This window comes from Phycodurus eques, chromosome 2 (genome assembly GCF_024500275.1).
Source record: "Phycodurus eques isolate BA_2022a chromosome 2, UOR_Pequ_1.1, whole genome shotgun sequence".
Classification (NCBI taxonomy): domain Eukaryota; kingdom Metazoa; phylum Chordata; class Actinopteri; order Syngnathiformes; family Syngnathidae; genus Phycodurus; species Phycodurus eques.
In genome coordinates, this window is record NC_084526.1 from 15089891 (window position 1) to 15229584 (window position 139694).

Consider the following 139694-nt stretch of genomic DNA (forward strand, 5'->3'; position numbering starts at 1 on the left):
AATGTTTTTTTTATTTTATATGTAATTTGTTTGAGAATAAAATATTTTTTTATTTTCAAATTCATGTTCATTTTCAAATTTATGTTCAAATTCTATTTTTGCAAGATGACAACTCTTTTTGTTATAGAATTTATTGTTGGAGCATTGCGACTTTACTCTTGTAACTGACTTTTTCTCCCTCATACTTAGTGTTAGAAAAAAATAAAAAAAAGATAAACCTTGGTTAAACTGTTTATGAGTATTGGGATCAGATCCTGTAATGCGCAACTGATTTTCACTTGTTTACATTCAAGCCACTGAAAACTAGAGTGGGCTAATTCCGTTTTAATAATTTTTAAGAAGAGAAAAAAATGCATATATTTCAGATGAATACTGGCCAGTTCCCACTTCCAAACTTCACCTTCTTCAAAAATATCCCAGAAAGTGAGGTTCATAGATTTATAGAAAATTCAGAAAGTAGTACTGCTTTAGCTTGGGTGCCAGTGCATCTGCGTGTTAGTATGAGTGAATATTTAACATCTTTGATGAAATATTGATAGATTTGACTGATATTTGGAACAAACAGAAATCTGAGGGGAAACAAACAACATTTCTGGAACAACAAATATCCAGATGAAGTAACCATTGCTGTATAAATACCCCAGATTTTATTGCAGCCATCAAACTTTAAAGTACAGCTTCAAAATGACAAAAATGGAGTTAGCCCACTCTCGTTCTCAGTGGTTCATTTGTTATGCAATCATAGTACGGCAATACAAAATGCCACACTCCAAATATGTGTGGTTCGGTGTGTGAACAGGTGAGATACATTGACACATATTCCTGTTGTGTGTACTGTATGTGACCCTGAGGCAGCATGAGGCGAAAGAGAGACACAGGTGCTGGACATTCTTCGAATTGTGCCTGGAACCTCAGACCCACTGGACTGGTGCCTACCATTTTGGTACCCGTCTTAGGTCTGGCATTGAGAGGTCTGAGCTGAATCCTTTTCCTTTCGCAGCCCAGAGGAATGTATGGTTGCAATGCAAAACAAGCAGTCGACCTCTAAAAATAGACTCGATCATGTATTTACATATGTATGAAAGCGTGGATTCAAAGCACAAAAGAAATCCGACAATGTGGTGCGTGTACACAATCATCCCTGGTAAGAATGTCTCCCTCTGCGCGAGGCTGGCATGCAGAGATTATGGGGACAAGTAACTGTGTGCTACTGAGGTAGGGTGGACCAGGCCCGAAGTGACAAAAGGAGCCCCGGCAGACTTAGTCTTTGCTTGTGCTGAGGGACATCGTCGAACATTCCCGTTTTCTCCAGACTTAGGCTCGGGCCACGGCGTCTTCGGAGTGTGGAAGCCGTTGGTCATCCCCGAGTCCTGCTTTGGTCCGACGTGAGCCGCCTCCGCCGCTCCGTCCCCGGGGTCCCCGTTGCAGTCGGCCTCCGGATTTGTCGAGGTAAGACTCTGTGGGCTAGGGCCCAACGATTGTTTACCAGAAAGGTTCTCCTCGGTCTGTCCTAACGAGGGTCCCCGGGTAGCCTTGGAGTCCTTGGCCCCCCCGCAGTCTTCCTTGGCCTTCCCATTGACCGGGTCGGACAGCTCTGAGTGGACGATGACCTTGGCTTCCACCTGGTTCCTGGAGTGGGATGTGTTCGGAGTATCCTGCAAGAACAGGACATCTCGGATCACTTCAAATCATTGCGACCGCTCAAATTGGGGCCATAACAATAGATGCCACTGATCAACTTAACCCGCATTGCCTACAGATAAATGTGGTTGGATATTTGGTGGTGGTCGCAGGGGCTGTAGGCGCAGAATGGCAGCCACGCTTCCGTTAGACTGCCCCAGGGCAGCTGTGGCTAAACAAGTAGCTTACCACCCACCACCAGGTGTGACTGAGGACTGAATGAATAATGCATGAAATTGTAAAGCATTTTTGAGTTCCTAGAAAAGCACTTTATAAGTATAATGCATTATTATTACGATTAATACTATTACGGGCGACATGGTGGACGACTTATTAACACTTCTGCCTCGCAGTCCTGAGGAACCGGGTTCAAATCCGGCTTCGCCTGTCTGTTCTCCGCCTGCCTGCGTGGGTTTTCTCTGGGTACTCCAGTTTCCTCCCACATCCTATCTTTTTTCATTGAGGCTTTATGAATAGAAATGTTATTACTTTACTTGTAAATAGTTTCTTTGCATCTTTGAATAAAATCTCAACACCATTTTTTTCTATAATATCATTTGTCAGGGACGTGGCCCTGTCAGAAGCACACTTGACCACGGGCGGTGTTAAAAATGTTTTTTTTTTTTTTTAAATATATGCCAAGGGCCGTGAAAAAATGCACAGCAAGCCTAAAATGGCGCACGGGCCATAGTTTGGACACCATGCTTTAAGGCCACCATAGCGTTCATGTTCAGCTAAAAAACATACGATATTAACATCTGTCAGGTCATTCACAATCACAAACAATGTAAACATCTGTCTGTCCAATCAAATACGCAGGACCCTCCCTCTTCATGTGGGAGGTTGACAGCTGATTGCATTGAGTGATGTGTTCATCTACCGTATAGTTTGTCATGTTGAGTTGTCCAACGATGAATCCCGGCGAGTCTTCGGTGATGGTGTCTCTGTATTGGGTGATTTTGTTGGCCCAATTATGACTGATGGAGCCGTTCCAAGCGGCCTGCAAAGGGCGACAGACAACACGCCAAATGCACCAAAATACAGTAAATACGTGAAATACTAGCATTGGAAAAGAGCTGGTTTTGACCTTGTGTTCAGGTGCGAGGCGTCCGCACCCTCCCCAGTGTCCGTGCTCACCGTCAGGCTTTTGCTCCTCGGGGGCTTCTGCACACAACTGGCCAGACTCTTGACCGGTGGAGGGCATCAGTGTCTCCAGCTCGTGACAATCGCTGCACTCCGGCACATGGGCGGGACTGGGGTATCCCCCTCTCCTGTACTGGGTGGTCGCGGCTGTGGAGTCCAGGCCACCACTATGTGAGGCACAGATAAAAGAGGCAACTGTAAGAGGGACTCCATAGACCTTCATAAAGACTCTATAGAAGATACGAAGCAGTAGTATTAACATTTAGCTGGATGAATGGTAGTAGCGCAAGATTCATTACCTGGTCTTTGCGTATGATGCACTAACTAGTCCGAGTGTATGATGAATTATCTGGTTTTAGTGTCCGATGCACTACCTGGTCTTGGTGCAAGACGCACTTCCTGTTCTTGCTGTAAGACGGTGTTGGTGTAAAGTGCATTACCATCTTCCTATTGTAAAATACTTTTCCTGGTTTTATCGAAAGATGCGCTACCTGATCTTAGTGTAATATGCAATGCCGAGTTTTGATATAAAATGCATTATCGGTTCTTGGTGTAAGACGCAGTACCTGGTTTTAGAGTGAGATTCACAACCTGGTCTTAATAAAAATGAATTTCCTAATAGGGTTTGAACCGGCGAGTCGACGAGACAACTTGTCCAATGACAATTTATGATAACCAAGTTAGGTTATCGCAAATCACGTCTTTTGTCATTAACAACATATATGCCTCCCAGCAGTGGTACCTCAGGTTTGCATTTTGTTTTTATTCAAATCTTTTTTTAATTATTATGTACTACAATGATACACTGTAGCGAGTACTAGCAACCCTGCCGTTATGTTATGTAAATTGGTGTTTGAGCTTTACAAGTTCCGTCTGCAAGGCCTTGAAGGTATCTGAATGTGATTGGATGAACAAGTCAGGGCAACTGAGAATGGCAGGGTAAGTGAGTGAGCGAGCGAGCTTGTGTTTGGAGGAGCAATCAGGACTGAAAAAAGATGAATGGTTTCATCGATCAATGACTTAACTATCATCGCCTAAGCCTTGACGACTAAAAAATTATGATAATAAAAGTTTTTCAAACCCTACTTTACCTTGTCTTAGTGTAGCGGAAGCTGAAACACATGCAGAGGAGGATGCAAATGAGCCCCAGACACACTCCAACAATGATGCCCGTTACTGCATGGATGTCAAGCTCTGTTAAAAACAACATTAGAAACATTCGTATTAGAGATGTATACATACAGTATATAATGTATAAAGTTATATACATACTGTATTACATTCTCAGAACTACCTTTGGTAACAGAAGACAATTCATGGGATGTTTTGATATTTATATATTTTACAACAGTGGTTCTCAAACTGAGCGGCACGGTGGACGACTGGTTAGAGCGTCTGCCTCACAGTTCTGAGGACCGGTGTTCAATCCGGGGCCCGGCCCAGCCTGTGTGGAGTTTGCATGTTCACCCCGTGCCTGCGTGGGTTTTCTCCGGGCACTCCGGTTCCCTCCCACATCCCAAGAACATGCATGGTAGGTTGATTGACAACTCTAAATTGCCCGTAGGTGTGAATGTGAGTGTGAATGGTTGTTTGTTTCTATGTGCCCTGCGATTGGCTGGCAATCAGTTCAGGGTGTACCCCGCCTCCTGCCCGATGACAGCTGGGATAGGCTTCAGCACGCCCGCGACCCTAGTGAGGCGAAGCGGCTCAGAAAATGGATGGATGGATGGTTCTCAAACTTTTTACATCAAGTACCACCTGAAAAACCTCTTAGCTCTTCAAGTACCACCATCATGACTAACATTAAAACGGCTTTACTCCTAAAACGTATGTGTAATATTATTGTAAGCCACTGTAACATTTTGCCAGAGTTTGAACATTAACACTGTGCTTAAATATAGGGAATTTAAAAAAGAAAAAGTACCTAAGTAATGATTACAAAAAATGAAGTTCAATAAAAATTTTACCTAAATTAATGTTTGGAAAAAAACAGTTGTAAAAGATTAAATGCAATTGTGTTTTACTTAAAAGTTAACGACAACTGAACTGTACTTAACACATGTACTGTACTGGACTAAAAAAAAGTCACTGTAACATGATGCACAGTGTGAACATTTAATTCAGTGAGACGGTAGTGTACCACGAGGGGGAGCCCATGTACCACTAGTGGTAGAACACTATTTATATTTTTTTATATTTTGAATACAGTTAAGACATCCATCCATCCATCCATTCATCCATTTTCTGAGCCGCTTCTCCTCACTAGGGTCGCGGGGGTGCTGGAGCCTATCCCAGCTGTCATCGGGCAGGAGGCGGGGTACACCTTGAACTGGTTGCCAGCCAATCGCAGGGCACATAGGAACAAACAACCATTCGCACTCACAGTCATGCCTACGGGCAATTTAGAGTCTCCAATTCATGCATGTTTTTGGGATGTGGGAGGAAACCGGAGTGCCCGGAGAAAACCCACGCAGGCACGGGGAGAACATGCAAACTCCACACAGACGGGGCCTGGGATTGAACCCGGGTCCTCAGAACTGTGAGGCTGACGCTCTAACCAGTCGCCCACCGTGCCGCTACAGTTAAGACAGAATAACATTTTCCCACAATATATTTACAATAATTTTCTATTACATTATTTATTACTTTTGTTTTAAGACAAAGATCATCATCCAATCATCCATCCGTCTGACTTTGTCTTGAGATTTTTCACTTTAATATAGCACTAAAGACAATACTAATACATATTTTATTATGTGTATTTGTATTATTTGTCCTGTGTATTTATGCAGTATTTGCACCAGACGTAATTGTATTTTTGTTTTATGCCAAGGTTATAATAACAAAAAATATATACATTCTATCCATGCCATTTACTTACATCATTTTGCAAGTTAATACTGTTGAAGCTAAAATTTGACAGTGACTAAAATCATTAAGTATCATTAAGTTACTCAAATCATTAAGTCATTTGTAATGACTCTTTTATAATCCTTTTCCATGTCTGCCCACTAAAGTATGAGGTATTTTTACCAATTTTCCCCGACTATAACAATCCACAATAAACAACCACACACAGGGCTATTATGTACAGCAATTTCTCCCCCCATAAACTACACTTAGACACAAAAAATATTGTGTTCACAAAATTGACACATTCAGTTTTGGTCTGGGCAGAAAAGAGAATGAAATAAAACAAATGCCACTCCCTTACTGTATATAAGACAAGGCTACATACAGTTTAATTGCAAAAATTCAACTCCCTTCATTGATATTCCTTTATGCCACTTTATCCTTTTGGCAGGATAGAAGAGAGGAAACAGATGGCAAGAGCCTTCTCCCACACGTACACACACCAACTATGCCACTTCCATTCTTTGTGCATAGTGGAAAGCACAGCATAACAACATAACCATAATACTGTGACTTTATATTAAACAGGACTATTATGGAAAATTTACTTTTTTAGGGCTTGTATACAAAGTGTTAGGTTAGGTGTTAGTCTGGAGTAGTGCTGCAACGAATACTTGAGTATTTCGAGGACTTGGGGGATAAGAAAAATGCTCAAGGATTTTTTTCTGCCTCGGATCCGCTTATTCACTGCCAGCCCTCTCAGTCTAATACTATTTGTATATACAGTAGCTGCCTGGTAATGGCAGGATAGAGTGAATTGTGAAGGTCAACAGAGCAAACGCACGACGACAATCCTTAATGCTTATACGTCATCAATGCGGGCAAAAGGTGACAGGAGACGGAAGCGAGATGCTCATTGATTGAAGGAGCGGGAAAATGGCAAAAATGCACTATTATTGTTTGCAAACCGCGTTAAACACAAGAAAGAAAAAGATGCCGATGATATCAGAGAAGATCAATGCCGAAAGTGCGTTTCAGACTGAGTAGAAAGGTGAACACCAAATTGCTCATACAGTATTGACCACGGAGCAGTGACTGCAATTGACTTGTTACGCCGCCATATTTGGATTTGTACAGCAGTTATCGTGTGCGTCCTTGAACGGACAGCGAGTAGACTATTTAGTGACTTATACGTTTGTATTATGCTCACTTGTCATGCCGCTGTGTGTACTGCCTCTTTCTGTGACTCTTTTCAGCAGATTTGATTGTCACCTGAGGCTCATTTCTTTCTTGTCTGTTACGTACTTAATTACATTCCTTAAGCGCGACTTTGGTTCATAATGTGGTTACATTTTGTCTGTTGGTAGCCTGTTGAAGAACGTGCTTGAGAAGTGGCACAATTGTGTACAAGTTCAAGTACTCATTTGGCATGTCACATTTTCTATAACTTTGGCCACATACGTGTTCGATGGCATTACGTGAACCCTGCAGCCGTAGTCGGCCAACAATTAAGACTGTTTCATGTTGTTCAAAGCTACGCATTACTATTACAGGTTCCATATTTTGGCTATTTAGACCTCCATAGTGACTCTCTAACATGGACTTGTGTCAACTTCATTTCCATAAACACCTTGGTTTTGTCATATGAGTTTCCAGAAAAGGCCCCTCTGACAGCTACTTCTGTTTGACCCTGTTTTTGTATCCGCTTTGTCCATATTTGGCGAAGACCGCCCCCTTTCCTCAGATTGGTGGCCTCTGTGTAGACGAACCACTTGTGAGAGCACACGTGTTTGTTATGTTGACCGTGCTGACTCGGGAGGGGAAGGTGGAGATCTTCGCTAGTGATGGAGATAAGCTTGAGAAATTCTAATGACCTGATTTCAAGCCTCTCGGCAGAAAAACCATCTGGAGCTCAGGAACGCGTGGTCGATTTTAATTCATATTTTACTTGTGTACTGAGGCACCACAGAGACAAAATTACATCCCAAATGCAAAAAAAAGTTGGTTTGGTAAAATATGGCACCTTTAAAGAATTGGTTCATGTTATGTCATTGTGTAATTTGTACTGTATATATTTGTGCTTCCTCTCAAAGGGTCTGCATTTGAGTTTAGGCAGCTGGTCTGTAAGTTCATAAACGCACAGCCATGAACCTATACTGTATTATTATATCACATGCTAAAATGCTAGCTGCTCAAGTTAAGTTACACAGCATAAAGCCTGTTTGTGCCTTTTTTAATTAATGCCTTGTTTTTATACTGACAAGAAATGGTAAGTTCAAAGTGAAATTTATTAATGTGTTTTATTGATTTTTATTTGTTTGAAAGAGCCTCACTGAAAAGGTTTAGAGACAATAAAATACAGTTTGCTGCTCAATGTGAATTTAAGAAAAAAAACAGTTTATTATCTAAAAAAGAAAAGCAATTGGTCGCTAATTATTAAGTGGCATGGCTTATTTTTTGCGTATTTATAATTGCTCTTTAACCAAGCAAAAACATCAACAATTAATTTAACTTAATGTAAAAAATCTAATTTATCTAAACACTTGATTATTCAATAAAATCGTTAGTAGGATACTTGAATACTAAAATATTCGATAGCCTGAGCTCTAGTCTGGAGTGTCTGCCCACTCATCACGTGTGACATTAAACGTGTGTTTTTGTGTTTGGTTCTATGTCCATTTGCCACACAGACACAGCGTATTGTATGAACCTCTGCCTCCAAGAGCTAAAATGCTTTTACTGTCACAGACATCTTTTTAAGACACCTGGGAACTATCTTAAAATGTGGGGGAAAAAATACAATATGTCTCCATCCATCCATCCATTTTCTAAGCCGCTTCTCCTCACTAGGGTCGCAGGCGTGCTGGAGTCTATCCCAGCTATCATCGGGCAGGAGGCGGGGTACACCCTGAACTGGTTGCCAGCCAATCGCAGGGCACATACAAACAAACAACCAGTCGCACTCACATTCACACCTACGGGCAATTTAGAGTCTCCAATTAATGCATGTTTTTGGGATGTGGGAGGAAACCGGAGTGCCTGGAGAAAACCCACACAGGCACGGGGAGAACATGCAAACTCCACACAGGCGGGGCCGGGGATTGAACCCCGGTCCTCAGAACTGTGAGGCTGACGCTCGAACCAGTCGTCCACTGTGCCGCCACAATATGTCTCCTTTAAAAAAAATTATATGTGAGATGAATGACACTTACCATATTGGTCAGGAGGGGTATGAATGTCCTTTACAAGCGAATAAGGCCCAGCTCCCACCTCTGTAGATGCAGCCAACTTGAAAAAATAATGGGTGCCACTGGATAACCCCTTTACCTCAACACTGTTGATGCTGCCTGTGTGGTAGAGAAATAAGACACACTATTTATAAGTGTGAAGTAGTTTATAATAAGTGTATTATGCTAGTACCTGGTTGATAAAAATAGTTGAGTAGTTTTCAGGGTTGGAATTTTAACGAAGACCTTCCAGTGGAGAGTTTGCATGTTTCCGTCTTCCTGTTAGGTTAATCGAAGACTAATTTCTCAGAGTATGAAGGCTTGTTTGTCAATATGTGGCCTGTGATTGGCTGGTGACCAGTCCAGGGTATACCACACCTGTTGGCCAAAGTCAGCTGTGATTGGCTCCCACCCACGACCCAAATGAGGTCCGATAGGAAATGGGGTTGGATGTTTAAATGCTTCCCCAAAATAAAGGCCCCTAATACATGCTTGTGCTCTCTCTACAGTTGTGTAAACAAACACCCACTGCCACTATATGAACAAATACTATGCCCTGCAAAATACAGTATATTACTTTTAAAAATGTGAATATATGTATGTTTTGTATTTATTATTATTAATAATTAGTATCACTTTTACATCCGTTCATTCTTTGCAGCGCTTTTCCTCACTAGGGTCGTGCGGTGTGTCTATTCCAGATGACTTTGGGTGAGAGGTGGACTCCCTTACATCCCGAACAATCACAGGGCACATTTAGACAAATAACCATTCACACCTAGGGACAATTTAAAGCTTTCAATTAACCGACCATGCAAGTTTTTTGGAATAAGGAGGAAACCGGAGTATCCAGAGAAAACCCACACAAAGACAAGGAGAACATGGAAAACACCGGAGGAGCTGGGATTTGAACCCAGAACCTCTGAAGTGTGAGGTGGATGTGCTAACCAGTCACCCACAGCAGTAGTACATGTACTCAACAATATTTAATATTACAATAAAAATGACAGCCATAATAGCATGGTCCCTCTACACTTGAGAATATATTAAAAATAATTTTAAAATACAATAGAGAAATACTACTATAAATAATAGTAATACAATTCCCACCCTGACTATTCTGCATCCTCCTCTCGAACACCAACTGCCCTCATGTCTTCCCTCACGACATCCATCAACCTTCTCTTTGGGCTTCCTTTCATTCTCTTGCTGGCAGCTCCATCCTCATCGTCTTTCTACCAATATACTGACTATCTCTCCTCTGGACATGTCCGAACCATCGAAATCTGCTCTCTCTAACTTTGCCTCCAAAACATCAAACCTTGGCTGTCCCTCTGATGAGCTCATTTCTAATTTTATCCAACCTGGTCACTCCGAGAGCGAACCTCAACATCTTCATTTCCGCCACCTTAAACTCTGCTTCCTGTTGTCTCTTCAGTGACACTGTCTGTAATCCGTACATCATGGCTGGCCTCACCACATTATTCTAACATACTTCTCTGCCACTTTAGACTTCCACATGCAGTACCACAGTTCCTCTCTGGGTACTCTGTCATAGGCTTTCTCTAATAATGCATCTGTGGTACTCTTTCTAGGCATGAAAGCACACTGTTGCTCGCAAATACTCACTTATGTCCTGAGTTTAGCCTCCATTACTCTTTCCCATAACTTCATTGAGTGGCTCATCAACTTTATTCCTCTATAGTTCCCACAGCTCTGCACATCACCCTTGTTGTTAAAAATGGGCACCAGCACACTTTCCCTCCATTCCTCAGGCATCTTCTCACACGCCAGAATTCTATTGAACAAGCTGGTCAAAAACTCCACAGCCACCTCTCCGAGATGCTTCCATACCTCCACAGGAATGTCATCATCAGGAGCAACTGCCTTTCCATTTTTCATTCTCTTTAATACCTTTCTAACTTCCCCCGTACTAATCATTGACACTTCCTGGTCCACCACATTTGCCTCTCCTTCTCTCTCATTTTCCTCATTCTTCAACTCCTCCAAGTATTCTTTCCATCTGTCCAGCACACTACTGGCACCAGTAGACACCTTCCCATCTATATCCTTATTCACCCTAACCTGCTGCACATCCTTCCCATCTCTATCCCTCTGTCTGGCCAACCTGTAGAGATCCTTTTCTCCTTCTTTAGTGTCCAACCTGGCATACATGTCATCATATGCCTCTTGTTTGGCCTTTGCCACCTCTCCCTTTACCAGATGTCACATCTCAATTTATTGCTTTCTCCTCTCCTCGGTCCTCTCAGTGTCCCACTTCTTCTTAGCTAACCTCTTTCCTTGTATGATTTCCTGTATTGTGAGGTTCCACCACCAAGTCTCCTTCTCTCCTTTCCTGCCAGAAGAGTACTCTCCTGCCTGTTTCTCTGATCACCTTGGCTGTAGTGGTCCAGTCTTCTGGAAGCTCCTCCTGTCCACTGAGAGCCTGTCTCAGCTCTTCTCGAAAAGCCGCACAGCACTCTTCCTTTCTCAGCTTCCAGCCCATTGTTCTCTGCTCTGCCTTTGTCTTCCTAATCTTCCTCCCCACCACCAGAGTCATCTTAGACACCACCATCCTATGCTGTCGAGCCACACTCTCCCCTACCACTACCTTACAGTCGGTAACCTTCAGATTACTTCGTCTGCACAAGATGTAATCCACCTGCGTGCTTCTACCTCCGCTCTTGTAGGTCATCCTATGTTCGTGCCTCTTCCAGAAAAAGTGTTCACTACAGCCATTTCCATCCCTTTTGCAAAGTCCACCACCATCTGTCCCTCCAAGTTCCTTTCCTGGATGCCATACTTACCCATCACTTCTTCATCACCCCTGTTTCCTTCACCAACATGTCCATTAAAATCTGCACCAATCACGACTCTCTCTGTCTGGGATGCTCAGAACTACATCATCTAGCTCCTTCCAGAATTTCTCTTTCACCTCTAGGTCACATCCTACCTGTGAGACATAGCCGCTAATCACATTATACATAACACCCTCAATTTCAAGTTTTAGCCTCATCACTCGATCTGATACTCTTTTCACCTCCAAGACATTCTTAGCTAACTCCATCCATCCATTTTCTGAGCCGCTTCTCCTCACTAGGGTCGCGGGCGTGCTGGAGCCTATCCCAGCTGTCATTGGGCAGGAGGCGGGCGGGGTACACCCTGAACTGGTTGCCAGCCAATCGCAGGGCACATACAAACAAACAACCATTCACACTCACAGTCATGCCTACGGGCAATTTAGAGTCTCCAATTAATGCATGTTTTTGGGATGTAGGAGGAAACCAGAGTGCCCGGAGAAAACCCACGCTGGCACAGGGAGAACATGCAAACTCCACACAGGCGGGGACAGGGATTGAACCCCGCACCTCAGAACTGTGAGGCTAACGGTCTAACCAGTCGGCCACCGTGCCGCCTTCTTAGCTAACTCTTCCTTTAAAATAACCCCTACTCCATTGTTAACCCAGGCCACGACCGATCCGGTATGGAATTCTTTAGATGAACGCTCATATTTGCTTGGCAAAGTTGGCAAAGCCGGATGCCCTTCCTGACGCAACCCTCTGCATTTATCCGGGCTTGGGACCGGCCTACAGTTTGCACTGGCTTGTGCCCCCCATAGGGCTGCATTACACCCCTAGTATTTATGTATATATTATTTAACCTTGTGCTTAAAAAATAGATTCCAGGCCTGCTCTTCAATAGAATCCTATTATAGATACATGGTCCTCGCTACAGCTGTTTATACAAAACACTATATGAGCAAATACAAAAGCAGTGGTTTTTAACCTGGGTTCGATTGAACCCCAGGGGTTCGGGGTGAGGCAGTCGCTAGGGTTTGACTCGACACACACCACACATGCGTGCATGCTTTATCCGTAAAAGCCTTTTTACACTGCATTTTGAATGCGTTGTTCATGCCGTTCAAAACGCAAGGGAGCGTCAAAATTGCCGTTTACCATTGCGGGGCTGCGCCTCGAGTTTAAATGCTTTGTTCTTTTTTAAACTATCTTTATTTAACAACATTTCATAAAGCGCATCTAATAATAAAAAAGAGCCCAAAAAATGTACTCTTACCAATGAACCCTTTTCGAGGATTGTAGAAATAACAAAGAAAAGGAACCAACTTTGTTGTGAATTTTAACAACGAAGTCCATTCCTCTGATATGGGAGTGGCACTTACCAAGGGGAATGGCAACAGAAAAATTCACATTCACTTACAGTAAATTTTCATTGAATTTAATTTTTGTTTGTTTTTTGTGTGAAATTCATGTTTTGTTGGCTTTGTTATTTTAACACAACGATTTTGTGCGCAACTGATGCGTGGTTCATTTTGTGCATGACTGAGAATCTACACAGACAATAAAATATATACCTGTTTTGAATTTGAAATAAACCATGTTTTATTTTTCAAATTAGGAAGGGTTCCGTGCACTTTGATTGAAGCGTGCGGGCTTCTGTCCCTCCAACAGGGTTAAGAACCACTGTACTAAGGTGATTTAATCAAATTTCTTCTTATAATTACGGTTTTACGATTAAAATAACACATTTAGTTGATTAAAGAATGTCAATAAAATAATTATTACTGGTTGCTCATTCCTTGTCATGGAACCAGAGCAGTTTCTTTCTCACCATCCTGGGAGAGATTCCTCCACATGTGCTCGGGCTGGCTCAGGTTGCTGCTGTACAAGATCCTGTAGGCCACGATGACACCGTTCGGTTCCAGCGGAGGCCGCCAGCTCGCCAGCACTGACGACGAGCCTATCGAGCTCAGTCGCAGCTCCTGTGGCGGCGAGGAGGGCCCTGATTGAAACAAAAAAGGAGGAAGGGAGTTGGGGGGCAGTAGATGGTAATTAAAAGCCACAAATAACATTCTCAGCTGGGCGTGTGTGTGTGTGTGTGTTGACTTGGCGGGTGATTAGACATGTTATATGACAACCATCTGCATCCTCATGCTGCAGCCACCTGGGTACAGCGCGGAGACCAGAGGCGGGCCAATGGGAGGCAAGGAAAGAGAGGCTGGGGCTCAGCAAAAGGGGGACTGGTTGTGGTCATTTCATTAGAAAACACACTCTCATTTCATCGTCTACAATTGACTGGCAGACTGATTAGTACAACTGCAAGTACAACTGCACCATCTGATGCCGTCCAATACAAAAACAAACAAACAAATCTGCCTTGAGTATTTCAATTACAATGGTACGCAGAATATTTAAAACAGTCCTCTAGACAATACCTTACCTCAGTCCAAACAATAGAGTACAATAAAACTTCCCACAATGGGAAATTTTGGGTTTTAACAGCAGCTATGGATTATATATCCATAGTATATAGCAGAACACAGGAATATTCAATTACAACCCCAATTCCAATGAAGTTGGGATGTTGTGTTAAACATAAATAAAAAAAGAATACAATGATTTGCAAATCATGTTCGACCTACATTTCATTGAATACACTACAAAGACAAGATATTTAATGTTTAAACTGATAAACTTGATTGTTTTTAGCAAATTATCATGAACTTGGAATTTTATGGCTGCAACACATTGCAAAAAAAGCTGCCACAGGGTCATGTTTACCACTGTGTTACATCACCTTTTCTTTTAACAACATTCAATAAACGTTTGGGAACTGAGGACGCTAATTGTTGAAGCTTTGTAGGTGGAATTCTTTTCCATTCTTGCTTGATGTACAGCTTCAGCTGTTCAACTGTCCGGGGTCTCCGTTGTCGTATTTTACGCTTCATAATGCGCCACACATTTTCAATGGGAGTCAGGTCTGGACTGCAGGCAGACCAGTTTAGTACCCGCACTCTTTTACTACGAAGCCACGCTGTTGTAACACGTGCAGAATGTGGTTTGGCATTGTCTTGCTGAAATAAGCAGGGGCGTCCATGAAAAAGACGTTGCTTGGATGGCAGCATATTTTTCTCCAAAACCTGTATGTACCTTTCAGCGTGAATGGTGCCTTCGCAGATGTGTAAGTTACCCAGGCCATTGGCACTAACACAGCCCCATACCATAACAGATGCTGTTCCAAAAACAAAAAACAACTTGAAATGTGGACTCGTCGGACAACAGAACACTTTTCCACTTTGCATCAGTCCATCTTAGATGTGCTCGGGCCCAGAGAAGCCGGCGGCGTTTCTGGGTGTTGTTGATAAATGGCTTTTGCTTTGCATAGTAGAGTTTCAAGTTTCATTTACGGATGTAACGCCAAACTGTATTTACTGACATTGGTTTTCTGAAGTGTTCCAGAGCCCATGTGGTGATATCCTTTACACATTGATGTCGGTTTTTGATGCAGTATCGCCTGATGGATCGAAGGTCACGGGCATTCAATGTTGGTTTTTGGCCTTGCCGCTTACATGCAGTGATTTCTCCAGATTCTCTGAACCTTTTGATGATATTATGGACCGTAGATGATGAAATCGCTAAATTCCTTGCAATTGTACGTTGAGGAACATTGTCCTTAAACTGTTCATTATTTTATCACACACTTGTTCACAAGGAGGTGAACCTTGCCCCATCTTTGCTTGTGAATGACTCAGCAATTCAGGGAAGGTCCTTTTAGACCCAATCATGGCACCCAGCTGTTCCCAATTAGCCTGTTCACCTGTGGGATGTTCCCAACAGGTGTTTGATGATGATTTGTCTTTTTTGCCACCTATCCCAGCTTTTTTGGAATGTGTTGCAGCAATAAAATTCTAAGTTCATGATTATTTGCTAAAAACAATACAATTTATCAATTTTAACATTAAATATCTTGTCTTTGTTGTGGATTCAATTAAATATAGGTTGCAAATAGATTTGCAAATCATTGTATTCTGTTTTTATTTATGTTTAACACAACGTCCCAACTTCATTGGAATTGGGGTTGCAGTCGGAAGCAAAATATAAAAAAAATATTTATGTACATATCGTATTTACAACAAATAATTGAGAAAAAGTAGAAGACTGAACGTTGGAATGAAATATATAAATTACTTTGTGGTGAACTAATCATTTTAATGTTTTGTCATAATTTGAAATCTTGTATTTTAATAATTTTTGTATTTAAAGTTAAACTTTTGTTTTATTGCCATAAATGTTTTACATATATATATATATATATATATATATATATATATATATATATTTATATATATATATATTATTTAGTTATTATATTTTCCATCCATACATCCATCCATTTCCTTTACCGCTTATCCTCACAAGGGTCGCGGGCGTGCTGGAGTCTATCCCAGCTATCTTCGGGCGGAAGGCAGGGTACACCCTGCACCGGTCGCCAGCCAATCGCAGGGGTTATTATATTATAAAATATTATATTTAATATTTTCATTATATATTTTGTTTTATGCAATATCCATCCATCCATCCATTTTCTTTACCACTTGTCCTCACTAGGGTCGCGGGCGTGCTGGAGCCTATCCCAGCTATCTTCGGGCAGGAGGCGGGGTACACCCTGAACTGGTCGCCAGCCAATCGCAGGGCACATACAAACAAACAACCATTCGCACTCACATTCACACCTACGGGCAATTTAGAGTCTTCAATCAACCTACCACGCATGTTTTTGGGAAGTGGGAGGAAACCAGAGTGCCCAGAAAAAACCCACCCAAGCACGGGGAGAACATGCAAACTCCACACAAGCGGGGCAGGGATTGGAACCGCGGTCCCCAGAACTGTGAGGCAGATGTGCTCACCAGTCGATCATCGTGCCTTTTATGCAATATATTATATGACCAGGAAAAATAATTTCTAAACGTTTCCCACCATTAAGATGACCTAAAACCGATACAACTCAACTGAAAAAATAAGAAAACATTTCAACAGGGTAAATAAAAATAAACTGAGATAATGTGGTTATAACTGTGTAACGAGGGCTGTGCTCAGAATTATCACATTCAAACTCCTGTTAAATGGGAGTCAGCACTCATCTGCCACCATTTACAATGCACTCTAAATCCTTCAAATATATAGACTGTAATGTACACTCAATGGCGTTTAATATTAATGTACATTTAAACATACTATTAAACTTGCAGTCCATTGTTTTTTGCTGCATTTGTGTGTGTGTGCGCGCTCGTGTGCAATTTTAAATTAATCCATACATTTTTTAATTTATTTTTTTTAAACAACAAAGACTCACTGTCGGAGAGGGTGCACTCCTCCACGGAGCTGCTGAAGGGTCCCACCGCATCCATGCCGTTGGACTGCACCGCCAGCTCATAGCGAGTGAATGGCTTCAGCGCCCCGATCAGGATCTCCTGAGCAGCACTGCACACCACACGTCAAGTACAAAACATCAAAAGTCACTCTCGTTTTTGTAAACAAGTTTCAAAAAGGTTATGGTGCAGCATGTACTGTATATAGACCGTGTACCCACACTGTAATGCTATACAACTGGACTGTATTACACTGACTGCCATTTCTAATAAAGTGCTTTAGTTTTCTTTTCAAGCTGAACAAGGTAACCAAAATATAAACAGACAACATTTTTTATGCAGGTCTCATAAAAATGATTTCAGTTGTACCTAATGAATTGACCGATAAGCGTATGTGCATGTGTAAAGTTGTTACGAAATGTGCAAAAGGAACAATTAATACACTTTATGGTAGTTGTACTGGTTGCCAAATACAATGTGGAGACTATCCATCCGTCCATTCATTTTCTTCTGCTTATACAGGTTCGGGTCATGGGGGCAGCAGCTTAAGCAGGGAAGCCCAGACTTCCCTCTCCCCAGCCACTTCGTCCAGCTCTTCCAGGGGGATCTCGAGGCGTTCCCAGGCCAGCCAGGGGACTAAGTCTCTCCAGCATGTACTGGGTTGTACCCAGGGCCTCCTACCAATGGGACCTGCTCTGAACACTTCACGAGGGAGGCGCCCAGGAGACATCCTAAATAGATGCCAGACCCACCTCATCTGGCTCCTCTTGATGCAGAGGAGCAGCACCTCGATTCTGAGCACCTGCCGGATGACCGAGCTTGCTCATGCTATCTCTAAGGGAGAGCCTGGACACCCTGCAAAGAAAACTCATTTCAACCGTTTGTTCCACGATCTTGTTCTTTCGGTCACGACTCACAGCTTGTGACCATAAGTGAAGGTAGGAACCTAGATCGACTGGTAAATCGAGAGCGTTGCCTTTTGGCTCAACTCTTTCTTCACCACAACGGACCGATACAGAGTCCGCATCACTGGAGACGCTGCACCGATGTGTCTGTCAGTCTCCTGCTCTATTCTTCCCTCATTTGTGAATAAGACCCCCAAATACTTGAACTCCACCTCTTGAGGCAGGATCTGTTTCTTGAGCCGGAGAGGGCACTCCACCTATTTGTGACTGAGTACCACGGCCTCAGATTTGGAGGTGCTGATTTTAATCCCAACTGCTTCAAACTCGGCTGCGAACTGCTCTGGCGAGAATTGATGAAGCCATCAAAACAACACCATCTGGAAAAAGCAGAGACACAATATTGCTGACACCAAATCAGACCCCCTCAATGCCTTGGCTGCACCTAGAAATTTTGCCCATAAAGGTTGTGAACAGAATCTGTGACAAAGGGCAGCCTTGGTGGAGTCCAACCATCACTGGAAATGAATTTGACTTACTGCTGGCAATGCGGACCATACTCTGACACCAGTCATACAAGGACCGAACAGCCCTTATTAGTACTGAATACTACAGCATCACCCTCCACAGGACTCCATCGGGGACACAATCAAATGCCTTCTACAAGTCCATAAAGCACATGTAGGCTGGGCGAACTCGCATGCACCCTCGAGGACCCTGCTGAAGGTGTTGAGCTGGCCCACTGTTCCACGGCCAGGATGAAAACTGCACTGAACCAGAACCCCTTAATGGACCTTACCAGGGAGGCTGAGGAATGTGATCCCCCTGAAGTTGAAAGACACCCTTCCGTCCCGCTTCTTAAAAAAGGACACCACACCCCGGTCTGTCAATCCAGACGCACTGTCCCCAATGACCATGCGATGTTGGAGACGTGTGTCAGCCATGACAGCCCCACAACATCCAGAGCCTTTAGGAACTCTGGGCGGATCTCCTCCAACCCCATAGCCCTGCCACCGAGGGGCTTTTTAACCGCCTTGGTGACCTCAATCCCAGAGATGGGAGAGCCCACCTCAGAGTCCCCGGACTCTACTTCCTCATACGTGTCAGTGAAGTTGAGGTTTTGCAAGCATTCGGTCCACCAACTCGCAATATCCCGACTTGAGGTCAGCCTCACCCCATCACCACTATACACATTGTAGGCGAGACACTGCTTCCCCCTTCTGAGACGGCGGACCAGAATTTCCTCAAAGCCGTCCAAAAGTCGTTCTCCATTGCCTCACCGAACTCCTCCAATGGCAGAGTTTTTACCTGAGCACCCACCAAAGCGACATTTTGCTTGGCCTGTTGATACCCAGCAGCTGCCTTCGGAGTCCCACAGGCCAAAAAGGCCTGATAAGACTCCCTCTTCAGCTTGATAACATCCCTCACCGCTGGTGTACACCAATGGGTTTGGGGATTCCCGATGTGACAAATAAATCGACAATAATATTTAAAAAAAATTAAAATTGGAATGTACACCGCTGGTTTTCAACTTTAGAAATGGCACACCGTGAGATAAAACTTTTGAATATCTTACAAGACTTCAGTTCAGTGAGCATTTTCTAAAGGATTAACTCTATACAGTGGAACCTCCATGGAACAGACTAATGGGGGATGGGGGGGGGGGAGGTTCCAATATAGCCAATTGTCTGTTACATTGAAGCACTTTTTTTTTAGGCCATATGCACCTATATTACTGTACAGTACAAAATTATTGTTTTGTATTTTTTTTCATGGCCTAAACGTGCAGTACAGTACAAAGTTATTGATAATAAATATTAAAAACTATGTTTTAAAGTTTCACATTTTATCCAAACTTACCACGCCGGTGTGCTTGGTAATGGTGACATTGTTGATGTACAGTACTCATCATAGACAAGTCGCTTTCATGAGCTGCAAAGAATTACTGTGCTTCCTCGTTCCAAATCTGTTGCCAAAGGTGAACGGCTGACCATATATACAAGACATAACCATTGTCACATGGCCGCCACGTCAATACCCCACATTCAACATGGCCGCCATGTAGGCACAAGAGGCACGTCTTTTGGAATTGGATCTAGTCATATTGTGACCCAGAAGTACGTCAGTCCCATTCTCTGCCTGCATTGCATCACAGTGCCAGTAAAAATCATCGTTCAGTCCCGATGGTCCATTTTATCCAATCTTCTGTTATATCGGGGTTTGTTTTATCAAGGTTTCACGGTACTTTGCTTTTTCTTCTTTTTTTTTTGTGATACCACCACATAGAACCCGTGATGACAAAGAGAAAAAGTGGGATGATAATAATAGAACAGGAAATTGAAGTTCTGCAAAGCAAGAAAGCCATACAGGTGCCTGTCATGTATGCTCAGGATTACCGTATATGGTCGACAATAATAACGGCTGCAAGACTTCATCTTATTGATTATCATAAAAACCTTGGTATTCAAGAGTCACATATGAGTTTCAAAACAGACAAGGGCCAAGTCATTGGCAGATGAGGAAAAAAAAAAAGTTAAAATGTACTGTATATGAAAAATAGTTAATTTTTATTTATATTTTCATCAATTATGTAAACTTATTTTACTAATATATTCATTTTATTATTTAAAATTAATCAATCCGAGGCGGCACGGTGGCCGACTGGTTAGAGCGTCAGCCTCACCGTTCTGAGGACCTGGGTTCAATCCCCGGTCCCACCTGTGTGGAGTTTGCATGTTCTCCCCGTGCCTGGGTGGGTTTTCTCCGGGCACTCCGGTTTCCTCCCACATCCCAAAAACATGCATAAATTGGAGACTCTAAATTGCCCGTAGGTGTGAATGTGAGTGTGAATGGTTGTTTGTTTGTATGTGCCCTGCGATTGGCTGGCAACCAGTTCAGGATGTACCCCGCCTCCTGCCCGATGACAGCTGGGATAGGCTCCAGCATGCCCGTGACCCTAGTGAGGAGAAGCGGCTCAGAAAATGGATGGATGGATTAATCAATCCGACTGGTTAGAGCGTCAGCCTCACAGTTCTGAGGACTAGGGTTCAATCCCCAAACCCGCCTGTGTGGAGTTTGCATGTTCTCCCCGTGCCTGCGTGAGTTTTCTCCGGGGACTCCGGTTTCCTCCCATAATTGACAACTCTAAATTGCCCGTAGGTGTGAATGTGAGGGCGAATGTTTGTTTGAATGTGCCCTGCGATTGGATGGCAACCAGTTCAGGGTGTACCCCGCCTCCTGCCCGATGATAGCTGGGATAGGCTCCAGCATTAACTCCAGAAGTGTGTTTTGCTTTTTACCCCCCACCCCACCATTTCCATGAAGTCAACTAAGATGAAAAACCCAGAGGCCTGACAGTTTTTATTTAGTGCATCAATCTGATCCAGCCTCAAACACTGAACGCTTTTTACCTGGCAGCACTCACACATCATCACATCCCTTTCATAAAAATGATGAAACCCCTCCAAGACCCTTCAAACACAATGCAACCCTGTCTCGATCTTGAGTGCCAGTAGCTGTAACGAACAGCTGATGATGTGACTGAGGACAGATGGTCGGGCTCACCTGGTGTGGTACGTGACCAGCGAGGCATTGGTGATTCCGGCCGGGCTGCAGCGCACCGTGTAGTTGATAATGCGCACCGTGCTGAAGCGAGGTTTCTCCCAGCGGAGCCGGATGGACGTGGTGCCGTTGGCCAGTGCCTGAATGCTGCTCGGTGGTAAAGGGGGCGGCCGCATGGGTACCGAAGACGCTTGAATGCGAAAACAGGCCTGAGTTATTTAACAATTTTTTTTGTGTGTGGATGAAATCCGTAAAAAAAATTATTACTTCACCAGCGCTGCAATAAATTTGGTGTCATTTTAAAATGAATTTACCCTGTGGTCATGTATCAGAAACAATTGGAAAAAGTGACGAGCTGTAAATGAAGGATTTACATTCCTACTCCAAATGTGATTTTGAGGAATTTCAAACAGGTTAATATTGTTTCTCTTGTAACAAATACGTCTGTAGAAGCTCATAACATAATAAAAGCCCATCATGTAATAAATGGCCAATAACCTAATAAATGTCCTGAACCTATAACATAATACAGTACCTTTTGACCAATAACTTAATAACTTATTATGTTACTGGCCTGGTTAAAATAAATGATTTGTAAATGTAATAAATGAGCCCATACTAAAATATGAAATTATGTAATGGCACTATTACATTTTGAAAAGGACAAATATATGACATTATGTGGCATTATTACGTTATGGGCCGTTATTACATTAAGGGCTTCTACAAGAGAAGACAATAACGTAATAACAGGGGGCTGGGTGGGTGCTGACGGACCGTTGCCATTGCGGATGGCTAGCCGTTTGTCGATTCATTGTGTTTTTACTTTTGAGGGAGACCACTGCCCTGGACTACAAGGAGTGCACGAGGACATTTTACCAAATGGAAAGCAGGAGGGTTAACTGGTTCTCCTCTGACTGTGTAATCTGTCAATGAGAACGGTCAAGACAATTTTCAACTAGCATTTAACAGGGCCACACTTAGCCAAGTTAAAGTTGATTAACATTGCTGTTTAACCATACACAAATGCACATTTGTTATACCAGTACTTAATTGAATATTGAACAGGGTTCTGTATTTTTATTAAAATGCATGTAAATACTTCAGGGAAAGAGTGTTTTCGCCAGTGGAGGGTGCAGCATACATATGTGTGTGAATGATTAGCATGGTGCCTCTATTTGAGCCAGAGAAAACACATATTTTGCAGTTCTATGGGATTCTTACCTTTGTCAGCCTTTTCTGTCCTTCCTTTCCATACTGCAGCTGATCCATCTGTCTGCTTGTTGAATCCCCAGACTCTCACTTCATACTTCTGGTCTGGAACTACCACAAACATATCAAAAGGAACGAGGTTTGAGATGTCTTTACAAGTGGAAATTCCTGGTAATTTTTAGGAAAACTGCACCTCTAGAGACAAAGACAAGCCATCGTGATGCATGACGTAAACAAGTCCAGTTATCTACATGATGAGCACAGCAAGTGTTTTGCTTTTAATTTTGCTTTTCAATATGGCTGAGTCGACAAGGAATCCAGCTCGGTGAGCATCCAAAGGATTAGCTCCACAAGTGTACAGTGCTTTTTTTCCCCTTTGGCTTTTGCTGTAAACCGCTGGGTCTGGACTTCAAATTGTGAAACGTTACACCCCTACTCGCTAGGGTCAGGGGTGAGCTGGGGAGAGGTGGCGTACACCTTGGACTGGTTACTAGCCAATTAGAGACAACAGGCAACGGAAGTTCTTGCAAATTAGGAACGTGGCAAACACATTCTCTTTTCTGGCTTCTTAGTACAATACAGCAACAGTAATAAAAGATGAAAAACGGAATGTACGCTGCTGAGTTTCGTCTTTATGTGAAGAAAGTCACCTCCCAGGCTCTGAAACAAAATGAGAGCAACTCACCAAGCCCTGTGAGGAGATGGTATCTGGCCTTCTTGCGGAGCCTGACTACGTGAGTCTGCGTCGTCTTCTCCCCGTCTGCGTCCACCTCTCGGCAAGATAGCTTGTAGCCTGAGACGGCCGTGTGATTGGGCGAGGGCTGCCACGTGACGTTGAGCGTGCTTACTCGAGTTCGGACCTTTAGCTCAGTGGGAGCAAACATCACTGGGTACATGGGGGAATGTGTTTTAGTGTCCATGCAGGTCCACTGATAGGCTGAACGCTAAAGTGGGCAATATAGGGGTTGCCATGGCAGCTCATTTTATCTAGATTCATTAAGCAAAATGGAAATACGTTTCCGGTCAATTCCTACTTAATTTTTATATTTAAAAAAACATTTATGGTTGTTTTTTTATGCAATAGTTCTTGCGATGCTGATTTTTTAATTTTGTTTTTGTTAGCCGTTAGCTACAAGGATCAAAAACTAAATCATGAAATATTTTATTCTATAATTAGTGAATTGACTGTAAATTAGTTGCACTTTTTTAATTGAACTACTGAAACTACATTTTCCATAATATTCTAATTTATTGAGACTGACCTGTATACCTTCATCTGTCCTACAAAAACGTCGCCTTCCCATAAACTGCAGTAAAAATATATTAATTATTTATTAATATTATTATTAATACAAGTATATATTAATAACTTTAAACGAGGCAGTCATTTAAAACTACTTCAGTCTGAAATGTACATTTAAAATTTGAATTTGATTTTTTTAAACCATTTAAAGGCGTAATAAAAAATGTGTAATACAAATGGGTTAAAACAACCAAATTGTCCTTAATATTTTATATATTTCAGGCTGAAGAACTAGTTCATTGTAAAATATGAATTAGATTTAGGGCGACTTTAACCCTTCATTATTTAACTGGTGTGGACATTGAAAAATGTCTTAAGAAGTTGGATGCAATAAACACATCCACACACGCATCCACACCCAAACACCCGCATGCAACCATGCACACACACGCACTCACACACACACTCAAAGTCTTGTTTGAGTTTCAGACCATATTAAGCTTAAAATGTTAGGTTGAAAAAAAGTAGTTAATAAAACAGCATCTGGACTTCTAAAAGAAAAGACTTATGACATTGGACATGAAAGACGCACACACACACACACACACGCACACACACGCACACACAGACTATTTTTAAATAGACACCAATATCCAACATCAATAATGGCACTGGATTGTGAGTTGAAGTCAGCATTTCAGTACCAAGGCACCCTTGAAGAAAAGGGAGGACATTTTGCTGTCTGCTTTGAATGGGAAAAAAGTGCTACCGGTACAATCTTTATTACATTAAGTGATGTTAAGATTTAAAAAAATAAAATAAAATTAAAAAAAACATGAAAATAGTTTCGTTTTTTTTGTATTCTTTGTGTGTAATCTTGCCACTTGGAAAACAAACTTATTATGTGAATGTCTTTTGAATGCCGATATTTATGGCCTCTTTATAAGAAGCACTGCGTGAACTCTCTGCCTTCTGCACTGTGTTGTATATGCAAATTCTAAATTTGTTTTTGTTTACGTCAATGTGCTTTAGCATATTCAATGGGTACGTATACTGTTGTCCTCCTTGCATGCCATTTTTTTATTTCCTGTATCCATTATTGTTGCTGTGATGAATGATGCAAATTTCCCCACTGTGGGACTAATGAAGGTTATCTCACCTTATCTTAAACGATGATCAGAATAATATTCATGTTTTCACACTTGGCAGAGATAAAGCAACATAGCAAACTTGGAATTTTTTTGGACATTATTCAATTCTCCAAACCCCAATTCCATTGACGTTGGGACGTCGTCTATCCATCCATCTATTTTCCGAGCCACTTATCCTCACTAGGGTCGCGGACGTGCTGGAGCCTATCCCAGCTATCATTGGGCGAGAGGCGGGGTACACCCTGAACTGGTCGCCAGCCAATCGCTTGGCACATTTAAAAAAAAAAACATTTGCACTTACATTCACACCTACGGGCAATTTAGAGTCTTCAATTAACCTACCACACATGCTTTGGGAATGTGGGAGGAAACCAAAGTACCCAAAGAAAACCCACACAGGCACGGGGAGAACATGCAAACTCCACACAGGGAAGGCCGGATTTGAACCCGGGTCCTCAGAAGTGTGAGGCAGATGTGATGGGATGTTGTTTAAAACGTCAATAAAAACAGAATACAATGATTTTCAAATAATTTTCAACCTATATTCACTACAAACACAAGATATTAAATGTTAAAACTGATAAACTTTTTTTGTGTGCAAATATTCCCTCATTTTGAAACTTATGCCCACAACACATTCCCAAAAAGCTGGGACAGGCACATGTTTACCTCTGTTACCTCTGTTACATCACCTTTTAATATTCAACAAGCATTTGTGAAGTGAGGACACTAATTGTTGAAGCTTTGTAGGTGGAATTCTTTCCGATTCTGGCTTGACGGGTCGCCGTTGCGGTATTTTGCTCTTCATGATGCGCCACACATTTTCAATGCGTGACAAGTCTGGACTGCTGGCAGGCCCGTATAGTACTTGCAAACTTTTATGACAAAGCCACACTGTTGTAACGTGTGCAGAATGTGGCTTGGCATTGCCTTGCTGAAATAAGCAGAGATGTCCCTGAAAAAGATGTTGCTTGGATAGCAGCATATGTTGCTCCAAAACCCGTATGTACCTTTCAGCATGAATGGTGCCGTCACAGATGTGCAAGTTACCCATGCCACAGGCACTAACACTTTGGGCCGAAGGACCCGACGTTCATGATTTCCAAAAACAATTTGAAATATGGACTCGTCAGGGCACAGCACACTTCTTCATCTTTGCATCAGTCCATCTCAGATGAGGTCGGGCCCAGAGAAGCCGGCGGCATTTCTATGTTGTTGATATATGGCTTTCACTTTGCATAGTAGAGTCTTAACTTGCATTTGTAGATGTAGCGACAAACTGCGTTAACTGACAACAGTTTTCTGAAGTGTTCCTGAGCCCTCGCGGAAATATCCTTTACACAGTGATCCCGGTTTTTAATGCAATGCCGCCTGAGGTCACGGGCATTCAATGTTGGTTTTCGGCTTTGCTGCTTATGTGCAGAAATCCCTAAATTCCTTACAATTGTACGTTGAAAAACATTCTTAAAACTGTTGGACTATTTGCTCACGCAGTTGTTCACAAAGTGGCGAACCTCGCCCCATCCTTGCTTGTGACCAACTGAGCCTTTCGGGGATGCTCCTTTTAAACCCAATCATGACACTCACCTGTTTCTAACTAACCTGTTCACCTGTGGAACGTTCCAAACAGGTGCTTTTGAGCATTCCTCAACATTCCCAGTCTTTTGATACTCCTGTCCTAGCTTTTTGGGAAGGTGTTGCAGACATCAAATTCAAAATGTGCATCAGTCTGAACAGTGAATATCTTGTCTTTGTGGTGTATTCAATTGAAGTACATAAGTATAGGAAAGATTTGCAAATCACTCTATTGTATTTTTATTTATGTTTTACACAATGTCCTAACTTAATTGGAATTGAGGTGAGTAATTTAAGCTTGAATTATAGTAGTTTATACCGCACTGTGTGGAAGTTATCATTTTAATAGCAAGTCACCCTTGCAGAAAACAGTATAAGTTGCACAATTTTGCTTCACGCTTTAAATGGTGGACAAATAGCAGACCAAATTGATTACATCAGTTTATGTTTGGATACAAATTTAATGGGACTTTTTTTGTTTTTTTGTCGCCCGGAGCAAAGGTGTGGAACAAATTAGCTTTGTGTGCTCCTCCAGGGAACAGAGACTGTAATCCTAAAAACAATCAATATAATTAATATTATCTGTAATATTGTCGGCGGCATGGTGGCCGACTGGTTAGAGCGTTGGCCTCACAGTTCTGAGGACCCAGGTTCAATCCCCGGCCCCGCCTGTGTGGAGTTTGCATGTTCTCCCCGTGCCTGTGTGGGTTTTCTCCAGGCACTCCGGTTTCCTCCCACATCCCAAAAACATGCATTCATTGGAGACTCTAAATTGCCCGTAGGTGTGACTGTGAGTGCAAATGGTTGTTTGTTTCTATGTGCCCTGCGATTGGCTGGCAACCAGTTCAGGGTGTACCCCGCCTCCTGCCCGATGATAGCTGGGATAGGCTCCAGCACGCCCGCGACCCTAGTGAGGAGAAGTGGCTCAGAAAATGGATGGATGGATCGATGGATGGATGTAATACTGTCAGAAAATCTCCCTCACATCCATTAAGGGTTAAACAGAAAACAAACATAAAAACGTATCATCCTTTTGTCTTCTAATTAATGGCTATGAAGTACCTACACAGTCAACATGACTTGACGTGTTGTGTGTCAGTGTGGTGGGCAGACACCTCTTTCTGACGTTATTAAATGCCCGCATTCATTATGCTCACTCGCTAGAGATGAATAAAGAGCTTGACATAGCAGCATTTTTTCCTCATATTAAAATGTGTCTGTCCTTTTATCTTTTTTGAATGGCTGCCAAGCTCACGTTCAATACTTTGCAATTCCCGTCAAGCTTGGCAGACACATTGTTCTGCGTGCATTGTTCGCACCACCGACTAATGTCTCTGAGTGCTCGGATAGCGTCTTTGCTGAGATAAGTGTGCGCTGCGTGTTAAAAAAAAAAACTCTTCTCACAAGTCGGACATTCACCACCAGGCTGCATTGTGAAACCTAACACTATTAAATATGACTTTCTTCGATAAAAAAACACATAAATCTTCACCCCAAAATGTGGGAATTCCCACACAACAAGTCTGAAGTCATAAGGCTTACCCATGCGGTGGCTGGTATGGTTGTAGTGGGCCAGCGTCTGGTGCTGTGCCCACTCGGACGGGACACCGAAGCCGACACCTGTTCCAGCTGCTATTCTCAATCTGTATGCCTGGTTGGGCTGCAGCTCCCTGAGCGTAAACTGGGTCTCATTACCGGCCACCTCCACTGAGTAAACAGTGTCCGCTGTCGGAAAATGAACACGGTGGACTAATTTACAAGGATTGACTGGGCTCATCTGCATTTGAGTAATTTTTGGTCCCGATTAGGGTTGCAAATAATGATTATTTTAATAATTGATTTGTTGATTATTTTTTTAGAGATGAATCGATGAATCGGATTCAGTTACTGGTTTGGTCCTTAATGTCAGAAAACACGCAAAAATGGTGATCATTATTTTTCCGAAGTAAAAACAGATGTTTTTAAATGTCTTATTTTGAATAAACACAAAGATAATAGCCTCCTTTAATGGAGAACAACAGAAATCTATGAATATTTACTATTGAGTGGCAGAAATACTGAGGATTTGGACAATTTTAAGTTACAAAATTTTAAAGATGGCGCAAACTTGTATGAGCTATGACTTGCCCATTAAAAAACAGGCAGATTTCAGGCAGATGACAAGAAATAGGGTGTGTAAAGTGTTATAAGACTCTTGATCCTTGAGGTATTTTGACAAAAGCATGTCAGACCCGGGAGCTGTTTTCAACGGTGGCAAAAATTGTACAATATGTGTCCTTTAAGAAGATTAACAAGGAAAAAAATATCAATTAGATCTTTTGGACCAGTGTTTCCCAAACAAAGGCGTATATTTTACGGTAAAAAAATCTCACGACACACCACAAAACAATAATGGAAGGGAAGTGGCATTAAAACAGGCCAAAAGCCATATGTCAGGGGGGTGAGGCGGAGCAAGTGACTAGTTGCATACTCGGTGTGGTTTAACCAAATGTAAGAGTACAGAAACAAGTCTTAAGTCAAGATTTCTAATTTGCACAGGTAAGGCACTCAAACTCGAACTGGAGCTGTTCTAGAACCTGCTGACTTAATTTTTTTTTTTTCTCTCAGAGTCACCAAAAGTAAAAGTAATTAATAATCTAATGCGGCACACCTACTGATCTCGCACAACACACCAGTGTGCCACGGCACACTGGTTGGGAATCACTGTTTTACACTACTTAAATCAAATATAATTCAGATTCAAAAGCTATTGCTTTCTTTGAGGAGAAATAGTGTATACACTAGGGAGAAGTATTTAGACTTGTGTCTGGTGAGAGTCATGAAAGACGCATAAAAAGTAATAAATCATGATGTTCATCAGTCATAACACCTCACCATCATCTCGAGAGCTGTACTCGATACGGTAGCTGGTAACGGCCCCTCGACTGTGCTGCGAGGACAACGGATGCCACATCAACCTGATGTCCGTCGGTGACGTGCTGGCTATTGACAGCTGAGGAGGTGCGCTAGGAACTGGAAGACAGATGAGGACATAAAGTCTTTCCAGGTTAAAGAATAACGAAGCCAGGGCACACAATTGAGATTCAGCGCCCGCCCCCCCCCCCCACAGCTATGATACTTACCATCCTCAAGCATGTCAACAGTAACAGGCAGAGACGGGCGACTGGCTCCCAAGGGAGAGTAAGCCACCACAAAGAAGGTATACGCGGTGTGGGGGAGAAGATCCTTGACGTGATACTCCGTGGTGTCGTTATTCATCGCAAATTGGTATTCCATGTTGTCTGAGCCTGAGAAATAATTCAAGTGAGTACTATTTGTTGCCACGAGTTGGCTGTCATCATCTTTACTAGGACTGACACCACCGTGCGTCGCACACCATCTGCAGAGCACACGTGGCATCTGTAAAGCTGAAATTCTGCTGAAGTTGGAAGAATAAATTAAATAAAGATTTTGGAGAGCAACATTTTAAGTTAATTTATTATTCATTTAATTAAGTGAGCCATACACCATAACACAATAATACTCTGTACTTATCATAATATGCAGCATAGTGTATTTGTCGGCATTTTATTTTCAGTATAATTTATTTGTAAGGAATAAAAATAAAAAGTAATTTAAAAAAATAACAGTAAATTCAATATACAATAAAATTAATAATACTATAAAGACAACAGTACTGTGTAGAACAATAAATGGTAAATGTATTGCACTTACACTATACTAATATATAACACTTATATTATACTAATATATAGCACTTTTACTATCACACTGGTCAAAGCTCTTTACAGAGTCACAAACTAATGTACCAATGGGCAGTTGCTGCCATGTAAGGAGCTGCCAGAATCAATGGAAGCAATTTGGGTTCAGTGTCTTGCCCAAAGACAATTTGACAGCAGAGCCAGTGTTCGAACTGTTGACCCTTTGGTCACTGGAAACCCGATCTACCAATTGAGCCACAGTCACCTCTCAATGACAAGCTATATAACACTAATGTATAAAGCAACGAAAAGCGCTTTTCATGCACAAGGTAACTCAATGTGCTGTACATGATTAAAAGCATTTAAAAACAAAGAAAAAACAGCTCATAAACATTTAAAACAAAGACAAAAAAAAATAAGACAAATACAATTAGAACAGCATACAAGCATGCAAGAAATGAATGGGAAAAAAGAAGTTTTTATCCATCTACTGAACCAGCTATCCTCACAGGGGTCGCGGGAGTGCTGGAGCCTATCCCAGCTATCATCGGTAGGAGGGGGGGTACACCCTGAACTGGTTGCCAGCCAATCACAAGGCACATAAAAACAAACAACCATTCGCACTCTCATTCACACCTAAGGGCAATATAGAGTCTTCAATCAATCGACCTTGCATGTTTTTGGGATGTGGGCTGAAACCGGAGTGCCCGGAGAAAACCCATGCAGGCACGGGGAGAACATGCAAACTCCAGACAGGCGGGGCCGCGATTTGAAACTCGGTCCTCAGAACTGTGAGGCAGACGCTCTAACCAGTCGGCCACCGTGCAGCCTGAAGAGTTTTTAACCTGGACTTAAAAATATGCACAATTGGGGCTGACGTCATTTCTGTTGGCAACTTACTCAATTTGTGTGCAGCATAATAGCTAAATGCTGCTTCACCATGTTTGCTTGAGTCTGTCGATGTCAGAGCCCTAATGGGTTTATATTCCATTAGCATTTCTTTCATGTATTCAGGACCTAAACCATTTAGTGATTTATAGTCCATCCATCCATCCATCCATCCATTTTCTGAGCCGCTTATCCTCACTAGGGTCGCAGGCGTGCTGGAGCCTATCCCAGCTGTCATCGGGCAGGAGGCGGAGTACACCCTGAACTGGTTGCCAGCCAATCGCAGGGCACATACAAACAGACAACCATTCGCACTCATATGCACACCTACGGGCAATTTAGAGTCTCCAATTTAAGCATGTTTTAGGGATGAGTGAGGAAACCAGAGTGCCCGGAGAAAACCCACGCAGGCACGGGGAGAACATGCAAACTCCACACAGTCGGGCCGGGGATTGAACCCGGGTCCTCAGAACTGTGAGGCTGACGCTCTAACCAGTCGGCCACCGTGCCTGATTTATAGTCCAGTAGAAGAAATTTTAAATATATTCTAAAGCTAACTGGAAGCCAGTGTAAAGACTTTAGAATTGGAGTAATATGGTCTGACCTCTTTGTTCTGGTCAGAACCCGAGCTGCAGCATTCTGAATGAGCTGCAGCTGTTTAATGCTGTTTTTGGGGAGTTCAGTCAGAAGACCATTACAATAGTCAAGTCTACTTGAGATAAAATTATGGATGAGCTTCTCCTGGTCTGCTTGACACATGCAAGCCTTCACTCTGGATATGTTCTTCAGATGGTAGAAGACAGTTTTAGTAATTGATTTGATATGTCTGTTGAAAGTCAGGTCGGAATCTATCAGAACACCAAGGTTTCGGACTTGGTCTTTGGTTTGTAAAAAACTCCAGGTATTTACTAAGAGCAATACTCTTTTCTTTATTGCCAAAAACTATTTTCTCAGTTTTGTTCTGGTTTAATTGAAGAAAATGTTGGCTCATCCAGATATTTATTTGTTTGAGACAGTGACGCAACACCTCAATTGAACTGTAGTCATCTGGAGACACTGCTAGATATAATCATCAGCATAGCTCTGATAGTCAAAATTAAAGTTCTTAAGAATTTTACCCAAGGATAGCATATACAGGCTGAACACGAGGGGTCCAAGAACTGACCCTTGAGGGACTCCATAGGTCATTGCCATTCGATGAGATTGAACAACAATGGTTAAAAAATAACTTCTTTCCTCCAGGTAGGACCTGAACCATTTAAGAACTGTTCCATTTAGTCCTACCCACGTTTCCAACCTGTTCATTAGTATATTATGATCTACCGCAGTCGTCCCCAACCACCGGTCCGCAGACCAGTACCGGGCCCTGAGGCATTTGTTACCGGGCTGCAGAGGAAGAATGACCAATTTATATAATTTCTGTTGTATTGCAATTCATGTGGCAATGTGTTTTATTTTGAAAATTGACCGGATCTTCTCCGCCGCACCAGCTGCGCGTCTCAGTTGACACATCGAGACTACACAGAACGCTTCCGTTTCCGGTCCCAGCCGGCTTGAATGTTTCTGTTTACGGTACGAGCGGGCTGGCTAACGGCGGGAGAGCTCAAAGAACGAAATCATTTCATAAACTAATTCAGTTCATTACATTTACTGAAAAGATTTGTTCTTTTGAACGAAACGTTCGTGAAGGAAACAAAACTATTTCAGGAGTCCCACTTAAAATACGGGTTTATCGCAACAGTTAACTCTCACGCACCAAGTACGCTCTGATACAGATACAGTCGTAGGTTGCAGCTCGACACAGGCAGAACTACTTTTACGGAGTTAAAAGTCTACTCTCATTGAGGAGCTCCGGCCCACACTCCTGCATATATATATATATATATATATATATATATATATATATATATATATATATATATATACACACACACACACACACACACACACACACACACACACACACACACACACACACACACACGCCACCACACCCGGTCTGTGGGAAAAATGCCGAGTCCTAACCGGTCAGCGGTGCACAGAAGGTTTGGGAACACTGATCTACCGTATCAAAAGCAGCACTGAGGTCCAACAAGACCAGAATTGACACTTTTCCCGAGTCAGTATTCAACCTTATATCACTTAGCACTTTGATAAGAGCAGATTCTGTACTGTGATGAGTTCGGAACCCTGATTGAAAATTGTCAAAAAGTCCATTTAAATTCAAGAAATTGCTGACTTGGTAAAAAATATCTTTCTCAACAATCTAGGCTATGAAAGGGAGATTTGAGATGGGTCTATAGCTTGCTAACATGGAAGCGTCCAGCACTCTATTTTTTAGCAGAGGCTTAATGGCAGCTACTTTAAGAACTAGGAAACTCGCCTGACTGAAGTGACCAATTGATTATTTGCTGCAAATCAGCTAGCACAGACTTTGCAATATCTTTGAAAAAGTCAAATGGCATTGAGTCAAGACAGCTTGTTGATGGTTTCAGCTGCTGAACCGTTTTCTCTGCAGTATCAAACTATAACTGTATCAAATTCTGACATGGTAATAGAGTTTTTCCTGGGTGGCTTCAGATTTAGTATCAATTTATCATTTTGCTTATTTGTGATATTTAACCTGAAGGATTGTATTTTAGCACTAAAATAACAAGCAAATTCATTGCATTTATCTGCTGTTAGGAGTTTTAAAATTACAAAGACTTTGTCTGTAGAGGTTATAGTCAATTTGGAGTTTATTTTTTCTCCACTGATGTTCTGCTTTCCTCCACTTTGATTTTAGAGGTCTTTACCATCATTGTGCTCCTCCACGGTGTTCTAGGTCGCCTCAAGATTGTCTTAGTTTTAATAGGAGCGAGAGCATTCATGACATTTGAGATTTTACAGGTGAAATTATCCAAAAGTTCATCAACTGTCTCAGCATTCACAGTTTGTGGCACAGCAATGGTCTCCATAAACTTATTGGCGGTACTCTCATTTATGTACCTTTTCTTAATAGACATAGAGGTTGTCTGAACTTTTGGAAGATTCTGTAATTTAAAGAACACATAAAAATGGTCAGAAATAGCCATATCCTTAATGTCAATTGATAGAATTTCAACATCCTCAGAGATGACCAGGTCTAAGATGTGACCCTGAGTGTGGGTTGGACTCTTAACATGTTGAGAAAAGTCAAACGTGTCTCATATAGCAGAGAGTTCTTTAGATCTTTTTTCCATGTTATTGTCAACATAAATGTTAAAGTCTCCCGTTATGACAAAATAGTTGGAGTCAGTACAAATAACTGACAGCAGTTCTGAAAAGTCCTCCATAAATGCTCTAATGTATCTTGGAGGCCTATAAATTATTTAAAAAATAACTTTGGGTCACCTTTAACTAAAAAACAGATATTCAAATGAGCTAAAATCACCCAGTATAATTTCTTTACACTGAAATAATGGCTTAAAAACAACAGCAATACCGCTGCCTTTTTCCCTATTTGACACTTATTCATAAAATTAAAATTTGCTGGTGTCGCCTCATTTAAAATGGTATTACAGCTACTTTCTGTTAACCATGTTTCATTTAGTAACAAAAAGTCCAAATCAGAGGTTGTAATGTCATTAATCAACATTGATTAATTACCCAGTGACCTGATATTGAAAAGAGCTAGTCTCGCAGAGATAACTGGAGACAATGGTTTGATAGATGCACATTTTATCCTCACTAAGTTTGTAGTTCTACTTTTTTTGTGCCATAAACTTTGACAAGGCGGCACTGACTGGTTAGACACTGCCTGTGTGGAGTTGGAATGTTCTCCCCGTGCCTGCGTGGGTTTTCTCCCGACACTCCAGTTTCCTCCCACATTCCAAAAACATGCGTGGTCGGTTGATTGGAGACTCTAAATTGCCCTTAGTGTGAATGTGAGTGCGAATGGTTATTTGTTTCTATGTGCCCTGCGATTGGCTGGCGACCAGTTCAGGGTGTACCCTGCCTCCCGCCCGAAGATAGCTGGGATAGGCTCCGGCACCCCCGCGACCCGAGTGAGGATAAAGCGGTACAGAAAATGGATGGATAGATTTCTTTGACCAACTTTCTGTCCCTTGTAATTACAGGGATCAAAAATGCCTGATCTCCATAGGGTTCTGACTTATTCTGGAAAAGACCCCGCAGATATCCGTCAGATTCGTAGATAAGGTTATAAGGCCTCTCCTCCAATAAGGTTATTGGAGGAGAGGCCCTTCGCATCTTAGTGGACGGTGGTTTCAGGCGAGGGGGGATGGGAGGAAGATCTTGGCGTGGTGTGCGTTGGATTCCAATATTGACAATAGTCTTCATCCTGTCCGTCACACCTAGCAGAGAATTTAGGCTAGTAGAGAGGGAGTTTTGCATTGGACTTTGCTCTAATGGGTCAGGGAGGGGGTTTGGAAGATTCAACGTGCTGGCTCATTTGTCATTCGCTCCTCCGATTGTTTAAATGACCCTGATGAATCCGTCTGCGCCTTGTGTCGCCTTATCTCTTGTTCCTCCGATTGTTTGGGAACAACTGCATCTTTTTGTCCAACTTTTTATCGTATTCGGGATGCAATATTGTCTCTATTGTGCCTCAGTAAATGTGAAATATGAATTAAAATCGGCCATGCATTCCTGAGTTCCAGATGTTTTTTTTCTGCCGAGAGGCCTGAAATCAGGACATCAGAATTTCTCGAGCTTATCTACGTCACTAGCGAAGATCTCTGGCTACCTCTCTGCTTCTGAGCTAGCGCTGTCAACAAAACAAACGTGTGCTTTCACACGGAGGCAAGCAATCAGCGGAAAGGTGGCAGTCTTAGCCAAATATAGACAAAGTAGCTACAAAACTGGGTCAAACAGAAGGAGCTGTCAGAAGGGCTTTTTCTGGACACACGTGTGACAAAACCAGTGTTTTTTTGTTGTTGTTTTTTTTAAATGAAATTGACACTTTTATACTAAGTCCATGTTAGAGAGTCATTGTATGGAGGTCTAAATAGCCCAAAAAATGGGACCTTTAACAAAGATCTGATTCTAATAAATACTTTACCTCTACTAAACGCCTGATATTCTCCACATTTGAGCAAATACACACCCCGGGCCACATACATACTGTACATAAAGTACATACTGTATGTATGTATACACACTCACCTGCAGCCCGCTGGCAGTGCACTGAGTAGCCGATGATTTGGGCTGAGTTGTACTCTGGTTTCTCCCACGTGAGCAGGGCAGTGGTGCTGGAATAAGGGGCGACCGAGAGGTGTCGAGGTGCACTGGGGAGGCCCTCCCTCACAATTACTGTGAGTTTGGCGGTGGCGCAGGCGGTGCCCAGGCCGTTGTCAGCAATGCACTGGTAATAGCCTGCGTCCTCAAGGGCCAGCTGGTTGATGAGCAGGACGCCAGGGTTTTGGGTCTTGGCGCGTCGGAAGGAACGTATTGGCCGGCCATTTTTCAGCCAGCGCAACGCCGGGGCAGGCTCACCGGAGCTGTTACACACGAATCTAGCCGTGTTTCCCCGGGAGAGGGACACTGTCTCTGGGGGCTGAAGAATGACTGGAGGTGCTGGAGAAGAATGCAAACTTTCAAAAAGGTTTTAGCCTGTGCAGACTACATATTAGGAACAGATATTTAAACACAGTAATGCCCTGCCATATCACAGTTCACCTAGTCTGCTATATCTCAGATCTTTCTGTTTGGAATTTTATTTCTGTTTAACTACATTTACAATGTGTTTAATACATAGTAGTGATTTGACTACATACGGTAACTAAGCAGCATTAATAAACTTACTAGTTTGCCATTAAATCGGCCATTAGTAACTGCCTCATTTTTTGTCTGTAATATGAAATTTTTATTTTTAATTTTTTCCCCTCAAGCTGCTGCCCAACTAATCACACACAAACTAATCGCCTGAGGCAGTGAATCCCAACCATGTATTGATATAAATTGCTATATTTGCTATATTGGGAAAAAAACGTTTGTATATTTACAATTCATTTCTGAATCCTTATTAATCTCGACTCCTTATTAAATTAATGCCAAGTGTAGGCGAGCCTTAAGGAATTTAAGATATTTTATTATTGACGTACTGTAGTTGTCTCACCATGCTGCACTATTTGCATATACTGGCCACTCATGCCAGAGTAGCATCTGCTCCATTTGCACACTGATTGAGGAGTATCTGTAACATTTGCACAACCAACATTGTCCCAGATGATCGCACTACTCGTCACTTTAAACCGCATACACTCCTTGAAGTCTCAGCGCCCTTTGCACAATGGTCATTGCACCGGACTATTGCAATATTAGTCGTTCGAACTGCTCTAAGTGCTAGAGGACTCTGCATCTTTTTGCAAACAATTGTTTTTTGTCAATGTCTTTATGTCCCCAAAGTGTTCTGTAAATTGACTGTTTGTTGTACTAGAGCGGCTCCAACTACCGGAGACAAATTCCTTGTGTGTTTTTGGACATACTTGGCAAATAAAGATGATTCTGATTCTGATTCTGATTCTGTATCTCTTGTCTCTTCTAGGGGCTTTTAGCTTTTGTAGCTTTTGTGCTGCTGGAATTTGTTAAACAAATGGGAGTCCTGGGCTATGTTCTGTCTGTAGTCCCTCCCGGGAGAAATGCAGGCATAATAACAAAATGTTCTGTTCATTTATTTGCTGCCCTTAGGGTATCGAAGCACTAGTAACTGTCATAAACAGAGGTTAAGTGGGCAAGTGACAAATGTGTGATGAAACCAGAAAAATGCTGTTACATCTGCTACATCGCCTGAACGTTATTTCAGTTTGATAATTAATGCCAAGTAATATTTGGTGTTGGTGCAGCTTCTATTTCTTCATGCAAAAATGCCACTGGCCTTTGCTCTCTCTTCATTATTACCTGAATTTGCAAGGTGTTCCCTTGAGACTCTTGATGGAACTTAATGTGACATGAGCTGCAATGTAATTAGGTGTACCAGCAGATTAAACTAGAACTCTGAATTTCATTATTTCAATGCTAGTGATGGGCTAGCCTTGGGGAATTTTGGGTATTTTCGGATTGGACATGTCTCTTGCATTCTAGTGCTACTTTAGCAACATTGAACCCCTGTAGACCCTCCCAAGTGGAATACAGTCTAGTGCTACATTAGCTACTTTTCCCTTATAGTCCCACCCTCGATAAATACAAGACTATTAGGATTGGACTTTCCCCTTGCATTCTATTGCTACTTTTATTGCAGTTATATGCAAAAGTACCTCTATCAAGGAATACTGGACTTTTGGTATTGGGACTTTCTTATGCATTCTAGTGCTACTTGAGCTAATTTCCCCCCTATAGTCCGACCATAGAGGAACACAGGACTTTTAATATTGAACATGTGCCTTGCATTCTAGTGCTTCTTTTGCTACTTCAACCCCTGAAGGTACACCCGAGATGATTAGAGGATTTTGAATATTGGACCCGTCTCTTGCATTGTAGTGCTATCTTAGTTACGTTTCCCTCAATAGCCCCTCTCGAGAATAATATAGGACTTTCGTACTGGAACCGTTTCTTGCATTCTTGTGCTACTTTAGCTACTTTTATAACTTAATAAAACTTTGATGCCCCCACCTCGTTGACGATTGTTTTCGAGGGGAATCAAATACATCTCTTATCCCCAGGCAGCACCGGCGCTTTGCACACCACTGTGTTGTGTTCAATTACTTGCTCACTTGAGGCTATCTAGAAACTGGAGATGTGAAGTGTCACTTACCAGGCACATGCAGCTCAGCAGCAGCGGTGAAAAATTCTCTGGTGCGAGGCTTGTTGGCCCTGCAGACGTAGACGCCCGCGTGGTCGCGCCTTGTGTCTCTGATCACCAGGTTAGTGGCAAGGACAACGACGTCTGTGGAAATGGACTTCCCGTCTGATCAAAGCAGACAAATAAGTCATCTGTGAAGATGCTTTTGATGACACAAAAAAATGGTGGTACAATTGTGTACTTGGTCAAAGACGCGGCACTGAGAAAGAGGTGATTTAAGTTTTATCACAATAAAATTCAATTCTGTGTTCCACTCTGTATCACAAAACATTTACGATTGAATAACAACACTCCTTAATGTACCTCAAAAGACCTCTGGGAGTTTCGCTTGTTGAGAAATCTTTGCGACACTTTTTTCCTCATTATCATGCAATGTGTCCTCACAAGACATCACCTGTTTTACTTTTTCTTAGGCCGTTTTTGCAACACTTACACTTGTATGACAGTAAATGTTTAAATTCCATGTTCAGTTCTGTACAAGGTTTACGATGCCCAGAGTTTGACCATGGAACAAATTCCCATTATTTCCCACAGGGAAAAAAAATAGAAATCCAAGTAAAATGGCTGTCGACTGTCAACCTCCATCCGGGAACTGGACACAATATTAGGTACACTTTTTTTGCCTGTGTCAATCAAAATTGACCACTTTTACCAATAAAAATACTTTTGGCGTAACGTTTATACTCAATCTGACTAGATTGTGTCACTTTAAAGATATATGGGAGGATGCATTAAATATTAACTTAAGCAGGGTAAACAAATTCCGACAATTGGGCCAAATGTGAACATTTCGGCCTCCCTTGCAATCAAGGCCTGATTGTCAGAGGTCTATTTATTATCCAGAATGATTTTTCCTTCCTCAATCTGCTAGGAAAATGGTACAAGCCAACAATCATAAATATTGAACGTTTAATATTTACGATTGCAAATCGTTGTGTGTGGTGACATGAAACGTAACGATAGCATTTTCTATTTCTACTTCTACCCATTTTTTCTTCTTTTTTTTAATTTTGAGGCAATCTGGATGTCTGTCACAGGTCATTCTTGGTACTAGGACGGATATCGTTATGTGTGTGGTGTGCTGTGTTGTTCATCTAGAGTACAGCCCACACTAGTATAAGAGCACTAAGAATATACATTCCTGTGATGTAATACTGAGATTAGAGTTTTCAAAATATATTTTTTAATAACTTGTTTCAGATTAGGTTTATTTTGGGTTAGCATACTGTACTTCTCAAAAAAGTGCATAGAGTAAAACTGCAATGGTAAAATGTTTGTGCGCACGTGTGTGTGTGCTATGGCGGTGCGCATAAGCTTGATATGACAAATCACCTCATGGAAAGCACCGCACAACAGAACAATGGAACAGTAGAGGTGACGTCTATTGTTCGTGAAATTTACACCTGCAGGTATGCAAACGCAGATATTTCTGGGAAGACGGACAATGAGTGAGTAATCAACACGTTTTAAAAGAAGAAGACAGTAGGGGAATGAAGTCAGAGAATTTTGTAAGGGGATGGGGGGGTGTTACCTTGTCTGCTCCAGGACACCAGCGGCTTGGGCTGGCCCTGGGCCATGCACTCCATCACTGCTGGACGACCGAGCACTACCGTCGAATTCTGTGGCGGTGCCACGATCATATCTCTGTTCAGGGCTTCTGCAGAATCTGGATAAGACGGAAACAAGTGCATATTTTTAGGATACAAGCACATTGGTGTGAAGGCCTTCATTTCTTTGTCGTTATTGTTTTTCAGTCAACTAAATCATAACTTTGAGGGTTTTCACGGACTCTAATGAACATTTAAGCAGTCTTGAAAGATTTTAATTCTCTTCGGCTGGTCTGATTCTGGTCTGGATTATGTTCTGACCCAGACCATTCAAGAGAAGATAAAAATCATGGATACGTTTTGGTTAAGAATGGAGTTATCCAGCTGTTGTACTAAGAATGCAAATCAAGAAGGACAGTGTCAACTCCATACCTTAGGATTTACTGCCATGTACAGCCAGTGTTGAACCTGAAAACGTTCAATGAACGAAATTTCATGAACTAGTTCATTTTTTGGCGAACGTGAACCGAATTTAGTTCATTTCTCCCTTATGAACGTTATTGAGAATGCGCTCAATATGGCGTCAAAGAACAGTTTTTGAACAAAAATTGATTTTCATTCAAAAGTGCCAGGTTCTGTTAGGGACTTGAAGGACAACCCCGTCTGATCACACTATATATGAGCCTTCATATGTCAGAGGATTAGGGTTGTATTTGGCAAACGAATCAGTGCAGCTATGATTCATGAGCGAGGTGCGTTCAATGACACTCTGTAAATGGGAGAGAATGTGTTCTTTGTTAGGAAAATTATGATTTGTATCAGAATGATTTGGTTAAAACACTGTACTGTACTGTATCACTCTGTCACAATATGAATTGCAATATAAGACGAGACAGACAAAATATTTTGTTTATATAGCCAGCCAGAGCTGCAATGACTGCACTTACCAATGTCCTTTCACCGTCGTTCCTGACACACAGTGTCACGTGTTTTTGTTTGCAAATGAAGGACAAAAGTCCGTTTTTTGTTTTAATTCCTCATTTTAAAAAAGACCATTCAGGCATTTTTTTCTTGTTTTTGAGATTGTAGGGTGAAAGCTTTAGCTGGCTCCGATGTGGACTGAATGAGGGTCAGCATTTTGAGGGTCAGCAACATACTATACTATTGGGAAAAAAGAACTATGAACTAGTTTATTTTGGAACGGTGAACTGAACTTTGAACAAGTTCACGTAGAAAATTAACTTTCCTGCTCTCTGTCCCGCCATGCTTCTCTCCCGCAGATTTTTTTAATGCACTACATACATTCACATATCCTTGGGGAGCTGGTCAACCTGGGTGGGGTTGACGGGGGAGGTCACCCCCACCAGTTTCTCCAATTTTAATGCACTACACCCCACCCCACACATTCATGCTACAGGGATAATGGTTGCCAGTCTGAGACCTGGTAACCATAATAATAGGGTGGGAGGTGGGTTGTCACTTTTCTCTTGGCTGGACTCCTGGGGCCTGCGCCCACCCCCGCTTGGCGGGCCGCGGAGGAGTGGGGAATCCCTGTGGGGGTCCCACCATTCCGGTTCCGTGCGATTCTCGGTTCCGTTACTTTCAGGGGGCTGGGTCGGGGTGGATTGCGTGGTTTGGATGGGGGGTGTCCGGGTTATGGGCGTCCATTTTCTTGGCGGCAGGCAGCTTGGACTGAGGTGGGCATTTGACTGGGTTCTTTATGGCCATTATCGGTGTTGGACCTGTGGGCTGGGGAGCGGTGTGTGTGGGGTTGGCCCGGTTGACTTGCTACTCATTGGTTGGTGTTTCGGCTGGGGGTTGGATGTAGCGTTGTTGAGGTTGTTATTTGGGGCTGTTTCATCGCGTCGGGTGGTTTGTATGTGTAGGGTTTTGGCTTGGCTTCCTGTTTTGGGCTTGTGGCCTTTTGTTTTTTTTTTGTGTGAGGGTCGCCGGGGTATGGCATTTTGGCGCAGGGGGTAGCTTCGGACAGGTGGCGATGATTTTTTTTCATTCCTTTTTTAAAATGTATTTTCTTTTTTTTCTTTTTAATGTATTTATTTATTTTATATTATTTTAGTTTCTTTTGTTTTTCTTTGGATGGAGCCGTGTGCTGTGGGGTGCTGCCTCCTTTCCCGATTTTCACCGTTGGGGCGTGGGGTTGGAATTTAGGGTGCTGTGGGATGTCGTTTGTGTGGGCTTTGTCCCGGTTCATTGTGGTATGAGGTTACTACGGTGGGGTTTTGGCTTTGTGTTGAGTTTTTCTCTTTCTGTCGTTGGCGCTTGCGTTGGTTTGGGGACTGGAGTGGGCACTGAGGACCGTCGGTGTGGCCAGCCGTTCGCCCTGTAGGTTGTTTCGGTGTTGGCATGGAGGTGTTCTGTGGTTTCGCCTGCCTGGTTAGCTGGGAGTCTGCTTCGCTGGGGCTCCGTGCGATATGGGCTGGAGCTCGAGGCGGGTTGGGCGCTGCGCGTTTTGGGGGCCTCCTTTGCGCGGTATGGTTTTGTTCCTGGTGCTGTGCTGGGGCGAGTGGTCATTGATTTTGGCAGGGTTGGGGCACGGTTTTGATTTGCGGTTTTGTTTGCCATGTCATGGAGCTGAACAGGACAGGTTATAAAAAAATAATAATAATAAAATAAAAAAAAGAAAATGAACTTTTCCAACACTATTCACGGTACACAGAACTTATCAATACTCAACAGTATTTTCTATGCATTTCATGCTTGCATTTTTTTGTGTTCAAATATGTTGACAATGTGTTTAAAAACTGTGGAAGGGATAAAGCTATTTTTAAAAATCTTTCGCTGGAACCTATCTTACCACCTCCTAACTTTTGCATATCCCTGAGAAAAGCAAAAGTTGGTTCAATCTTAAAAGACCAGTTCCTTTCGAATACCAACTGCCCTCATGTCTTCCCTCAGGACATCCATCAACCTTCTCTTTGGTCTTCCTCTAGCTCTCTTTCCTGGCAGCTCCATCCTCATCATCCTTCTACCAATATACTCCCTATTGTCCTCTGGACGTGTCCAAACCATCGAAGTCTGCTCTCTCTAACTTTGTCTCCAAAACATCGAACCTTGGCTGTCCCTCTGATGAGCTCATTTCTTATTTTATCCAACCTGGTCACTCCGAGAGCGAACCTCAACATCTTGATTTCCGCCACCTCCAGCTCTGCTTCCTGTTGTCTCTTCAGTGCCACTGTCTCTAATCCGGACATCATGGCTGGCCTCGCCGCTGTTTTATAAACTTTGCCCTTCATCCTAGCAGAGACTCTTCTGTCACATAACACACCTGACACCTTCCTCCACCCGTTTCAACCTGCTTGGACACGTTTCTTCACTTCCTGACCACACTCACCATTGCTCTGGACGGTTGACCCCAAGTATCGAAAGTCCTCCACCCTTGCTATCTCTTCTCCCTGTAGCCTTACTCTTCCCTCACCACCCCTCTCATTCATGCACATATATTGTCTTACTTCGGCTAATCTTCATTCCTCTTCTTTCCAGTGCATGCCTCCATCTTTCTAACTGTTCCTCCAGCTGCTCCCTGCTTTCACTGGAGATCACAATGTCATCTGCAAACATCATGGTCCACTGGGAATTCCAGTCTAACCTCATCTGTCAGCCTATCCATCACCACTGCAACCAGGAAGGGGCTCAGGTCTGATCCCTGATGCAGTCCCACCTCCACCTTAAATTCATCTGCCACTGTACTGTACTGTACTGTATTATTCTAACATACTACTCTGCCACTCCAGACTTCCGCATGACTACCTTTGCCCTGTGTCGCATCTCAATGTATTCCTTTCGTCTCTTCTCGGGCCTCTCAAGTATCTTACTTCTTCTATGCTAACCTTTTTCCTTGTATGATTTCCTGTACTGTGAGGTTCCACCACCAAGTCTCCTCTCATTTCCTGCCAAAAGATACACCAAGTACTCTCCTGCCTGCCTCTCTGATTACCTTGGCTGCAGTGGTCCAGTCTTCTGGTAGCTCCTCCTGTCTACCGAGAGCCTGTCTCACCGCTTCCCGAAAAGCTGCACAACACTCGTCCTGTCTCAGCTTCCACCACATGGTTCCCTGCCATGCCTTTGTCTTCCTAATCTTCCTCCCCACCAACAGAGTCATCTTACACACCACCATCCTATGCTGTCTAGCCACACTCTCCCCTACCACTACCTTACAGTCACTAACCGCCTTCAGATTACATCGTCTGCACAAAATGTAATCCATCTGCGCTCTTGTAGGTCACCCTATGTTTGTGCCTCTTCTGGAAAAAAGTGTTCACTACAGCCATTTGCATCCTTTTTGCAAAGTCTACCACCATCTGTCCCTCCAAGTTCCTTTCCTGGATGCCCTACTTACCCATCACTTCTTCATCACCCCTATTTCCTTCACCAACATGTCCATTAAAATCTGCACCAATCACGACTCTCTCTGTCTGGGATGCTCAGAACTACTTCGTCAAGCTCCTTCCAGAATTTCTCTTTCACCTCTAGGTCACATCCTACCTGTGGGACATAGCCACTAATCACATTATACATAACACCCTCAATTTCAAGTTTCAGCCTCATCACTCGATCTGATACTCTTTTCACCTCCAAGACATTCTTACCCAACTCTTCTTTTAAAATAACCCCGACTCCATTTCTCTTCCCATCTACACCATGGTAAAATAATTTAAACCCTGCCCCTAAACTTCTAGCCTTACTGCCTTTCCACCTGGTCTCCTGGACACACAATATATCAACCTTTCTCCTAATCATTATGTCAACCAACTCCAAAGATTTTCCTGTCATAGTCCCAACATTCAAAGTCCCCACATTCAGTTCTAGGCTCTGTGCTTTCCTCTTCTCTTTCTGCCAAAGAACCCGCTTTCCACCTCTTCTTCTTCTTCTTCGACTTCGACCCACAATAGCTGTATTTCCAACGTTGCCCTGCAGGTTGACGGCGCCGGCGGCGGACGTTGTTAACCCGGGTCATGACCGATCCGGTATGGAATTCTTTGGATGAACGCTCATATTTGTTTGGCAAAGTTTTAAGCCGGATGCCCTTCCTGGCGCAACCCTCTGCATTTATCTGGGCTTGCACTGGCTTGTGCCCCCCATAGGGCTGCATTATGTCACAATTAAAGGATGCTATCTCCAAATTCTGTGTATAGTATGTTCTACACCTTTTATACTTGAAACTTTTGAGTGCCTTCAAATACGATTACAATATTTAAAAATGTTGTTTTAACAAGTTTAGATGTGTTTAAAGCACGTGGGATATGTATTTTAAGTCTTACACCATTAAATAAAATACCGTCTCTCTATATTGCAGATTTTCTGAGGTCGGTCTAGAAAATAATCCCTGCGATGAAGGGGAGATCACTTTTTTAACACCTTTTTCATACATGTTTCTTTAGAAAGTGACAATAGGGCTACAGTGAGGGCCTGGATACTCCACTGATCAAAATGTTCTCAGGGATTCTCGGGGAAACTTCAACAATAACTCTAACACAAACAACAATAACTCCAACACAAACCGACCTGTGGTAACAGTGAGCCGGGACTCGTGACTGATGTCCGTCCTGGCAGAGTTGGATGCAACACAGCGGTAGGCGCCCTCATCCTCTGTGGTAACCTCCAGAATCTGGAGCACGCCATTAGGGAGGGAAATGAACCTGTTTCACACAGGGGGAAGATGAAAGAGGGAGACGAGAGTCAGAAGGCTGATACAAACAACACACTGGGAGTCGACATAGCCGAGTCGCGTCTGCGAGATTCCGGCTGTGGCCTCTCAGGGCGTTGTCTCTCTTTAAAAAGCTGTAGACCATTGTGTGCAGTCATGTCGTGAGGGTTATGGCTAGACACAAAGTCTGCTCTATGAAAACATTCAGGTGAAAGACAAGCTCCTGAATTTCACAGAATTCTGGACAGTATCTAGCACAAATATGCCATGAATACCATCGTGCTACAAATAAAGGTCAGGGGCATCAAGTGAAATTTAAAACTACCAAAAAACAGACTACAGTGATGAGTGAATCCCTGTTTACTGCAGGCATATGTTCCAGACCCATCCATTAAAAACATTTAAACTCATTAAAATACACTTTAACTGACTAAAACATGATTTTTAAAGTATTAATGAGCTCTTGTTTTTACTGTTAGTCAAGAAATAAAAGAAAAATTGGAGACTATCATATAACGTCGCTTTGAAACAAAAAGAAGAATCATAATGGTACAGTTCTCCAAATAAGAGGCAACACATGCTTACTTACTTATGAAACACAAAGACAGTTAAACGTTGTATATTTAAACACCAAAATCTTTAACCAAACCATATAATTTCATCTAATGAAATTCCGCTAGGTAAATGCTAACACACAATTTGAAATGCCATAGAGAGGCAAACGAAAATTAGCATAGACATTAGGCCATTTACAACCTAACAACTGGTACTTTAACACACACAGAGCAGCAACACATGCAAGTTGAGCATACAACACTTCTCACAGGCAAATATTCTATCTGCTATGTGATGCCGGTTTATAATGCAGTACCGCCTGAGGGATTGAAGGTCACGGGCATTCAATGTTGGTTTTCGGCCTTTCCGCCTATGTGATCTCGCCAGACTCTCTGAATCTTTTAATGATATTATGGACCGTAGATGATGAAACCCTAAATTCCTAGCAATTTCACATTGAGAAACATTCTTAAATTGTTGGACTATTTGCTCATGCAGTTGTTCACAAAGTGGTACACCTCACCCTATCCTTGCTTGTCAACAACTGAGCCTTTCGGGGATGCTCATTTTAAACCCGGACATGACACACTGACCTGTTTCCAAACAATCTGTTCACTTGTGCAATGTTCCAAACCAGTGCTTTTTTAAGCATTCCTCAACTTTCCGAGCCTTTTGTTGCCCCTGTGCCAGCTTTTTTTGTTTGTACTTGGGCGGCAAGGTGGTCGACTGGTTAGAGCGTCTGCATCACAGTTCTGAGGACCGGGGTTCAATCCCTGGCCCCGCCTGTGTGGAGTCTACATGTTCTCCCCGTGCCTGCGAGAGTTTTCTCCGGGCACTCCGGTTTCCTACCACATCCCAAAAACATGCATGGTAGGTTAATTGAAGACTCTAAATTGCCCATGTGAATTGCCCTTGTGAGGATAAGTGGCTCAGATAATGGATGGATAGATGGATGGATGGTTTGTACTTGCTCAAACTGTATTTTGAATGACGCCCTACCGGTACTTTTGTTTAGTTAGTAAGTGAGAAAACATTACATAGTTGTGCTCATACGTTTGATTATCCGGGCAGAATTTGTAAGATGTATACAATTGTTTAAAGAAAATGTGAAGGATCAGCAAAACACAATATTATTTTTAATGGGATTCAAATTAAATTATAATGCATTTCAGAAAAGCACAATCGTTACACAATACATAATAACCTTGTTTAATCATCAGTCATATAAAAAAAAAAAAGTCACAAAATCTGCCCGGGTATGGAAACTTCTGAGTACAAATGCACATATCTGCAGTTGTACTGTTGTTACCTGACAATAAAAAATGAGGCGGGGAACACCCTGAACTGGTGACCAGCCAATCGCAGATAAATAATAATTCAATAAGAAATAAAACATTTTAAAGTTAATAAGAAATAAAACTTTTTAAATGTAAATTGAAAGGTAAATAAATATTAAAGTGAGTGTGAATGGTTGTCCGTGTCTATATATGCCCTGCGACTGACTGGCAACCAGTTCAGGGTGTAGTCCGCCTTTCGCCCAAAGTCAGCTGGGATAGGCTCCAGCGTCCCGCGACCCTAACCAGGATAAGCGGTGTTGAAAATGGATGGATGGATAAACATTAAAGGCTCAATTAAAAGGTGGGTGTCACGATTGGATAGAGGCTGGACCCAATAGCAGGCGGAGGCAGAACGGTTGTGATCAACAGTTTACTGAAAGGGCAATGGGAATGGTCCTTGAGGTGTGTTGGCAGGTGGTGGCAGAATCCGGAGGACGGAGGGAACACTGAGGACAAGGAGAAACATGGGGGTCAGAGCGATGGCAAGGAATTAGGTTGTAGAAGCTGCCATACTCTGGCAAGAGTTTACGGGATCGGAGGGCTAAGAGCGCAGGTGGAGACAGGCTTGAGTAGTGATACTCCTAGTGGAATGTAGGGTGAATCTTAGGAGACTGTGAATCTTAAGAGACTGCGGAAGTTTCAGCTCAACGGAAGTGCGATAGATAATTTTAGTAAAGGGAAGGGACCAATGAAGCGCGGAGTGAGCTTGCGGGATTCTGTCTGGAGTGGGAGGTCATGGGAAGAAAGCCAAACGGACTGACACACCTTGTATTCAGGTGTAGGGGAGCGATGACGGTCCGCAAGCCGTTTGTTACGTTCTGCAGACCGGGACAAAGCACGTCCTTCCACTCGGCCTGGATCATTTTGAGGTGATCTTTAACCGCGGGAACCGCCACCGCCTGCTTCTGTTCTTTGAATAATGGAGGTTGGAAACCGTAGCAAGCCATGAACGGGGACATACCGGTAGCGGAGCTGGTAAGGGAATTGTGGGCGTATTCGATCCATGGGAGGAACAAGCTCCAAGAGGAGGGGTTGCGTACGGCAACACAACGGAGGGCCTATTCCAGGGACTGATTTGTCCGCTCCGTCTGGCTGTTGGTTTGTGGGTGATAACCCGAAGACAAGCTGGCTGCTGCGCCCACCGCTCTACAGAATTCCTTCCAGACCAGGGATGAGGACTGAGGACCTCGGTCGTAGATAATGTCGATGGGGATACTGTGGAGTCTAAAGACATGGAGGTTAGCAGTTTAAATAAAATAAAAACAGTGGGAGTAGGAAGACACTGAAGTATGTTGCTAGTTTGCAACCCAGGAAAATACTTATTACTTTAGACTCAGTGATACATTGATACAGTGAACACATACCTATTCAAAGTTCGTTATTTACAAATTTGTCTTTTCTGTAAAAAGTATTCTCAGCAAATCGCTGAAAATCTCATTGGTTTTTATGTTCTGTAACACTTCAAGATGCCACAAGATGGCACCAAAACACTACCTAAAAGGAATGTAGTAATTTGTTTCAAGGAAGTATGTTGAACTTATACATCTGAAGTGAGTGACTAATATCTTTGTATGTCGGGAAGGAGTTAAGTTTAGCCTGGGATGTTCGTGGAAGTTTAGGAGAGCCTTGCCATGTGTCTATACATACACACACACTCCTTCCGCTGCATTTCTTCCACATCAAACAATCTGTAAACATTGAGTCTTTAAGGGTAATGTAAAATGAGTTTAGAATGAGGTTTAAGTGTTTTGGAATCATAGTTTGCTGTATATTTATGGTTAGGTTCCACTGAAAAAAATCTTAGGGAGGGTAATGGTGAATCGCTAATAGGCGGGGTTCCCTCTACCTAGTAAAAGTAGGGTAAAACACCAGGACCAGAGCATGGCTACACTAGAGAGACAAGAAGACAGGAAAACTCGGAGGTGAAAAAAAAACAAGCCAATCAGGAGTTTAAAAAAAAAAGGGGATGGGGTATCATCGCAGCAGTGAGGGAAGAAATCAACACAGCAGTGAGGAAGACAACAAGCCAGTTCTTAGTGACAGGCCATTAGCAAGGTAGCAGAATCTCATCTCACTCATGAGCCCTCATAAGCATCGAGCTGTTTGGAGGTCATGTGGGGCTACGACAGCCATTAGTGCAGAGACGGCCACTGAAAAGCCGTAAATGACCACCAAATGGCCACGGCAGACTGGGCACCAACGAATGAGTCGTGGAACTCCCCTGACCATACACAATACAGGAACATAAAAGATCAATACATCATCCCTGCATAATGTAAGATCGCCTTTAATACCGTGCAGGAAACTTGTTTAACATCAGGTGAGACTTCACTCAGTCATTCATTTGAAAGACTGTTGTATAAAAAAATCCAGACTTGCAATCTTGAGGCGGTATACAGTACGGCTGCCATGGAGTGAGGAAGAGACTGCATTTAAAAAAACTTTACAATACAAATATCATGGTTTGGTTCACGTTGGCTACAGTAAGGGGACAAAACTGCTCTTTTGTGAAAACAGGAACTGACTTCAAAATAATTAAAATGAAATAAAACTATAGGATTTGAGGGATAGAAAATGGATGCATTGATAAAACTTCAAATTGCTTACTCCTTGTAAATTTTACAATTAATGAAAGATACAAAATAATACAAATAAAGAATCCATCCATCCATTTTCCGAGCCGCTTGTCCTCACAAGGGTGGCGGGAGTGCTGGAGCCTATCCCAGTTGTCACCGGGAAGAAGGCAGGGTACACCCTGAACTGGTTGCCAGCCAATCGCAGGGCACATACAAACAAACAACCAGTCGCACTCACATTCAGACCTAGGGGCAATTTAGAGTCTTCAATCAACCTACCACGCATGTTTTTGGGATGTGGGAGGAAACCGGAGTGCCCGGAGAAAACCCACCCAGGCACAGGGAGAACATGCAAACTCCACACAGGCGGGGCCAGGGATTGAACCCCAGTCCTCACAACTGTGAGGCAGACGCGCTAACCAGTCGTCCACCGTGCCGCCAAAATAAAGAATCCATATAATAAAACAAAATCTTTAAAAACATGATACTTTCGATCTAGTTAAAGAGTTTAGCATTCTGCCAAAAGCATCCATCCAGTAGCCAGAGGCTGAGAAGCACTGTTTGTTAACAGAGAACAAGTGTGAGGTAGTTAAACTTCCTGTCCATGACCTAACACGTTCCTTGTGCAGACTCTGTACGCTTCTGTAACATTCCGAAAAATCTGACTACGAATACATGGACCATTACACCCAGAGTAGACTATTCGTTTAATTTCTTTGTGATTGGAAAAAGGGCCCCATCTCCCGGAAGCTAATAGAGACACAGCATCCACATGAATGAGGATCACTATTTAAGAAACTACAGTATAGAAAATGTTTCTTAATCCATATATTAAAATAAAATATATGTAAAGAAAATAAGTTAATAAATAAAAGAAGCCCATCATATTCAGCGTCTCACATTCATCCATCCATCCATTTTCTGAGCCGCTTCTCCTCACTAGGGTCGCGGGCGTGCTGGAGCCTATCCCAGCTATCATCGGGCAGGAGGCGGGGTACACCCCGAACTGGTTGCCAGCCTAATCGCAGGGCACATCCAAACAAACAACCATTCGTACTCACAGTCATGCCTACGGGCAAATTAGAGTCTCCAATTAATGCATGTTTTTGGGATGTGGGAGGAAACCGGAGTTCCCGGAGAAAACCCACGCAGGCACGGGGAGAACATGCAAACTCCACACAGGCGGGGCCGGGGATTGAACCCGGGTCCTCAGAACTGTGAGGCTGACGCTCTAACCAGTCGTCCACCGTGCCACTGTCTCACATCCAGCGGATTGTAATCACTGAACAGTAAAAACCACTTAGCTGAATTAGCTTTATAACCAAGGTCATAGGACAAGCATAGCTTAGATTTTATTGTACCGTGCATTCTGGTAATGAATTCCTTCAGACCCCTCTTGAAGACATTTAATAGGAAATGTGATGTATTACGACTTTGTCATTAATTAACAGGAACAAAACATATTTAAAAAGAGACGTCAATGGAGTGTTAGCCAGAGGACCAAAATGCATCACTGGGAATTGTCTGACTGCGATTAGTCCATGGGATGACATTCATATGCAGCTCGGTTTATGAAAATGACTGAAACTTCTGTGGCACAAATCAGCAGCAAATCCCACAAACAGAAAAACTTGCCGTTTTGATTTAAAGAGGCCATTTTAGGGTCATTTTGCTCATTTCCAGGTGTCCTTCAAATGCAGAACTGTCGTCGAGATTTCGTTCAATCGCTATAGAGTTGGGAAAAAGTAACAAGGAAAGAAAAAACATGTTTTCTTTGTTTTGATTTTGGTTTGAAGAGGCCATTTTAGGGTCATTTGCAGGTGTACTGTGCTTGATTTTATTCAATTGCAATCAAATTTTAACTATGAATTTGAACACAGAATTGTATTGGTGGGGGCTCAAATGACTATTTGTACGTGGCCCCTGGGTTGTAGGTTGCCCAACCCTCTTCTAAGGTCTTCCACAATCATTGCAGCAATGCTGGAAACCTTAACAAAAAAGAACATCAGAAGAAAAGGCTACCCATATAAGGTATTAGGCTTTACACAATCAGGATTTTTGGGGCTGATCATCGATCAGCGAGTTTAAAAAAAAAAACAATCACTGATCAGATCACAAGATGGAGCAGTGTGTATTTAAATGACTTGTTCATTTACTCTATATACTTGTGTACTGTATACTGAGTATCTTCAAAAATATTCTCGTCAGGTCATGTAACATTACCAAACCAACATTACAACATGACAGAAATAATGGGTGCTCACTTACTGTAATTAACTTTATTGTAATTAAATTACTTCACACACACTTTAAAGCATGATTCGACAGAACGCCAGCATGTTTACGTACAACCTAACATAACATAACGTTTGGTTGGCTGCTTGTGAGCCGTATCGTATTAAAAGTATGAGAACATACCTCAAGCAATCCTTGAACTAACGTCTTCTCGCAAGCACCGGTGACTACCACCACCACACGTTTTCCTCTATTTTGTTCTTTTTTGACCAACACAATACACGCGCGATCCATTGTTGTTGTTGTGGCCGTGGTAACGAGTGTATCTGGTCACGTTTGATGTGACAAAGCCCAGTGATCATAAATGACATCATAAGACACGTGACAAGGCTAAAAAAAAAAAAAAAAACTTTGGGATTCAAATATACTGTATACGAAGGCGACGCGGAGTAAATGTCTTTTGCGGAGCTGATCAATGACGTAATTGATCGGATCAGCGAAGTATGACATTAAAGCCGATCAGCATAAAATGCTAATTATCAGCCGATACGATCAAGCCGATCAGATCAGTGTATAGTCTACAAGGTATAAAATGAATTGAAGCAGAGTCACCTTGGGTCGTTGGGGATGGCGACTTTGTCCTTTTCCCAAGTAATTATAGGTGTGGGCACACCATCGATCTGGCACTCGAAGCGAGCCGCCCCCCCAGCAGGCACCATCTGAGGTGAAGGCTCCTGATGGAAGGAGGACAGACCTGCGGAAGGAGAGCACAGCGGTTATATGCCTCTCACGCAATGATTTTTGGATTCTTGTTGTATGTAGGTCACTCGCCAGGTGACAGTACAATTGTTTCAAATCCCTTCCCCACAGAGCCCATATACTTTATGGCATACTTTACAAAAAAAGGCCGTCTGGTCAAGGTGAGAAAGGCACTTCTAGCATATAGCCGTACCCGCTTTGTGTAATTCACAAACAAAGTGAAAGCGTGTGTTCAGAACGGATGCCTATTGTCTGTTCAAAGACTGTATTACTAAGACTAAGAACCTGGCAATATTCCCAGAAATATATTTATAGTATTCCTGCCACGAGCGTTCAGATAAATATTATTATACAGTTACAGAAAAATGACAAGGATAGAGTGGTCATTTTTAAAGCGTAATTTTGGGCGACAACACGATAAAAAAATATGGTTTGGGAGATGGTTTTAACTGTTCCTGGGGCATGGAGAGAATTAAAATGTCCATCCATCCATTTTCTTGTCCTCATTACAGTCACGGGTGGGCTGCAGTCTATCCCAGCTGACTTTGGCCTGGATGGGGGCACACCCTGGACTGATGCCAACCAATCGCAGGGCACATATACACAAACAACCACTAACACTCACATTCACACCCATGGAAAATGTAGTCTTCAAGTAAACAAACATGCATTTTTGGTATGTGGACGGAAGGCGGAGTACTCAGAGAAAGCCCGCAGAACCACGGGGGAACATGCAAACACAACACAGGGAGGCCAGAGCCTAGATTCAAATCCCTAACCTCAGAACTGTTACAATGGAACTGTACAAGTGCTAACCATTAGACCACCGTGGTGGTTATCACGTTTGCCTGCAAGACATTATATTGTATTTGCTGCATGGCTATCATACTGTCAAATCAAATCAAGTTATACAAACAACACATTTTGTCCACTCTCTTTTGCCTAACTAATAAAATTAGGCATTAGCAGTAATTCACCTCAGTGTTAATTGCGCACAAAGTGATCAATGACTTTTGGACTGAAACATAATTCCTTTTAATAAGGCACTATGTTCTCAGCTTTGGATTCTACCAAAAATAAACTGGCCACTTGTCCTTGTGCCAGAGGAAAAGTTTACTCTGCATTGCATTCAAACTAAGTGGAGTTAAATGTCGTGACTGGGACAAAGCACTGGGATTTAATCCAGCGTGGCGGGATTTCTTCGTCTCTTTAGCCAGAATTTGTTGGCAGGGCTCCAGTGTTCACAACTTTGCACTTTCACACGCAGGGGGGAACACTTCCTGCTGGAGGTAATATTGCACACCAGGGGGAAGCAGCGAGCATGATGCCCGTTGCGTGGGGTGGTGTGAAGGGCCTCTTACCTTTGACCCTTCTTAGCAGGCTTTTCTGAGCGGGTAACAAAATTATTTGGCCTGCAGCCCTCATAAAAAGGGAGGAGAGAGAAACCAATCCTAACTAAAACATACTCTATGATCATTGAAATGATACATTTTCAGGCATTTCTAGCGTATACAGTGCCCTGAAAAAGTATTGGCCTCCTTCTCAAATTAATTAATTCATTAATTAATATAGGCGGCACGGTGGGCGACTGGTTAGAGCGTCTGCCTCACAGTTCTGAGGACCGGGGTTCAAATCCCGGCCCCGCCTGTGTGGAGTTTGCATGTTCTCCCCGTGCCTGCGTGGGTTTACTCCGGGCACTCCGGTTTCCTCCGACATCCCAAAAACATGCATGGTAGGTTAATTGAAGACTCTAAAATTGCCCGTAGGTGTGAATGTGAGTGCGGATGGTTGCTTGTATATGTGTGCCCTGCGATTGGATGGCAACCAGTTCAGGGTGTACCCCGCCTCCTGCCCGAAGATAGCTGGGATAAGCTCCAGCACGCCCGCGACCCTCGTGAGGATAAGCGCCTCAGAAAATTGATGGATGGAATTAATTAATATTTTTGCATAGTTTCCCACGTCAGTGTTTAAGATCATGAAAAAAATTTAAAATATCAGACAAATATAACCCAAGTGAACTTAAAATGCTCTTATATATAATGATGATTTCATTTATTAAGGGGGGGAAAAACTATGCAAAGTTACCTGGCCCTGTGTGAAAAAGTAATTACCCTCCTTGTTAAATCATGAATGAATTGTGGCTAATCACAAGCCTGATTACCTCCAGACCTGTTCAATCAAGAATCTGTCCCGACAAAATCAAGTCGGACAAAAGATCTAATAAAGCCGCAACAAAATGACACCATCCAGAGAAATTCCAGAACAGTCGAGAAATAAATTGACATCCATCAGTCTGGAAAGGGTTACAAAAGCCATTTAAAGCTTGAAGATTCCAGCGACGGCACGGTGAACAACTGGTTAGCACATCTGCCTCACAGTTCTGAGGACTTGGGTTCAAATCCAGCCCTGCCTGTGTGGCGTTTGCATGTTCTCCCTGTTCCTGCGGGAGTTATCTCCGGGTACTCTGGATTCCTCCCACATCCCAAAAACATACATGGTAGGTTAGCTGAAGACTCTAAATTGCCCGTAGGTGTGAATGTGAGTGAGAATGGCTGTTTGTTTGTATGTGCCCTGCGATTGGCTGACGAATACTTCAGGGTGGACCCCACCTCTCGCCCGAAGAGAGCTGGGATAGGCTGCAGTATGCCCGCGACCAGGGGGGGAGCCAGAGGGGAGGCTGGGGTAGCACTGGACCCGCTGGCACACATAAACACGGGCACATGGACAAGTTACAGCTCATGGCGTCTCCACATGACCAGTTAATGTGGAGTGGCTGTTGGAAGCTTCCACATTAACGTGTACATTTAATTCGGGTTGCTGCTTCTATTGATGTGTTTCTCCAATGATTTTAGAGGAATGAAACTAGCAGACAATCGGCCAGCGAGCTGTTTCATCCTCTGTTGGCTTAAATAAAATATAACGTGAAGGAGGGTGGGGGATTATCCTTCATGTTTTTCGCTTTGTATGTCTCTAAATGTGTGTTTTAAAACTGACACCGCTACAGTGCCAAAAGTGTTGCATTTTTCTTTTTCTTCTATGCAGCATCTCATTTCATGCATAATGTACTGCACAAGAGGCGAGCTAAAAACACTTTTAAGACAAACTAGTGGAGTGCTTTCAAAGAAAACTTCAGGAGTTGTGTGTGTGTGCGTGCGTGTGTTTGTGTGTGTGTGTGTGTGTGTGTGTGTGAGAGAGTGGATGACTGCGTGAGTGGGTTACTCTGTAATTGAAAAATTGTTGCAGTTGTTGAAGTTGTGTTTGTGTGCACATTGTGTTGTAAACATTGTTAATAAACTTTAATTTATGCGCACAAACGTCATCTAATGTGTGCTTAGTATATACATTGCAACATTTAGAGACTCTGACTGCAATTCATTGGTCGAGAAACAAATTCATTGTCATTGTCTGTGGACCCCCTGAAATAGCCTTGGCCAACCCCTGGCCACCCCAAGGATAAAAGTCTAGCTCCACCGCTGCCCGCGACCCCTTTGAGGATAAAGTGGTACGGCGCGTACCATAGTGAGAGCCATTATCCTAACATGGAGAAAACATGGAACAGTGGTGAACCTGCCCAGGAGTGGCCGGCCTACAAACACCCCATCAGAACAGCAATGACTCATCCAGGAGGCCAAAAAAGAACTCAGGACAACTTCTAAATAACTGTAGGCCTCCCTTGCCTCAGTTAAGGTCAGTGTTCATGACAACAAAAAGGAAGGGATGCCCAGCCTCTGAGGAAAAAATGTTTCAAGGTGAAAACCACTGCTGACCAAAAAGAACATAAAGCCTCATCTTATTTTTGCACAAAAAAAAAACATCAAAATGAATTCCAAGACTTTGGGGAGAATATTATATGGACTGACGAGATGAAAGTCGAGCTATTTGGAAGGTGTGTGACTCGTTACACACTATAGGCTTGAATTGCTTGTGCAGGGACAACTAACAATAACACAGGTTATATTAAGATATCAACTCACAGGTGTTTAGACACTGTAAAAGCATCCAACCGAACCACTCTTCAGTAGCACTGCCTTGCTCATTTCCTACACCCTGTCCTGTCCTTCCCTTTTCTGTCCTCTCATCTTTTTCTATCGGTTAGTTGTTACATGTCCCCACCAGGTGTGTGTGTGTGTATGTTTCCCATCCACAAATAAGAACACGATTTCACTTTTGTAATATTACTTGTAGTCAAATACTTATCTAGACTAACTATTGTTCTGCTGTGGTTCACACCCCTATTCCCCTTCTCCATTCTGTCTCTCCATCTGTACCCTAAAACCCTTTTCTGTTCGGCTGCATCAGAATAATTAAAAAACTGAAAAATAAGCAGAGGGACTATTTAAAACTCCCCTGCTGCACAGCAAACCTGTTTCAGCACACAAGGCATACAGATCCACCATTTTGCATGGCCATGCAGCTTAACAGAACAGTTTTAAAATGTTTTGAAAAAATTAAAAAAACAAGAAAAAGAAATGACAAATAAAAAAACCTTTGACCATTGAACATAGTTTAGCACCCTTTTATTATAATTTTTCAGAAATAACACAAGTGTCAAGTTACACGTGTATGTGTTCACTGCGATGGGTTAAATGCAGAGAACAACTTTCGTGTGCATGCATGCATGTTCATGACAATAAAGGTGATTCTTCTTCTTCTTCTTCTTAAGGGTAATGATCTACTTAGAGTACTTTCCATCCATCCATCCATTTTGTGAGCCGCTTCTCCTCACTAGGGTCGCGGGAGTGCTGGAGCCTATCCCAGCTGTCATCGGGCAGGAGGCGGGGTCCACCCTGAACTGGTTGCCAGCCAATCGCAGGGCACATACAAACAAACAACCATTCACACTCACATTCACACCTACGGGCAATTTAGAGTCTCCAATTCATGCATGTTTTTGGGATGTGGGAGGAAACCGGAGTGCCCGGAGAAAACCCACGCAGGCACGGGGAGAACATTCAAACTCCACACAGGCGGGGCCAGGGATTGAAACCCAGTCCTAAGAACTGTGAGGCAGACGCTCTAACCAGTCGTCCACCATGCCGCTACTTACAGTACTAATTCCTACTTAATTATCGTGAGGGCAATTGAATCCTCAGCAAATTGTGCAGCAATTCTGGGTAAGCAATCCTCATGAGACCTCTGTTCAGTGTCCACAAAGGATAATGTGTTGTTTTTTTCTTTGGCTTTGGCTCAGATGCAAACTTGTTGTACAAAATGCTACATTTCAAAAAGTGATACTGGCAAGAAAGACAAGTGTCAAGGTATGAGAGTATGAGGTCATACTAAATTTGAGGTATACTGTATTGGGGCATCCTCTCTTGGCTTCTCAGTATGACAGTCATATTGGTCGTTCTCTGCAGAAGACAAAAAATATATGCATGTGTGTATTGTTATGTTGTCTTACATGTGTTGCAGCACCGTTTGTGCTCGGATATCCGTTGCTTAAAGGGAAACAATACTGACACGTACAGTAGATGCTAACTGTTAGCCCGTGTGCCTTTGGAGTTTCCCATTGTATGTTAGCATTCAGATAGCGGAGACGATGTGGTCATTTTAAATACACAATGTGTAATTCTCTTTATTTTATATTTAGTTTAACTGTCGCCTACAGCTGACAGTGGCAATAAACAGCTTGAAGCCTCTTTTTTGTAGAATATTTACTAATTATATCTGCCAAATTGCCGTTTATTGTGAAGTTGCATCACCTGCTACCATATACCACTTGTATCGCAAGCTTGCGCTCACAAGTCAAAACAAAAAAGTCGGCCAATCAATGGTTCGTATTTTAAAAGGTCACTCGTATTGCAAGGCACCTCTGCGTGTCCGTTAATTCTTAAATATCTATTTATTTCATTATTTAAAAAAATAACACGAAAACAGATGCAACCCTTTAATAAAAAATTGGACACTGTCCAGAAATATACTACTGTATGTAATTAATAGAACATATTTGGGGGTTTATCACCCTTTTAATATATTTTTTCAGAAATAACAGTGGAAGTGTTACATTATGCGTAATGTAGTGCTTAACTTTTAGTACCAATTCCTACGAAATTCTTTTGACGTCACACAAATTGTCAGGGAACAGAACAGGACTTCGGCATTCCTTTCCAGACTTCAGTTCAGGGAATGTTTTGCTTTTAAATTGGCTTTTTGTGACTTTTTTGTCAGTTAAGCGGACTCATATTCAAAGCAGTAAGTTCAGTTTTACAGTTTTTAATTTTTAAAATTTTTTTTTTGTATATACGTGTGTACTGTATACTGAGTACTGTATCCATCCATCCATTTTCTGTACCGCTTATCCTCACTAGGGTCGTGGGCGTGCTAGAGCCCATCCTGGCTCAAAATTACTGCTGATCCCCACTCCAGGTATCCTCAGTATTTTATATGACTTGTAACATTTTTAGATTGCACATTTGCATTACACAATGGTATCAGTCTATATAATTTAAGTGTGCATATGTCAATTAATTGTGCATACATTTGTTTCTGTTTTGATAGATTGATGCCAGAGTCATTGCCTTCATAAATATAGCAGCAAGACGCTTCTGTTTGGAAAACAAAGGTGCAAATAAAGGAAGAAGAAAATCCCCAAACAATTCACTGCTTGAAAAACTAAAGAAAAAAGATGGGTGTTGGGAATGAGGGTAATGAAAGTGATCATGAGGAGAGTTAAACTGCAAAGCGGAAAAGAACCTCCACAAAAAACAACAAAAGGGCTGAATAGCTGACCAGAAAAGTTGAGTTGGGGTGGATTCAGGAAGGTAAACAAATAAGGAAACACAAAGGAGGGGGAACGAGGATGCTTGATATGTCCAAAGAGTCCAAAGAAGCTGACATATTACAGTACGTTAAAGACATTTTCTTTCCAAATGGAAAAAGTAGATTTGGAAGATGTGAAGCATTCAGTTGTGGCATATTAGGCTATCAAGAGGAAGCTGTCCTTGATGAAGATATCACAATTGCAAACCTCTACAAAGTACTAAGAATGGGAGTGTTAAGATTTTACCTTTGCACTAATAGACTGACAGACTCTGTTGCGGAAAGCTCTGATACAAATATTGGTGTACAGCAGAGAGACACACATCGTCATTCAGTCGGCTGATTTGAAGGAGTTAGTTGCAGATGGAATTTTTGACACATCTGAGGGGATGATTGACCCTTTCCTTGGAGAACCCATGGCAAGTCAGCTGGATGACACTTTGATACATCAACCCATCTTGGAGTTTGTAGTAGATGAGCTGGCCTTCCCATCAGTCACTCTTACCTCATTAAGCACAGCAACATTCAACACTCCAGACACAGCATATACAGGTGATCAAGCAAGTGATTCTACAGCTCCATATGATCTTGAATGTGTCATCACCATAAAACTTCACAGAGTCCATCTTGTGGAGGAGATGATTAGCTAGTTTAAGTATGTAGCACTGCTCAAACACCACTTAAAATACACTTACATCAATGAAAAGGGAGCTGATGCAGATGGAGTTTCAAGGGATGTCTATGCTGCATTTTGGACCACACAGCTGAGGGGGAGGATGTTAGAGTTCCATCACTGTCTCCTAGAGGGGAGGAAGAAGAGTGGAAATCCATTGGCCGAATTCTGCTGAAAGGCTATGAAGACCATGGATACTTTCCTTGTTGCCCTGCCCCTGTTTTCACAGTGCCACATATTTTTGTGAGAATGAAGTGTCAGATGATATGCTCTTTGAAGGTCTCCTCCTGTACATAAGTCACTTATATAGAGATCTGATAACCATTGCCTTAAAAGATGATCTTTCAGATGAGGACAAAGATGATGTACTAGATCTTCTGGACCGCTTGGATGTAACAACTCTTCCAACAAAAGAGAATTTGAAAGGCATCCTTCTAAATGTGTCACACAAGCAGTTGATCCAAAAACCAAGATATGCAGCAGAAAATGTGTCATTAATTGTTAGCACCCCCCTAAAAGAAGCATTTGTGAACCCACAAGATCTCTTACAAATGTATCAGGATAAAAAGCCAACAACAACTTTTGAAGCTGCTGACAGCATCTCCTACTACTCAAGCAGAGAATCAAAGCTTGCGTTTTCTGCAAAAGTACATCAGAGGACTGGATGATGCACGACTTAGAAAATTGTTAAGGTTTGTCACAGGGTCAGATGTTATCTCTGTTGACAAGGTTGTTATCCTGTTCATACCAGCAGATGGACTAGCAAGACGTCCAGTAGCTCATGCCTGTGGGCCAGTTCTGGAACTGCCCTGGATATACACTTGTTACCCAGAATTACGCACTGAAATGGATAGCATACTTGTTGCTGAAAGCTCCTTTCAGTTCAGCATAGTTTACGTTAGTAATAAATTACTCTTTCAGGGACCAAGCCACAGTGAGAATTACTGACTTTACAAAATGTTTACAAATACACAAAGCTGTTTATCTGCCGTGTTCATACAGAACATACCTGTTCCTTTGTTGTTACCTGTTGATTACCAGAGCAATAAGTACGAGGTGATAATTTTGTCATGTTGAAGTTAAACCTCAACAAGTCTGGTGTTACACTGTTTTGTGGAGACGCAATTTGTGATTGCTGTTCTGCATGTTGTGACCAAAATCCAAATGTAATTGGAAATAAATACACAGCTGCAAATGGGGAATTGAATATTAATTATTGATTTATTTTATTTGTAATCATGATGGGGGAGGCATGAAGACCTATCTCATTGGTTCTTTAAAAAATGAAAAACAAGTACAGTAATCTTATTTCAAAAATGTTTAATTTTCCAATCTTTAGTAATTTGTTCAATAATTTGGCTTTTTCATTGTAGCAGTTCACAAAAAGTTTTCTGCAAGAGACTATAACATTCCTGATTTGAAAAAAACAGCAACTTTCAAATCGACCCACATTGGAGACTTCAGTTGAAAAATGTCTGATTTGTCTATCTGTGCCCTGCGATTAGCTGGTGACTAGTTCAGGGTGTACCCCACCTTTTGCCCAGAGTCAGCTGGGATAGGCTCCAGCAAGCCCGCGACCCTCGTGAGTTTAGGCGGTACGGAAAATGGATGGATGCATGATTTGTTAGACATCCAATAATTTAAAATGCCTGAGCCAGAACTCATTTGGGATCACCATGCCATCATCATACCACAACAATAAAGTTGACAGTGTACAATTAAATGTCACCATTGGATACACTGTATCAGATTACACTGTAGTTTCAAGCTCATTCTCGACATAGTCTCTCTTCCCAGACAAACAGGAACCAAACAACAGGGCACCAGTCTGTGTAATTGCCACGCTAGATTAATTGTTGATTTCAGGGGCCTGGCAGATGAAGCAAAATATTTTGCAAATCCACAGACGCTATTTTTTTCTCAGAACTAAGGACAGGAAGTACAAATTAACAGAAAATAATACAATTGTAGTGATTAACCTCAAAAATATACATTTCTAGGTTTTTAAATATGTCTGCTCTCAGGAAGAGATACAGTTCTATGGCCTCGTCTGCTGTGGTGGGTGAGTGTAAGAAATGTTCTGTTATTGTAAGGCAGCACAAGGTGAAGACAGTCTCATCACAAGGATATGGTCCTCTCTGTTGGCGTTCTTGTTTACAGGCCTGCGCTGCCTCATGAGAGACCTGTTTTAGTTTATCTTGTCCTCCAAAGAGATGAGGGATGGTCTCCAGCTGAATTGGACATCCACTTGGAGCGACTGCATTTCTGCTGGTGCGGGTAATGTGGGTATTCCACAAATGAGCAACTTGCTGCAGCTCTTCCTGTAGAAGAAAAATACATTACCAGTGAGAACAACAAATAATAAATGCTTTCTATTTTGAGTCAATTTGACACATGCAAACATACTGTATACTGTACTGTCTTTTTGATAAAAGGGCTGAATGGATGGTGGTAAAAGGCCTTTACGTCACACAGTCAAAAAAATCAGGAATTATCCAAACTATAAACAGCTGTTTTTGAAGGCCTAGCATGTAGTGACTTGATGTGGAGAAAAATGTATAGGGGAAAAGGTAGGGAAGGAGGGAGCAGTGTAAAGATGGAGAGGAAGACAACAAAGAAAACATTTAAAAATAGAGCATCGAAATGAAAAGAAACAAATAATGGTCGAACGAGGCAGAAGAAACAAAACCACTCAAAAGAATTAGATATGGGACAGAGTAAAGGAGTGCTTAGGAGATGTAGGAGGAAAGATGAAAAGAATAGGGAGGTAAAAACAGAAGCTGAAGGAAGGAATAAAAAAGGAAGGTGAACGTGAATATTTACATTCATTCAAAGGGAAAGGGTATATAAAACAAGCAGGGGCAGAGAGAGAGAGAGAGAGAGAGAGAGAGAGAGCGAGAGAGAGAGAGAGAGAGAGAGAGAGAGAGAGAGAGAGAGAGATACAAATAGACAGCAACTATAGAAAGATAGATAGATAGATAGATAGATAGATAGATAGATAGATAGATAGATAGATAGATAGATAGATAGATAGATAGATAGATAGATAGATAGATAGATAGATATCTAATTATTACTCTTATTTACATGATGCCTACCTCTATGACGTTCAGGCAAGTAAACCAATACAAGCTGTTTTTCCAAGAAGTTTCCCAAAAAACTGTCATTGTCTTTGAATTCCTGGAGATGGTTCATCCAGAATTGAGCATGATGCCGTCTCAAAAAGGCCCACCAGCTGTTAATCCTCTGATTGTGATTACTGGACCCAGAAATGAAGCAGTTACCGACATGGCGATCCATATCCGTACTCCAGTGTAGGAATCGCTGCATCTCTGTCACTGTGATGTTTTCTGTCCCCAAATCTGCATGAATTCTGGCAGGTGTCTCCATCCTCTTCTCAACTTCGGATATGAAATAACCAGCGATGATCTTGGGGTTGCTGTTTGTTGAATAGACATGGAGCCAAATCATGAGCCTTGAAAAGCCATCAATCGCTCCATTGATGCAAAGACCAAAAGGCTTTAGTTTGACGTACAAGTCAACATGCCACATAAAATTAGGCACAGGGTTAAGGTACGTACATCGGGTCAAGCGTTTTCTCCGCCTCCAACACGGAAAACTTAAGCAGATGTGTCACGTTACTCTGGGTCACAACATACCAAGCTTGGATGCAGTGGAGATGTTGTAGTTTGTATCCGTGGAGCCTTCCGTGCCCCTCCAGCTGATCCATTAGAAATGATGCTACCTCGGGGTCGGACTGATTCCTCCTCACATTATAACGTGAAACCTTTCACGTTATAACGTGTAATTTATCACATAATAACATGATCCATATCACGTTATAAAATGAAACTTATCACGTTATAACGTGACAGTGAACTTTTTTTTTTTTTTGGTGTGGCAGCAATACGCTTCCGTACAAACATGACAGAAATAATGGGTGCTAACTTACAGTAATTAAATCACTTTTACAAATACTGTTCATGACATGCTTACTCTAACTTTCTCACTGTCCCGGCAATATGGAAGGGTGTTGTCCAGAGTTTGCGTCCGTTTGGCTTTTACTTTTTAAAATTATTATTTTTTTTTTATTTTTTTTTTATTTTTTTTACGCTGCGTTGCTTGAACGCGGCATGCTCCTCCTTTTGTACATTCTTCAGGTGCCCGATCAAATTTGTTGTGTTGAAGCATTTAGATGACGTTCCCCACAACGTACTTCAGTTGTGCAGACTGCAAATAACTTACGTGATGTTTGTCTGAGACACCGCAAAATAGTCCCACACCGATGACGTGTTTTTTAACTGACAAGATTGAAAAAAACTTTATTGGCCGTCAGATAGTTACAGTACTGCACCACAAGACACGTGACAAGGCTAAAAATAAACTAGCTTTTGGATTCATACGCGACGGCGACACAGAGTTAAAGTCTTATTTTTATAGTCTTATAATTATCGGCCGATACCGATCACACCGATCAGATCCGCATAAAGTCTAATTTTACATTTGTTTTTTTTTAGATATGTAACTAGGATGGCAATTGCTTGGCCATGGAATATATAGTTTTTCAAATTCCTTTATTTCCTTTTTGAAACATTGCCAAATTGTATTCATTCTTAAGAGATACCACAATATTCATTAAACATACACTGTATTCATTACACAACTTTTTGATTTAACGTCCCACACTTTGCCTCTCGAGCCACTGTCATTCATCACGACTGGACAGCGATTTAAAAAAAAAATAATAATAAAAAAATAAAAATACCTTTTCAGAAAACTGACATTGATTTTTGTTTGACAAGCTTTGCAGGACAAGCTTATGATTAAACCCAAACTTCCACTTATTACATCATCATGTAAACACATCACTATATCAGCACCAGTGTGGCCACCTCGTGTGTGTGTGTGTGTGTAAAGTTGAACAACAGCTGATCAGCGAGTGGGCACATAGGCATCATTTAATTCTTATCCCAGGATGCAATGCGTGTGTTTGGAAACGTAGCCAGTGTCACATTTACCCCAGATCGAACAGTGCTCACACTTATATACTGTATACATTTCACATCATTTACAATCAGAACAGTGTTATTTTTATGGTTTCAATGGTTGACAGTCACCAGTGCACCCTGTCTTCTTGTGTGTGTGCATGACCCACTCTTTGACCCCATAGCTATCAATGCAGTCCCCCACCTCCCCTTGTGCAAGCAAGATAATCCATCCATCCTCTTTTCTACACTGCTTTTTTATGAGTGTTACACGATGAACCCCAATCAAACATTACCCTGGTTTCGTATGAAAACACATGGACATACAGTCTGTATTGGGACATGTGGTTGTGATTCCAACAACTGGGACCGAGAGGGCTGGTAGGACATTCTTTACTGTATACATAGGTGTAGACGAAATCTAAGTATTCAAAATGGAATCATAATGTCCGAGTGGGGCTTTGGGCACGAGCCCGAGTACACCCAAGACAGGTTGCCAGTGAATAGACAATTTTGTAATATTTGTAAACAATAGTTGCAAGAATTCTTTTGGGTGGCAGAATAGTGATTGACTACTTCCAACCTGAACTGAAACGATCACCAAAGTGTGTTGTATTTGGGGTTGCGGCGCCAATACGGTTACCCCAAAAGCTGACTTTTTTTTTTTTTTTCAAAGTATCTACCGGTAAATCAATCCAGCGGAACCTGTGGGTGAGGAGGCTAAGGCGATTGGATATTGTAAACAGTTGTACAGATGAGATTCAAACACTGCCTGGTAATGGAGTAGCTACTTCTAAAGGGACAGACTTGGCACCAAACTTCCATCATTGGGTTTATGCAAGGCATTTTCTCACCAATGGATAAACTGTTTGGTTGGGTTGTCTTTGAGTAATTTAGCAATACATACCCTGCTAGTAGACTTCATCGTGCTATCTATTTCACTACAAAAGAGCATGTCTCTGCCGTTAATCCAAGCAACAAAAAAGTTAAATAATTAGCCAGTCCCTCAAAGCTAATGTTTTCAATGTCTGAATTTCCACCAAGTCTATTTTTAAATCAACTCAATTGAAATGTAAATTAGGGCCAGGTTTGTTTCCTTTTGAAGCAATTTAATTGTTAGCATGTCTGGCTTACAGCTCTGAGGTTTGGTGTTTGAATCTCTGTTCTGGCCTTTGCATGTTCTCCAAACGGGTGGTCACTCCGGCTTCCTCCCACATTTCAAAAACATGGATGCATGTTAGGTGAACTGAAGATTGACCATTTAATTGTCCATAGGGGTGAATGTATGTGTGGGGGATTGTTTATCTGTGTCCGGTGATAGGACATTTCAACAAGTCTGATGGCACAACTAACAGTTAAAAAAACAGGGTAAATGGCTTGAATAATGAGTTTAGCCTTCTTCTCTACCGCCGTAGTTCGTGTGTGGGAAGTGTCACTTGAAAATATGTTACGTGAGTTAAACATGCCTCCCTGTAAAAAAAAACAAAAAACTAATTTCCGTTAATTTCAGTTGGAGAATGATGCATCAAATCTTCAGTTATGAAGGCAAACTTGAACTAGGAATTAAAACATTAACATTCACTTTGGCAGGCCATAAGAAGAGAGGTAAAATAGGCCAATGAATGTCAAGAGCTTTTTTTTTTTGGGGGGGGGGGGGGGGGCATCATTATGGCAGGAAATATGCACACCATATGTTGTCTCACAATTTTGCTATTTCCATTATCCACTCTTGTTCATATTCCTGTGCATGGCACCACTGGGAAAACGTGGCAACGCTAATGCGCTTCCACAGATGCGATGTGAGATGTGTTGTTTTTCTTTTTGCTGGCAAAGAGGAGAACATCGGCTCAATGTCAATGTTAAAGCACTTCAGCGTCGACCTCTCGCTGCGTTGATCAAATCTCACTCCATAGAATCTCCGTCACTGATTTAATTCAAACACCGTACACAGATAAACAGACTGAAGGTCACTTGTAATGGTCTTGGAAACCTTTCCCTTCACCAAGACTACTACCTTTCCCTTCACCAAGACACCATCCACCACCCCTCCATTCACACAACTGAGAACCCCTCTCCACCCACCCCCGCCTTATTGTCCTCAAACAAGAGCTCCTTATAAACACTTGACAAAAGCACGGGCATCCGCAAAGTACACGGTCTCATTTTACACTAACCTAATGACTCAATAAAGACAACCTCCTAAGAGCCGCAGACAAAGAGGCCCTCGTTGGAAGGACCATTAAAAAGCTACTGTCTGTCCTCTTGTCCCCTGAAGAGAAAGAAAGATCCTCCCAGAGGGACGGACACCTGCGGACACTCTTTCATAACCTTCCTGACTGTTGCGTTTGAAAGAATGTGCTTGTTGCGATTGAAGCCTTTGTTGTTGTAAAGGGTTCAGTGTAGGTGAATCTATCATGCAATTAAAGTGCAGTGGAACCTCCACAGTTGAACACAATCTGTTCTGTAGCACTGTGACAATTTTTCCCATAAGAAATAATGTAAAATGAATCAAAAAGGCACAAGCTGTCACAATTATAAAACCAGCCAATGTTTTAAAGGTGCATTTTCACAATTTAAAACACCTCCCAGTCTATCACACATTTTTGTCAAAATACCACATGATCCTGAATAATACGACACATTTTACCTATTTTGGGAGTGTCTCTGAAATTGAAACAAAGGGGCCGTCCTGTCTCACGCAAATGAGCTACCGCTCATCCCACCCTCCCTACAATGGGGGCAATGGGCGGAGCTACACTAAAAAAAAAAAACGTTCTTTAGATGACCATTATTGTATCTTAGTACCCAAATTCCATCGCAACAAATCATGTAAATTCATAATGTTGTTTGAAAAAAAGTAGGCTTTACACGATCAGGATTTTTGGGGCCGAGCACCGAGTTTAAAAAAAACGATAACCGATCACCGATCCGATTACAAGACGGAGCAATGTCTCTATTTCAATTACTTGTTCATTTACTGTATATACTTGTGTACTATATACTGAGTATCTGCTGGCAAAGAGGAGTATTCTCTAGTCCAGTGCTTCCCAACCAGTCTGCCGTGGCACATTAGTGTGCCAAGAGCGATCTTCAGGTGTGCCATGGGAAATTATAAAATTTTACTTAACTGCTCAAAAAATTATTCATTTACAAGAAATAATGTATCATTGTTCCTCTTATTTATGCCAGTGATGCATAGTGACAGACAGAACAAATGAATGCTCCTTTATTAGCTGGCAGGAAGTACATACAGTAATTACTGCGTAGATACTTTTTGTGACATTTTTGTTTGTTGGTGTGCCATGAGATTTTCCAATTGTAAAATATGTGCCTTCACTCCATAAAGGTTGGAAATCACCGCTCTAGTCAGGTCATGTATTCTAATCCGTCAGGTCAAACCAACATTACAACATGACAGAAATAATGGTTGCTAACTTACTGGAACTGAATTACTTTATTGTAATTAAATTACTTCACACACACCGAAACTTTAGAGCATGATTCGACATAACGCCGGCATGTTTACGTACAACCGTTAGAGCTAGCATTAGCTTGCTAGGCTACATAACGTTTTCTTGTCTGCTTGCGAGCCGTATCGTATTAAAAGTACGTGAACATACCGCAAGCAATCCTTGAATGAACGTAATCTCCTGAGCACTGGTGACCACCACCACACGTTTTTCCCAATTTTGTTCTTATCATGCACAAATTGCGATGTCGTCGCCATGGTAACGAGTGTATCCGGTCGGGTTTGAGTTGACAAGACAAAAGCCCCGTGATCGTAAAGATGCGAAGATTTTATTGCAGTAGTCTGACATATTGGAATCATAAAAGACCAAATTTGTCTTGAAGTTTGATCCACGCATTATGTGTTGTCTGTTTCAGACGTGTTGTCTGTCCCATACCGCCGACATGTTTTTGTTTTTTTAAATAACTTTATTGGCTGTCAGATATTTATAGTAGTACATCAAAAGACACAAGACAAGGCTAAAATAAACTAGCTTTTGGATTCAAATATACTGTACACGATGGCGATCATGCCGATCAGATTGGTGTAAAGTCTAAAAAAAATTATACTTTAGTAGCCGCAACATGATCTTAAAATTTTAAATAAGTCAATCTTGCTTGCATTCAATTAAAATGTTTGCACTTATTTTATTTAATCAAATTAAATCCAATTTAGTTTACATTGGTAAAACAAAATTCAAAAAGATGAAAACTCCACAGAGGAAGGCCAGAGCTGGGATTCTAACTGTGAGGCAGTTGTTCTAACCAGTCTACCACGTGACGGACATCTTTTTCAATTGGTGTTGTTTTTTGCTGGTATTACCATTAGACATATCCAGTATACCGTATTTTCCGGACTATATGTCACTCGGGAATCGAACCACCCAAAAAATGCATAATAAGGAAAAAACATATATAAGTCGCACTGGAGTATAAGTCGCATTTTTGGGAGGAAATGTATTTGATAAAATTCAACACCAAGAACAAACATTTCATCTTGAAAGGCAATTTAAAATAAAAATAGAATAGAGAACAACAGGCTGAATAGGTGAGAACGTGCCTGGTATATTAACGTAACATATTAACAGTTATTCAGATAACTATAGCATAAAGAACATGCTAACAAGTTTACCGAACCATCAGTGTCCCTCCAAATCCCTAAATCCAATGAAATCTTCATCCTCGGTGTCACTTCTAAACAACTCCGCCAGCTCGGAGGTAGACGATGCGCCGCTTCCTCTTCTACGTCGCTTTCGTCAGGCCTAGAGCGCCCTCTTGCAGTTGTCAGTGTGAAAATAACGTGAAATGATATAATAATGTGTTAATAATTTCACATATAAGTCGCTCCGGAGTATAAGTCGCAACCCCGGCCAAACTATGAAAAAAACTGCGACTCTTTGTCATTGTAATCAACATTGTCCGAAAAATACGGTACAGGAAAAAAGTGACAAAGGTCAGCAAGTACATTGAAAGTTTCAAAACCAAAAGAATACACAAAGGAAATTTCAGGTGGCCTTAAGAGTGTAGTTACAGGTATAGTGTCACACATTTTGTTGCCTAAATATATATATATACAGGAAATCCATGTTTGATGTCAAGTGAGGAGAGTTAACACATCAGAATCAGAATCAGAATCATCTTTATTTGCCAAGTATGTCCAAAACACACAAGGAATTTGTCTCTGGTAGTTGGAGCCGCTCTAGTACAACAGACAGTCAATTTACAGAACACTTTGGGGACATAAAGACATTGGCAAAAAACAATTGTGCAAAAAGATGCAGAGTCCTCTAGCACTTAGAGCAGTTCGAATGACTAATATTGCGATAGTCCGGTGCAATGACCATAGTGCAAAGGGCGCTGAGACTTCAAGGAGTGTATGCGGTTTAAAGTGACGAGTAGTGCGATCATCTGGGACAATGTTGGTTGTGCAAATGTTACAGATACTCCTCAAATACTCCATTTTCCCCACTTTCCTGCATTGATGGGATTGTGAATACCGTAATAACTTCTTAATTGATCATTAGGAATTCTCCTGGCTGTATGGAAATTATTATTGATTGTGTCTGGAAGTGATTGAGGCCATATGGAGTCCACTACTTGAATGCAACCAGCAGCGTTATTCATGCATATTATGGAAAAATGACACTCACCGCAGTAAAGGGGACGCGGTGTGTGCAGTGGCTCATTTGCATGAGACAGGACCATCCCCTCAAATCAAGCTGATATAATTTCCTCTCTAAAAATAGGGTGTGCTTATAATTCTTGATCCTTGGGGTATTTTGAAGCATGTCACAGACATGTTATTAAGACAGAGGAAGTGTTTTAATTGAAAAAGATGCATACTATTTCTCCTAAAATATAACAATAGCACGGAAACAGGAGTTAAGAACATGTATAGGGAGAGATTCCCCAGCTCATTAACAAAAGACTCAGTCCAAACAATTTAACCATTTAAAGACACCATATGACCTTATCAATTGGAAGTTAATCCAGATTGACATGACACAACTCCTCCAGGCAACTGTTCAATACAACAAAGGCAGCAGAATCACTACTCTGCATGAAATCTAAAACCTATATTGGATACAAATGAACATGGGACAGTTCTCTGCATCTGGTGGGGCACTGCCCCTAATGTAGAACTGCCACTGCATTCTCACCAACCAGCATTAGCAAGAAAAAAGCTACCAGAATGACAGTTTTCGGGTTCATTATACACACATACACGGTGGACGGCCACTTACTTGCCAGCAGCACATTGACAGTCCGGCTGGTTAGGGCTCCATGGGCGCTGGCACTCACACAGCTATAGCCTCCCTCCACAGTCTGGGAGGGAACTCCATCCTTGGAGCCGAGCAGCAGGAGGAGGGACTGGTCGGTGACATACCGCCGCGCCTCGCTCGCCTCCTGAGGAAGGGGCTGGCCGTTATGCAGCCAGGAGATGTTGAGCGGTGTGTCGCTGGCCCCCAGGTTGCAGTCCAGCGTGAGGGGTGACCCCGGCTCCAACACTACATGGCTGGGTCCGGCCCCGCAGCTCACCTCCACCGAAACAGAATTATCTGTGAATTGAGAAAAAAGAGATTCTCACATGTGGACTGGGAATTAACTCTTAAGATGGTGCTGTAACTCCTAGGTGTAAGGCTGTTTTAGTCAACGTGAAGCCAGAAGAAGGTAATTTCCAGAAAAGGCACAATAACAATGTTGAGCTGAGAAAAGTGGTAATCATACAGTCCATGAGGCCTTCAAATATAGTGGATTAAGTCCTGAGGTGGCAATGTGACCCCAAACTGCAAGACCAATTTAGTCTGAAGGAAGTCATTTCTAGAAAAAGGCACAACAACCACCATTGTGTAATGAAAAAAACAGGAATCAGGGCCTACAAACAAAGAGCAAGAACTCTTAAGGTGGTCCTATAAGATCTAATTGAAATGACATTTGAGCCAATGTGCAGCTTGAAGAAAGTCCTTTCCGGAAAAGACAATAAAAATAATAGTCAGTAAAAAAATAATAATCCCCAAAAAAAGAAAGAAATCAAACATAATTTGAACATTTGAACTCACCGTGAAGTTGCATGGCATGACATGATGCCTAACTTTAAGGCCATCTTAACCAATCAGAAGCCGGCAAAAATTCATTTCCAGGAAACTCAAAAACATGATATGTGAAATGAGAATAAAGGGAATCATATATTTGGACTAAGAGTGAAGGTGATTTATTCCTGAGGTGGTGCTATTAACCCGAATCAGAGGCCGGAAGACAAAGCACAATAAAAAAAAAAAAAAGCACAATAAAAACAACGCTGAATCAATAAAAACAGCGTAACATATAGTCTTTCTGGACTGTCATTTTAGCCAATCAGGTACTGGAAGAAAGTCATATCTATAAAACACTCAATCAACATTATGGTGAATTGAGAATATGTGGAATCATATATTTGGAAAGACAAAGAAGGGGATTTATTCCTGGGGTGAAGCTATGACCCCAATTGTAAGGCAATTCTAGCTAATGAGAAGCTTGAAGAAAGTAATTTCTCGAAAAAGGCACAATAATAACAATAGTGAACTGAGAAAAGAGGAACTCATACGTGAAATATAGTCGAGTAGCTCCTGGGGTGGCGTTTCAACCCCTAACTGTCAGCCAATTTTCACTAATCAGGGACTAATTCCAGGAAAAGGCACAACAATGTGTTCCATGTGCAAGCCTAAAGCCGATCACGGTTATTGGAAAACCTTTTGAAGTGTAATGCAATGCTTGTTATAACTTGCATGCTGCAGCTACACAATGGTGCTACTCTGTAGCAACCATTTGATTAGTCTTTATTGTAACTCAAACATCACCATTTTCCCCATCACTGATTCGATGATTGCTTTTCGGGCCATTTGTCATTTCATAGCAGGGCTTCGATCAAGTCAATAGTGCTGTCAGCACACACACACACACACACACACGGATCGGAGGACGGTGCATTTCTGAGGTGGGGTGTTTCATGGACAGAGAGGAGTGGACCGAGGAAGACGAGAAGGGAGAGAGGGAGGGGCTTTGTGAATGAAATAGGCAGAGGCTCTCAGAAAGGATTTGGATGTCAGCACCATTATATTTAGAGAGGGCAAGTCATGGAGCCTGAGGTGTTGGGAGATGAGTCACAGAGTGCCTCACAAGCAGCACTTGGATAAGATCTTGTGCATACTATTCACTGGATGTATACAGGAATTTGCTTACCTTAATCTATTGACGAATGTACGGATTTTAAGTGGAACCTACGAGAACATCAATTTCTTCCAATTTAGTTTTCAGTTACCTCCTCATAAGTAATACCTTGCTTCCTCAAATAGTGACCGTCCCTATACAGATGCCTTACCCAGTTAGTTACAGAGTGGCTTATCTACTGAAGGCAAATAAACACTTTCCTATTTCCATCGTCTATCCATACATTTTCTTTCCCCTTATCCTGTTGCTGGTTGCTAACCAAACAGCAGCATAGTGTTTCAGTAGAAGTGACTACTCCGCAATGTTGAGTGTAGGAATGTACCAATACCGCTTTTTTTCAAACGGAGTACAATTACTTACTTTTGAGTCATTGCCGATACCGAGTACCGATACTTGATAGTGACAATCCCATCAAGTCCGACAATATTGGGACATCGACAATTCTTATCTTTGTAGCAGTTAAAAAAAACAAAGAAACACTATGGATTTGAAACTAATATAAACAGATGTGCTTTGACTTTAGACTTCCATCTTTAATTTGAGGGTATTTACATCCAAATCAGGTGAATGGTGTGGGAATTACAACAGTCTGTATATTGTTGTGCAGTACCATGGTGTAGGTGTTCATGGCTGACAATGAAATGTCTATATGTGCTTTTGTATCTATCTATCTATCTATCTATCTATCTATCTATCTATCTATCTATCTGTCTATCCTGCATATGTGAACACAAGTCATTCTCATAATTTCCTGTTTTGCTTTTGAATGAATAGCATCTGACCTTCATAGTTCAGTTGCTTAAATTCCCCCGCTTGAGGAGAGTGCTTCTGAATTTAGTTCTGTGGAAAACATAACGGCAGAGGAAGAGCGAAAGAAAGGGGTGGGTGGGTGTGGGGTCTTGGGATAAAAGGTCCTAATGACTGAAGTGGGAGATAAAAAAAGGAGCTGAAGACTCAATATCTGTGACAGGCTGTTACGTGATTGGTTTTCGAAAGGAGTATGGCTAAGCCAGGTAGGTGAAATGGACTGGCCTGGAATTGCTTTAAAAGTCCACTTCAACACACACACACACACACAGTGGTGCTAAAACCTGCTATCTTGTCCTTGTAACAAAGCCAGGTCGTTGGGTTTACCCACTGCTGCACCCAGACCATGCATTTTCAACCATTATCGCATCTTCATCTATTATGCACCAACATCTGTTCAATTATCTCAACTTTGTGGAAGAGCTTGCATCAAATTTCCTAAACATTACTAATTTATTGATCCATATAAATGAATTGGCTGCTCTCTCTACTCAAGATGGATGGTATGTTTTATTTTATGGCCTATTCTGAGGGGGGAAATTAATCTTTATGAGGAAGTGTGACACTTCTCCCTCTTGTTCCTCATTTATCTTTGAATAAAATTATATTTTTTGTGCATAATCCAGTGTCAATTGATTGTCATTGTAGTGATAAGCAGTTTTCACGGCAGATAACAGTGTAACATTAAGTACAACGTAAACTTGATGAAGACATTAAATCTAGGACTGTAACTATCAAATATTTTTAGAATCGATTGTTCTATCAATTATTCCATTGATTTATCAAATAATCGGATAAACAATTATTTTTCAATAAAGTTTATTGCAAAATATATTTTTTTGCTAATAACTATTAATTAGCCGACTATTGTTGTCTATTTGGTATTGTTAAATGATGAAACAAAACATAATGACCAACAATTAAGCAAAATCATATGAGAGGGAGCGATGTACTCACCAGTCTTTTTGAAACTAAACGCTACTTCTTGGGAACTGATTAATGTGAAGGGCTACTAATTTGATATACCGTAAATTCTCGTGTTTAATACGGTTTTTTTTTCCCTTTAAAAAAAAATCATCAAAAATCGTGCATATCATACACAGCATAAGTAAAATGAAAAATAATTTGTCACATTGTATAGATGTTAACCGGTACCTCGGGGCTATGAAAAAGGTGTTTTTAAACCGATCACAAAATGCCGCAATGTGTCTATTTAATGTCTACTTAATTGCTCAAAAAATTATAATCAGAATATATATATTCTAATAATATTTAGGCGGCACGGTGGCCGACTGGTTAGAGCGTCAGCCTCACAGTTCTTCAATCCCTGGAGTTTGCATGTTCTACCCGTGCCTGCGTGGGTTTTCTCCGGGCACTCCGGTTTCCTCCCACATCCCCCCCAAAAAAAACATAAATGAATTGGAGACTCGAAATTGCCCGTAAGTGTGAATGTGAGTGCGAATGGTTGTTTGTTTGTATGTGTACACCCAGTTCAGGGTGTACCCCGCCTCCTGCCCGATGATAGCTGCAACCCTAGATCTATTTATGCCAGTGAGGCATAGTGACAGACAGAACAAAAAATTTTCTTTTATTAGATGGCGGGAAGTACATACAGTAATTAATGAATCCACTTTTTGTGACATTTTTGTTTGTTGGTGTGCCATGAGATTTTTCAATTGTAAAATATGTGCCTTGGCTCCATAAAGGTTGGAAATCACTGCTCTAGTCATCACTGCTCATGTATTCTAATCAGTCAGGTCAAACCAACATTACAACATGACAGCATTACGTGTTCTCTGTCTAAGACGTGTTGTCTGCACCACACCGCCAATGTGATATAACCACAGACCTTTTGCTTTAATTTGAAGGTATTTACATCCAAATCAGGTAAACGATGTAGGAATTATACCAGTTTGTTTATATCTATCACTTATATGCCTACTACTTTTTAATGGGGCTAGCTGCGCTGCATGCTAGCATCGCCAATCCTCGGGTTGCTGAATTAGGTCTGATGCAGATCACAATACCAAATTAGGATTTACAAGCATATATACTGTTGGTTTGTTTCTGCACTATTAATTTTCTAGGAAATATGTCAAAACCTATATTTCCTACCCTACAATGCTGCCCCAGACGCAAAGAAATGCTAAAAACAAATCTCTTTGGGATGAACTTAGAGGTATTTGGTATTTAGTTTTCTATGTAAGATCAAGACACACTGACGGTACCACAAACAGGCCTCGTTACTATGTTACCCAGAATTCAACACTGGCTGAGGGGAGTCAAAAGGCGTTTTAGGGTGCATACAGAAATATACTCCGGACCGTTGGGAAACTCAGAGAGCTGTTGGAATGTGCTGAACATTCGTACTCTTGGAGTAGAGTTAGGGTGTCAGATTGAATTTCTAAACGCACCTTATATGCGCCGCCGCAACCATGCGTGCCGTCAAATTGGCTTGAGTCTGATGCATTCAGGGAAAAATCGAATTACTTAATTAGCCATTAAATTATAAATTGTGATGAATTCAACTTAAAATTAAAAGACAAAACTTTCAGAATATTGTGTGCTGAAAATTTTTTTTTTTACTTCGGGATCTATATTTTAAAGTTGAAGAAAACAGAAACCAGAGACTCACAACATTGGACAGTCCACAATATCTACGTTAAGAAACATCCTAAATCGTTTTATACCCATTTTTCGCCTTGCTCGGGTCGAGAGGATGCTGGAGCAAATCCCAGCTGACACGGAGCAAGAGGCGGTGTACACCCTGAACTGGTCGCCAGCCAATCACAGGGACACATATAAACAAACAACCATTCGCACTCACATTCACACCTACGGGCAATTTAGAGTTCTCAATTAACCTTCCATGCATGTTTTGGGATGTGGGAGGAAACTGAAGTCCCCAGAGAAAACCCACCCAGGCAAGGGGAGAACATGCAAACTCCACACAAGCAGGCCTGGGATTTGAAACCCGGTCCTCAGAACTCTGAGGCAGATGTGCTAACCAGTCGCCCACCGTGCCACCATCTATTAATACATTAAATGTAATACAATTTACATTTTCAAAGTGATGTGCCCTGCGACTGACTAGCGACCAGTTTAGGGTGTAGTCTGCCTTTCGCCGAAGTCAGCTGGGATAGGCTCCAGCGCCCTGCGCCCCTAACCAGGATAAGCAGTGTTGAAAATGGATGGATTTGCAAAGTGCTTAATCAATCTAATAAAGGGTTATTGTATTTCTTCTTCACTCCTGAAAAAACATTTGATCATATCAGCGTTTCATCATACTGTTATTCAGGAAATACTCAGTTAAAAGTGCATTTTATATTAAATCTCCCATTCTCTTATTTTTTTTTGCTTATTTAATGTGCAAAATAGACAGTAAGTCAGCTCTTCAGTTACACAGATACCATGAAATATTGTCACTGTATCATGATATTATCGCAATATCATATTGTTTCTTACACTGTGATTGACTTGTGGAATCTATACATCCCTCCTATTGCACATTCTACAAAAAAAAATAATTTACTTTGCAAACATATACTCCACGCACACATACTAATGTACTTAAGCTTTCTCTTCCCTCCGCTGGTGTTGGATTAATTACGTTAATGGGAGATGGAATTTTTCGCTTGACTAAATGAGGCCTGACCCCCCCGCCGTCACGTCCTGACGAAGAGGCTGGGTAATCCACAGAAAGGCTGCATGATGCTCTTACACACAAGCACGTCCTGGAGATAACATATACAGTCCATGCATCCAAATCCAACCCAAGCCACACCCTTAAAGAGGATTTCAGAGCAGCATGCAATCTGGCACTCCATGGCTTCTCTTCCCCATTACAAATGCAGTAATTAATTATTAGGTTTCCTTAAGTCATTAAAACAACCATTACCCAGCTCACTGAAAACTTGGCAAAAGTCAGGGATCAGCCTATATGTGTTGGATGTGTAGAACGTGACAAAACAAAAGTAGAAACTGCCCAAAAAATGGGGCCTTCACTGCACCCTCTTCACTTTTTGACTTTCATTTTAGTGGGGAAAATGCATACTCTATTGATTTGTGATCAGAGGATGGAGCTGGCTATTGAAATATATATTATATATATTATATATATATATATTATATATATATATATATATATACATTTAAGTAACTTCAAAAGGTCTTGATTTGTCATTCAGTATTGGGAAATTAATTTTATCCACACACTAGTTCAAAGTCCATTTCACAATTTTTAAAACCTCCTGGATCAAGAAAGCGACCGACTCGACAACTTTCTCCCACCAGTATGCCATTATCAGCCCTCCCAAGCACCAACAATCAGCACACTATCACGGCTATATTAGACCATCAGCTATGTTTAAAGATAAGTTTAGGGAAACTTACATTTATTGACAATAATGAACTGAAATGGGTGTTTTAGGCCACGAAAAGAATTGCTTCATATTAATGGACAAACAGCTTTTACGGATGACCTCTCCCCTCTATTCATCTGTTAAATCGAGGTTCCACTGTGCTGGACTAATTTTACTTATTTATGTTATGCACATTGTGCGCACACACACACACACACACACACACACACACACACACACACACACACTGTGCTTCTCACTGTTTGCTTAATTGCCCCACAGGAATACGTTTTCTGAATCTGAATAAATATAGAATAGTCAAGGACCTGTGCCACCCACCTATTACGAGGATTATCATGAAAGTTTATTTACAAAAATATTTTGCACTACTGTTCTGTAAATACGAAGGAACAAATTCAGCATTCCTCCAATACAGAGCGGCTATTGCAACTAAGTGAATGATTTCAGGGGCAACTCAAAATGCTTATAAAATAACACAAATAACCTGTAAACAAACAGTACCGAGATCATCTATTTCTGTAAATGAATCACTTGAGTTCTTCAAAAGGTTTTAAGAAACAGAGGCCAGAGAGAAACTAGGAGGAGGGGGGTGAGGAGGAGGGACAGTTCATTGAGAGTGACGCTGGCAAATGAATATTTCACCGGGTCAGGGTCACTGTCAACACACTGCCTGTGGACCCCCCAGTGACCCCAACATGACCAAAGCTCAGGTTTCTGCAAGCCTCTAAAGTGGAACCATACCTAACGTGTGCAGCGCTTTAAAGAAAAACAAGACAACTTCAACAATTCACCATAAACGCTTTAAACAGCTTTGCTTTTTTATCAGAACATCTGGTCTTTTCTAACTAGCAACCTAACTTATTTATTACTGAGTTGCTTAGAATGTTCCTCTTTGAATAATTTTGATATGATAAAAGCACATGCATTGGGGTTTATTTTAAGAGCTAACTACTGTGACTAAATGGTGTAGATAGTAGGGCTGAGTTATATGGCCGTAAAATAACATCTCCAGTTACTTTCCAAGAAAATCCGATTTCTAAGTTTGAAAAGATTTTCTCCTTTGCTTCTAAAGAAAAAAACAAATGACAAGGCTATTATAAAAAATATAGAAATAAACCAATGTCAAAATTTACCTTAGTAAAATAACATAATTTTAATTTATAATTAAAATTTTAATAATTTTCAACAATTGAATGAGCTGTCAAACTGCATGATTTGCCTGGTACCAGTCCAGTCCGTGCTCACACAAAACCTTCAGTTAGGCACTTTAAATTTGGGCAGGTGTGTACTGACTCCCATTTAACATGAGTTTGAATGACATTCGTCAATCTTGAATACGGCCACAGCCACATTTGTAGATGTGTAGAACTAAACAAAGTCCCACAACAGATACCAATCAAATCAAAGTAACAAAGAAACACTTGAATATCTAAAACTGGAAACAAACTATGACCTGTGAGTAAGACGTGGAATAGAAAGGGAGAATGACACCTGACAATAACATACCACAATGATAAAGACAACTGACGACTATGACATGGCAGAGACATGTGACAACGACAATGAACCGACAAGAACTGAAAGAAACCAGGGAACTAAATACAAACAGATAGACGAGACAACGAGGAACACCTGGACAAGACATGAGTGGCTGGAGAGAGCTGATTGGTTGACACAAAGCAGACGAGAACAGGTGGACACAACAACTTAATGAGCACACGACAAACATGGAACACAGGAAAACATGGAACAAAACTAAACACAACCCAAACCAAAACACAGACCATGACAGATTGTGCAAATGTTGCGGATACTCCTCAGTCAGTGTGCAAATGGGGCAGATGCTACTCTGGCATGAGTGGCCAGTATTTGTCAACAACAGATATGCAAATAGTGCAGCCTGGCGAGACTACTACAGTGAGTGCACGAGTAGTATAAAATTGGCCCGACAGAAATGTGAAAACAAACTCAAACAAAACAAATTGCCAGCATGTTGTAATGGAATTGTAGGTTAGGTGTTTAAGAAGTTGATTGCAAGAGGGAAGAAGCTGTTGGAAGGTCTGCTTGTTCTAGTTTGCATTGATGGGTAGCGCCTACCTGAGGGAAGGACCCGGAAGAGCCGGCGACCGGGATGTGTTTTGCCGTAAGTTGAAGGACAGAAACTGCCAATAATTGTATAATTATACAGTCATTGTCGTTGTTTTTCCTAGTCGATCAAGGAAAAGTAGTCAAATACCCATCCCTACATTCCAACACCTGACCCCATAAGGCCAGTGTGTGCATAAAGTCTAGAACAGAAGCCCTCAATAGATGGACTTTTTATCGTCATTTTATTTTTACCTGCGCACATTTGGGGGGTTTTACAGTAGTTTGATTTTAACCTGCAACGCTTTTAGGGTTTTAACAGTAGTCATATTTAAATGTCTTTAATCTTTAGGGGTTTCATGCTTGTCTTACCTGTGCAAATTTTGTGGTTTTTATTATATTTTCACCAGCCCAATTGTTTTTTTTCTTAATGTAGTCTTATTTTTACTGGCTCAACCTTTGTGAGTTTTACAGTAAAAATATTATAACCTGCACACCTTTTGTGGTTCATCCAGTAGTTTGACTTTAACCTGCCCAGAATTTTGGGTTTTATGATAATCTTATTTTAGCCTTTGTGTTAAATTAAAAAGGCCCAGATTTCACACTAAATTTGTGAATCAATTACGACGAGATCATCAGTATTTCAGTATTTATAACTCCTTGTGACATTTTTATTTTGTGGTATGATGTGAAAAATAGGTGACTTGGCTCAATAAAGATTGGGAGATCGGGGTGTAGATCAGGGATTGGCAACCATTATCAGATGAGTGTGCTGTGAGAGATCATCAGGTGTGCTGCGGGAAATTATCCAATGTCACTTAATTGGTCCAAAGTATTATTCGTTTACTATAAATAATGTACCTTTGTTCATCTATCTATGCCGGCGATGTGTAGTGACAGGCAGTATGTTATACTTTATGTGATATTTTTGTTTGGTGGTGTTCCATGAGATTTTTCTCATGTAAATATTGCCCTTAGCTTAAAGGTTTGGAACCCCAAGTCTAGAAAATGTATGGACGAATCTGGTGGGTCACCCCCCACTTGACCTCCAATGCAACCAGACTGTAATGGCAAATAGGGAAAGTAACTACCTGGGTGTGGACCAATATTTATGGGTTCTCCCTTAGCCACACCTCTACAAGGTTTTGTACAAATTTGTAATGTTGCACCTTGTGACTGACTGGCAGCTGGTCCAGGATTTACATCAGCTCCTGCCAAATAAGTTAGCTGGGTTAGGCTCCAGCTAACCCTGATGAGACAAATGATATAGAAAATGGATGGATGGCTAGGTGGTTACACAGTATACCTTTTGCACACTCAAAACCTTCTCTCTATCAAAATACTTTTTTGCTCTGGCATCAGATCTCATTGGATTTGCAACACTCCAAACAGAGGACTCAATGTTTCCCCGAAGCCGGTGTAAGGCTATGATTCACTCAACAATGAACAGCTGCCCTATCAGGAGCGCAGACGTTCCAGCTGCGTTTCCTCCCATGACGAAACTTCAATGTGCTTCTCACAGCGACTCATCTTCCCCGTGTCGGCAACTTCTGGGAGTCGCCGCAAATTGTGTCTTACGTTCTCAGAGATGACCAATCTGAGTGGCGCTGTATACTGAATGAGGAATAGAAGAAACAGATCGAATTTCTAAACGCGACTCATCTTCCTTTTTTGTCTTTTAGCATATTTCTGACTACCCTGCTGATGCAGTTCCCTCGACTCCAACTGCAAAGCTTCACAAAACTGAAATAATTACCATCCACTTACTGACTTCACAAGAGATAATTATGAACATTACATTTTCAATGTTTTTGGGAAATGTACTTAAGGACCACCAATTATAGAGCAGATGGGTTTTTTTTCTGCCCAAAGTAAGAAAAATTTACAGTGCTGAATAAATGCATGATATCAAAACCCAATGTAAGGTTGATCCCACAGCTGGTCTAAACTAACAGCATTGGTATAACGATATATATATCTATATCTATATATAGATATAGATATTAAAATTGTTATTTTTAATTAAGATCTCAAATTATAGTTATCTTCATACCTGAACAGAAAATGTAGTTTTAGTGGTCGAATGATGTGTTTTGATTAATTTGTGACTTCTCACATTTGGGTGTAAAAAGGTGAGTTCATTTTGAAATTCCTCATTCCTGTTAAAAATGGTAAAAGTGCACTCAAACCAAAATACAGTAAAGCACTTTGTGATTCTTCGTGGTGACTGAAAGAAAATAAGTGGTGGTGGTCTAATTAATAAATGTGTTCTGTACTCTTTTTATTCCTAGCCAAGGAGGGATAATGGACCGATATAAGGTAAACCATCTTGGAATTAAGAGAATTGGTTTGCTTTTGTAACCTTAGACAGGACTACTGAAACTGGCTCTTGTCAGGAAGCTGCAAAAAGCCTTTTAAGACTCTCCAACTGGTTCAGAATGCTGCAGCTTGAGTACTGAGCAAATGTATCCTCCACATTACTGCATTCTCTAAAACCCAGATATCGCATAGCAGTCACTTGAAAGTAGCTGTGAATTGACAACAAAATTTGATCTAGCTACGGTACTAAATCGGGGTTGGATAAGACCGACGGTGTAAATCCAGCCTATAATTATTTACTAAGAAATTAAGAAAAATTCCCATCTTGCAACAATTACAGCCATGGAAAAGTAGTGAAGGTTCCAGTAATGATACGGGCATTACGTGTTGTCTGTTTCAGATGTGTTGTCTGTCCCACACTACCACCGTGTTTTTAAAAAAAAATAACTTTATTGGCCATCAGATATTTACAGTACTACGTGAAAAGACATGCGACAAGGCTAAAAAAAAAAAATTACGTCATTGATCAGATCGGCGAATTATGACATTAAAGCCGATCAGCATAAAATGCTAAATATCGTCCGATACCGATCAGGCCGATCAGATCGCCGTAAAGTCCAAATAGAACCATTTGTATTGTGATTCCTGAACGTATTGTTCCTCTTCAAAGAACGTAGTTCAAACTTCTGCATCCATTGTTGTGAAAATACAGAATTGTTATTGATTGAAACTTTGAAGTCAATTTTTGAGTTGTCTGAGAGGTTGAAGTTTGGGCCAAATTTGTATACGTGTTATATTCGAGTACAGTTTTTTTTTTTTCAGCCATAAATCGTGAAAATATGTAGTGCGTCTTATAATCGAATGCGTGTTATAATCTAGAAAGTACAGTATCGCTCTATCTAGGTAGATTTCTATCTATTGTATGCATCTAACAAATAACCCTTCTCGGAACCATGGCAATGCTGTGATGGTTTCCCCTTGAGTCTGTAATGAAACACAAAGCGGATTTTAGGCCTGCATAACATTATACTGCTCATACTTCACATCATCTGAATAATTAATTGAACCTCTTAAGGCTAGCGGAAGGCTCGTGCATCCCCATTGAGTGCATGCGCGTGGGAACCAGAAATGAGAGTGCAGGGGCATGGGGGGGAAGTTCCGTTACCATCCTTCATACCTACTGCTCTATGTACAGTGCTCATTCATCCCTGCCTGGCATCAGCCAATTGGAGAGCGGCGGGGCCCCCTTGCACGCAGGGCCTCCCAGCAACATGGGGCCTCTGTATGGCCATGACAAGCACCAAATAGTCATACTAAAACTAACGTAGACCCGATCACAGTGATCATCCAGCAAACTCAGAGCATATTGAGCAGATAACCTGCCGTTTAACATTTTCTAATAAATAGCTCCCTGAAGGGATATAAGTTAAACAAGTGGCTGCACAAGACAAATGGAAACAACAGGCGCAAAGATAAGCGCAAATGTATGGGCATAGATCTGAAAAGGATTTACCCACCTCTCTCTCCCTGTTGTTGCAGCTCACTGAGGTGACATGCACATACTTAATAATGCCGCCGTGCATCTCACACCGGAATGATAAATGAGGCTGCGGTGTGACGCGCTGTAAGCACCACCGGGGAATATGTAACGGTGACGGATTAACATTTCCACTGTTATTCACGGCCGCACATTTGCATGTGCATGACCACCTACAGCCGAGTTCCACCTGTACAAATAACTTATTCCCAAGTCATTACTTTTTATAAGGCCCTGTCGATGCTCATTTATGTGTCTTACTCCACTGGAAAATGTCCTTCCTTGCAGCTAAATGCGTGTGTGTGAATGTCAGGGTAGTCAATGGCAAGCGCAGATGGTTCTAGCACTGTGTGAGTAATTCGATTGTCTGCTCTGTGAATCCTTGTAAGATATAGCCGAGATGGCTTGGAAGAGGCTACTGTATTCCCATGAGCTCCTTGATGTGATATCGTTGTAGATCGATTTATTATGGCATAAAAACAGAGCGAACCATTTCTTCCTTGGTGAAGTTAAGAATCTTGAATTGTTTGCTTTTTTTTTTCAAACCACATTCAGTAATTTTCAACGGTGGAAATTATCCATGGGAAGTGACAGGAATTTATGGGTATAAACAAGACATTTTAAAAAATAAGGTAATCAGGAACTGAAATAAAGTTGGGGAAAATAGATTTCAGCATAATCCTGATTAAAACAACCAGATTTTGTACTGCAGATGTGGAATTATTGACTATTTGGCTCCACCCTTTCTATCTGCCTTGCGAAATTGAACATTTTTTACACACTTGTTTACATTCAACTGTGTGCTAATGCATCAGCTGCTGCCCAGCTGATCGATGACCGTCATGCAAAAACTTGACGATATCTGCCCAGTGGGACCCAAGTTGATCCCTTAGGATTTTGAAATAAAATTGTTTAAATTAAGTGTAATAATAAAATTGATATTTAGTATTACAGTGGTGACCTCCGAGCTGCCTGGAGAGGTATCAAATCCATGGCATCAATTAATCAGAGCAAAGCACGTAGTTCGGGTAAATGGGGTGGATGTTATTGACTTAGCAAATGCTATCAATGCATTTTTCTCTCATTTTGAAAGATCTGATTTCATGAATGATATCTCTGAGTTGCGGGAATCTTTCACACCACAGAATGATCTGACGATATCTGAGGAAGATGTCGAGAAGCTTTATAAAAGACTTAACATGCGCAAAGTTGCTGGCTCCGACTCAATCTTTGAACGCACACTGCCCCACTGTGCCGTCCAGCTCAGTGTGGTGTTCAGCACGCTTTTAAACTTCTCAACAAACAGAATTCAAACGGTCTTTTTCAACGGTCACGTCCAACGCCACCACATCAACTACAGGTTCCCCGCAGGGCTGTGTCCTTTCTGCTTTGCTTTTTATCATGTACACAGACAGCTGCAGGTCTTCCAAAGAGAGCAGCCACATTGTAAAGTTCTCGGATTATACTGCCCTCCGGTCCCTCCTCCAGGGGCCCCATTTCAGTCATGGCGGCGCCTTGCCAGCATTTGTGAAGTGGTGTGATGATAATTACCTGGACCTAATTACCTGGACAAAAACGAAAGACTAAACACTTATTCATCGATTTTTGCAGAAAGAAAAAAAACACCAACGCAGAAGCCAGCCTCATCCATGGAAATAATGTGGAAGTCGTGGATCCATAAAAGTACTTGAGAACCTTTTTCGACTCAAACCTCAAGTTTGATAAAAAGACAGAGAAGAAAGAAAGAGGTCATTTTTAATAGGGCACAAAAGAGGATCCACTTGATGAGGAGGTTAAACTCATTTTGTTGTTTGGTTCACTGCAGGGGGATAATTTAAGTTTGGCTTTAATTTCATAAATACGAGGAGGACTCAAACAGACATTTCCTATTTCATTTGACCAATCACCTTTTTTCAGAGTTCAAAACGTTTTTGTTCCATGCAGGAAAAAAATGTGTTGACTCAAGCACTTCATTGAGTTCATAAATGCAACACAATATTTGTTTTTATATTGTAGATATATGCAGTATTATTTTTATTTTAGATGTTAAAACGATTTTGTGGCCCCTGGTGATTATTTTTTTCTGTGGGAGACGGTCAAAATGGCTCCTTGCGTATTAAAATCTGTTATGGTTAATGACCAGAACAACATGTTTCATTACTGTTGATTGTCGGTTATTTTATGATACACCATTTGCTCATTTTTGTTCTACGCTATACCGCTGCCCAAAAAGTATTATAGTGTACTTTATTTCTGGGAGTGGATGGAGTGATTACTGTATTATTGTAAACCTTTAGGCGGCGTTATTACACGTTATTTACTGACCTAGCGTTGGAGACGCTGTGCCATCTGACACCATTTGTTTTTGTCACACACGGCAGCATAGTAACTACATAGTAACTACAACGTAAGAAAAAAGCATTTTATTATATATATATATAATATATAGGTATATATATATATATATATTATATATAGGTATATGTATTATTTTTTATTACATATATATATATATATATAATATATATATATATATATATATATATATATATAATATGCTTTTTTTCTTACGTTGTAGCACTTTTTTTCAGCGTGTATTGTCTGTTTTGTACTTGTGTCCATATTGTATATGTGTGTGAATATATATATATATATATATATATATATATATACATCACAGCAGCAGGGAGGCATTTGTACACATACACATTTGTACACATACACACACACACACACACACACACACACACACACACACATACACACATACATCATCATGTTTTGAATTGCACTTCAAGGCAAACCTCAAATGCCGAGTTGAGGTAACTCGGATAATATCAACTCAACTTCTCGTCAAAGATATCCATCCATCAATCCATTTTCTGTACCGCTTATCCTCACAAGGGTCGCGGGCGTGCTGGAGTCTATCCCAGCTATCTTCGGGCGAGAGGCGGGGTACACCATGAACTGGTCGCGAGCCAATCGCAGGGGACATATAAACAAAACCATTCGCACTCACATTCACACCTATGGGCAATTTAGAGTCTTCAATCAACCTACCATGCATGTTTTTGGTATGTGGGAGGAAACCGGAGTACCCGGAGATAAACCACGCAGGCACGGGGAGAACATGCAAAATCTCCGAAACAAGTAGAGCTTTTTTCCCCCCGCTATCTATTGAATGAGCCCAGCCGAAGTACAGATCAGTGAGACCACAGGAGACGAAATCAGAAAAATGAAGCATATCCAAGCTGCCATCTGAGGCAGATCACAGCAGCAGGGAGGCATTTGTGCACAAAGACCTCACTCAAACTATATGAGAAACACGTAAAAGGCGACCTCAGCTCAACTAAGTATGACGACCACGTCAGGGAAATGAGGATAGCCAGGACTTAAAATAAGGACAGAAGGAAGACCACCAAAATATAAACATTGACCGTCACACCCACATGGATGAATAAAGCAATGTGGCCTGTCAAGGTGATTTGTACGTAAAACAATAACAAGAAAACCAAGTAGAAAACCGTTAGCCTAATAGCATAATTGCTAGAATTCCAGTTGCCTTGATTCAGCCTTTCTGGATTCCCATGACCTGAGAATGTACGTAGACATAAAGAAAAACAAATTTTTTAGCAAGCACATCGGTATCTTCCATCCATCCATTTTCTGAGCCGCTTCTCCTCACTAGGGTCGCGGGCGTGCTGGAGCCTATCCCAGCTGTCATCGGGCAGGAGGCGGGGTACACCCTGAACTGGTTGCCAGCCAATCGCAGGGCACATACAAACAAACAACCATTCGCACTCACATGCACACCTACGGGCAATTTTGAGTCTCCAATTCATGCATGTTTTTCGGATGTGGGAGGAAACCGGAGTGCCCGGAGAAAACCCACGCAGGCACGGGGTGAGTATGCAAACTCCCCACAGGTGGGGCCGGGGATTGAACCCCACTCCTCAGAACTGTGAGGCTGACGCTCTAACCAGTCGGCCACCGTGCCGCCACATCGGTATCTTTTAATTATATTTTGACATCAAGTTAAAAATTACTTTAGAAATTATTTTATCAGGCTAATGAAATGTAAACTCAATAGCCCTAACCCAAACTTTTTGGACAACATAAATTAGGGGTTAGGGATTGGTCTAAGGGTTAGGATTATTGCTAGGGGTTAGGGTTCGGGATATAATGGATCCCTAAAAGTTAAATGTCCCTGAGGACACCAAAACGGCATTCCAAAAGGTTACAATAACCTACGATGTTGAATGTCTCCAAGATTGTGGAATACAACATTTGTGGTCGCACAAATCTTCAAGTGGCGAATCACCATCCCATAAAGCATGACATTACACAAGACCTCTGTGTGTGTACTCTTGCTTATTTATTGCTTATTCTTTAGCTTTTTGCCAACTGTTGTTTTAGAACATAAATGTATGTTCACAGACAACCACATTGCATCTCACTGGGCATCCACCCAGGCTACAGAAGAAGAAGGAAAAAAAAAGGTTTGAACTGATGGGGGGGAAATCACCTTGCAATTCATGTCATTAGAGAACTGTATAATAGAACATATATAACTGTATAATAAAGTCATTTGAATTCTAGGTGACTTGAAAATTGAGGCTGGCTGAAAATGCACACACGGAGGAGTATTATACATAAAAAAATAGGGGGAATAAACATATTCACCACACAAGTGCATTCAAATGAAAGTCAGCCGAAGGCACCTTTAAATAATACAGTATAGATCCTAGTTTAGAATGGACTCTCAGAGGTTGGGATCAAGATGCACCGACAAACCACAGCTGATGCCCCCTCGGTTACACGAAAGAATGCAGGCACACGCGCTTCAGTAAACACATGCACGGACATGCAGACCAACATACTTGATTTAGCACAAATGTGTGGAGGACTTCCTTGCGCACCACTGACCATCAGGCTCATATTTAAGTCTCAGGAGGAACGGAGCACATCTAATTCTACCTTTTTGGAAAATATAAAATTGAGTCCTAGGAATTTAGATATATGAGCAGAATATTTTACTTAGTTATGTGATCCAAGTACAAAAAGGGGACTGAGGCTCAGTTGGTAGAGCGGGCTGTGCAGTGACTGAAGGGTCGGCAGTTCAAATCCCAACTCTGACTGTCTGCTGTCAAAGTGTACTGAACCCTAAATTGCTCCCAGTTGGGCCTGGCAACACCTTGCATGGCAGCAGCTGCCCATTGGTGTATTAATGGGTGAGTCTCTGTCAAGCGCTTTGGGCACAGTGATGACGTCGATAAAGCATTATATAAGTGCATTCCATTTACTACTTTGATATAAATTATGGCATTAATTTAATGAATGTACAGGCGGCACGGTGGTCGACTGGTTAGAGCGTCAGCCTCACAGTTCTGAGGTGCGGGGTTCAATCCCCGTCCCCACCTGTGTGGAGTTTGCATGTTCTCCCCGTGCCTGTGTGGGTTTTCTCCGGGCACTCCGGTTTCCTCCCACATCCCAAAAACCTGCATTAATTGGAGACTCTAAATTGCCTGTAGGCATGACTGTGAGTGCGAATGGTTGTTTGTTTCTATGTGCCCTGCGATTGGCTGGCAACCCGTTCAGGGTGTACCCCGCCTCCTGCCCGATGACAGCTGGGATAGGCTCCAGCACTCCCGCGACCCGAGTGAGGAGAAGTGGCTCAGAAAATGGATGGCTGGATGAATGTACATAAAAGAAATCTATGCACACATTATTTAGCTAGGGGCAACATATATAAATATACAGTACAGTATATCCATCCATCCATCCATTTTCTGTACCGCTTATCCTCACAAGGGTCGCGGGCGTGCTGGAGCCTATCCCAGCTATCTTCGGGCGAGAGGCGGGGTACACCCTGATCGGGTCGCCAGCCAATCGCAGAGCACATAGAAACAAACAACCATCGACACTCACATTCACCCCGACAGACAATTTAGAGTCTTCAATTAACCTACCATGCATGTTTTTGGGATGTGGGAGGAAACCGGAATGCCCGGAGAAAACCCACGCAGGCACGGACGGGGAGAACATGCAAACTCCACGCAGGCGAGGCCGGGATTTGAACCCCGGTCCTCAGAACTGTGAGGCAGATGTGCTAACTAGTCGCTCACTGTGCCGCCCAATACAGTATACAAAGCCAGAAATAAAAGTTGTACATGAAATTCATAAAAAAAACAAGTAAAAGCCAAAACAATGAAATGTATACGATCGGGATTTATTTATTTATCACCGATCAGCGAGTTTAAAATACCAATAACCGATCACCGATCCGATCACAAGATGCGTTAGGTACACAGTCTCGCGTTTATCGATCATGTAGCGAATGCTAGTAGTATTGCTAGTATGCTATATGCTAGCAGTGTTGTCGCATCTTACTTAATGATAAGCGGCAAGATATGAGTCTATTTATCTCACATTTATTGGTTAAGCAACGAACACAGCTACTGTGGGCTGTGTGCGATGCCAACAAAAAAGAAGTTACAAAAAAGCACGACTCTCAACTCTCTGCTCAACTCTTTTCGGCTCCCACACACGCTGGCAGCAACGTGTTCAAGAAGACTCAGAAACTCAGTGCTCAGCAAAACAGAAGAGGAAAGGGCTCGCTAAAACCCCTCCTACAGTAACACATAACAATAACGTACAACATAACCCAGTTCGTTACAACGCCTCTCGTCGCATCGTCAATTATTTGCAGAAATTCACTAATAGCGGCACGGCTCTGTCCCTATCTTTTTATTCAATTGAAATATTAACACATTACGTTTTCAAACTGATTTTCAGGATATGCGATATAAAGGTTGAGGCAAGATTGACCTAAACTCGATGCAATTACTCCACATTGCCAGACCTTAGGGGTAAATATCCTCACATAAAATAAAGCTTCCTGTGTCCCCATCCTCGATGATATTTAAGCAAGAAAATGGACTTTGCCCCCACAATACCCTGCTTGGTGCAGTGTGTGGAATAAATGGTTGACTCACTCCACTACCCATCTCCCCTCCCACCGCCGTGCTTCACATTGTGCAGGGTCACTTTAGCCGCAGGAATTCCGTATGGTAATTTTCTCTCCAAACTTTGTACGAACAAGCTGTCGGACTTGACGACTCTCTACTTGTAGACTCCAGAAAAGAATAACAGTGCTTTTTTGTTTTTTTTTTTAAATAATAGATGAGCAGCAATGATGTATTGTAATGTACTGTAATGCCATTCCACAGCAGATGTAGACTGAGGTACTTTGAAAGCACCATGGGGAGGGTGGGGGGTGGGGGGGGGGACAGCACATTAGCTGTGCAGTGATACGGAGAAGCTTGATCACAACCTTGACACTTATATTTGAAAGTAAATTCAGCAAGTGTATCCGGTCACGTTTGATTTGACAAAGCCCAGTGATCGTAAATGACGTCAAAAGACACGCGACAAGGCTAAAGATAAACGAGCTTTTGGATTCAAATATATTCAAATACTGTGCACGATGGCGACGCAGAGTAAATTTCTTTTGCGGAGCCGATCAATGTCGGCGAATTATGCCATTAAAGCCGATCAGCAGATGAGCATAAAAGGCTAATTATCGGCCGGGACCGAGCAAGCCGATCAGATCGGTGTAAAGTCTAATAATTGAGGTCCAATGTAGTTTTATATGGCGCTTTTATTTTGACTCTGGCGGCTCTCACGTCACGGTAAGACACGAACAATTGTTTTAGTGGCTGCCTTGACTTCTTCTGGCCTGACCCCAATGAAAAAATTAAAGAGGGAACGCACAACTGTTGAGCTCTTTGCAATTTGTGACAGTGCATGACTGACTAGTGGTCAAGCAGAACAATGGAGACGTACCATCCTGGACAATTCACGATATTGGCGAGAGGGATTTTCAAATGAAAGGTGTGTGCTTGCAGCCTCATGTTATTGCCATCTGTGCATTCATTGCTTCCATTAAGTTGCAATTTGTGATTGCACTTTATAATACCACATGTATTCACTTAGCCCTTGCTTTTTGGGTACATTTTTAAAAAATTATTATTTATCTTTTATTCTTGTTTAAAGATTCATTTTGAACTGAAACTTGTTACATCAGAATCAGAATCAGAATCATCTTTATTTGCCAAGTATGTCCAAAAAACACACAAGGAATTTGTCTCCGGTAGTTGGAGCCCCTCTAGTACGACAACAGACAGTCAATTTACAGAACACTTTGGAGACAGAAAGACATTGACAAAAAAAAAAAAAAAAAACAGTCACTGACCAGTAAAGGGTTGCTAGTTATCTGGTAATACCGGTACTTTTTTTGTTTGTTTGTTTTTTTTGACAATTGTGCAAAAAGATGCAGAGTCCTCTAGCACTTCGAGCAGTTTGAATGACTAATATTGCAATAGTCCGGTGCAGTGACCATTGTGCAAAGGGTGCTGAGACTTCAAGGAGTGTATGTATATATATTGTTTGGTAAAAAGTAGTCCTATAAATTATTAATGATTAATCATTGTAATTACAATGTTCATATTTATACTAACACTTCATGGTTGGTACCCACACACTCAGGCGAAAGGCAACACGGCATTATCCTGTTTTAAGTGAGCGAGTCTCAGCTGCTGCCAAGCCATAAAAATACAGCCTATAAAGTATACGTGTTGTGTTTTACAACAATACTGAACAATATGTTTAATTTAACGAATAATAAATGAACAAATATACAGTGTTCCCTCGCCACTTCGCGCTTCATGTTTTGCGGCTTCATTGCTTGGCGAGTTTTTCCAAAATATTCATTTAAAAATAAAATAAGAAAATACAGCCATATCGGCAGCCATATTGCGGAAGGACCCGTTGTTTCATGTTGATGCGCGCGAGAGAATGTTTCCCTGCATGCCAAACAAAGAGATGAGTTGACTCAGGCTTTGTACATGCCTGTACGTCCCTGTACTGTACTCATACAAGGCGCGACATCGACCAATGAGAGCACGAGTGGATTTATTCTGTGAGCTGATTGGCTGTGCATCATTGCAGCCTCACCCAGCATCTTCCCTTGTTGTGTCTCACCAGTCTGGTCCACGCTGTTGTGTTCGCAATAACTTTTTTTGTTTTAGCGATAATTTTTTTGATTAGATAAGCAAGAGCGGCACGGTGGACGACTGGTTAGAGCGTCAGCCTCACAGTTCTGAGGACTGGGGTTCAATCCCCGGCCCCGCCTGTGTGGAGTTTGCATGTTCTCCCCGTGTTTGCGTGGCTTTTCTCCGGACACTCTAGTTTCCTCCCACATCCCAAAAACATGCAGGTTAATTGACAACTCTAAATTGCCCGTAGGTGTGACTGTGAGTTCGAATGGTTGTATGTTTGTATGTGCCCTGCGATTGGCTGGGAACCAGTTCAGGGTGTACAACGCCTCCTGCCCGACGATAGCTGGGATAGGCCCCAGCACGCCCGCGACACTAGTGAGGAGAAGCGGCTCAGAAAATGGATGGATAGTTAAGCAAGCCCTTACAATGCCGCTGAAGCGCTCTGCTCCTGCGAAAGCTTCCTCCGGGGCGCCCAAGAGGAAGAAGAAAAAGTGAAACTTTTAGATTTGATCAAAGGGTGTAGAAGTCATTGTGGCGTGAATGAATCTACATTGCGGTACATAAAGAAAGAGGAAGCAAACTTCCGCAAAACGGTTTCAATAACCTTCAATAAGGAAGCGAAACATGTGGTAACTCTGCGTAATAAGAGAATTGTGAAAATGGAAGCTGCTATTGCATTGTGGCCCAGCTACACCGTCAGCGCCTTCAGCAGAAGAGTCTACAAGTCAAGTGAGAGCCTCTCCTCCGCCACCAACACAAGCCTCTTCGCCTCTCTCAGAAGGCAATGTTGGTGAATGTTAATTACTGTATAATAAATGTTAATTACTGTATAAGGTTTTATAATTAAAGATGTAAGTAAATATGTGTAATCTTTGTCTCAAATATGTAAAGTATAAATACTGTTTACATATTTTAAACATTCTGGTACCCACATGCACATTCACGAAAATTCCTGGGGGGGGGGCAAATCTTACTTTGCGGTTTTTCCCCTTTCGCGGGGGGTGCTGGTCCCCATTAACCGCGAAAAACTAGGGAACACTGTAACTGGATGTAATAGTGAAGCTTGCGATCACTGTCGCAAAAATGTGCACGAGCGAGGAACATCGTGGACCTTAAAGTGAATGGGAGCGGAGGACGAGCTTAATCTCAAAATATCCCCGTCCCTTTCTCATTTTCACTCATGTCCTCTTCTAGCTCACGTTCCCTATTAGAAGGCCAACAATCCAGCGATTGGTGGATTGTGCTTCGCAACGATAGTAAGACATCAAAGGATCCAAACAGGATGTTGCTATGATTGCTTGGCCGTCACAACATGCCGTGATATTGCCAAGGACGAATCAGAGTAAAGCTGTTTTCCACATTTAAATTCAGAATAACAGCGCTCCAATCAAAGCAAAGCTTATTTACATATCAAAGATTCATGAGAAATCCGGCTATCTCAACTACGAGGTGTAAAAGACCAAATAGAATAGCTTGAAAAAGGGCATCCTGGGCATTTCCAAAACAATCTTGCAAACCCCATAAAAAGACATCAAGGATTATGAACCAAAAAAAAAATTGATGGCATAGGACCTTTAAGCATTGCTAATCTGGCTAGTATACATGGTTCAGATTTCGTAGCAACCAGAAAAGAAAATCTGGATAAAAAGATTATCTTTGAAGGAATCCTGGAAATAGTCAATTCAACCATAAAATTACCACTTTAAACTAAAATAGACTCCCTGTGTATTTTCAGACATGGGTTATAGAAACTTTTTTGTGAGTCTAGTCATGCTAGATTTGTCTAGCAAATTTTACATTGCTAAGTAAAACTGACTCTGAGGGATGAATTTAAAAAATGTTATTTTGAAGGACCCTAAGAAATGGCCAAAAACAGCCACTTTGAACCAAGATGGCAGACTTCCTGTATCTTTTTTTAATTTAGGTTCTTGAGACTTATGTGACAGTATGTGTGATTACTCATGATTGACATGCCCACCACATTTCATACTGCCAAGAGAAACTGCCCTTGAGGGCTGGCAGAATTTTCTAAAAGTTCTGCGGGTCGTCTTTGAAGGGAATGGAATCCTGTACAAGCCCTCTTGGCTTCATTCCCTCTTTGCACTTAAATTATGCTCAATAAACAAACAAACATGGACAAAATGACCCTAAAACAGACTTTTCAAACCTAAAAGGCACACTTTCTTTGTTTTTTTTTGGGCATGGGTTCTAATTACAGACATGCCTACCAAATTTCATGTTGCCTGGCTTCACGGGCTGAATTGGTAGAAAATAATATTGGTAGAAAATAACATTTTAACTGGCATGATATGGCTGCAACATTTGCTAAATATGGCAAAATAAAACGCATAATGGTGATTTAGCCTTAGGCTAACAGCGACAGAGCAGGCACATAATACATTTGTGTCGAGCAGTATCTGTCTATTCTGTGTGCATAGGGAGCAGGGGTCGTGAGTCAAACACGTAACAAGGGAGCCTATAGATCCCCTCTGCTGTCGGCGCGTCGGCCATGTCACCCTGCCTGGCCTTGCACGTTATGGCGCACTCATCAAACTGCTGGGGACAGAAAATTCATCAGGCACTAAAATGGATTCTCAGCATGTTGTTGACAGCAGGATGACTGTCCTGGCTTGATAACAACTCTTCCTGCTTGATTGCATTTTTATGTATGATACTCTGTAGGGGGAGGGAAGAAAAAAAAAGTCACAATAAGCAAGAATTAGTAAGTTCTGATTGCAATCTCTGCACTGTCAATGCTGCAGTTTGAGCCTCCGTTACAGTCATAAGACATAGTTTGCATCTACCATACTTCAACACAATGGATTTGTCACATTTTCTTTAGAATATATACAGGGTTTATTATATTCAGCACTTTGGAAAGTCTGCCTTTGACGATATTACAGGACATTTTCAGTTCAAATTAATGAATCATTTGAGGTCTTTCCCATACCCAGAAACTCAAAAGTTTGACAGTGTGTTTCTAAGCCAGTTTCACTGAGCAACATGAAATTTGCCATGCATGTCTATAATCAGTAAAATTACAAAAAAAAAAAAAAGTCTGAAGTGTCATGATCTGTGTTTTGGTTTGGGTTGTGTTTTGTTTCATGTTTTCCTGTGGTCCCATGTTTTTCATGTCTTGTGTGCTCATTTAGTCATTATGTCCACCTGTTCTCGTCTACCTTGTGTCACCCAATCAACTCCCTCCACCCACTCGTGTCTTGTCCAGGTGTTCCTCTTTGTCTCGTCAATTTGTGTGTATTTAGTTCCCTGGTTTCTTTCAGCCCTTGTCGGTTCATTGTCACTGTCTGTGCCACGCCATAGTCGCCTATAGTGTCAGTCGTCATGTCTTGTTTCCACTTTTAGGTTTATTCAAGTGTTTCTTTGGTACTTTGATCAGTTTTAGGACTTTGTTTCATTTGCTTTTTCCATGATCCTTGTTTGCCTCCACGTTTTGCCTTGCCTTCCTTGCCTTAAAAAAATCCCACCACGTCACATGAAGAACCCTTGCCTGAAAAGACATGGCCAAAATGACCCTAAAATGGCAGACTTCCCATTTCCCGGGGAACTTCAAAAGACACACCCCCTGCCAGTATCACTTTCCTATACTCAGAAACTCACCAAATTTTAAAGGTCTGATCACCCTGGTGAAAATGTATTTATGCGGAAGGAGTCGCAATTTTGGGCAGAGGTGTGGGGAGGGATGGAATTCACCCCCCTAAACCAGTTTCACTGAACCACATGAAATTTGGTAAACAGATGTCAGTTTCACTAAGCAACATAAGATTTGGTAAGGATGTCCACCATGAGTACATAAAAAAAAATATATAATTTCCTGAAAAGAGACAGAAAGTAAGGCATTTTGCCTAGTTTAACTTTTTGGGTTCATTCAGGGTTGGGTCATTTTAGTCATTTCTTGGGGTCTCCTAAGGTTTGTCAGTCGCCACCAAATCTAAACCAAGCACACTCGAGAGGCAGGTAACGCTGAAGTGTGAGGCATTAGAGTTTTGGTCTTTGTGTGCAAGCGAAGTGCAGCCGTGAAGTTTGATGATTTGCCACAGAACACAAAACTAATAATTCACCACTTGAGATTCATAGCTTCCCCCTATTGACAGAAATGTAGAGATAATTTTCCTTCCTCCAACCCTAGCCGTATCCCTACTATTGCACACCGTGATAGTTAGGGAGTGTGTGGGCCCGTGCGTCGTTGCGCTTGGCTTTAATTTGTTTGTTATTGTTATTTCAGATGGGCATTTGAATGTGCCATACATTTCCTTGATTGACTATGGCAGAAATTTAAAAACAATCAATTAATCATTTAAATTTTTTATATTAGATGGATTACTTCTTTTTCCTGTGACCGGCACAGTTCGCCAGTTCCGTGTCAGATATTTTCAGAATCTTTCAAATGGAAAATGGTAACTTCATACTGTATGTGCTTCATATCAAACTAAACCAGTTTAACTTGTTTCGACAAGATCTATGGGGGAGTCTGCCAGTACCATGCATGATCAATGTTTGAGTGAGAGGACAGTATCAGACTGCTGACACAGGAGGAATGTAAAGTATCTGTTAAATCAGGACATGGTATCTACGTTCAGTGACCAACACTAGGAGCACTGTTAATTTATGTGCGCAAGTTATGCTGAACGCTACGGAAAAGAATCCTGGCACCTTAATCAACCCTTGGATGAAATTGAAAAAAGATGACCACTCTTGAGCTGTTTAACGAGATGTGAATTTTCATGCTGAAACTGTGGATTAAAGTGTTATTAACACTAACGGGAAACTATATTTCTTGAGGAACATGACGGGAAGAAACAACCGTTTCTGTGCTGCAGTTTCACTTCGTTGATAAACGTAGTCAGGTTTCTATTAACAACTGTTCTGGATGGACTCAATGCACATTCAGTGGTACCTGGAAGGTAACCAACCCTTTAGTAACGATTAGAGATGTTTTAAGGAATGTTTTATATTCATTAACTCATAGTTGTACAAGCAGAAGTTAAACTGTGTAATATTAATCTGTTAATATATCACACAGGCGGGGGCAGGGATTGAACCCCGCTCCGCAGAACTGTGAGGCTGACGCTCTAACCAGTCGGCCATTGTGCCGCTGCACACAACCAGTAAAAGAAATTCCAACTGAAATACCTTTGTTCTCAAAAAGCTAGGAGTGGAAGTGGTAACCTGTCAAAATACAAGTAACATGACTTAACAGAAGTCAAACTTCTACCCAGTCTTCTACATGACAACTGGTGATCATCATGTTACGTAACAGTGCGCCTAATATACACGATTACCACCCCCACATCAAGTTTCTACAGCGATGATCAGCTCGGGTGGTCAAAGATCCAAAGCTAATTTCAACGTCTGAAAAACTATCATGCAGAAACACCCACATCCCCAATGAATGTGACTCCACTGCTATCACGTCAAAGCCAAAGGGTACGCAGAGCAACATTGAGTTTTGTTGGTCGCACAGATTAAGGTTAGCGCACAGCGTTACCTTCTGATAAGCGGCACATACTTGTTGCTCAATGAAGTCGTCAATGTGGTGGCAGTGGTCTTTGTGGGCATTCGTTTTTTTGACACAGGCCCTTGCTTGCCTGTTCAGTTACCTAGCTCCACCCCCAGTCGTCATGGTAATGAAGTCTGCACTCGTCATTGGCCCGGCGATACATGTGGCAGGAAGTTCAGTAGGGTTGGGCATCGTTTGAATTTGAGCGAATCCGGTTCCGATTCCAGTTCCTTATTTCAATTCCAGTTCCATCCATCCATTTCCATCACCGCTTATCCTGGTTAGGGTCGCGGGCCGCTGGAGCCTATCCCAGCTGACTTCGGGCGAAAGGCGGACTACACCTTGAACTGGTCGCCAGTCAGTCGCAGGGCACATATAGACACGGACAACCATTCACACTCACATTCACACTGTCACTGAGTGGGAACTGAACCCACGCTGGCTGCACCAAAGTCAGGCGAGTGCACCACTACACCATCAGTGACTGATATTAATCTGTTAATATATCACACAGGTGGGGCTGGGGATTGAGAGGCTGTGAGGCTGACGCTCTAAGCAGTCGGCCATCGTGCCGCTGCACACGATTCCAGTTCCAAACAATTCTCAATTCCGATTCTTTGAGGGCTGGGTCAAAAACATTAATGGTGTCCAAATTATGAACATCCATTTTCTTAGCAGCCCGCAGCATAGACTAAAATGAATATTTGACTCAAGGTTCTTTATAACCAGTATCAATATCAAACCTATAAACTAAAAGGCAATGTGTGTGGAACTAGCCTAATTGACTAACATTCCTTAATTAATGTTTCAGCTAAAAGTTAAATATAGCATTGTTAAAATAGTCATTTGGGACTGTTTCATCATGTCAAATGGTTTATATGTGCAATTTTTAACTTGACTTCCTGTTTTAAGCTAGTAGCCTTTTATTTTTAAGGGTACGCACCGGAACTCAGCATTTTGGGACGGAAAGTAACTTCACATGGCACCGGTGATTGTTTTTTTTGTTTTTTTTAATGGATGGAGCCAAATGATATAAAACGCTTATTCCTTTCCCGACACACCGATGAGGCACAATGTTAGTGTTTGTGATACTGTGAGACATTTATGTGAATTCTGTCCCAATTCATTGTGATGTAAAGCTACGATGGTGAAGTTTTAGCCCAATGTTAAATTAAGCTTTTTTTTTTTTTTGTCATCGGCGCGCTTGTGTTGGTTTGAAGACTAAAATAAACGCTAAAAACCATCAGTGCAAAAGTGTAAGCAACCGTTTACCTTGTTAGCCGTCTCAATGTTGGCATATACTTATTTTATTGTTACACTCACCCAGTTGACTGAGAGTTTACATCACTGAAGCTCCACGCAGTGTAGGCTGAGGCTCGGAGCGCGTTAGACGCTACACATCGTGAAAGCCTCCTTTGGACAATATAATCTTATTCCAAGTGTTGCACTGAGGCGACAAAGTTAAGACACACTTTTGTTCGCCGGAGCCACCAATGGGCACAAGCACGTCATCGTGCGCGTTCTTCTTCGTTTGTTTACGCCGCTTCTTCGTTGTTTTTCGCCACTTCATCGCGACTGGAGGACTAGGCATCGAAACTGGGAACCAACATTTTTCAATTTGGACGGTTACGGGAGAAACGGAACGTTAGTCCCCGTTCCAATCGGTTCTCGATTCTCGATGCCCAACCCTAGTGTTCAGTCACTCACTTGGATGAGACAGGGATGGGCTCTCAAAGAAGTTAATTTCAGCAAGTCAAGATACAAGATAGCAACTTAAAAAGTATCTTGAATTATTGAAACTTTTTATTTTGACGATAGAATGTCACAGACATGCTATTAAGACACCTGGGAACTGCTTTAAAAAGTCTGAAAAATGCACCCTTTAATGAAAAGGTTGGTCAAACTCCAAATTGTACAACTACTGGGGCGCAGAAGAAACAAAGGCGCTGGAGTGTTTTCCTCCCTTTCATATGCTCATAACGTGTTAAATGAAGTTGACATATTTCCCTGTGATCGTTAGAATGGACAAAACAAGCCCTTTGTTTGTGGATCTAGCTGTGGCCCTTGCCCTTTAATTCGGCCTGCCGGCTCCCCCCACCGATTCATCTCTGTCCCAAAATCACCCACCGAGTTCCCACACAAATCTCGCACCCTAGGACTTGTTCATGCGACTCATACCCAACCCAACAACACACAGGAGGCAAATATATGATCTTCTCCTTTGATATGGACAGTGAAGAAATGTGGTTTTGGATTCGAAGCTTTACTTCTTTGATATTTAAACATGCGAATTTGTGCCCACACTGCATTTCGTGGTAATACATGTATATATTTTCCTTGACCTTGTAATCTAATACACATATGAGATGGAATGGTATCACTCCAGCTGTGTCCCTTTTATAGAATAACAATGATAAATAACGGCAACAAAGTGATGACAGCACAGAGGTACATAATTGTTATATGCCTTAAAATTTGGAGTTAATACACATTTTTTTAAGGAAAAACATGCCTAAAATTGCACATTAACTGATCCAACTGATTATAATGCTTGATCTCGGCATATCACTTGAGTCGTCAGCACACCTCACTATACCTCAGTTCAGCCAGCAGATGTTAGAGACATACTGGGCATTTATTTCACCATTTCAAACAGCACATAAGGGTCTTAGTTACATATTTGTCACACTTTGGTCAAAATAAACCATGACTCAAGAACTACAGCACACTTTACACCACAAGCCATCCAACAATTAGTCTCTTTAAATGGGGCAGTGCCATCTCATTCAAAATTAGCCACTTTTCACCCTGCCTGCTCTTAAACTGGGGTGCGAGTTTGGTAGTTGAACGGGGAAAGTGGCTTCAGCTTTTGGAAAAAGCGGAGCCCAGGGTGTGTGAGGGAAAAAGCAAGCTTCCATAAAGACAATGAAAGCATATTTCGCTCGTGGAGGCAGCACTTCATAAAAGCTGCACATACACTTTGTGTGCGGATCTGTGAATGTGGTGCATGAAACAGTCACATCGGCAAACATAAATCCATAGAATTATCCACAGAGGGCTGCCTCTATGATGTGCATAACCATGAGAATTTACTGCCATGTTGAGCTTTTTTCAGCACTACTTCCATTCATAGGTCTTTTGAAGGAGCCGCCATGGTTAGTGTTCTCCTTTAGCTCAACTCTCAGGTTGTCTTTCGGATCACCCAAGTGCGGCCTTTAGTATTTTTAACTGGGTCATCATTGAGGATGAGACATTTCCGTGATCACCAACTGGGAAAACTAATGGCAGTCCAGGGTGCCCCCGGGGATAAAGGATAAGTGGCATAGAAAGGAAATTAATGTATGATTTACTGTATATATACCCTCAACCTTTTCAGTGATGCAGCATTAGCTGCCTTGTTTAAATCAAAACAAAGTGGAGACTCAGAGCTAAACCTCTTTACATCTAAATGCACCAGCAAACTTTAGCCTACTGGTCCTCGTTGCCATACAGGTATGTGGACTTGCCAACTGTGTACCAGACCCCAAAGTACCAAAGTGGTCATGCAGACATTTTTATGTGCTAACTTTGCCAGCCTGGGGAACCTCACTCTGTTCAATCTTCATGAGTCTCTGCTGTTGGTACGCTATTGCAATAGTTGCCATAAACTAAGTATGGCCATTTGACTATATTTCATTGGTTAAGCTTGGGGGAAGTCTATTCCTCAAATGTTGTAAATATTTTGAAAGGGCCCCGGCGACGACCCAGGACACGCACTAGAGACTGTCTCCCGGCTGGCCTGGGAACGCCTAGGGATCTCCTCGGAAGAGGTGGACGAAGTGGCTGGGGAGAGGGAAGTCTGGGCTTCCCTGCTTAAGCTGCTGCCCCTGAGACCCGACCTTGGATAAGAAGGAAAAGCTAGATGGATGGATGGATGGATGGATAGATGGATGGACGGACGGACGGCCCGACGGATGGATGGATGTAAGGGACAGGAGAAGTGGATGATACCTGCCTAAAGACTAGACTTTACACCAATCTAATCGGTTTGATTGGTATTGGCCGATAATTAGCATTCTATGCTGATCGATTGATCGGCTTTTATGTCATAATTCAATGAAGTCATCGATCGGATCCGCACAAGACATTTACTTCGCGTCGCCGTCGCGTATGAATCCAAAAGCTAGTTTATTTTTAGCCTTGTCACATCTTGTGGCGTACTACTATAACTATCTGACGGCAAATAAAGTTTTTTCAATCTTGTCAGTGAAAAAACAAGTCGTCTGTGTGGGACTATTTTGCAGTGTTAACACCTAAGTTATTTGCACAACTGAAGTACGTCGTGGGGATTGTCATCTAAATGCTTCAACACCTAAAGTATGTACACAAGGAGGAGGATGTCGCGTTCAAGCAACGTAGCGTGGGAAAAAAAATACAAAGGAAAACTTAAACGGACGCAAGCTCTGGACAACACCGTCCATGTAGCCGGGACAGTGAGAAAGTTAGAGTAAGCATGTCATTAACAGTATTTGTTAAAGTAATTTAATTGCAATAAAGTAATTTTATAACAGTAACTTAGCACCCATTATCTCTGTTATGTTGTAATGCTGATTTGACCTAAACTTATGTCAGTGATCAATCCTTGACCTAGAGGTCACTGAGGTTTTAACTTTTGTCGAAAATGTTAGAGAATAATTTTGAACTTTGTGTGCGTGTGTCTAAGTGTGTGTGTGTGTGTGTGTGTGTGTGTGTGTGTGTGTGCGTGTATGTGTGCGTGTCTATACAAGTAAAATATTACACAAAAAACATTGGAGAATTTGTATTTGAAGCAAAGCAAAGCAAATTTATTTATATCGTACATTTCATACACAAGGTAACTCAATGTGCTTTACATGATTAAAAGCATTTAAAAACAAAGAACAAAAATTGCTTATAAACATTTAAAACAGAGAAAACAACCAAAATTAAAGTACAATTAAAACAGCGTACAGCGCAAGAAATATCATTTAAATGTGGATAGCTTGAGGAAAAAAAAGAGTTATTACTTACTTAAAAAACATTCACACTTGGGGCTGACGTCACTTCTGTTGGCAATTTATTCCCTTTGTGTGCAGCATAATAGCTAAATGCTGCTTCATCATGTTTGCTTTGGACTGTGCTCCACTATTTGACCTGAGTCTGTCAATCTCAGAGCCCTACTGGGTATATATTCCATTAGCATTTCTTTCATGTATTCAGGACCTAAACCATTTAGTGATTTATAGACCAGTAGCAGAACTTTAAAATATATTCTAAAGCTGACTGGAAGCCAGTGTAAAGACTTTAGAATTGGAGTAATACGCTCTGACCTCTTTGTTCGGGTCAGAACTTGAGCTGCAGCATTCTGAATGAGCTGCAGCTGTTTAATGCTCTTTTTGGGGAATCCAGTCAGAAGACCATTACAATAGTCAAGTCTACTTGAGATAAAAGCATGGATGAGCTTCTCCTGGTCTGCTTGACACATGCAAGCCTTCACTCTGGATATGTTCTTCAGATGGTAGAAGGCAGTTTTAGTAATTGATTTGATATGACTGTTGAAAGTCAGGTCAGAATCTATCAGAACGCCAAGGTTTCGGACTTGGTCTTTGGTTTTTAAAGATAGTGACTCCAGGTATTTAACAGCAATCCTCTTTTCTTTATTGCCAAAAACAATTATCTCAGTTTGGTTGTGGTTTAATTGAAGAACATTTTGGCTCATCCAGTTATTTATTTGTTTTAGACAGTGACACAACACTTCAATTGAACTGTAGTCATCTGGAGACACTGCTAAATATAACTGTGTGTCATCTGCATAGCTATGATAGTCAAAATAAAAGCTCTGCAGAATTTGACCCAAGGGTAGCATATATAGGCTGAACAGGAGGGGTCGACGAACTGACCCTTGAGGGACCCCATAGGTCATTGCCAGTCATTGAACACTTCCAATGGTTACAAAATAACTCCTTTCCTCCAGGTGGCACCTGAACCATTTAAGGACTGTTCCATTTAGTCCTACCCACGTTTCCAACCTGTTCAGCAGTACATTATGATCCACCGTATCAAAAGCCGTACTGAGATCCAACAAGACCAGAATTGACACCTTTCTCTAGTCAGTATTCAACCTTATATCATTTAGCACTTTGATAAGAGCAGATTCTGTACTGTGATGAGTTCGGAAACCTGATTGAAATTTGTCAAAAAGTCCATTTAAGTTAAACAAAATTGCTGAGTTGATTAAAACAATTTCTCAACAATCTTGGCTATGAAAGGGAGATTTGAGATGGGTCTATTGAAATCATGGCTAAACAATAATGAATTGTTTATAAAATCCCCACCTGATCAACACTAGTCATGCACGATGAAAATTGTCTGGAACGTTAATCACCAGCCAAAACTTCATGCCAATTGCAAAATAGAAAACATATTTTAACTTGTGTATGAACTGTAGTTTAAACAACAACAACAACAATAATAACAACACATTTACATAAATCAAAATAATTTTGTAAACTGTTTATGAAATTCACATTTTAAATAGCAGAAAGAGTATTAATTAGGATTTCCATGTAGTGCGTACATTATAAAACGTTTTATACATGAAAAAAACATTTGTTTCTTATTCTTCTTCTAAATAATAAAACAGGTACTTTAGGGACCCTCGCCACTGGCCTGCACGCTGTAAAAAAGGGTGTTGTCTCAAAGTTTAAGATGTAACTATTTCCACTGATATTTTTAAGGTATTTCAATACATCCATCCGTCCATTTTCTGAGACGCTTATCCTCACTAGGGTCGCGGGAGTGCTGGAGCCTATCCCAGCTATCTTTGGGCAGGAGGCGGGGTAGACACTGAATTGATTGCCAGCCAATCGCAGGTATTTCAATTCAGCTCGTGTTAAATATATGCCACAAGGCTTATTTAGTTAAGTAGAGATACATTTACAAATATCAGTGTAAATTGTTCCATAGTATTACGTTAAGTAAACACGTTTTACAGTGTGAAAAGTGAGACTCATGGCACAATGCGGTGACGGTGTGTCCAAGTTCCACTCTCAGCCTTACAAATGTAAAACTAAACATGTAACTATACAGGTACTGTTTTACGTGAGAAGAAGTCGGGCTTGTAAGATTTGTCTCCCTTGCCGAATTGGAGATCTGACTTCTGGAAGAGGGGGTGATTAAAAAAGTGGAGGGGACGGATCAGTGTCACCTTGAATCTGAGTGGGTACCAGTGCTATTTGCCCTTGCCAGCGGCACCTTTGTGCCCGACGACTGAGGGGACCCTCCGCGAGCACCAAATTTCTCCATCTCAAGGCCGCTCCACCACCAGAGGCTCGCTCGCCATGGCGGGGGGGGCCGAACGCGCCTGTTCGCCGCTCATAATATAATAATAGCAAGATGCCGCTGTTTCTTCAGACAGGACAGCGTGCAGTTGGAGGGGATTGACAAAAGCAGTGGAAAAGACAGTGACATCCAACCACCATGTCTTATACAGTGAGACTGTGTTAAGGGAGCATTAAAACATGCACTCGCGAAACTGCGACCACATGACATTTTTACTCGCACAAACAGAAAAAAAGGGTCGCATCTGATGCGACCCTTTTTTTCTGTTTGTGCGAGTAAAAATGTTAAAATGGTCGCAGTCTTGAGCCCGGTTCCCTGTTGTAGCACATTTTGATTTTATTGAGAAAAATTCAATTATTTATTTTCTTTTTTATGTACTTATGTTTCTATGGCGTGCGTTCAATGGAAAAAAAAGTTATTTACACATGTATGAGCTGTAATTGCAATACTGTGATACCGTGAAACCGCAATATTTTTGCTCACGTTTATCATACCGTCAGATTCTGATACCTTCTCAGATACATTGCATGGATGTAGCTCAGCTTGCCATATCTGACATAATTTTGGCATTCTTTAGACAGCAAACTAGGTGAGACCTAATCGGTGGAGTCGCACCCTCCATTTTCCCTTAAGTGCTTAAATCAACCAAAGCAATCTAATTTGCAACAAATTACCTTTTAAGATTTCTCAATGACAGCCTGTTCAGGCAGAAAACTCGTTGCAAAGTCATAAAATCCATTCCGCGATAACAGACAACATAACCTTGAAGGTTACATTAATGACATTCCCCATCATGACAAAAAAAAACAGGTTTTCCAATACAACTTCCCAGTTAAGTAAACTAGTTAATATCATACTTATGCTTCACTGTAGCACTTCTATCAGGCATGGCACTCATAAAAGCAACCTGTCACATTGGTCAAACAAATACACCACGAGGCAAGAACGGGAAGGTCTTTGGCAAAGTCCTTGAATGGGAGAGAGAAAGACGGGACGACCCCATTGCACGACTAGACTGCTCATTAAGAAAGACGGCTGGCGTTTCAACTGTCGTCATACCAGTTCCGTAGACCGTATTTAAGGACGTATTAGGAATTAACTTTATGTTTTGCACTTTCCTTTGGCTTTTGAGCAAATGTTTCCCGCTACAGTGTACCCCCAATATTTGTGCAGGGTACGGACCGAGCCCTTTCTGGAATATCGAAAATCTGCTACTAATTGACAGCCCTCCAAAAAGGTGTCACAAGATGGCGGCTAAGCACTAATGAAAATTAAAAACCTGTGAATACCAGTGGGTAGGCCTGTCATGACAGGGCTCTACACTAACGTTTGCACTAGTAGAACTGATTTGACATGATTTGGTCGCACCATTTTTTGAGGATGTACAGCATCACCATAGAATACCATAGTTTCACATGAAGTTAAGAATGACAGTGACTCGATATATGATATTTGCTAAATATTTTACTGTGAACAAGAGGTTTGTCTGCAACAAGCAGTGGCAGACAAAACATGTCAATTAAATAAAAAAATATTTTTTAAAAAGGCTTCACTTTTATTTGATTATTTGTTTGACTCAGATGGCCAGTTTTTATAGTGAAGGCTCCTAAACTTCTTCCCTTGGGAAAACCACTTCATTTTGAGCATTACCACAACCATATGATTGACATACATTTAAAAATTATTGCACAATTGTACCACCACCATACCAAGTTGTTGTGTGTGTTAGTCCCCGATTAACACAAACACGGGAACATTAACTGTTTATTAAGCATAACCTCAGTGGCACATGTTATTCAGCCAGTAGTTGACTACAAGGAACGTCAACGTATATTTGATTGACAGGTGAAGGGCTCGTCTTCAGTGCACTAACCAGACAGTACCTGGGTTTACATGGAGACTTCTTTGTTATTCCAACTCAAATTATTGCGGTTGAAGATCTTTGGTCAACTGTTTATATGTGACGTGATCTATTCCAATTGGGTGTATACATGATGTGCACTACATTTAGTCGGAACAGCCATGAGACATGCACATGTCGTCGTGAATGTCACGTGTTTATCAAGATGGTGCGTCGTCTCGTCAGCACTGTAGTTGAGATTGTTTTTATACGTTCATTTTTAAAAAACACTTGATTAAAAACAACTTGTAAGTAGTTAAAAACAAGATCTACGATATACGAGCTCGTCGGAAGCCACCATATTTACATTGTGCGTGAACAATGATGTCATTGCGCATTTATGTCGAGACAAAGCTTGCGCAGTCTGAATGATGGTATATATTGTGAAAATTTACTTCTGATCGGTTTGGCAAAAGGAATATTTGACTCCTGTGAAACCGAATTAAATTCCATTCAGAATCGGCCTGTTTATTCCGATTGAGGTGTTTGTATGGTAGTGATTAAATCCGATTTGGGATCTTAAATCGATTATAATCAGAATAGAAAGCTCAGTGTAAACCACGCTAGTCTGGCAGCTCTTTATTTTTTATTTCAGACCCAGGGGATCCATATCACAGAGTAGGCTTAAAATGATCAGGATTTTTGGAGCCGATCACCGAGTTTAAAAAAAAAGATAACCAATCACTGATCCAATCACAAGATGGAGCAATGTGTCTATTTAAATGACTTGTTCATTTACTGTATAGACTTGCTTACTGTATGCTGAGTACCTTAAGTATTCTCTATTCAGGTCATGTATTCTTATCAGTCAGGTCAAACCAACATTACAACACGACAGAAATAATGGGCGCTAACTTACTGGAATGAATTTACTTTATTGTAATTAAATTACTTCACACACACCAAAACTTCAGAGCATGATTCGACAGAACACCGGCATGTTTACGTACAACCGTCAGTGCTAGCACTAGCCTGCTAGGCTACGTAACGTTTTCTTGCCTGCTGGCGAGCTGTATCGTATTAAAAGTACGTGAACACACCTCAAGCAATCCTTGAATGAAAGTCCTCTCCCAAGCACCGGTGACCACCACCACACGTTTTTTCCCCATTTTGTTTTTATAACACACACAACGCGATCCATTGTTGTTGTCGTCGCCTTGGTAATGAGTGTATCCAGTCGCGTTTGAGTTGACATTATAAAGCCCAGTGATCGTAAAAGAAGGGATGCGGTGGTATCGGAACACAAGATTTTATTGCAGTACTACAGTACATCGTGAAAGAGCAAATCTGTCTTGTTGTCTGATCCGGCATTACGTGTTGTCTGTCTCAGACGTGTTGTCTGTCCCACACCTCCAACATGTTTTTTTTTAAATAACTTTATTGGACGTCAGATATTTACAGTACTACGTCAAAAGACACGTGACAAGGCTAAAAATAAACTAGGTTTGGGATTCAAATATACTGTGCACGATGGCGACACGGAGTGAATGTCTTTTGCGTAGCCGATCAATGACGTCATTGATCAGATCGGCGAATTATGACATTAAAGTCGATCAGCCGATCAGCATGCAATGCTAAATATCGGCCGATACCGATCAGGCCGATCAGATCGGTGTAAAGTCCAAATAGAACCATTTGTATTGTGATTCCTGAAAGTATTGCTCTCCTTCAAAGAATGTAGTCCAATCGTGAAAGACAAAATTTGTCTTGTAGTCTGATCCAGGCATTACGTGTTGTCTGTCCCTCACCGCCGGCATGTTTTTATTTTTGTAATAACTTTATTGGTTGTCAGCTATTTACAATACTACGGCAAAAGACACATGATAGGGCTAAAAATAAATTATCTTTTGGATTCAAATATACTGTACTCGATATACTGTACTAATATACTGTACTCGATGGCGACGCGGCGTAAATATCTTTTACGGAGCCGATCAATGACGGCGTATTATGACATTAAAGCCGATCAGCCAATCAGCATAAAAGGCTAATTATCGGCCGATACCGATGAAGCCGATCAGATCGGTGTTATGTCTATCACAGAGTAAAGAGAAACAATTTAATAGAGTAACAAGAAAGGAAATTATAATCATGACAACAATATTAATAATAACAACAATAATGATTTAAAAGCCCAAAAAAGCACACACACACAAAATAAAAAACTAAGAATAATAATAATGAGGGCGGGCCTTATTTTTCATGATTTCAGAGGCATTAAAAAAAATTATCGTTTAATGTGGCAGTTTTGGGGAAAATATATTGTCTGAGAAAGAATATTATCGTGATAGGCCTACTGGTAGGTGAATTTGCGAATGCAGGGGTTCACTGTCGTTATGTTGAAGAATGAAGAGACGTGTTGCTTCTGTTAAGTAAATTTTAGTTCCTGGTTTTACTTTGGTAAGTTTTGACTTCCTTTTTTTGTTACCCTTCCTGTTCTCTCTCACCCAGAAGTGACCAACTTTTTTTGTACAAAGGATTTTGATATAGAGCGTCTGTGACTGCCATTTGAGTCTATATGTTGGGGCTGTTTGACAAGGAGGAGCGCTGAATGAAGGGGTCTTCTGCCACGCTTGCTTCTTACGCTAGCCGCCATATGCTTTCATTTGTGAACAAAATGTAGTGTTTAATGTTTAAACATGTAATATTACATTAGCAGTTAATTATGGCTTGTACAGTACCTGTGACAATGAATTGTTCTCTCTTTTTCCATCCCTCCCTATCTGCAAGTCTGCATGGCCTTGCTTCAGAATCACCCCTACTACTCCATTCTGCTTCCTATCTACAGAGTAATAAAACAGTTTGAACCCTCCTCCAAGGTATTACAGCCTTGCTGCCTTTCCATCTGGTCTCCTGCATACACAAAATATTTCCCCTTCTCCTCTGCATATCGGGTAGCTCTCTACCTTTGCCTGTCATCAGAATCAGAATCAGAATCATCTTTATTTGCCAAGTATGTCCAAAACACACAAGGAATTTGTCTCCGGTAGTTGGAGCCGCTCTAGTACAACAGACAGTCAATTTACAGAACACTTTGGGGACAAAGACATTGACAAAAAACAATTGTGCAAAAACATGCAGAGTCCTCTAGCACTTAGAGCAGTTCGAATGACTAACATTGCAATAGTCCGGTGCAATGACCATTGTGCAAAGGGCGCTGAGACTTCAAGTAGAGCATGCGGTTTAAAGTGACGAGTAGTGCGATCATCTGGGACAATGTTGGTTGTGCAAATGTTACAGATACTCCTCAATCAGTGTGCAAATGGAGCAGATGCTACTCTGGCATGAGTGGCCAGTATATGCAAATAGTGCAGCATGGCGAGACAACATTGCGCCTAGATGTAAAGTTCCAACTCTTAATTAAATGTAATTTGAGTTAATTTTATTTCAGAAGCACTGCTAGCCTTTCAGTACCCAAAAAGTAGCTCTCAGTTTTTAAAAGGATGGTGAGCCCTGCTTTACGGTATAATTGATCCTCTATAGGAAATTCAACAACCAAAACAAACACATTGAAACTTTCTGACAAGACAGCCACTATAAACCCTTTTATTCGGGACAGGTGTAGAAATGTCCTTACAAAAAAAAAGCCTCAAAACAGACACAAGCAATTGCATCTTGAATAGACATTAACACAAGTGTGTACATTTCACCTCTCTATAAATAAGGGTACTATTCTGCAACCACTTTAGAACATTGCGCAACTTTCAATCACTGCTCGCCTTTCTCCAGACCCTGCAAGACTGCCGTCATGCGCTGATATTCTGAGCAGGTCATTGTTATGGTCGTTCACCCACTCATGGAAGATTTTTCCTCCGCAACCGACATTGTTCCCTGGTCACAATCGCCGCCACGTCTCTCAATGTCAGCTCTCAGAGGGATCTTATAAAAGATCTGGCATTTATGCTTGCATCAAACCACTCCTAAACGCCCCCTCCCACACACACACACACACACACACACACACGAACACACACACCATTTCCAACTCACACCTCCAGTGTGTGCAGCTTATGAAAGCAGGAACACAAACTGCTTTACATCACAATAAATTACCTGAGTAATTACCTGATTCAACACTGCAGCTCCACATGAAGGGAATAGCAGAAGTTAATTACGGTGCCTAAAAGTATTATATATACTAATCTATCCTGTAGCACTATAGATAGTACTATTTGTAGATTTATTTCTCTTTCAGTAAACTGTAGAAAATTAGCCAATCAAAAGGCGGCCCTTGGCCATATTCGGTGGCCTATTTGTGGCCCCCGAACTGTTAAGGCCCTTTCCAAGAGCTGAAGCTATCGGGTGTTCTCAAAGTAGTAGTATGGCCGTAAGCCACACTGCACTTTGTACATCGCAGTTCACCATCAACCAACCTAATCATTGTTTATGTGAGGCTGGCAAAGCATGAGGTGGGTGGCTGCTGCCTATGGGACAATTGGAGCGTAGGAATTTTCAAGCTGCAAGCAGAATTTTTTTCACAACAACAAAGAGCAAAGAAACAGTGTGGTCACTTGGAGTGGTGTGGATTTTGGGTACGCACAAGAAGCCAATCTCAGATGACGTGATCGAAACAATCTTTGAAGGCATAAAAAAAGAGGAAATGAGAGCTAAAATTAAGCAAATCACCCTCTCGGATTCCACAGCAACGAGACACAGTGCGATACAGGCTGGTGATCAAGTTAAGCACCTTTGTGATATAACAAAAAAAAAATCCACGGTGTTTTGGATGAGTCCACTTATACCCCTGATGACACTCAGCTGATGGTGTTTGTGAGGTATTATAATGGGTCAAAGAGGGTGTTTGACGTGTCAAAATGGAAATTACATTTCATTTGAGTTTGTATTTGCTGAAGACTAATGCACAAACTATTGATTGGCCTCCACGGAAAATCGTATATTTTCCAGGACATTGGCAACTGCATGATCATGCTGCTTCTGTTTTGCTCTCATACCGTGTTTTATATACAACACATAACAGTGATTCAATCGTGAACTTCATTATTCGATCCAGTGGCAGGTCAACATTATTTCTGGGTTTTCCTTTCAGTACCAAAGATGGCATGACTGTTATGTTGGTTGTTTAACTTCAGGGGGGGGGCATGATTGTGCCCCAATAACCTCTGCTTAGCAACAATTGACAGAATCCAGAAAGAGATTCAGAGAAATTCTGGTTATATGCAATTTTACAATGAATCATATTTGATTTTATTTGATTGTGGGATGTATATGATATATCAGGAAAACTGAAAGTGATGTTTTTCTTTTTTTATTTCCCAAATTACAAAAAATAAAATTTTAAATATTCGGCTGGCACGTCTTACTCCTGTCACTGTGGCTTCAATTTATTTTCTCTTTTCTTTTCGTCCCACAGGAACTGACTGTTTCATTTTTGCTTGGCTTTTCAGTGACTTTTGGTGACTGTTTTTTTTTTTTTTTTACTTTAAGGTCCCATGTTGAAAAGAATTAAACCAAATACATCTTATAGAAGTAGGTTATGGCAAAGCAAATGAAGAGGACTAAAACTGTTTTTGTCGTAATCTTTAGCTAATTACAATTTTAATTTTTAAAGAAAAAAAATCACTCCGTCAGTGTGTATTACTCCTCTCACTGTAGTTTGTTAATATACTTGTATTCATTTTTCTGACTTTACTTTTACTCCCTATATTTGAAATATATTTCCTTTTTATTCCTCGACATTAAAAAAAAAAAAAAAAAAAAAAAAAAAAGACATAATTAGAGAGAAGTAAAGTCAACCGCTGTTGAGACCTTGATGATTGAGATCGTAATGCGTAATGCGGGGAAAATGGATGACAGCAGTGACATGAAGGAACGTGAAGCACATTAACGACGACGGCGACCGATTCAGAGAATAAAACTTATTTAAGTGAATAGTTTGATGTTGTTGGCTACAAGAATGACTGGTGGTGATTTGTGAATGCTTCGCGTCTTGTGCCAGCCAAATATCGACTAGCTCCTGGCTTTAAAAAAAGAAAAAATCTCTCTAATCTGAAAACAAACACTTACAAGTAAAGTGTTTTATTTAAATTGAGCATTTTTTGTTACTCAGTTCAGTTTATCCAAGTACAAGAGTTGAATGAGTACTTCTACTTTTAAGTCTTTCTTTTTCACACAACTGGCAACCCAAGTACAGAGCATGTGTACTTTTGTTACCTTTGCAGTACTTTATGTGAACTACGTACTTTAGTTACTTGTTCTATCCAATATATGGCACACCATTGTACCTCGAAATAAAAAGTTTAAGTACTTTCAGAGTGATGACTTTTTTACTGTAATTAAGTACAGCAGTTGATTCAGGATTTCTACTTTTACCAATCTTTTTTTTTACGCATGTATTTGGACTTCTAAGTGCACAGTGGGAGTACTTATGCCACCTCTGCTATACTGCACAATAATAATAAAAATGGACTTTTAAATGACATGAACTAGATATATCCCCTCCCAAAAGAAAGACAAATAAAAGAACTAGTCAAATTCAATATACTGTATGATTGTACCCCTAAATAAGCGCAACTACAAGTGAGTCCATTGCAAAAACTTGATCGCAGCGTGCTTTGGAAGCTCACTCGCTGCTCTTTTTGCAGGCAATGTGCTGCAACTCCTGTACGGGACACAAAACGCATGCACGCGCTACACTGGCCAGCACAAGAGTATTCAAGAGTATAGTACAGTATCGTCCTGCACGGTGCAAGGTGCACATGAGCCCCCCTTCTCCATGCACTTGCACTTTCAATTTAAAAAAAAAATATATATATATATCGTAATAGTAAAAGCATGCGTATGGATGGGAATGCTGTTAAATAGTATTTACCTTGCTTGGATGGAGCGCAAAAGAGCAAAAGCACACAGATGAGCCAAGGGGTGCTCTCCACCGCCATGTACAGCCTTTTGGTGGGGAAGGGGGGGTCCACCAGTGGGGTAGCGTGGGTCTTCTCGTCCGTGTCTGTACCGTCACAGCCACATGCAGTGCATGTTCTTTTTACCCCCGGGTTGTCAATCCGCTATTGTCTGCGCGGGTTTTTTTTTTTTTTTTTTTTAAGTCTCTCACCCCACGCTTAAAGCGCCCGCCGCCCCCACTCCCACGCTTTTCTAGTACTCCCGACAACAACAATAACAGCAACGCGGGTGGAAGAGACGTCGTGTCCCTCGGCGAGTCAACGCCATGTTAGGAGCCGACGTTGAAGAGTGGCGTGTGGTGGTGGGAGCGGTGCTGTGTGGCTCTGCCTGCTGCTACACGCACACACACACACACGCACACGTGCTACATGCTCGTGCGTGGGGTGGTGTGCACGTTGCCAGACAAACTGACTGGTTGGCTTAAGGTCCACTTGAGCAATAATAATAACAATGATAATGAATTTCAAATAAAAAAGATTTGCTTTTCCAAATTTGTAAAGTCATGCAGCCCTTTCAACTGCCCCCCCCCCCCCCGCCCACTAACAGCCTAAAAAAAGGACATCCCACTCTTGTCAAACACACCGTGAGAAGAAGGTTACCTTTCCCATTAGCCATTTCAACTTCTTGACAGTGTGAGCCAACTCTGTCCTCTCTCACCCACAAGCACCATAAAAAAAATAAAATAAAATAAAACACGCACCCTAATCGACCTCCCGACGGAGTTGATCAAACCTTTCTTAACCACAGACACCCTAAGGGAGCGTTTCCCTGTCTTTTCCAGATATTTTAAATGTCCCAGCACAAGTTGGAGTTCCCCTTTTTCCCCACACGCACACCCGATGAAAAGGGTGCATTTCAAACTTCTTAAGCCGCACACCCCTTCAACCTGCAGATAGTTTCAAAATGATACCCTGCTTTTCCCAAAGTTTGTAAGCGACACTAAGTTAGTAGTGTCCCCCTTCAATATCCAAACAAAGTAGGTGCAACCCCTCTCCTCCAAGCACAGCCTTGCTAATTGTTTTAAACTACGCACACTCATCAAGATCTTGACAGAGTTTGAACACTACTTCTTTCCTCCTTTCCGAACTTTTTCAGCCACTCACCCACTCCAACAGCATAACAACAAAGTCTGTGCTACCACTGTTCCCCACGCACAACCTAAAAAAATGGTGACTTTTCCACCCTTTCCCAAGCATTTTAACCCAGGCATCCAAAGAAAGGGTGTCTCCCCCCACATACACACACGCACACAACCTATAAATCTCCCTTCCTACATGAGTCCAAGCTGCACATACCCTAAAACATATCCAGTGGCGATGACTACATGAAACCTTTAGCTTGCCCCCTATTAATTATTCATATATCAATTTATCAGTAAATATCTCTGGTGCGAGCAAGGCACATTTAGAAGGACTGGGCAGTCTATAAAAAAAACAGAGAGCAGAAAGGGCACATGTGGTCTTTTTTTTTTTTTTTTTTTTTTTTTTTTTTACAAGATTGGGCCAAAGGAGGAAGAAGAGGAAGAGGAAGGGCGGGGTGCCTGGTGGTGTGCATCCCAATCAATCAGCCACTGAGTGCTGAGGGCTTCACTGACTCATACATGGAAACACATCGCGGGCAGCCAGCTGGAGGCCTGCCTGCCTTCCACACAAAGACCGCATCCTCAAGGAAACAAAGTGATGATAAGCCAGTGTACGTGTATTATACAGTACCTCTGCTGCCATCTGAATTCAAGTGCACCAAATACCCTCTCGAGCTGTATAGCCAAGGCAGTACAAAGCACATTAGTGTGACAAATCCCCATACTCGTCTGTTAACTGTAAGCAAGGACACCATGATTAAAGGCTCTAATGGAGGCACTCGCTTTGGTAATATAACACACGCAAATCCTTGCGATGATGCAAGATTGATTTGGTCTGATGAAATGAAATGGGATGCATGCATTTCCCAGGTGTCTGATGGAAGCAAATGTGAATTATTACAGGATGACTGTGTCCCATGCAATTGCGGTCAAGCTCTAATTTCCCCCCACTTCTCTTTTGTTGTTTTTCTTTCAAAGGGGAGTAAATGGATCTGCTTCCATTGTTTCATGAAGCGGTACATCGCACTATGTGGTGAATCATAAAAAGCAGTCCGAGGGTACAACAGAGGCCACTCACCCCCTTCAACGTCCCAAGATGTTGGCGCACCCCCTCTTCCCGACACTCACTCCCCAAAAGAAATGGTACACTTCAGAAATGTTTCAAGGCACATACCACTTTCAACATCTTGACAAAGACGGCACACCAACTCTTCCTCCATCATCTAGAAAAGGTGTACTTGCCAAATTAGTTGAGCCACGCAATTTCTTCAACATCGCCATAGAGTTACTTGACACTCCTCCGCCTGCCAGTGCACGCCCCAACAAAGGATGCCTTTACCAACCTCTTACCAATGTTTTAAGCCACACACACCCTTCAACACCCTAAAACATAATCTGGCACGCCAACTCTTCTCCACACATATCGCAAAAAAGGATGCATTTTCCAAACATTTTAGGGCCACGCAGCCCCTTCTAACAGAGTCGATGCACCACCTCTGTTGCACACATTTCCTTAAAAAAAAGTGTGCACTTAAGTAATGTTTTAAACCAGGCACCCCTTTTCAACATCCTGACAAAGTTAGCACACTAACTCTTTCTCCCATGCATTCCATAAAAAAGGATGCCTTTCCCAAGATTTGCAGCCCATATCCCAGCACCGTTCAACATCCTGAGGTGGTGCACCCCCCCTTCCCAAACACACCCAAAGGAAAATGGTGCCTTTCCCCGTCTTTCCCACAACTCATGAACCCACTTGAACTTCCCAAGAGTTCGTGAACCACATCTTCCCCATACACGCCCTAAAAAAGGTGCCTTTCCCAAGTGCTTAAAGCTATGCACCCCCTTCACAAATCAATAGTGTTGGCACACAACCTCTTTCCCACACACATCTTAAAAACAGGGTGCATTTAAAAGCCTTTCCCAAAGGTTTTAAGCCATGCATTATCTACAACATCCCCTCTAACCCTCACATACCCTAAAAGAATGGTCTTTCTCCGCCTTTCCCATACGTTTTATGCCACACACTACCTTCAACATCCTGTAGGCGCACGCAAAAAATGGGTGCTTTTCCAAAACGTTTGAAGCCACACAGTCCCTTCAACTTCCCGAGAGTTGCAGTACCACCTCTTCCCCACACACGCCCTAAAAACATGCCTTTCTCAATATATAGAGAGAGCACTTACATTTTAAGTAGGATAGCTTATACTGTATGTGAGAGGAATGTGGATACAATAATGTTAGATATGATGTTAAATATCATTTCAAATTAAACACTGTAATAAAAAAAAACAGAATTTAAAATATGATCAAATATAATGATAATTCCTGCCACAAGTTTAAATTTGGGCGGCACGGTGGCCGACTGGTTAGAGCGTCAGCCTCACAGTTCTGAGGACCCGGGTTCAATCCCCGGCCCCGCCTGTGTGGAGTTTGCATGTTCTCCCCGTGCCTGCGTGGGTTTTCTCCGGGCACTCCGGTTTCCTCCCACATCCCAAAAACATGCATGAATTGGAGACTCTAAATTTCCCGTAGGCATGACTGTGAGTGGTGTACCCCGCCTCCTGCCCGATAACAGCTGGGATAGGCTCCAGCACGCCCGCGACACTAGTCAGGAGAAGCGGCTCAGAAAATGGATGGATGGAAGTTTAAATTTGAATTTGAAATAAATATGAAAAACAGTCTAAAAAAATGAGTATCATTACTTGTATGTGGAAAAAATGTGGATATAATATGGAATATTATTATAAAATGTATTTGTACACATATGGTACAGTAATAAAAGCCTTATGTCTAATAACACCTGGTATTCTCTGGAGTTGAAAAAAAAAACATTGCTAAACATAATACATCACTGAGGACCACAATATTTGTTGATTTAGGTCTGACAGATGTTTTTAACAGATTTTTGGGTGCGGAATCCAAAACGGATGTCTGTTTTTCTCTATCACGTCAAGTTTTTTAACTATAGATCCCCGTTTTCTTAAAAAAATATGAAAAATACTGTATTTAACAGATAGGTGTGTTCTTGATAAAAAAAATTCAAATATTGACATACAATGAAAGAAACAGGCATGACTGCAATGTTTATTTAACACTATTATGTTTTATAAAGGATATGGCACAAATCCTCTAAATTCCTACTATGCTTGCTTTCTGTTTGCCGATATTTATTGTACTGACCTATTGGAAGCGGCACACACCTCACACTGCACTGTCTCAATTGTGATTGCACAAACAAGTTGCCACGTAGCTGTCGATGAGTCCAATCGTAATCAGCTGTCAAGTCTTATTACAGTTTATCAGTGGAATGTTGCTTATGTGAAGAGGAAGCTGTGGAGAAAAAACTTGACGTGCTAGAATAAAACTGACTGCAATTTTTGAATCAGCATGCCAATTTGTGTTTTAATTAGCATAAAAAGCTAACTCAACAGAATTGTTTTTTTCAAATTGTTCCCCAGAGTAATAGTTCTTTCTTGCAATTCCTGATAGAAGCTAATGTTTAAAAAATATTAATAATAATGGGCAACACAGTGACAGAGTGGTTAGCGTATCTGACTCACGATTTTGAGGTTGCTAGCTTGAATCTGAGCTCAGATCGGATACGCCGACCTTCTCCCAAATTCCAGAACCATGCATGGTAGGTTAAATGAAGACTCGATATCGTTCATAGGTGTGAATGTGAGTGTGAATGGTTGCTTGTCTTTATGTACCCTGCGATTGGCTGGCGATCACCTCTCATCCAAAGTCATCAGGGATATGATCCAACTCACCTGTGACCCTAATCAGGATAAGCGGTAAAGAAAATGGCTGGATGAATGGTTTAAGAGCGATGGACAACAATTATTTGTCACTGGGTTCAATCAGCTACGGTGAACAAACAACAGTACGCTATGGTGCATGGTGCATATTTTAATATTGAAATGTGTTATTCCACCTCCTTTTACTGAAGCGGTGCAGTGGATAAAACTCCCCCCGGACAGCACGCCTGGTCCAGAGGAAAGGCGTTTCCATGGCATCCGAGATGGCGGGACACATGAGCTCATAGGAGGGGTGACCGGGCACATGTTTAGAGTGTGTTTGTGTGTCGAAATGATGACAACACAGCCAGCTTTTTCTCAGCTCTCAAAAGTGTGTTCTACTTGAATCATACATGCATATGCAATGGATAGTAACCATGCAGTGATAATGGTTCTGATGCTTATGACTATGAATAATTTAATGAGGGGCAGCCTAATGACTTCATGTGTAGTCAAAATATTACACATAAAAAATACAGTGTGGAGTTTGTGCAGACATTTGCAGAAGATGACGCTCAGTGGTATTTATTGTGATCGTTTATACATTTTTAGATGGATGGATTGAAAGATGGATATATGTAGAGAGAGATAGAAAGGTAGACATATGTGACGATAACCATGGAATGATATTTCAATTTACCAAGGTGCTGCTGTGGGTGTGTTTACAGGCGACTTCATTCACCACCATTCAAAGCGGCTCTTCTCCATCCATCCATCCATTTTCCGTACCGCTTATCCTCACTAGGGTCACGGGCGTGCTGGAGCCTATCCCAGCTATTTTCGGGCAGGAGGCGGGGTACACCCTGAACTGGTCGCCAGCCAATCGCAGGGCACATAGAAACAAACAACCATTCGCACTCATATTCACACCTACGGGCAATTTAGACTCTTCAATCAACATACCGTGCATGTATTTGGGATGTGGGAGGAAACCGGAGTGCCCGGAGAAAACCCACGCAGGCACGGGGAGAACATGCAAACTCCACACAGGCGAGACCGGGATTTGAACCCCGGTCCTCAGAGCTGTGAGGCAGATGTGCTAACCAGTCGTCCACCGTGCTGCCGCGGCTCTTCTCATTTCGTTTAAATGCTCTTATAAACAAAAAACTAGAGTACAGCAATGCACAGTAGTAATGTTACATTTTATTCCTTGTAATAGGTGTTAAAATGAAATTTTCTTTTTTTCTTTTTTCTTTACAGTTGTAATGATTTAGGCTAGGAAGTGATTATTTTACCACAAAAGAATTACAGCATACACTCAAAATCCCATGATATGGCGAAAAAAAACGATATATATATATATATATATATATATATATATATATTATATATATATATATATATATATATATATATATATATATATATTATATATATATATATATATATATATAAAGAAAATGTAACCCTTAGCTAACATCTTCCAAGCAGGTCTTCATATGTTCTTTCAAACATGCCCTACATAGAAGACCTAATCCATACCCAACATATTTTTTGCTTTTTAAATTTTCTTCCTGGTTTCCTTTAGCCTTCTATTCTTCCCTCCTTTCCCCCTATTCTTTTCCAAAGCTCAAATGTGTGTCACCTTTTGTGTCTTCGCTACATCTTGTTCAAGGATTTATACTTACTGGAAAAAATATTAATTTGTTTCTACTTTTTAAACCTGCAACGAGAATAGAACTTCACTAACAAACATATTGTTAAATTAATCAATATTCATCATATTATCTTTGTAAAGGCAGGCTTTGGTATTTGCTCACATTAGCATGTGCACATACTCAATGAATTACTCCTAACAGCGCTCAAGGTCTGGTCATTCGCAGTGAAACAGTGACCTCACTTGGCAAAAAGAAGTAATCACAATTTCCCACCATACCTTAAGTATCGTCCATGACTAAAACAGTGTTAAGGCAACTTCCACTCATTGTACTACACCAAGGCTAAACTGTTAAGGTAACAAAGTGTGTTTTCAGGCACATGCTTGTGGACTTTAGATCATTTGCAAAATTTCCATTATATCAGCATCACCACACTAGTGGTACATTTCCATTGCTCAAGACTTGACACTAGTACCATTTAGATTCAGGCATGGACTTTTCCATTCAAACAATGAAAAGTGTCGAACCCTTATAAAACAATGTATTATAGAAAATCAATGGATGGATACGACAAGGTAACTAATTGATAGGTTTTGTTAAACACAATATGCAACAATGTCTTTTATATCTTAAAAAGAACTAACCCTTCTTGAGGAACAAGAAAAAAGTTAGAAAATGAGTAACATATCACTTAATTTGAGCAAATTAAAAAATGTGATTTCATAAAGCATGTAAACATTTTAACCCACACTCCCGACATTGATGTATTAAATAATTTAAAAATAGTGTATTTATAGTCTACACCTGTAGAATTATGGCATTTCTTATTTTAACCAACACTTTTACATAATCAGTAATAAAATCCTAAAAAGATAAATAGGCCTATCTTATTAAGATTTTTAAGGAAAAAGATGCTTAAAGAAAGTGAAATGCTCTTCCACGAAAACTGTGCCCGGGTAAGAAGAAATATTTTAGCAGACAAAGAGCAAGCATATTTTCCCCTGATTTGATATTTTTAATCTTGATTAGATTTTAATTTTTGCGGTGTAAATGTTTTCTGTATTAACAACTCTGCAGTTTACCTCTGAGTTCAGCACCATGGACAGAGAGGCGGGGCCATGAGGGATTAGAATAATCCCACCCATTGGTTTTTAGAGGAAGCTTGATTGACTGGTCAGAGGCGTTGACTACTTGAGATTCAACCAGGCCGTACAGTCCCCTGTATGTACTATAATTGACTCATCCTCTTGCTTTTTTAGATATCTGATTGCACTTAAGTGTTTTTTGCACATTCACCCAACCCTGCGAGGCCTTCCAGTGCACGCCTGACGTGTCGAGGCCAGACGGGGATACTGCCCCCTGAAAGAGAAGGTAAGAAGATTATGTCTCTGTCCATAAGTCCTCTTTACATTGCTTCCTTTTTTAGGCCTATTTCCCTGAAGTGTGGTGTGGATGCATTGTGTGTGGTAATTATTATCAGGGACATTTTAGCATGCGAGAGAGTGCATAAAATCCCCCCCATGATTTAATGGCGGCTGCTTGTCGAGCCGCCCTCCCGCTGTCAGATGTCTAAATCACACCGTGTGAAATGAGTAGAAGACTACATGACTAGTTAATGCAGCATATTGTTGCAATCCTCAAGAATGAACCAAAATATGCCCCCGAGAGGCTGTGAACAGCACAAGACATCGAGTCCAACTAATCTGGTACAACTCAAATGCAGTACAGTAAGCCCTCACTATATCGCGGTTCATTTATTGTGGATTCAGTGCATTGCAGACTATTTTTTTAAAGGTCAGTGTAGTGCAATTACTCACCTGTTCATCTATGACACAGCCAGTTTTATAGGCTAAGTGATTTAAATTTATTAGCAAGGACTCACAGAAAGTAAATTGAGCTCTTTTCCATCCATCGATCCATTTTCTTCCACTTATCCGATGTCGGGTCACGGGGCAATAGCTTTAGCAGGGATGTCCAGACTTCCCTCTCCCCAGCCACTTCATCCAGCTCTTCCAGAAGAATCCCGAGCCGTTCCCAGGCCAGTCAGGAGACAGTCTCTCTAGCGTGTCCTGGGCCATCCCTGGGGTCTCCTCCCAGTGGGACATGCCCGGAACACCTCACCAGCGTGGCGTCCAGGAGGCATCCTAATCAGATGCCCCAGCTACTTCATTTGGCTCCTCTCAATGTGGAGGCGCAGCGGCTCTATTCTGAGCCCCTCCCGGATGACCGAGCTTCTCACCCTATCTCTAAGGGAGAATCCGGACACCCTGCGAAGGAAACTAATTTCGGCCGCTTGTATCTTGGATCTTGTTGTTTCGGTCACGACCCACAGCTCCTGACCATAGGTGAGGGTAGGAACGTAGACCGACCAGTAAATTGAGAGCTTCACCTATCGGCTTAGCTCCTTCTTCACCACAATGGACCGATACAATGTCCACATCACTGCAGAGGCTGCACCGATCCGTCTGTCAATCTCCCGTTCCATTCTTCCCTCACTCCTGAACAAGACTACAAGATGCTTGAACTCATCCACTTGGGGCAGGATCTCATCCCGACTTGGAGAGAGCACGCCAACCCTTTCCGACTGAGGACCATGGTCTCAGATTTGAAGGTGCTGATTTTCATCCCAGCCGCTTCACAATCAGCTGCGAACCGCTCCAGTGAGAGTTGGAGATCATGGCTTGATGATGCCAACAGAACCACATTATCGGCAAAGGCAGAGATGCAATACTGAGGCCACCAAACCGTATGAATGTATGTGTGAATGGGTGAAGGCGAGGCTTTGTAAAGCACTTTGGGCACTGTGATGGTGTAGATAAAGCGCGATATAAGTGCAGTCCATTTAAAAAGGGGGACCCCCACCCCAGTCTGCCAAACCAGAGGCACTGTCCCCAATGTCCACGTGATGTTGCAGAGGCGTGTCAACCAGGACAGCCCCACAAAATCCATAGCATTTAGGAACTCCAGGCGAATCTCATCCACCCCCGGGGCTGCATTCCGCTTGGCCAGCCGATACCCATCAGCTGCCTCAGGAGTCCCACAGGCAGAAAAGGCCCGACAGGACTCCTTCTTCAGCTTGACTGGTAGTGGTAGCAGCAGACAGTCAATTGACAGAGAATACTTTTGAGACATCAACAAATAAAAATACAGTCACTGAGCAAGAGAAGGTTCCCAGTAATATGGTAATGCCGATACCTTTTTTGACAATTGTCCAAATGATGCAGAGTCCTCTAGAAATTTAGAGCAGTTTAAATGACTAATTGAACAATAGTCTGGTACCTTGACCATTGTGCAAATGGCACAGAGACTTCAATAAATGTATGCAGTTTAAAGTGACTAGTAGTGCGATAATCTTGAACCGTGTCAATTGTGCAAATGGTGCAGATGCTTCTCAATCACATGAGTGGCCAGTATTGGTTAACAACAGATATGCAAGGAGTGCAGAGTGGCGAGAGTACTACAGTGAGTGCACGAATAATGTAAAATTTGTCCCGACAGAGATGTGGCAAATATCTCAAGACAAAATTGGTAACATGTTACAATGGAATTGTAAATTAACTGTTTAAGAAGTTTACGGCAAGAGGGAAGAAGCTGTTGGAATGTCTGCTACTTCTAGTTTGCATTGTTCCATAGTGCCTACCTGTGGAGAAGAGCTCAAAGAGGTGGTGACCAGGATGTGGAGGGTCCAAGATTTTGCATGCTCTTGTCCTAGTTCTGACAGTGTGCAAGTCCTCAACAGGTAGATAGGGGGGTACCGAGAATTTTTTGAGCAGTTTTGATTGTCCGTTGCAGTCCGAGTTTGTCCTTTTTCTGTGGCAGCACCAAACCAGACTGTGATGGATGAACACAGGACTGATTCGATGACTGCTGTATAGAACTGCCTCAACAGCTCCTGTGGCAGGTTGTGCTTCCTCAGAAGCCGCAGGAAGTACATCCTCTGCTGAGCCTTTTTGACGATGGAGTTGACGTTGGTCTCCCACTTCTGGTCCTGAGAGTAATTCCCAGGAACTTGAAGGTCCCAATGGTTGTCACAGGTCCGTTGGACACTGTGAAGGGCAGCTGTGGCGAAGGATGCCTCTTGAAGTCCACGATCATCTCTACAGTCTTCAGCATGTTCAGCTCCAGGTTGTGTCGGCCGCAACGCAGCTCCAGCCGCTCCGCTTCCTGTTGATACGCAGACTCGTCACCGTCTTTGATGAGGTCGATGACTGTGGTGTCGTCTGCAAATTTCAGGAGTTTGACAGCTGGGTGTGTTGAGGTGCAGTCGTTCGTGTAGCGAGAGAAGAGCAGCGGAGAGAGGACACATCGTTGGGGCACCCCAGTGCTGGTGGTGTTCCCCACCCTCACCTATCACATTGCATCGCACAATAATGTGTGAAATCGTTATCGTGTCATAGTTTAGTGTCATATCACATCGTCTAATATTGTATTGCATCGTAATCGTATCGTATCGAATCATATCGAATTAGCTCACCTCTCATTGCACTGTAGGATATCATATTGTATCACATCACAAACAGCATCGTATTTGCATCGTAGGGTATCATATCGTATTGTATTGTATTGCATTTTATCCTCTTGAATCGTGCCACAGCTTGCCATATCTTATCTTCCTTGTGACAGGCTTAAGTGACTGGATTGGGAGTGCATCTCATATTGCGATGGCTGGTAAGTACTAACATGCCCCTACTACAATACACTGCTTATGCATCTTTCTCCTGTCTTACCATGTAGTTGCATTGTCTCTGACATTCATTTCGCAGAGCCCAACTTCCCGCCACTGCCTGGCTTCATTCCGCTCAAGCCCTGCTTCTACCAGGACTTTGATGAGATCCCCGAGCAGCACCGCAGCTTGTGCAAGAAAATGTACCACCTGTGGATGTGTGAGTGTGGCTAAACGTTTCAAGAGCTTCATTTAAGAGATTTAATCATCTCAATTTGCCGTCTCCTCCACTCATGAGAAGACCGAGATGCTTTACAAGGATGCTCCTGCAATAATAGATTGTCCAATGTGTTTCTTTTCATTCGCTCTGGTTTATTTGCTAACAATTCACAGTGCCAAGCAGATGGCCTTGTTTTTCTTGGGGGGCGAGGGGTGGGGGGTTTGCGGGGGCATATAGAAACAGAATTGTGTCACTTTTTTTTTTTTTGGCCTTCATTGTTTTATGACACCATAAACAAGCAATGGAAAAAGGTTTGCTATAAAGCGTTTACCACACCAAAGTTAAATTGAAAACTATGCTAAGCCATTGTTAGATTTGCAGTGAAACAGTGATGAAACTCTACGTAAGAAAATAAAATTAAACTTCTAAGATCGAACGCTATCACCACAAAAAAAGTAGAAATGACAGCAGTCCATATTTTGGGATGAATGTTTCAACAGCACCGCAAAACACCAAAGAAAAAGAAAAATGCCCAAACTAAGTCCTTTAAAGTTCACTAAACTGAGCTCTGTGAGACACTCATCTGTGCTCTTGCGTCATACTGTGTATTTTGTAATAACAGCAGTCCATACTTAATCATAAATAATAGTGTAAATGGCTCACCAAACCCTCCAAAAGCCAAAGAAAAACCAAAACACGTACCCAGATTTAATCTTTTGGTGTGTGATGAAATAAATAAATAAAAAAAGTCCAAAGTTCTGTGTGACTTTAGAGGTATAGTTTTACTTTAAAGTGTTGGTTGAATTCTGATTTGTAGCATCAATTTGATCGAAACTAGGCAGCTGTCCCCCCCCCCCCCCATTCTCTTTTCTTAGTAAACGGCGTCACGCTGGCAGTCAATCTTGTGGGCTGCTTCGCGTGGATGTTCGGAGGAGGGGGCGTGACCAATTTTGGCCTGTCAATCATATGGCTGCTGATGTTCACGCCCTGCTCGTATGTGTGCTGGTTCCGGCCCATTTACAAGGCTTTCAGGTAGACATGCAGTTTCTGTACACCAAATGACAAGCAAACAAAAATCAACACATTGTCGAATGAATAGATACATAATACCGGAGCATTATTATAATTACAGCCCTTGTATGTGATCTTATTGACTGTCACAGGTTGTGGGCAATGGAAACTAGTCGAGCATTTATTCAATATGATTGATATCTAGTTTAAGGTTTATTACGAGAACGCTCTTTTTCCTCATTAATAAGACAATTCAGTGCAATAGTGGAATGACTGTCTTATTTGTAATGTTTTGGCCACTACAAGTGCCCCTTTAGGCTTACTAGTATACAATTAACTAGTAAACTATTGTGTTACACGAGTAGCACTACAAAGATCAACTAGTAATCACGTGTCACACACTAGTAGCCTCTTGGACTCTACGAGTGGCACCAAAACATCCACTTGCTGTTTTGCCTTATGAGTTAAATGTACGTTACTTGTAGTATTGCGGGGTGTTAGGACCACTATAGTCCAGAAGGGGACACTATTGCACAAATTTAAGTACACTTCAGACACCTCTCACACTTTCAAGTCAGATATGAATGCCACTAGGCTAAAATGTACAGTACACACAGGTATTAAATAAATGTAATTGTAACAGTAAACCTCTCAATCATATTTTCCCCTCAGGAGTGACAGTTCGTTCAACTACATGCTGTTCTTCTTCGTGTTCATGGCTCAAGTGGGTATCAGCATCATTCAAAGCATCGGCATCCCGGGATGGGGAGTGTGGTAAGAGGCAGCCTAAAAGTAGAGCCCCATTTCAAATTATAGCCCAAAAAATTGAATATAGAATAAAATAAAAGTTATCTAAAAGTGTTTAAAGCAGACCATATAATCTGCTTTCCCCAATGAAACACGCTTTTCCCACAATGTCGGCCGCCGCCATTAACATGACAGTGATGGACCATTAGGAATTAGCCTCGTAGACGTTTTATGACGGCTCTGTTATTAGATTTTTAGAGGCCGTTAACGAGCACCTGACTCGGCCCGACGCCCGCAAATGAATCTCGTGACGACGACAGCCATCATAAACTTTAGAAATGTCACCACGCGCGGTTTGGATACACGCCTGTGTGCGTGGAATGCTGCAAAGTTTTTCATCCGCTGCTACTTTTAAGGCCACTAAATGATTGGCATTTGCCGTCCAGATGGCCAAGTGGGTGCTAACGATAATAATATTGTCTTATATCAAACCATGAGTCATTTTTATGCATGAAACGTTTTTTTTTTCTTTTATCCCCCTTTCAGCGGCTGGTTGGCCACTATCTCCTTCTTCAGTTACAATATATTGATAGCTCTGATTATGTTGGTGCCTACTGTCATGTTCACCGCCGTGGCCTCGTTGTCCTTCATCGCCCTCACTAAGGTAAGATGCAACAGTTTTTACAGCAAACCTTTCATATTCATTCTGACTATTTTCTGTTATGGCCCGCAGTCCCACTTCATCCTTAATGCACCCGACATTCTAAATGAGTACCAATACAAGAGCTGTATTAAAGATTGTGCCTTAATAGCGTATCTGTGATATGGTTTCATCAAAATACCCCAAGGATCAAGAATTACACCGCAGTTATCTTGGTTGAAATCACTCAGTTTTGGAGGGGCGGCTCTGTTTCATACAAATGAGCCATTGCTCACCCCACACCCCTCTACAGCTGAGGCTACGTCTTGTACTAGCCTATTGTGTGAAGGAAAAGCGACCCCTCTTTTATTGATTTAATTGTATTTTCACTCATGGAAGCAGCACTTCATCACCATGCCGTTAATTGAGACTTGTCGATTAGTGTCCAGATCATTGCATGTGGCGCATTGCAGCGGACGCATGGCCCAAAAAAACTAATATTCCCCATCTTCATTTCAACAACTTGAATATTCCAGCATATGCTTACTATTACAAGCTAACTCTGACCTGTGCTAACGTAGCACTTTTGCTTACCTTTCGGCTTTGCCATGACAGTGCTTCCGTGTGGCTTGAAAATGTCAGATCCTAGGCCAGCGTAGCTGCCAAGTCACAGGTGGAGACTGTTCTAAATTTTGCCAAATTGTGACGTAACAAGTCTTCACCCCTCCATGTCCAGACTGTAAAGCCACTATTTGCGACTTTAATCATGTCCTTCTTCCCGGCCAGACACTGGGCATTGCTTAAAAGTGGGCGAAAATAGCCGAAGCCACCATTGGCTAATTTTTTTGTCTGCTCATGAGAGTGATTGATTAGCCCAAAAATGTTTTACATCAGTTTTGGATGAATGACATTTCTGTCAATATAAAATGTCAAGCCTTCAAGAGACGAGCAACATTGAAGTGCACACTTCAAGCACATCTTGATTGCTTTACTTCAAATCCATTGTACTGGTGTATCAAAGCAAAATCATGAAAACTCAGAATATGTGATACAGCTCTTGTATCGGCCCATGAGATTGACGGACCAGTAAGTGTATTTTATGGTGTGGAAAATGATGTCACAGGCCCTGTAGTAGTCCTAGATTTTCATAAAGTAAGAGACCTTGTGATCCCACTGTGCTTGCAGATCCACAACTTCTACCGCGGGAGCGGGGGCAGCATGACCAAAGCGCAGGAGGAGTGGACCACGGGGGCCTGGAAGAACCCTCACGTCCAACAGGCCGGCCAGCAGGCCGCCATCGGGGCGGCCAGTGGCGCCATGCAGGATCAGTACCCGGCCCCGCAGTACAACGACAACCAGATGTAAGACACAGGTGACGCATTAGTCACACTACCATCGGGGCCAAAGTATGAAGAGTAGACTCATTCATCAGCTCGCTCAAGTTTGAAATGAATGATTCAGAGTTTTCAAGCCACCTCATCATTTGGCCAACAAATAAAAACCTTTTTTCCAACTTTTATATATTTTCACATGATTTAAAGTGAATCCAAACATATTCCCGGTTTGGCATTCGCGAATTTGCCAACTGACAGATTTCTTATTTGGGACCTACGCTCCATTATTAGCTGAAAAACTCACCTATTGGCTGCTTTTGTGCTTAGGCCAAAGCATTTAGCGCCATCTGGTGCCATCTTTGGGCCAAAAACTGTTGAAGTGAGTTGAGGAGCTTCAAGTAGAAAAAAGTAGTCTTTCTGATTTTCACTGTTCACGGCAGGGCTCGGTCCCTAACACCTGAAAATAGCGGGGTTCACTGTAATTGGTGACAACTGCTTGTGCTGTTCGCACATCTGCCTCACAGCTCTGAGGACCGGGGTTCAATCCCCGGCCCCGCCTGTGTGGAGTTTGCATGTTTTCCCCGTGCCTGCGTGGGTTTTCTCCGGGCACTCCGGTTTCCTCCCACATCCCAAAAAGATGCATGGTAGTTTAATTGACAACTCTAAATTGCCCGTAGGTGTGAATTTGAGTGCGAATGGTTGTTTGTTTCTATGTGCCCTGCGATTGGCTGGCAACCAGTTCAGGGTGGACCCCGCCTCCTGCCCGATGATAGCTGGGATAGGCTCCAGCATACCTGCGACCTTAGTGAGGATAAGCGGTACGGAAAATGAATGAATGTCAAAACTATAGTAAAATGTTTTGCATTTTTGAATGAAAAGCTGAAAATAAATCTAAAAGTTGTATTTTTACAAGGATAGCTGCAAAAGCAAAAGCCATAAAGTTATAGGAATGAAGTTACAATATTGCTAGAATAAACTTGTAATATTTGTACACAAAAAATATTTTTTTTAGAACATGGAAAAAACAGTTACGAGAGAAAAAAGTAATATTTTTTTTTACAAGAATAGTCATTTAACATAAATAAATGTCTCAATAAAGTCTAAATATTGCAAGGAAAAAAAAAATACTTGCACGATAATAAAGTCTATCCTTGGAAAAGATGCTGGAATATTTTTCAACGTATGAGAGTCATATTGCAAGAAAAAAGTGGAAGTATTATTTTAGTTATTTATTATTTATTTTTTAAGTATTAGAGGACAATACTGTATATTATTTTAAAACAATGTTGCAGTTACAAGAGAATAAAGTCCTGGTAGCAAACGTTGCATTTAGGTTGATGTGGGAATTTTCATACTTCCTCATTCCAATTACAAATTTATTCTCGTAACCTTATTATTTTTGTAAAATGTTTCAGTGAACTTTTTTCTCAAAACATTATTTTGTCTGTGTTTCTATTTATTTATGTTTTGGATAGTCATTTTCATTGGTTGTGTTCTTTTCGTTGTGGCTCTATTTAGTAACTGAACCGTGACCATCTGCATTATTGTTGGTAATATTTCGAACTATTTTAATTTTAATCCTATTTAGTCTATATGTAACATAAACATTAATGTAGTTTATTACGAGACTTTTAAGGTTTTGTTTTTAAAATTGTCATTCAATATAGTTTGTGATGTTTTATAAAACCACATGTACAGTATAGCATATGACCTGCCTCTTGCTATGTGCCTGTTTGACCACAGGGAAGCGTTAAGGGTTTTAGTATGAAATATTAAAAAAAGAAAAGAAAAAATGTTGTTATTGTCTCAATGTTGTTATTGTCTCAATGTTTGTCAGTCCATTATTTTTCTCATTTGTTTTCCTCTTCGATTAATATTCTAATGAGGCTCCACTTTGTTTATATATTATTTATTACAATTTTTATGCTTTCATATTCATTTCCAAATTGCATCGGATTGTGCATGTGTACCTAATGTCCACTCATGCAAATATCATGATAATAATAATAATAAAAATGCCAGAATTACTACTCACGTCACACACCCATCAAGGGCTATAAATACACTGTACCTTGCACTGATCATGTGGAGCTCTCCTCTCCCGGTGTAGTGAAATAATTAAACAACACGGGGATGACAATTTACAGCAACGGGTATTCCCACAGGAGCCAAGAAGCGCTTTAATTGCCACGCGCGTGCGCATGCACACACATGCACGCACACACACACACACACGGAAACCTCCAGAGAACATCTTGTCAGTGGTATAGAAGATAGTCACCGATTAATAACAAATCAAGAATGTGCTGGTGCATTTCTTTAATGGTTTTCTGTTAAGTCCGTTAAACAAAACAGCTGCATTCACGTTATAACAAAATCCTCATTTAATGTTAAAGTCCATGGAAAGTGTAAATAAACGTCTTATACGTTAGACACACTACAGAGAAGCGTGTTATTAACAACCCTGACGACCGAAAAGATGATTTCGAAAATCGCCAATTATATAAAATGGGGCTTCAAATTTGTAAAAAATCACGCCACTGGCTCTCCTCTCAAACACTGAATGTGTGAAACCACGGCCCATTACAAAATGGATGCTACTTATGCTTTTTTATGCTTATACGTTCCTTTCCAACATGTCTGAGCCAAAACAATATCCAGTGGCTGGAATATATCCCACCATGTCGTCACAAGGCTTGACCAGCCACCAGCTAGCTCAAGTGGTAACAGGCTTGAGCCTAGTATATACTGTAGTAAGTATTAGCAATTGTGCCAGATAACAATTGATGCAAATGAAGGCGCTCAATTTTTTACATCGTCAGGGAGGGGGACTTATGGCCGATGCCAAAGTGCATCACTGGGCAAATTCAGGAAAAATGTGTGAAAAACCATTTAACGCTATAGCTACATAATTGCGTACTACATAGTTCTCAGTCTTTGTACGTTTTCAGCAAATACAAACAAATCTCAGATTTTACAGGGCTTTTAAACATGAAATCGATGGCAGTTCTTTTAAATGGTAACATACTAACAGTCGCCATGGTAACTTGTAGTAAGATTGCAATTTGCGTACAGAAAGTGCTGAAGTCGATCTAAAAGGATTTTACATTGTGCCCTGTAAGTAGAAAATGAGAATATTTAAAATGCTAACGTAATCCATGTATCATTTGTTCTTTCCATTTTCAATTGGAAATTAAAAGAAATAAATAAATGAACACAAATGACAACGACGTTTTTTATTTTTGTTTTTTTAAATCTAAAAAACAAAAACAAAAAGCTATATTTTTCATATTTCAGTTTTAGGCTCAGAACAAACATATGAAATGCACAAATGGGCTGAGAACTGAATTAGATTTTTAATTGTTCCGGTTTTCATGACCCGGAACTTGGGTAATGAGCAATATTCAATAAATGTTAGCTTGTTAGCCTAGTTGTTATGCTGTTTTTCCATTGCCAATTGGAATGCTAATATCTCCAAAAAAAAAAAGAATCATATACAGAAAATGTTAAGGCAGAAAGAATCCCAATAGTAAAAACAGAGGATCAAATGCTAACCTGTTATCAGTTTATCTACTACCAAGAAAACAAATTAATTAAAGAAAGCGCTTTGACAGACTCAGGAATATACATCATGACTATTAAACCGTAGTCTGGTACTAATTCAAAAGCCTCAGGAGATTGGATAAAATGGTTAACACGCTAGCAGTTTGTATGCAAACTTGTATCAAAAATAGCAACAGGTAGCACTAAGGCAGAGCCATTAGAAAGAAGAGGGAACTGTGAATACCTTGTCACATCAAACACACCAGACAACAGCTAGCAACAACGGCAGAGCACAAGCGTCTCCTGGATTTACCTCTTCGCAAAGGAGACAATTTTATTCACGAGAAGACTGAGGGCAGAGAGAAAACGGGCCGCTGCAGCAAAGTCGAGACTGTGGAGTATAAAACTTTAAAAGTCCGGGACTAACAGACAGCAACATGGTAAGCTATTGTTAGCGCTTGTGTTTATTTCTATGTGGCTGCCTGTGTGTCCACTTTTAAATCAACCAGCGGTGGTTTCAATATGTTCTTTACTTGCCACACAGCAGCACTATATAGTGTGGTAATGCTTAATTCCCATGTGAAATATGTTACAGTGACAGCATTTAGCCAGAGAGGACTGCAATGTGGGCATAGGAGCATTTGGAAACGCAAGTCAATTCAGTGAAAAACAGCTTCCAAATGACCATATGAGGCGATTGATGACTGTCCAAAGAGAACATACATTTTGGACTTCTACAACGAGAGCTTCATAAATACCCAACTGTTTTGTCAAATGGATGACAGAGGACATGTAAAAATGAGGCTTCGCTAAGGCACACTCTGAAAGGTAGATTGGCCCACCACGTTGTATTGTTGAAACGATACATTTTAGGATTTTTAAAGTTTAGGATATCTCGCAGCACAGTGAATACATGAAACATGTCCTGGGAACGCCTCGGGATCCCTCCGGAAGAGCTGGATGAAGTGGCTGGGGAGAGGGAAGTCTGGGCGTCCCTGCTAAAGCTACTGCCCCCGCGACCCGACCCGGATAAGCGGTAGAAAATGGATGGATGGATGGATGTCCTTAAGAAAACTAAACAGTATTTGTACTTTGTTGCTTCACACTACTGCCTTCCATCTTTTCTTTGCATGGTTTCCTTGTCGCTTTGATAGGTCTGAAGTAACCTTCTCAATAACAGCTGTCTAACTTTTTTTGCTCGTATTATCCCTGTCAGAGTAAGAACCCTATGATCTTTGAAAGGCACTTACTGTGTAAGTGATTGCTCCACAGGGATGCTGAAGTAGCCTTGCCACATTTATTTTGCTGTACTTCTTTTGCTTTCAGTACAAAAAAAACCCAGAGGTTGTTGCTTTAATGGAGAGCTCATAAAGTTAGTGGGAGTCAACACTGAAGTAATTATGTTTTTTTCATTCAATTACATAGAGGCTGTCAGAGAGAATTCTTTTCTTCATGATCCATCGTGAGCAGATTTAAGGGGGCTGGCATGAGGCTGCGAATGGGCAAGTGGTTGGTGATGGTGGGGGATATTTTCCCCTACTAAATGTGGCCATGTATGACCTAAAGTTGACAGAACACAGAGGAGCTTTTTGTTCTACGTCCCATGGGAGATGTGGATAGAGTGCTCTTTCATGCGGTTGAACAAACACGCGGGTTGCCGTCTGGACAACGTCTGCCAGGCGTGCGCCTGACACAGGCGTGCATTGATGCTTTTTTAAAGTGTTGCACGAGACCGCAGTGCAATGCAGGCCGGCATCCGGCGGTGGGTGACGTGACTGGTATGAGGAAGACTGGAGCTGTGTCCTCAAATACACAGGAACTTTCTAAATAAAAATTTCCTCCACTCTCAAACCACTGGTGTCCCACCCATGGCGACAGTCAGACTGCACCCTAGACTGGTCACCAGTCAATCAAAGGGTGACGCTAGCTGTACAAATGTCAACGGTGTGACCCATGTCCTAGTAATGGGCCATTTTTGGTGTCAGAGCCCATGACGATGCATTAGCAGGTTGTTGGGTGCATGCCAAAACTATCAAGCGAAGCAATAACATCCAAGGTGTCAGGGGATCCTTTCAAAGTTTTGACAAATGTGAAGGCTGGCAGCATAGTAAAGAGTGGATAACACGTTTGCCTCACAGACAGGAGATGCTGGTTCGAATTTATATTGGGACATACAGGTATATGTTAGGAGTCTGCATGCGTGGGTTTTCCCTGTGTACTGTGGTTTTTAGTTTCCTCCTTGTGCCTTGTGATTGACTGGTAACCAGTGCAGCGTGTAACCAGCCTCTTGCCCAAAGTCAGATGGAAATCAACTGGCATAGGCTCTAGTCACCTGTTACCAGTGATGCAGCCGGGATAACAAAGACTACGGCCTTGTCTTCACGTACACAATAACTTGTAGAATTGAAATTTACACCACTCTCCAGCTAGCAGCTTGAAGGTCAGGCTTCACTAAACCCTGGACTGGTCGCAAGTCAGTCACAGGATGACGCCAGCTGTACAGATATAAACCTTGTCAGTCGCTGCGCTACCAATGGACCATTGGTGCCAGATCCCACGACAATGCATAAGCTAATCTAACAAGTGGTGCTACAACATCAAGGGTGTCCACGAATCCTTAAAAAGTCTTAAATTTGATTTGACAAAATGAAGGCTGGCAGCAAGGTGGAGTAGTGGCTAGCATGTCAGTCGAATCGGTCAGGTCGAATTTCTGTTGGAACAAAAATTTGGAAGTTGGAAAATAACATTTCTTAAAATACCATGATAAATCATTAGTGGTGTAGTGGTACATTCGCCTGCTTTTGGTGCAAGCAGCTTGGGTTCATTTCCCACTCAGTGACAGTGTGTATGTGAGTGAGAATGCTCGTCTGTCTGTATATGTGCCCTGCGACTGGCTGTCGACCAGTCCAGGGTGTATGTAGTCTGCCTTTTCCCTGGAGTCATCTGGGATAGGCTACAGCTCCCTGCAACCCTGAACAGACTAAGCAGTCTAGAAAATGGATGGATTGAAGGATATTTATTACAGGATTGAGATCATTTCACCCACTACTAGTGGTCATGTATTTAGTGAATGAGTGGTCTTATATTTAATTGAATTTGCCTCCAAATAGGTCTTCATAAGTGTTAAATGTGGCTTTCTAAAACCCGCCGACCTCTTCTCCTCAAATGCTAAGACTATCCAGCCTTTATGGAAAAGAAACAATACCTAATTGTTATATACTGTACCTACTTGGACTCACTGTACGCCACCAAGGCTAACCTGAACCTTATTTCGGATCCATGTCAAAATGTATTATCCTTAACTTATACGACAACCCTCAAGGAAAAGGGAAATCACACCTCTGGACTGGACTGGTTGTGGTGTTGAATCACAATCAAATTACATCTTCAAAGATGAGTTTACCAAAAATTGTGAAAATGCATCTTTATATTAGATGGAAACCCCCACCAAAAAAAATATTATTATATTTTTTTACCATAGCGAACCTGAAAAACATGAGTGAATTGGCCGTTAAAATACAGGAGTCACCCGAGGAAATCGGGGATGGTTGTCAAGTATGCTCTTAATCCTGTTTCCTCACTAGTGCTGGGATTACATTATTATTAACATCATAAAATTCGACAAATCTCTCAAGTCTGTGCCAGAGCATCTTTACTGAGGAGCAGGGAGTGGGATCTCTGCATGCCGCCAGATACTAAAAGAGGGGTTGCCCAGCTGTCTGGAAGGGGGCCATGTTAGTCATCGGCGGCAAGGAAAGGGGTGATGCCGCCAGCCTGTGTAATCACTGATCTCATGATGAAAGTCATCCCCCACTGACAGGGAATGACTCCGGTGAAACATGCCGTTGTCAGACAGTGGAGGAAGGCAGACCGCAGTTGACTTCATCATCAACCCGCTCCTTGGAACCTGTGGGTTACGGATACTGTTTTTGCCCTCAAAGGATATGATCCAATCATCTCTGCTTAGATGGGACAATCAATTTTGAATTACCCTGTCATAAATAGCCTTAAAGCAAGGACTCCCCATCTGGCTACGTGGACCCCTGTAGGTGTGCGAGTGCCCACTTGGGTTGTGCTAGAATAAAAGTGCAAGAGCTGTCTGGAATAATAACTAAGGGCCGTATTGTCCCCTGTGTAAGTCAGAAAAGGTGCACAGCTGGCGAAAGATGTTGGCACCAGGGAACTCTTTCACCTGTGAGGAGCTTTTCAGCTTTAAACATGCTGCTCCGTCTTGGAGTTGGCGCACAGCGGTGCACACTATTACAACAACTACACTCATTGTAATGGTGTGGTGGTAAGTTAGATATTGGGACAATTTGTTTTCATTTGATCTACAATATGTTGGTTGTAAAATAAGTTTAAGTGACTCGCCCACGATCTGTGGCACAACCTGGCACGACTGAACAACGGCTGGCTCGCCCGCTTTTCTTGTTATTCTCTTTTCTTGTTTTATTATGGTTTTATATTTAGATTTTACAATACAGTACTCTATTTCTATTTCTTTTTCCAAAAAACATCTAACAAAAAAATAAAACGGAACCTCGATTTAACTGACTAATAGGGGCGTGGGTGGGATTGGGGGGTGGGGGGGGGTGGGGGGGGGAATCATCCGTTACAGCCAATTGTCCGTTATATTGGAAATGTATGTATATTTATATATAGCCATATGCACCCATATTACTGTACAGTACACAATTATTGTTTTTTAATTTTTTTTCGTGGCCTAAAATACTGAGTATAATACAAAGTTATTGTAAATTAATATTAAAAAGCTTGAAAATTTCAGACTTTTATCCAGACTTACCACGCTGG

The 139694-nt window shown here is 41.6% G+C and overlaps 2 protein-coding genes across 2 annotated transcripts; one reads left to right on the forward strand and one right to left on the reverse strand.

Annotated features, from left to right (window-relative positions):
* Nucleotides 1–728: 728 nt before the first annotated feature.
* igdcc4 (immunoglobulin superfamily, DCC subclass, member 4) lies at nucleotides 729–116535 on the reverse strand. Its single transcript, XM_061701670.1, has 20 exons — nucleotides 116163–116535; nucleotides 72426–72740; nucleotides 53611–53752; nucleotides 46154–46287; nucleotides 40615–40749; nucleotides 39036–39188; nucleotides 36449–36859; nucleotides 29837–30001; nucleotides 29589–29726; nucleotides 28257–28439; nucleotides 23431–23631; nucleotides 22758–22856; nucleotides 21537–21723; nucleotides 17055–17182; nucleotides 13533–13703; nucleotides 8889–9023; nucleotides 3915–4017; nucleotides 2768–2990; nucleotides 2561–2680; nucleotides 729–1655 (listed from the first exon to the last, which is right to left on the reverse strand). Exons 1-20 carry the CDS (start codon nucleotides 116227–116229, stop codon nucleotides 1185–1187), a joined length of 3681 nt encoding a protein of 1226 aa, XP_061557654.1. The 5' UTR covers nucleotides 116230–116535; the 3' UTR covers nucleotides 729–1184.
* A 7355-nt stretch (nucleotides 116536–123890) lies between these two features.
* Nucleotides 123891–133090, forward strand: LOC133397503 (secretory carrier-associated membrane protein 5-like). Its single transcript, XM_061668468.1, has 7 exons — nucleotides 123891–124095; nucleotides 127348–127392; nucleotides 127488–127607; nucleotides 128483–128639; nucleotides 129291–129392; nucleotides 129912–130029; nucleotides 131191–133090. Exons 2-7 carry the CDS (start codon nucleotides 127386–127388, stop codon nucleotides 131368–131370), a joined length of 684 nt encoding a protein of 227 aa, XP_061524452.1. The 5' UTR covers nucleotides 123891–124095; nucleotides 127348–127385; the 3' UTR covers nucleotides 131371–133090.
* Nucleotides 133091–139694: the final 6604 nt, after the last annotated feature.

Bases quoted from the DNA above. Each gene is read 5' to 3' on its own strand.
- igdcc4 (XM_061701670.1), bottom strand. From the start codon at position 116,229: ATGGCGGTGGAGAGCACCCCTTGGCTCATCTGTGTGCTTTTGCTCTTT. The intron at 29,727-29,836 runs GTAAGTATCATA...TCTGTCTTCCAG, and splicing joins TGTTGACATGCTTGAGGATG to TTCCTAGCGCACCTCCTCAG. The intron at 9,024-13,532 runs GTGAGAAAGAAA...TCTACCACACAG, and splicing joins GAGGAATCTCTCCCAGGATG to GCAGCATCAACAGTGTTGAG.
- LOC133397503 (XM_061668468.1), top strand. The intron at 128,640-129,290 runs GTAGACATGCAG...TTTTCCCCTCAG, and splicing joins CCCATTTACAAGGCTTTCAG to GAGTGACAGTTCGTTCAACT. The intron at 130,030-131,190 runs GTAAGATGCAAC...CTGTGCTTGCAG, and splicing joins CCTTCATCGCCCTCACTAAG to ATCCACAACTTCTACCGCGG.